Consider the following 133,663-nt stretch of genomic DNA (forward strand, 5'->3'; position numbering starts at 1 on the left):
TGTACGCTATTAGATATTCAAGGAAAGTTATCAGAAATTAGTAGGAAATTTTCTAAACATCTAACTTGGAACCTTCTCCATTCCCCATTTTGTTTTATGCCATGGTATCAAATGTTTGAATTTTCCCTAAGAAATATCTTATGGCTCTACAGTTAGTGCTTAGAAATTCGGGATACAAAATGCATGCTTCCCCCACCTATTATCAATGATATATTTTATCCAAAAGAAAAAAAATACTTAAATCCAATGATCACAATTGTAAGGATTTGTTTTATTGTGTTTTCCACATAGAGAGAAATAAAGATTTTTTTTGGTAAAAGTAAAAATCATTACAAAGGCAATCTATTAACTGAACAATAATACATTGAATTAAATCAATAACAAATAAAATTTAGCTTTAAATGAGTCAAGTAGTCTGCATTTAAAATTCAACTTCACAAACATTCAAGGTTAATAAATTTTGGTGAGAAAAAGACTAGCAGAAAGGAAAAACACATCTTTTCAACCGATAGTAAGTTATGACGTATTTTAAATTTCTTTGGGAAAACACAGTACTGTTACTTAAGAAAAGCCTTTTAGGAAAGACTTAAGTGCTTCAAGTCAAGTGGTCTTCAGACTAAAAAATAGTTTAAAATTTGCCAAGAAATTAAAGTGTTAAAAATAGTCTTTTGTTTATTCATTTAAATCCATGTTGACAAATAGGTAAAGAAAAGGCAAAAAAAAAATTACCTGCATTTTCATGTTATAAATTTTAGATCTATAAAAATTTCCTGGTTTGTATACAAAAGCCAATGTTTGACCTTCATTGATCCATTTCTATGAAACTAAAAAAATACAGTATCAAATCTTTCTCCCTTCCCCCCCAAAACTAGAAGTAATATTTTAAGTTGTGAGTGTGTGAATGTACCTATGCACATCCTCAAGTGTACAAAACACATAAACAGCACTTTACTTGGAAAATTATTTTCATCGTACTGTAAACATCTCTTTCTCTACATTTGGACATTTCAAACTAGTCTTTGGTATTATTAATCACTGTGCTTTGAAATGGAGACGAGGGATTTCTGTAGTGTTGCTACAGAGGCATTGTAAGATATAAATAAGAAAAATGCACTTGGAATAAGTTATAATTAGCTGCTTTTGCATAATTTTCAAAACTACAGTGTATGCCTAGTCACAGTTTTATGAGAAAAAAATATCTCCTTTTTCAACTCCTTAATTTTAAGGAACACTTAATCATTTTGGCTAAAAATCCATTTTTGGAGTGGATCTGATGGATTGCATGACACCAAGCTTGGATGCTCTCCACTTGCTGAAAGGCACATTTTTAAGAATGGGTTATATAGAAGTTGATCCTAGAATAAAAGGAAAGACAACAGACATTAAGTTTCAAAACTCATAGTTAACTGATAAATACGAAAACTACTTTATGGTCTCATTGAAGCTAAAGGGAGACCTATACACCAAATACATAGCATCCTTAACAGGTTATCTTCCTAAGATCAACTATGTCTGATAAAATCTTGTATGTTTCTGGTGTAAACAACAGCATTTATTCCACTACATAAGGTGTTATATAAATGAAGAGAGCTGTACAGAGCAAAGTCTCAATCCAATTTTTAAACAATATGCCATTTTTATATACATGTATGTGTGTGTACACACACACACATCCATGCATCCAAAAGTAACAAACTTTTAAAAAGAGTAAGTCATAAAAGTCAGTTTTATTGTCTTCTTACATTGTTCAAAACAATTTTCAAGTAAGAATTACTAGGTTCCAGCTGAGCCTTAAAATGTTTTTACAAAGAGAAAAGAACTTTTATATATTTTCTCAGTTCTAGGTTCACAAAAGCACTAAAACAGGGAGGGAAAAAGTTAAGCACTTCAGGTAAGAAAAAAAAATGATTTTCTTTTCTCTCTGCCAAGAAAAAAAATGTCTACTACAAGAAACATGAAAAATTCAAAAAGAAAAATATGGGCAACAATTATTAATAATTCACAGAAGTGTTGATTGGCATAAACTATGCTTTAACTAAGCAATTTTCCAATTACTTTGTCTCTAACAGGTTTTAGTTCATACATATATGCTCTTTTATCACATGGGTAGACAAACAACGAAGTTAACAAAAGCTGAGAAATTCTGATGAATAACATTAATAAAAAGTGTTTCACAATGAGATACCACTTTATACTGGTCAGGATGGCCATCATAAACAAAGCAACAAACAATAAATGTTGGAGAGGTTGTGGGGAAAAGGGGACCTTAGCTTAGTTCACTGTTGGTGGGATTGCAGACTGGTACAACCATTATGGAAAACAGTATGGAATTTTCTCAGAAAAATAAAAATCGACCTGCCTTTTGACCCAGCAATTCCACTGCTAGGATTATATCCTAAGAATCCTAAAACATCAGTTTCAAAGAACCTATGCACCAAAATGTTCATAGCAGCACAACTTACAATAGCCAAGAGTTGGAAGCAACCTAGGTGCCCCTCAGTAAATGAATGGATCAAAAAATTGTGGTACATACACACAATGGAATTCTATGCAGTAAAGAAAGAAGGAGCTCCTACCCTTTGCAACAACATGGATGGAACTGGAAAGCATTATGCTGAGTGAAATAAGCCAGGGGTTGAAAGACAAATACCATCTGATCTCACCTTTAACAGGAAGCTAAACAACAAAACAGACAAGCAAGCAAAATAAAAACAAAGACACTGAAATAGAGAACAAGGGGACAGCGACCAGAGGGGACAGGGGAGGGAATTTAAGGGGAAAAAAAGGGAGAGATTTAGAGGAACAAGTATAAAGGACACAGGGACAAGAACTAAGGGGGGCGGAAATGGGAGGGAGGTGGGGAGCATGGGGCGGGGGGGGGGGAGCTGGGATGGGAGAAACAGAAAACTGTACTTGAAAAATAACTAAATAAAAAATAAAAAAATTAAAAAAGGAAAACTGTACTTGAAAAATAACTAAAAAAAAAAAAAAAGTGTTTCAGGCCTTTTCCCAGGTAAGCAATTAGAGCTGTTCAAAATAGTAATTACATAAAGGGGTGGATTCATTGCACTGAGGTACCTGTTGGATCTCCCATATCTGCTCTCCAGTGGCAACTGTCTTGTGACCTTTGTAGGTACATGCATTCAGTTGAACAAGACCTTGAGCAGCATGGAGACATAATTCCTTCTGGATGTTATGTCGAATTTCATGTTGAGCAGAATACTCAAAATACTGTGAAAGAAAGAATGCTATTACTGACAAAAGCACCCTACATGTTTAGCTGCAAAATAACAGTCCAATAAAAAAAATTAGCAACTTATTGAATAATGCAGTCATGTCTACATATATAATAATATACAACAAACTAATATAGTAAAATTGGTATCAGAAACATAAGCTGAGTGTTTGATAGAACAATAAACTTTTTCCAGCCTATTACCAAGAGATAGATACTTCATTAAAAAGTTATTCTTCCCAAAGCAGAAGTTACAAGTTAGGTAGGATAGAGGTTGGGACAGATACTCCATAGAAAAGGGCTTGGGAAGCTCTAGCAAGCATAGTAACTGTCTCTTCTTCTCTACAAATGTTCCTTCTCTCCTATTCATCTTAATTCCTGGCATTTTTATTTAAATAGGAACATTTAAAAGGAGTAATCTTGCCCTGGCTGGGTGGTTCAGGTGGTCAGAGTAGCATCCCATAGGTCGTGGGTTCAATTCCTGGTCAGGGAACATACCTAGGTTGCGGGTTCAGTCCCCGGTGGGGTTGCGTATGGGAGGCAACCGATCAATGTTTCTCTCTCTCCCCTCCTCTCTCTCTAAAATCAATAAACATATCCTCAGGTGAGGATTAAAAAAAAGAGGGGGGTAATCTCCATGCCTCAGTTTCCTTGCCTGTAAAGTGGCTAATTTAATAGCTCCTACTCCTTGCAAGGGTGTCCAACCTTTTAGAGTCCCTGGGCCACACCGGAAGAACTGTCTTGGGCCACATATTAAATACAGAAACACTAATGAAAACTGATGAGCAAAAAAAAAAAAAAGAAAAAGAAGGTTTTAAGTAAATTTACGATTTTGTGCAGTCACATTCACAGGCATCCTGAGCTGTACGCATGCCCACCACCCGCAGGTTGGACACCCCTGCCAGGGTTGTAAAGGGAACTGTGTGAATACATGCGAATCACAACAGGAACTGGTTCATGGTAGGCATTCAATATATTTAAGCTGCTACTACAATTACTGATGCTTCTTTCTCCCTGTAGGTTGTTAATTAGTCTCTCGGTCCTCCTGAATTTTCCTCTCAGACGTGACCATCGCACCCATCCTTACTTCCACAACCTCCCTTCTGCTGTTCAGGTACTCTGAGCATCTACTGCAACACCTCCAGTTACCTCCAACTTCCGCTCCTACACTTCAATTCTCTCTGCTGCTTGAGTCTGAGTAAAGGGAAACTCACTCTGCTTCAGTTTGCTGTTCGTCTTTTATGACATTTATTTGTTCCCCGACATCCCCTGATAAAGTGAGTCACTCTGTTACTAAGATTCAGTCCACACTCCTTAATTGGTACGTGAAACTTCCATTTTCAATCTTTTATCAACTAGCGCGCCGATTACATCCTATGCTCCTTTCACACAATTCTATCATGCAGAACATATGTATCTATAACCCTGAGACTTTGCTTTATTGTGTTCCACCTGGAATATCTTTCTGGATCCTTCTGTCTGGCTACATTTTATTCTTCAAATGGGCCAATTCAAATATTACCTTCCTCTTTTAGTTTTCCCTGAATTTGTTCTGCTGCTCAAAATTATACCCTTTCCAGGGCCCCATCAGGGGCAACACTGCACTTCATTGGAATTGTGCATGTAGCTAGCTGGCTTCACCACAGACCAAAGTCAGGTAGTGTAACTAATAATAACACTCATCACAAATCAGAGATTTCATGATGTTGACATATCAAAGTAAATAACTGAATATAATTGATTTTCAGTAATAAAACAATTAGTCTTAGCACTAATATTTATTGAGTCTTTATTATGTTTCAGACAGAGACTGTTCGAAGCTCATTATGTGTATTACAGTAAACGCCCTACAAACACTGGCTGAATTAATCTTGCGTTCCCTTGGTCTTAGTCTCATGCTTAATTTACCGGCTTCCACAAATACATGTCAGCCATTTCTATAACTGATAGCTCTTCAGATGAAAATATTGAAAGAAAACAGGTTTAGGTCATGAAAACAGCACCCTGGCTACACATTTTTAAGAAAAATAATTTTTTTATGATTTCAGAGATAATAAGAAAGCTTGTCTTGTATTTTATTTTATTCATATTATTTTTTAAAATATCATTAAAAATGATGTTATAAGGAATATGAAATTGTTGAAGATATTTAGGTAAAACAAAAAGATACATTATTTAGCTAGCTGAGAACACTGACTAACCTTATAGCTTAGAAGTGAAAAAAGCAATATGACAATGTTTTCATTGTGTTAAAAAGCCATAATGACTTAGACTGCAGTGCACAGTTTCTTTGTCAATTTAGTCACATTATCAAACTATTTTTATTTCGCATATACAAATACAGTTACAATGAAGATTTGCGTTACAAAAAAATATCATTATCTGGTCAAAGCAGTAGAAAAGAGTATGAGGAAGAAGTTAAGTTAAATAATATCTCAAAAACATTTATGTCTACAAAATTCACAAAGTAGTCTAAATGTAAGTCTTGATTGAAAATAAGTTTAAAGGAAATAAACCAAAATAAAATCTATGGCTGTGTTAAGGTGACAGAAGCCAGCTATCTTTTTAAATATAAACCAGAAATTATTATTCTCTTGCTCAAAACCCTCAGAGGGCTTCTGTCAGGTTCTTTAACGAAGCCTACAGGGCCAGGACCTCACTGGTGTTGCTGACCTCATTTCCCACTCTTCTCTTCCTGGACCACTCTGCTCCAGTCACAACGGCTTTTGCACGTTCTGTGTCCCTGCCCCTGGGCCTCTGGCCTTGCATTCCCTTTGCCAGGACCCTCTCCTGGATTCCTCTCCCAACCTCTTCAGGCCTCTACCCTCAGGGTTACCTTCTCAAACAGGTCTTCCTGAACCTTGAAAATTACCCCCCGACACACAGACACATTTTCTCCCTAACCTGCTTTATTTTTCTTCATACCCAAACTTACATAGTTACTCTTTTCCTTTCCTTTTAGATCTACCAGATCAGGAACTTTGTCTTTTTCACTACTATAACAGTGCAAGTTACATTATACTCTATACAAATATTCGTTGGGAGAATAGGCAAATTGTTTCTCCAGAGACAAAACTGTAAAAACATCTTTATGGCAATGATAAGAACAATGTATAAAGATAAAGCAATGTGTACATGCATTTTCGACTTTTATGATAAAAATAAATGTAATGCTAGAGAAAGCCTGAGAGAAATGTATAAGTCTTTACATTTAGTGGTAAGATTTTTACTACCGAGAAAATATTTCTCAGTGCTCAAAACCCAACTTTTCTAGTATAGTCCAGTGTTACTTCCAAAAGATTACAATTATTTATAAATTATTTTTCCTTCTAATATACAGACAGAAAGGAAATTTTTTAAGTATGCATACATGTGCATACACACACATACACACCCGTGTATGTATCTCCATCTCACTTCAGAATCACACATTAACCGTTCAGCAATACATTTTGTTCACTAGCTCTGGCTGAATCATCTGTCCTTAGTGGATTGATTGGTTTGGATGAGTATGGGTTGGGAATGATTATGATGAGGCTGACAGATAGGAAAAAGCATGGAAGAACATGGACCAGGATAAAAACTGACCCTTTCTTCTTAAAACTGACATCATCAAAGCCCCATCCTGTTAGAATACGACATGGCATTTAATACTGTGAAAATCCTCCACATACATCTTGGACTCTACATCAAAATACCTACAATTCCCAGGGGTGGGGGATATACCAGCTCCTCTCCTTCGTACACGTTTCTTCACAGTCTTCTTGTTCCGTTCTCATGCCCACTAGCCACCTACCACACTAACTCCTGTGTACCTTTCCGAACATGTTTTCTAATGTCATCTTTCCCCCTAGAAATGCATGGGCACCTAGTCTAATCCAGATGCCCTTCTCCACACCCCCAGAACACTCTGAACACTTTATCCCAGACCTTATCACCCTGACTGGAACCACCGGTTTTGAAATATAGATTTCCTGAAGGAATCAGAATTGAAATTTCTTAAACTCGGCAGAGTATCTGACATGCAGGGCTCACTCCATGAATTTTCTGAATTAATAAATTGAAAGAAAGAGTCTAATCATTCCAGAAATTCACTTGTAAAAGACAAGGAAAAAAACCCTAAAAACGCAAAATAATAATTTAATGTGCTCTCTACCCATAGTAAGCCAAATAGTGACATTTGCATCTAAATCAGTAAAAACAGTCAAAAAGTGGCAACAGGTAGAGATGTCATAAGTCAAAGAAAATCATGAACATACCTGTTTTTTTGGAACATTTACTATGGACCACCAAAATAACTTATAATGCTATTTTTTTGTGTGTTAACATGATGTAATTTACCATTGAATCCAGTTAAATGTAGCCTTTTATGTAATATAATTTTGCAAAATTGACATGCCAATAGTCACACATCAAAATTCCACATAAAACATCTCATTTTCTTATTTCAAAAGACATTGTTCTATTATTTTTCTCATTTGCCTTTCTACTGAATGGGTAAGCAACTTCAAATTGTTTTTCCAGCCAGAGTGAAAACAAAATAAAGCACCCTGTAACTTTGATATAAGTTGCCAAACTTAATCTAAAAACACTTCACACACCCATTTACTTGAATGTAAAACTCATTTAGGACTTTTGGAAAATCTGTGACAACTCACTTGTGTTGGAAGTACCAATGAGAAGGCAGGATTTTTAACGCAGTACTCACCTGGTTCCCCCCAAGTCCATGACACGTGTACAGAATCAATGGCTTGCCTCCTTGATTATTTTCTCCAACGTCCAGACATAAAGGCTGACCAGAGCTTTTAATCTAAAGAAAAATTTTCAAGTTATAATTTTTTAAGTCTTTGTGGCTTATATATTTTTCCATTGATTTCAAGAAGTACTATAAATAATAACATTGTAAAATCTCAAAAGAAAACAACCAGAAAGTATCTCAGCAATTTTCTCTGAACCACATAAATGTTGGTGGCAAGGAGTATACCAAATAAAGAAGAACAGAAAAATACTCACATATCCAGAGATAACAGGATTAAGGTCTGGCACATATGCTTCTGGGTAAATATTGTTCAGATACCATGTAAAATTTTTACATTGAAGGCGGTGCTTTATTTCAAATCTTTTTGAGAGATCACCAAATGATTTCTGGAGAAAGATGACAAGTGAAGAGAAGGCTTAATCAAAACAGCATTGGTAAAACACTCCAAATGCTACTATTTGTATTTATCTTTAGGTCTTAAAAATATTTCTGGTGTAAATGCAAGACAAAATTTAACAGCGCTCACTGTTCATTCAGGCAACAATTACACCTGCCTGCTCCTTTCTGGTTTCACAGAGAATCAGGTAGCACCGCGGTGCCGACAAAGCGTCGCTTTATTCCTCCTGTGCACCACAAACCTACCCCATGGGACGAGGATCAGTGGCAAAATGCTATGAGCAAAGAAATGGTAGTGGGTGCATTTAAATTGATCCTAAAAATGATCTGTAAAGTAAGGTGTGAGGAAGCAGGGGTAGAGAAAGGTCAACGCATAATGTAATACCTTTTTTTCTAGTCAAGACCACACACACACACACACAAAGTTGAGAATAATTTTTTTCTAGTTTTATGTGTGTAGCTTACTTCTAACTTCTTACTTCTATTACTTTTCTAATAATATCCTACCAGTAACAACATATTGGTAGAAAAAGGCAAGTTTTTAATTAATTGCATTTTATTTCCTTTATTTTAAAGGACTAAGCAAACAACTTTAAAAAAGCACTATTAAGCTAAAAAGGGATTTAGTCTGAAAAAAATTAAAGAAAATTATATTACTATATGTAATGGAATACTACTTAACCATAAAAATTATGAAATATTGTCATTTGTGACAATATGGATGGATCTTGAGAGTATCGCACTAAGTGAAATAAATCAGACAGAAAAGAACAAAAACCACATGATTTCACTCACATGCGGGATATAAAACAGAAAGCAACAAATGAAACAAACTCGCAGGCACAGAAGATAGTATGGTGGATACCAAAAGGAACGGGCTGGGGGAGGATGAAGAGGGTAGAGGGGGTCATACACATGGTGATGGAAGGAGACTAGAACTTGGGTGGTAGGTACACGATGCACTGGACAAATGATGTATTATAGAATTTTACACCTGAAAGCTATACAATGTTATCAATCAATGTTACTCAAGTAAATTCCATTTTAAAATAACACTGCAATGAACATCCCATTTTCATTTACTTTTGCTATATACCCAGAGTGGTACTGCTGTATCATATGATATCTATATTTTTAATTTTTTGAGAAGCCTTCATACTGTTTCATAGAGGCTGTATCAATTTACATCCCCACCAATGCACAAGGGTTCCCTTTTCTCTACACCTTTGCCAAACTCGGTATCTCGTCTTTTTGGTGATGCCATTGTGACAGATGTGAACTGACAGCTCATTATAGTCTGATTTGCATTTTCCTGATAATTAGTGATTTTGAACACTTGTTCATGTACCTGTTGGCTATTTGCTTGTCTTTTTGGAAAACTGTTTATTCAGTTTCCCTGAGTGTTATAGAGGGACTATTCATTTTTTAATTGGGCTGTCTGGGTGTTCTTGCTGTTGATTTCTATGAGTTCTGTATATGTATTTTTGGTATTAACCCCCTATCAAATATATGGTTTGTAAATATTCCTCCCATTCATTCTGCTGAGTGTTTCTTTGCTGTGCAGAAGGCTTTTAGTTTGATGCAGCCCCACTTCTTTGTGTCTGCTCATGTTGCTTGTGTTTTTGGTGTCATATCCAGAAATTGCTGCTGAGACTGTGTCAAAAAGTTTTTTCTCTATGGTTTCTTCTAGAAGTTTTACAGTTGGGGGTATTATGTGTAAGGCTTTTATCCGTTTTGAGTTCATTGTTATGAGTGGTATCGGACAAGGTTCCAAGTTCATTCTTCAGCATGTGGTTACCCAAAGTATCCTCTCCCCACACAGTGCTCCAGGCTCCCTTATCACACATCAGTTGACCATACAGGGTGAGGCAAAAGTAGATTTACAGTTACTCATATGGAAAAATAATGCAATAATTAATGAATAATAGTACAAGAACAAACTCTTGCATACTCACAAATACCCAAAAGTACTCACTCACTTTTTGCCCAACCCCATGTATCTGCTATATGGATCTATGAAAAGATAAATCCTCAAGCCTTTCAGCTCAACTACAGAAAATATTTTCCCTGCCCACTTCACAGTCTTAACCCCAGGTGCTTCAGCAAAAAGTATAAAACTCTGTAAAAAACTTTTGCCTAGGTTATGCATTTTACAGCATATATCTATTACAACTCTTTTCTTTGTGGATAACAAGACAACATCAACTGTATTTATTACTCACTTGCCTGCTTAGCCAAGTACCCTTGAGCAGTGCACAACCTGCCCAATTTGTCTTGGTGGCCTTTGGAAAAAGATAGCAACCTAACCCAGCAGTGCTCTCTGACTTTGCATCGTCCTGAATGTTACTTGGAGACACTGGAGGCCAAAGAAAAGGTGAAGAACTTATATTCATACCCGATGGACATGAACTAAGGGAGGGATTGCTGGGGGGAAGAGGGGTACTATGTGGAGGGAGACAATGGGGGGAAAATTGGGACAACTGTAGCATATCAATAAAATATATATTTTTAAAAAAGAGATAACCATATCTTTGTAACAGTCTATATCTTGATGCCCTTAAAACCCAATATACAACCCCTTTCCCACAAATCAGCACTGCTTTTTATAAAGAGAGTTGGGTACCATTCGCTGAGGCATATTCTTAAATTATCTACTTAATTTACCACATCTAATATTAAAACTCATTTCTCATATATGAGGCACCATGTTTTTGCAGAGCTTTAATCTAAAACAGGACAATAAAAATAACAGTACCATATTTGTAGGCACTTATTTCCTAACTTTGCAGCTACACTAGGAGACAGGCAAGTATTTCCTCTCAAGACAGGGAAGGACAGGGAAGAGAATTGGTTGAACCAAGGCAGTTACAAAACTAAATGGCTTCCAACAGTAAAAAGGATACCAACAAGTAGAAGGCCTGATTTTTTTTTAAAGTTTACTCAATTTTCCTTAAAAAATATTGAACTGGCATTATATATTTTGAGTTAAAAAATCCAGCTTCAAAAAAAAGCTTTTTTAAATATTTTGTACAGGATCCAAGATGACAGAGGAGTAAGTGGAAACTATACTAGCCTTTTCCTAGGACTAATCTGGAATCACAACTAAATTGTGGACAAATAATCCTTAATAACCAGCTGAACACTAGCTGAAAAGAAGCCTTATAACCAAGGACAGGCAGAAGAAACCACTTCACCATACGAGACTGCTAGGGAGTATGGAGGAAGTGCAAGAGTGGGGGATGACCCCCCCACATGCAACAGCTGAACTTCTGGAGGGATACTTCAATGGCAGAGGGGGTGGTTCCCTATGAGAAATGCAGAGTCTAAATCCCAAGCTGGCTTCCCCAGTTTACAGCACCAGAGCTGGGATGGAACACAGATAACATTCAGCTGTGAAAAGCAACAGGGTTTCTGTCTGCCAGGGAGAGATGACTGGAGACACAGAGAGCCTCTTAACGGGCCAACACACAAAATTTTGTTTGCAGCCACTTACCCTGGGCTCTGGCTGAAGGAAGGCAGAGTGGACTAGAGATGCTTGAGGAGAGTCTGGGATTGGTGGCTCTGGGGAGAGAACTGAAGGGACAGACACCAGGATCCCTGTGCTCAGTCATTGCCCATACTGCAGAAGCCATGTTTGTCAGGCAGAGCACTCATCTCCAAGTGGCATCAGCCTGAGGGAAAGCAATAGCCTCACTGGCAAGAATTACTCTGCCCCACCCTGTGGTGCTTAAGTGGGCTGCTGATTACAGCTTGAGGCTATATCACTGACCAGTTTAACAACTAAGCAAAAAGTACAAAGAAGCAGCCAAAATGGGAAGACAAAGAGACCCCAAATGTAAGAACAATAGAATCCTCCAGAAGAAATAAATGAAGTGGAGGCAAGCAATTCACCTGATAGAGTTTAAAATAATGATTATAAGGATACTCAACAGCATGAAAAAAGACAGAGAAACCATAAAAAAGGACCGGTCAAAATAAAGAATACAATTTCTAAAATAAATAATATGCTGGAAGGAATAAATGGTAGGTCTGATGAAGTAGAGGATCAAATCAGTGATTTGGAAGACAAGATAGAAAAATATACCCAGGCAGAGCAACAAAAGGAAAAAAAGAACTTAAAAAAGTGAAGAGAACTTAAATGTTTTGCAAAACATGAAGCTTAATAACATCTGCATCATGGGAATAGTTGGAGAGGAGAGTGAGCAAGGGATTAAGGACCTATTTGAAAATATAATGACCAAAAACTTTCCTAATCTGGTGAAGGAAAAAGACACACAGTCCAGAAAGCTCAAAGAGTCCCAAACAAGTTGGACCCAAAGAGGCCTACACCAAGACACATCATAATAAAAACAACAAGGCTTAAAGACAATGAGAGGATCCTAAAAGCTGCAAAAGAAAAGCAGGTAGTTACATACAAGGGAGCGCCTATTAGACTGGCGTCTGAACTTCTCAATGGAAACATTTCAGGCCAGAAGGGTGTGGTATGAAATATTCAAGGTGATGAAAAGCAAGGACCTACAATCAAACTATTTTACCCAACAAGGCTATCATTTCAAATCGAAGGAGAAAGAAGGAGCTTCCCAGACAAGAAAAAGCTAAAGGACTTTGTTAACACTAAACCAGTACTGTGACAAATATTAAAGAGCTAGCTTTAAGAAGAAAGAAAAAAAGAAATAAACAGAGGAAAATAGTCTAAAAATAAAATGGCACTAAGTACATTATCTAGCAATAATCACCTTAAATATAAATGACTTAAATGCTCCAATCAAAACACATAGCTGAATGGATGAGAACACAAGACCTATATGTATGCTGTTTCCGAGAGACCCATCTCAGACTGAAAGGCACACACAGAGGCTTCTGGTCAACATGGTGATGTAGGCAGACATGGCCCCCCTCTTTGCACAGTGATATCAAAATTACAAATAAAATATAGAATAACCATCACTCAGGAACATCAAAACTTGAGTTGAAGGGAAATCTAATAACTATGAAATCGAGAGGAATGGAAGTCTGACTATCACGGAATGTAAGAAACCACATCCGTCCAAACTAGTAGGATGGGCATGGACGTGGAATGGGCTGGCCCCACACCACATAGATAAAAATTCAGGAGGGCTATCTTGGGAGGGAAGAGTCCCAGACCCACACCAAGCCCGTCAGGCCAGGATTCCAGTGCCAGGATGGTAAGTCCCCACAACTACTGGCTATGAAAACCAGAGGGGATTGAGTTGGTGGAGGAGGCTGCTTGAGCCCTAAGAAGTTCCTCTTGGGGAACCCACACACAGTCTCACCTACTCAAACTTGCTCCCTCTGAGCTCCAGCACCAGGGTGGCAGCTTGAAAAGCACAAGTGGCCAGTGGTATACAGGGAGAGGCTGAAGTGGCTGGCATCAGGGTGAGCAGAGGCCATTGCCCCTTTGCTGAGCCCTCCCCCCTAGAAATCGTAAGCTTGTGCCATATCTGAGACTCCATCAATCTGGCTAACACTGTGTGAGCCACACTGGAGATCCACCGAGGCTTTACCCCACCTAATTTACTGGCCCACCCAACCTGCTTTTCCATAAGAATGGCCAGTCTGGACTCCTAAATCCTATCAAACAAGCAACAGCTGATTTCATTGAGCCCAGGGGCAGTCAGATTAGAGTCACAACTGGCTTCACCAGGGAATCTCCAAGCCCAGCACAAATAGCAGCCAACTCAGATTACTTTACAGCTCAGGCAGGGTGCCCTTGGCAAAACTCAGATGGGGGCTGACCTTGGCCTGCACCACCCAGGAAGCTGCAGGGGCAACACACCCAGTGGAAGGCTACAGACCATGCAGGAACACCACCACCCTGCCCCTGCAAAGCTAATACTCCATGGAGGGTGGAGGTTGGTGGTCAGTGGCCACAGCCAGTCCTTGCAGCTGACTGGCCTAAGTAAATCCCTCCCATTGATCTGCCAACAGCAACCAAGACTCAGCTACAGGAGGAGGGTGTACTCAGCCCACACAAAGGGTGTACCTTGTGTACCCAGCTTGGGTAATAGGGGAGGCTGTGCCACTGGACCCTACAGGACACCTACTACATTAGGTCACACTACCAAGACATGGAGTCAAAGCAGCTTTACCCAACACATAGAAACAAACACAGGGAGGCTTCCAAAAAGAGGAGACAAAGAAACATGGCCCAAATGAAAAAAGAACAGATCAAAACTCCAGAAAAAAAAACTAAAGGAAATGGAGATAAGCAATCTACTGATGCAGAGTTCAAAACACTCTTTATAAGGATGCTCAAGGAACTTAGTGAGGACCTCAACAGTATAAAAAAGACCCAGGCAGAAATGAAGTATACATTAATTAAAATAAAGAACAATTTACAAGAAAACAACAGTGGAATAGGTGAGGCCAAGTATCAAATCAATGATTTGGAACATAAGGAAGAAAAAAAACTACACAGAATGATAAGAGTAGAGAGAATTAAAAAAAATGATGATAGTATAAGCAGCCTCTGGGACAACTTTAAAAAAACCTTCACCTCAGAGGGGTGCCAGGAGAAAAGAAAGAGCAAAATATTGGAAATCTATTTGAAAAAACAGTGAAAGAAAACTTCCTTAATTTCACAAAGGAAGTAGACATGCAGGTCTAGGAAGCACAGCGTCCCAATTATGATGGATGCAAAGAGGCCCAATCCAAGACACATCATTATTAAAAGGCTAAAGATTAAAGATAAAGAGAATCTTAAAAGCAAGAGAAAAGTAGTTAGTTACCAGAAAGTTGCCAGATGGGAGGGAGGAGGGGGAGAAGGGGTGAAGAGATGAGGAGATTAAGAGGTCAAATAGGTAGTTACAAAATAGCCATGGGGAGGTAAAGTACAGTATAGGAAATGGAGCAACCAAAGAACTTACATTCATGACCCAGGGACTCGAACAATAGTGGGGGGATTGCCTAAGGGAGTAGGAGGCACTGGGTGGAGGGAGGCAAAGGGGGGAAAATCAGGGTAAATGTAATAGCATAATCAATACGATATAATTTTAAAAAGAAAAAACACACAAACCAAAATAAAAGATGGAAGAAAGATACTTCATACGAATTGGAAAAAAAAAGCTGGGGTAACAGTACTTATATGTGATAAAATTACTTTAAAATCAAGGCATTTGTAAGATACAGAGAACACTACATAATGAGAAAAGGAACAATCCAGCAAGAGGATATAACCCTAGTAAACATTTACATACCAACATAGGAGCACCTGAATATGTGAAGCAAACAGTGATGGACATAAAGAGAGAGACTGACAGAAATACAGTCGCAGCTGGGGATTTTAACACCCCACTGACTTCAGTAGAAATATCTTCCAGAAAGAAAATCAACAAGGAGACAGAGGCCCTAAATGACACACTAGATCAAAAGGATTTAACTGGTATCTTCAGAACATTTCATTCCAACACGGCAGGATACCTATACTTTCCGAGTGCACATGGAACATTTTCTAGGATAGGGAACATATTAGGACACAAAACAAGTCTCAGTAAATTTAACAGGGTTGAAATCATATCAAGCATGTTCTCTGACCACAGTGCTATGAAACTAGATATCAATCAAAAGAAAACATTGAAAAACATGCAAAGACATAGAAACCAAATAACATGTTATTAAACAATGTACGGCTCAACAACAAGATAACGGAAGAAATCAAAAGATACATTGAAACAAATGAAAACAAGGACACAACAATCTAAAAATCTGTGGGACAATGGGAAAGCAATCCTAAGAGGGAAATTCATAGCATTACAGGCCTATCTAAAAAAATAAGAAAAAACTCAAATAAACAATCTCTCTTTACACTTAAAGGCACTTGTAAAAGAACAATAAAGCCCAAACTGAGTGCAAGGAAGGAAATGACGAAGAACACAGTAGGAATAAATGAAATAGTCTTAAAAAAGGATACAAAGGGGAAGGATTTACAGGAACTAGTATAAAGGACACATGGACAACAACTAAGGGGGGTGGAAATGGGAGGGAGGTGGGGAGCACTGGGGGGCTGTGGCCTGGATGGGAGTATAAGACAGAAAACTGTACTTGAAAAATAATTTTTAAAAAAACCATGCAGATTACCAATCAGACGACGCAGGAAAAAGAAAGGATATAAACAATTAATGAATCTAAGAGCTGGTATTTGGAAAAGATAAACAAGACTGACAAATCTTTAACGAGACTTATCAAGACAAAAAGAGAGAGGACCCAAATAAGTAAAATCCAAAATAAAAGAGAAGAAAAAAGAAAACAAAGAAAGAAGAGAAATAACAACTGACACCAAAGAAGTACAAAGGATTGTAAGAAAATATTATGAACAACCATATGTCAACAAATGGGACAAACTGGATGAACTGGATAAATTTCTAGAAATGATCTTCCTACACTAAATCAGGAAGAATCAAGAGACTCTGAGTAGACAAATTACACCTAGTGAAATTGTAGGACTGATCAAAAACCTCCCAAGAAACAAAAGCTCTGGGCCGATGGCTTCACAGGTGACTTGTACCAAAATTTCTAACAACGAATACCTCTGCTTCTCAAATTATTTCATAAAATTCAAGAAAAGGGAAGACTCCCAAACTCATTGTATGAGGTAGCATTATCCTAATTTCAAAACCAAATTAAAACACTACAAAGAAAAAATATATAGGTCAATATCCCTGATGAACATAGACACTAAAGTCTTCAACAAAATATTAGCAAACTGAATACAGCAATGCATCAAAAAGGCCATACACAGTGATCAAGTGGGTTTTATTCTGGGAATGCAAGGTAGGCACAACATTCTCAAATCAATAAATGTGATATGCCACATAAACAAAATGAAGGATAAAAACCACATGATCATATCAATAAAATCAGAAAAAGCACTTGATAAGATCCAGCACCCATTTATGATAAAAAGTCTCAGCAATGTGGGAATAGAGGGAACATACCTAAACGTAATAAAGGCCATATGTAAGAAACCCACTGCCGAAAACCACTGCCAGCACCATACTCAATGGGCAAAAACTACAATGATCCCCTTAAGATCAGAAATGAGACAGGGAAGTCTGCTTTCGCCTCTCTTATTCAGCACACTACCGGAAGACCTGGCCACAGTGATCAGACGCATAGAAGAAATAAAAGACATCCAAATAACAAAGGAGGAAGTAAAACTGTCACTGTTGGCTGGTGACAGGATCCTGTACATAGAGAATCCCAAAGATTCTACCAAGAAACTACTAGAACTGATAAATGAATTCAGCAAAGTATCAGGATATAAAATTAATATCCAGAAATCAGTTTCACTTTTATATGCCAAAAGCAAACTAACAGAAAGGGAAATTAAGCAAATAATCCCATTCTCAATTGCTACAAAAAGAATAAAATACCTAGGAATAAACCTAACCAAGGATGTGAGAGGCCTGTTTTGGAAAATTATGACACTGAAGAAAGAAATTGAAGAAGAAACAAATAAGTAAAAGCATATACACTGTTCATGAATTGAAAGAATTGACATCATTAAATGTCCATACTACCCAAAGCAACCTACAGATTCAACGCAATTCTAATCAAGATTCCAATGATGTATATCACAGAACTAGGACAAATATTTCAAAAACTTACATGGAGCCACAGAAAGCCCTGCATAGCAACAGTGATCCTGAGAAAGAAGAACAAAGTTGGAAGAATCATGCTACCCAATATCAAATGACAGTGTTTGGGCATGTATAATGTGCACTTTTTGCCCAAATTTTTGAGGAAAATGTAAGGATGCGCATTATACATGGGCAGTACACATAAAATTTCTTGTACCTTGTGTCTGTTCTTGTGCTCATAATTATTTGTTACATAATATTTCTTGTACCATAATGCGTTAAAATAAATTCCTTTATACTATAAAAAACAAGTATTTAAATATAAATAAATAAATTATGGAATTAAAAAAATAAAACAAAAGTTCTTTTTTTCCAGAAAGACAGGGCCAAAAATATGGATGAGTATTATACATTGCAAAATACAGTAGGCTAGAATAGAAGGCCATACTAATTCAAAGGCATGGTACTGGCATAAAAACAGAGACACAGAAAAATGGAACACAACAGAGACCCCAGAAAGAAACTCACACCTCTATAGTCCATCAATATTCGACAGAGGAAGCAAGCATACACAATGGGCTAAAGATATTCAATAAATGATGCTGGGAAAATTGGACAGATACATACAGAAAAATGGAACTAGACTACCTTCTTATACCACACACAAGAATAATTCAAAATGGATGAAAGACTTAAACATTGGACCCAAAACCATAAAAATCCTAGAAGAAAACTTAGGCAGCAAAATCTCAGACATTGCTCATAGCAATATTTTATCGGACACATCTCTACAGGCAAGGAAAACAAAAGAAACAATAAACAAATGTGACTAGGTAAAACTGAAAAGTTTTTGCACAGCAAAGGATATCATCGATAAATTAAAAAGACAAGAATATGGGAGCAAATGTCAGAGAACATATTCGCTGATACATCTGATGAGGGCTTACTATCCAAAATTAATGAAGAATTTGGACATGGACAACTGTGTGGTGATTACTGGTAGGAGTGGGGGATAAGGGGACTAAATGGTAATGGAACAAATACAATAAAGGTTATATTAAAAATAATTTTGTACTTGACTTCACTCAAACAAGTAAAAGAACATGTGAACCTGGGAGTGGATTTGTATTGTAATTTAATTATTTATCTATAACTTACTTGTTTCACAATTTTTGCTGCATCTGTGTTTCTCCTATAGAATATTTCCTTGTATTCATCCATCCAGACTTCTGCAAGGCGAACTTGGTTGCGAGCAATCACCTGAGTGCCTTTGGGAAAGGTATGAGGGCTTTTGCTGCGAAAAACATGTCCAACAACAGAGCAAGGCATAATCTCCAACTGCCCACCACATTGCCATACCTGATAATTAATGATATTTGTTTAAATTTACAGTATTTTAGGAAAATCAAAGTGCTGCTTTACACCTTTAAGATATTAATAAAAGCAAAATATAGAAAAGAGGTTTATCACAACTTCACAGCTCAAGTTCTTAAATATAAAGAACAGTTTTATTCAATGGTATACTAATGTTGACAAAAGCGTATTTTTAGAAATTTAACAAAATACCAGTTTCAGATCTTTCATAAAAATGAATCCCCAACTTTTTTTCAAATAATTATGCAAACTCCAACCTATACACAGAAGAGCAAAGGCTCTTCTGCATTTGACTTCCATCTTCTTACCCTACTTGTATAGTTACTTCACTTGAACAACAGTCTTCTACTGGATAAAGTAGCAGTTGTTGAGTAAGTGAGCCCACACTCTATTTATACCTTTTTATTCAAATTTTAGGCAAGAACATGATTCCAGATTATCATAATTACCAAAGTAAAATCTATTACACTTATAAAGTAATTGGTTTTTGTAAAAAAAAACAAAAAACAAAACCTAACTAGAGATAGTTAAAAAAAAAAACCACTTCCCTGCATTAACTCTAAATAAAATGCAAACCATTAAATCAATACCTATTCAGTTAAATATGTTGACAATCAATTCTGCCACAAATAATCTAAACTTCTAAGCAAAACATCTAAAGTCATGTTTAATAGTATGTGCTAGTACTAGGGCAAGTGATCGTATTCTCCCTCCTTTTCCCTGTCTTTTAAACAAATGAGAAAACTCAGTGATATGTTCAAGTCAACAAACTATGCTTGAGATCTAACATGTGTTAGGGGTTGGGAATACTTGAAATGAATAAAACAAGATCCCTGGCTTTAAGCAGTTCAAACTTGGCTAAGATCATCACTGCCATTATGTGATGGATTCTGAGCCAAAACTTAAATCTTATAACTCCTAGTTTAGTTATTTTTTCCACTACATTCCTGCCTAGGGGATAAAAAATGAATGACAAAGTTATTATAGCCAATGAATTTATAAAATCAAGTAAGTACATGTGGAGACCATCCAAAGCCTTTGTTTTGTTTCTCATATTAACTTTTCATATGTATAGGGAGGGAAAAAAGAAAATCTCATATAATCCAAAGAGTTGAGTTCAATGTCCTTTAAAATTATACATAAATGTGCTTTTTTTTTTCATTCTGACACCCTTGATAATCAACTTATTTCCTGAAGCACTAGATTTAATTATATTTATCTTGGCTGGAATTCAGTAGCTGCAAGTGCATTAATTGATGTTATTGCCTAGACACAGGCATTTAACGGATTCTTCTTGTTACATTGGCAGCAATGAATAAATATATTAAATTACATTTTAAAAGGAAACATCCTATGCTAAAAGTCCCAGCAATTTAATTTTAGAAAGCACAATAACTAAAGACAGCATATATCCATGGTAATCTGTATCAGCCCATTAGAACAAAATATATGTCATTGTTTAACACATATGCAATGTTTATAAACTTACTCTGAAAGACATTTCTATATTTTCACCTCCCCAGATTTCCATTTCTTCATCATACGTTCCAATATATTCAAAGTATTCTTTTGATATGGAAAAAAGACCTCCTGCAAAAGTGGGTGTTCTGAAAAATAATACATTGTCCAACTTTATTAACAAAACCAAATAAGAAAAAAATAACATATTTAAAGGGAAATTCAATCAAATTCATAAACATATCAAAGAATGATCCCAATTTCAAAGCTCTTTCATAGTTTAATAAAAACTGAAAATTCTATCTTTAAAGTCAAGCCAGGGAGGGGATACTTTAAGTCTCCTTTCCCTATAGAGTAAAATTATTAAGTATCTTCTAACCAAGCTTAAAGATTCTTAAGTAATAATTATGAAGGAGGCATAAGAGTTCACCTAATTCTACTTCTTACTCAGTAACATTATGTGTAAGTACATAAATACATGAATTCTCCATTCCCTACATATAGAATGCGTGTGTTCTGTATTTTGTTAGGGTGAATTACCATGGAGGCAATTACTGTAAACAGCAAAGCGCACATACATATTCAAATAATGGAACTATATATATAAGACTTTGTGAGCAATCATCTTACTTAATTGGGTAGGTTTCATCCTTCCTTCTTCGTCTCTCATGATCAGGAAGTGCTTCCCAGCCAAATGAGAGGCTCCAGTCAAAATTTCCACGGTTATGGTTAATTCCATAAGGAGAAGGTTTGTTGAATTCAAATGTATTCATATCTATGGATGCAATATCGGGACTCACCACGGCTGTGTAGTTCTCAGCTATTCTGGCCAACAAAGGTTCTAACCAGCCATAGAAACACTCGCCTAGAAGGAACACAATTCTAATTAATTTGTTGAAGACACTCAGGGTTTCTCTTTTCTTTTGGGGAAGTTTACAGAGAAATGAGAAGGAAGTCATTTGTGTTCTGAACATTTACAAAGGGGGAGATTTCTTAAAGGTTTCTTGTGAGATTAGGGTAAGCTTTTAAGACGTAAAGCAAAATTCAGCATTGTTAGGAGAGCTTTTCTACAGATGACTATCCGTTTTTCACCTTTAAAAGGCAACAAAATGATACTGGTGTATTTAAGTTTCAGATGCGGCGTTTCTCTTTCTAATGGGCCGTCAGTCAAAAATAACTTTTTGCTGATCCATACCACCTAGCTCCAAATGCGTTCTGACTTACTTAAACTTGTCTCCCTGAGTAAAAAATAATAAAAATTTTCATCCCTCTGACTGGATCTTAGAGGAAAGTAAGTTAAGGAGTGCGAATATTCTGATTTTAGCAGTTGGAAAAGGACCGTGCAAACCTGTACCAGCCTTAATGTAAAGTAGAACAAAGGAATGCTGTGAAAATCTGGGTCCTGGTCCCAGGCCAGGCTGTCTCACAAAACACAGAGTTCAGGAGAGGCCGGCATGTGCAGTCCTACTCAGGGCTCCCATCTAGGGGAGTCTGGCAGTCACAGTCCTGGAGAAACATTAAACACTTTTGCCTGGAGGGGAAGAATGCCCAGTCTGACGTTATTGTAACTTTGGACCAAGAGAGGGAACACTGGAGAATGGGCCATTTCCTTTTAAAATCACCTCTCTTGGATTACCTTCTATCTCTCTTCATTTTTTTTTAAGTGTCTGGTAGTAAAAGAATATTGGATGTGTTAGTTCTAAAGAGACTCCAGAAAATCCAAAAGCCCTACTGTGAGAATTAATGTAAGCTGGATATCATTTGCTGGGTTAAACACAACCAAGGGCTGGTAAATTTAAAGCTGAACACTCATAGAAAAAGTTAACACTCACCAAACTTACAGCTCAAGGGACAAAGGGACATTTTAGTAATACCTAACGTGTACATTAAACACTGACTCTAAAACACCTTCCAAATACTTTATTTAAAATGACTGAAACCGAAAACAAAAAAAAAACCATTAAAATAGAAAGGAAAAAAAAATCCCAGCAGCAACAAAACCCCAAAGTCTTCATGGGAGAAACACCAGAAGCTGGGAGGGGGAGTGTGTGAATTTTGGGAGGAGGGGGAAGAACTGAAACATGCAACTTAAAACTGTTAGTACAGGGACAAAGTTTAAGGACAAGGTGGACTACATTTTAAACAAACAAAACTTTTACTTATTTTAAAGTGTAGGAATCAAGAACAAGGAAAAAAATACTACCACATTTTTTTCTTTTTTCTTCTTTTTGGTTTTTTTAACAGAATGAGCACATGAAAAAAAAAAACCCAGGCAAGGATAACTCTCTTGGGAAGCGGGTCACACACTGGAAGGCTTTAAAGCTGAGGAGCCTTGGTCACCAGGAAGGTAAGAAATTTGCGTAAGGGAAAAGGAAGGGTCTAGGCAGAGCTGTAATCTGCTTGGGCTGTCAATTCCTATCATTACCAGTTGAAAATGATGTTAAAGAAAATGCAATCAGGCATCTAAAGAAAAAGCTTCCTTACCTTTTAAATTAAGGGGTTGGGGGAGGAAAAATGTTACAACGGTATCTGCACATTTATACTTACAGTGAGCATCTAAAAATGTGAGCGTTTCAGCTGTTGCTACTGTTGCTCCTAGCAACCGTGCAGTGATCAGACCTTTTCTCTCTTTTTGTCTGACTATTTTTACTATAGAAAATTGCTTTATATAGTCCTCTAGTTTATCGTGTAAGTACTCTGTAGGAAAAAACAAATCAAGATTAACTCTTCTTAAGTTTATTTTCATGTGACATAAAAGCTAATGAAGAAACCACGGGGCAATAATATCTCTACATTGACAATCTTAACAGTTACACACATTCTTCCACTAAGATGAAAATTATATCTTTAACTCTTTATTTAAAAAGCTACATATAACAAATCTTAACTTCTGAATTACTGTGAAATATACCATTGTAACACATATTCTGTATATGCCACATCAATAATTTGGGGCAAAATGAGAGACTTCAAATGAAGTGAATGCCAGAAGTTCACAAGATTTATTTAGAGAAAATTAACTAAGGGAGTAAAGAAACTAAATTTAGCCAAAAAGATGTTTGATGCTTTTTAAAATTGTTATTGATTTTTGGAAATTTTAAGAAAAATGCCAAGTATCAAAAGGATTCTCTCATACTTAGGCAGTGGTCAAAATATCTTAAGACCAAAACATTGAGCAAAAAGTACATAAGAAAGTCCAGTGCTACAGCAATTTGGGAATATTTCTACAGAATCAGCAGAAAATATCTGAAAGCTTTAGAGTCTCCTGACACAGAATTTTTTCCAGTAAAAATATGAAAAAATAACGGAGCATGTAAATGAGGAATGAAGCTAAAAACAGGCAAATTTTTTATAAATAGATATATAATTTAAGGTATTCAATATTCCATTTGGAATGAGATACATTATAAGCAAGAGTTAAGACAGTAGGTAAAAGAAAACATTAATAAAGTCAGGCAAGTGTTCATATTTTTAAACAATTTCTTAAGCCTGCTTTTCATCACTAAATTTTGATTTCTTGTTGAATATATAATGCGATTCTTACAGTGGGCTTCTTGGGCCCATAGAACAGCCTCAAAAAGATTAGGGAATATTTAAAACATAAATGTCCTATGGTAGATGTTTGCTTCTTTCTGCCAGATTTCAGAAGCAAATGTAGATGGCTTCATTTGAGATTGTATGTTAGTTCTTCAGTGGTGCAGAGAACAGAGTTGCTTCTTCAAAATGTAAACATTCATAAAGGAAATGAGTCTAGGAACAATTTTTGAGGAAAAACAAATATAAATAGTGTTGCCTCAGAGTAATAGATTAACTTTTATAACATCTTCTAAGTACCTCAGAATTAATTTTCTGAAGACAACAAGCAGGATTGTCATTTTTATTAAAATATAATTATGAACATCTCTGCTTTAATGATAGACTTGTAAAATAGAAACATTTCAAAGATATTAATGTGGATTTTTAAAAAATGGAATCACTACAGATTCCTTAAAAAAATAGCCCAATAAATTGTTGGAATTTAAGACATTTTTATTTACCTACATCTTTCAAACTTCCTATGAATTCTTACCTGCCCTCTAAATTTAGTCCCCATCTATACCCTGATTTTTTTGAGGTTAAGAACACAAAGCTATGAAATGAGACCTCCTGGGTTCAATTTATAGCACCATTACTTTTAGCTGTGTAACTTTGGGCATGTTATTTTACCTTTTTGTAACTCAGTTTCTTTATCTATAAAATGGGGATAATAGGATTGACTCTCACAGGGGGTTGTTGGAAGGATAAAATGAGAGATAACTAAAGCCTTTTAGACAGGGCCTATGCTTGGGTAAATGTTGATCAGTCATTGATCAGTAAGTCTGTTTTGCAGTCATTGGTATTTAACTGTGTGTGTTACTTGATTATCCCCATTTTAATGCTGCTTTTCCCTAAGCCAGCTGAAATCAGCGACTGCACAAGTCTTCAGACAAGGAGCGAGCAACACATTTTCCACTGTGGGTTTTCATTAGACAGCTTTTTGTCTGATTCATTGAGACACACTACTACACCAGCATGTAAAGACAGCCCTTGCAGAGAGAACTGTTCCAAATCTATTGTTAATTGCTATTAAAATTATAAAAATATTCAGACCCTTTTGATTAAGTAGGTCTACTTCTAACCTACCTAAAGATATAATTCAAAAGAAGGAAAATAACAGAAATACAATGATATGCATTACACTGTAACATACAGTAATATGAGGTGAATAAAGTGGTTAAGTAAAATGCATCTAGCCCACAATTGTCATTAAAAAAATAAAGTTTTAAAGGTAAAATAAATGAGTTAATAATGATGTTATGTGACAATATTAGATTTCAAAACTGGATTTCTGACATGGGTAAAAGTAGACAAACATTCTATATTTATTTAGATGGTGATTTAAAAAGGAAAATACTAAAATGATTGAAACAGGAAGATTATGAATGGATATCACTTTCTGATATCCATTCTGATTTCATTTAATTTTATTCATTTTATTTGTGCAATTAAATAATAAAGTTTCCTTCAACTGAAGACTCACAAAAAGTAACTGCCTTATTGTACCCCTATTTTCTCACTACTTGAGAAATCAAGCAAAATAAATTCATCTCTGAGAATAAAGTTTAAGAAATCAAAGAGGGAAAATATCTAAAACAAAGATTTTTTTAAGGTAAAACATATGAGGGTGTGCAGAAGTTAATCAGATGTCACTTGCACTCTATGGACTGAAGTCCAAATGGAAAGATTAAGTTCAGAACAGATCAAGTAGTAAATAAATTAGTTGATTACAACTGAGTGGTAAAGCAGCCTGGGCCAGAGGATTAAGGATTCAGGTCAGAGATCTGCATAAAGTGTCGGGGACCTGAATTATAAAACTTCCCCATTTGGGGAGTATGTCTCACATCCAGGTCGAAAATCTCCCTGTGACGGGCAACATTATTCTACCCTGATGCTAATTTAACTTGAGATCACAGTTTCGATTCCCTCAAAATCTTTTATTTTCAAGCCCATAGGAATGTTTAGAATTACATATAGAAATATTTAAATAAATTGTATATTACAAATAAATAGGTTAACAATTTCATACTTTATTCACTTATTCCCATTTCCTAAGTCTCAAGATATAATTAATAATGTGTCACTTAATATGCAATGTTGTTTTTCCTCATAGTACATAAAGTAATGGTTTATCTGATCACAGATGTTGCTTTGGATCTGATGAAAGAATATCAACCTAATTTTACAGATGAGCAAATAGCTAATGAGTGTTGGAGCTGGAGTTTGACCTTAAATAATCTGGCTGTAAACTCTAAAAGTCCTGTGCTTCTAGCCCTGGCCTGTGTGGCTCAGTGGATTGTGTGCTGGCCTGCCAGCCAGGGGTTGCTGGTTCAATTCCCAGTTCAGGCTCATTCAGTAATCATTCTGTAATCATTGAAATAATCTATATCTGTTTGGTATTTAAAATGCTTGTAATGTTTGAAAAATTGGTGTACAGAAAACTGCTGTACTTGTCAGATCAGCCTTGTGATTCCAATTTAAAATGTGTAATTTAGTAACTGCTCTTGACTTGTGATTTTAAGTGGCAATACATGAAAGAATCTGGCTAACTTTGTAAACAATACTGGAAAATTTAAGAGCCAAAATAAAACAGGATGTGGTGACCAATTAGTGGTTTTTAACTACTCATTTATATTAATTACATACTATTTATATCAAACTTATCTAGTCTTCAAAACAACCTTAGGAATTATGTGCTATTTATGGATTTGCTCAGTTCTAAGCTGCACAACTGAATAATTCTTATAATCAATGACATCTTAGTCTAACTGGTGGTGAGAGCTTCTTTTTATACTAGTGGTTTATAAACTAATGACAGATCATACAACCAACCTGATGAAATGTGGCATTTTTCCCATTTTACAGATAGTGAAACTGAAGCATGGGGGGTTAATTAACTTACCCACATCACATAGCTGGTTAGGACCAGAGCAGGGATTCACAGCAAGGCAGCCTGGGTTGAGGCTCATGTCTGTGCTCTTAACTACTGTGCCTTACAATAAAAGTGCTACATCAAGGGCTACAAAGTTATGAATAATGATGTTTCACACACTACTGAAGAGTAAACTATGTGAATATGAGTACCCTTGCATTCTACTTTCATCTACTATACATACCATCCAAGCTGTTATATTCAAGCTCCGAAATGGTATTCGGAGAGTACAATATAACTAAGTAGACTTTAAACAACACCACATGGATTTGGGAAACAGTCTAATTTGCATGTGCTTTCTTACCATCTACACTAGCATCATCCACCAAAATGATTTCCTTCAGCAGTATGGCGGGTGAAGAATAGAGCACACTGTAGACAGTCCTAAGCAGCGTGGACCACGCTTCATTATGAAAAACTATTATGACACTCGTGGTAGGCAGGGGAGGGCAGCGCTTAAATTTTTGTTCAATACATCTAGAAAAAGTTGAAGAACAATGATTAATTTTACTACTTTATTTCAGCTATACCATTACCAAAATTACTGTTTAACTTTATTCACTGTGGAAATGAGAGTGAATAGTGTGTTTGCTTTTTTAACTATATAAGATGATCTTAATGCTATATAAATTTAAGTAGATCAAAACAAAATATTTTACAAGCAGACCACTCACCCAGAGATCATGTCCACGGATAGGGACTACACATCAAAGACTAGAGCACACTATAGTAAACATTCTCTACGATATAATTTTAAACACAAATAACATTTAAATAAGGAAAATAACATATGTGTGAGACAACCTGTAAAAATGGCAGATACTTGTAGTTGGTCAAATGAAAACCAAGTGTTTCTTCCTTGTAGAAATCATATTTTCTCATTTAAAAATTTTAAAACTGCAATTTTATTACATGAATATTCATGTTTGTATAGATTTGTTTAAATTTGATACTTTCCTAACTGTGTAATATTTTCCGAGTTTATTTAATTTACTTCATCTATATTTGAACAAAAAGGGAAAATACAGCTTATTATAAACCTATTTTCTTATGATTTTCATTATTCAGCAAAACTTAAATTCCTACCATATGCTATATCCATTCTTTTAAAGATTTTGCTTCAATAATCCAGGCTATTGTTTAATTAAATGAGATTTACCATTTTAAATATTTCTTTAAAAATATTTAGAAATCTAAAATAAAAGTCCTAAATCCATGATAAAAGTCCTGTGCCTCTAGCCCTGGCCTGTGTGGCCCAGTGGATTGTGTGCTGGCCTGTGGGCCAGGGGTTGCTGGTTCAACTCCCAGTTGGGGCACATGACTAGGTTGTGGGCCAGGTCCCCAGGTGGGGGATGTGGGAGGTAACACACATTAAGGTTTCTCTCCCTCACTTTCTCCCTCTCTTCCACTCTCTAAAAATGGATAAATAAAATCTTTTTTAAAAGTCTTGTGCTTCTGTTGCTGCATAAAACACTGATAGGCACAAGGACGGAGACTCTAGTTCTTTATAACTGGTTAATGGCTACTCATTAGCTATAACCATGAGTTATAAATTGATCTTTATTTTGATAACAGTATTATAATCAATGGCATCTTAGTTCACTTCCTGAGTGAAATTAATCTTCTCATGAAGCCCTGGGGTAACAGGTGGACCTGCATAACCTCCAGGCGTTGAGACTACAGCTGACCACAGCCCGCTGGCCTAATGAGTTAAGGTGACAATCACACAAAATAATGTGTAGGAGAGGGCTTCAAAACACTGTAAAAACAAATAGAGTGAACTTGGAACACACAACATGTGTGGTCTATGGTAAAGAGAGATAAACAAAAAAAGTTTATCTTTAACTTCACTTAAAAACCATAAGTGGTCGTATAATTTCAGACAACAGATTATACAATTCTCCCATAGAGTCAAAAGGCACTTATAAGTAAGTGTGTGCACAATCAAACAGTGCTGCTCTAATCTAAAGAGAAGAAAGTAAATCATTCACTCAAGGAGATAAGGGCCCGGAACACTTCAGTTGCTCTGCCAGGGCCCAGGAGGAAACCAGAGACTCTTGTACAGTACCAGACACCTGGGACTGCTGTCCCAAAAAAAAGACATCCTATAAATTCTCGTTCATTATCTTTATATCCAGCTCTCAATATGGATGCGTTTTAGATTCTCTGCTGAGAGTTCATTAGAGTGGAATTATCTGTAGTGCTAACCAAGGGATTAGACTGGGAATGGAGTATTGAGAGGCGACTGAGTAGAAAAAAGAGGAAGTGACTGGGTGAAAGTGATTTTGGTCTCTAGCACTTTGTTATTTCAAAGTGTAATATACATACAGAATCAGAAACAAATAATCATATTCAAGCCCATTGGTAGATGAAAGGAAATGATTTATTCTAAATTGAATTTTGGAAAAACTACAAATTAAAAATAATGTCCAAACAGAAACTACCTATTCATATGTACTCTTAATTACACAGCGACAAATGACTAAATATAAGCTTGAATCTTTAAAGGTGTATAAACCAACATAAACTGTAAGTAAAAAATTATGAACAACTTCATATTATAATATTTTCATTTTTAAGAAAAAAGGTAATCTTAATGATTTGTCTTATAAACATTTGCTAGAGAGATTTTCAGAATTAAAAAAATGTTTCCCTACATTTATTTGCTATGTGACTAATATAATATTGATCAACAATTACAACAATGTTTTGAAGATTTAGAGTCTAAAACTTCACAGAAACTCAAATAAAATGTTATTATTTTAATCTTATAACACTTTCTCTCAGTTTAAGCTAGAATTTATTTGCTTGACTGATAGCAAGTAAAAGTGTTATGTAATATCATTAATGCAAGTGGTAGTAAAATTTTATAATATGATCTCATAAACCTCACTTCCATTTATTCTGAAACAATTTTGATGTTGAACATATACTTTAAAAACTGTTTTACAAGTCATTTAAAATAGAGAAATTAAACAACTTGTCAAAATGAGTGCGTATGTCCAAACCATTTAAAATTTTAGCATATAGAAAATTAGTTAATCAGTCACATGACCATCTGACTTTAGGAGAAACTGGATCTAAATTTTTAGTGTGCAAGAAGATTAGGAATTCTTCAGAAAAATGTGTTTTTTGGGTTTTTTTTTGCTGAAAGAGGTTAAATTTAAAGTCAAACAGTATTTCATAGCAGCCTTATTTACAATAGCTGGGAACAGCTTAAATGACCATCGGTGAGTGGATCAAAAATTGTGGTATATTTACAAAATGCAATACTACATAGCAGAAAGAAAGAAGGAACTCCAACCCTTTAGGACATCATGGATGGAACTGGAGTGTATTATGCTAAGTGAAATAAGCCAGGCAGTGAGGGACAAATACCATATGATATCACCTATAAGTGAAACTTACTCAACAAAACAACGAAGTAAGCAAAATATAACCAGAGACATGGAAATAAAGAACAAACAAAACAGTGACCAGAGTGGAGGGAGCAGGGAGGTAATAGGGAAAGAAAGGGGAGTGTCGAGTAGAGGAACATGTATGTAAAGGACCTATGGACAAGAACAGTGAGGATGGGGAGGGGGAGAGGAACGAGAGGGAGGGAGGAGGTGGGCCGGGGAGGGGAGAGCAATGGGAGGAAAATGGGGATAACTATACTTGAACAATTTTGTTTTCAAAAATAAAGTATTAAATCTTCACAGTTGCGGATAGCCATGTTTATCCCCAAAAAAAAAGTGCTTAGTTATTTCTCACTTACTTAATGATTAACTGTATTGAATATACCTATAGTTTTATCATGTTATATTGGAAGAAACAAAAGCTTATCTTTAGCTGATACTGATTGTCCCGTCAAAGAATAAGCATCATGCTTCTGCATTTGTGATGTGAACTGCTTCTCAGCCAAGCTCTCTCCCCAATCACTAACTTGCAATTCTGTGTTTTAACCTACTGATGTAAAACAAAAACTGTGCCCTGTTATAACAGCTAGAATACTTTATAGATATCCATTTGTTGATTTACACATTCATTTAAGAATTAAAAGCAACTCAACTTTGAATGACACAGATTAGAATACAGCAGCAAAAATCTAATCTATATAACTTCAACATTGAAGGATTCACACTTGGAGCAGGGTTTATAATCAGATCATAAATCTAGAAAAATAAGAGTGAAGCAACAGACCTAAATCTACCAAAGTTCCTTTCTTTAGTTTTACTTCCAAATATTATTTTATTATAACCAGAAATCAAAGTATGTAGGCATTGTCTGCTTACACTTTGTCTGTCTTAAACTTTTAACAAATCTACAGATGGTTTGAAAGTGCTGGAAATTCATTTTAGCTATCTCAGTTCAAATAGAGCACTTGAACACTGCCTCAAAGATAACAAAATGATTAGCAAAGGACAAAGAGCCAGCACAGTAGAAGCTGGGGGAAGTCTTAATCAAAATACTGTATTCTTGAAATAAACATGTAAACAAATGACAATAAAGAGCAATGCTGGCCTCTCAGAAGCTAAAAGGCAACAACTCTGTAATACCAGGACTTATTCAACAAAACTCTGGAGAATCATATTTGAACAATATAACAATATTGTTCCTTAAAAGAAAGTTTACAAGACACAGGGTCATTCTGAAATATAGTTATAGCACGAAGAATAACCACCAAGTCTTTAACTTAACTTCATAAAATATTGTTATCTAACAGCTCCAATATTTTGGCACTTTTTAAAAAATCATTTCTATTCTATAGTCATATACTCCTCCAACTCCTACATTTCCCATAAATATTTCCTCATATTTCTTCCTTAAATGATGAGAAAACTAAAGCATTTCAGAATAAAGAAGTTACTTGTGATTTCATATATGTCAGATATAGAATTCAATTTTCTAATTTCTAAGACAATAACTTTTCAAATTTGCAATGCCTCACCAAGAATACATATATTATTTGATGTCAATAATAATAAACCAAAAAAAAACCCTGATTAAATAAATGATAATTGATTCTTTTTTTCCTTAGCGTGCCTAAAGAACAAGCAATTTCCTTAGTTAAAGGCCCTCCCCTGCAAACCCTGATGATAAAGAGGAAACAGTGAATATTCTTCCACATACTCAGGAGGTCGAGTATCTGGTCCAAGATCTCGGTGTAAAGAAATCCTGTCACTTGCAAAAGCATTAAAACAGTGTTTTGTTTCTCCCCGTTCTTTTTCCTTCTGCTCTTCCATACTTAGACTGATTGTCTTGAATGCTTTACCAGAAGCACCAGGTGCGTTAGAATCCTGAGGTGGGCGGTCAAGAATGGGTTTCAGTTCTGCTGCCGTATAATATCCTTGCAAACAGGGTCTCTCACCAGCATCAATGTCTTGCCTGACAGGTGCTCCTATTTGCATTTTTGGCATTGCATCTTTAATATTGTTTACAGCTTCTAACATTAAATCAAACATCTTGTTTTTGTTTTTCAGGTTTCTTTCCATCTTTGATTCCTGTTTGGAATACTGAACACTTACTTCTCTTTGCATTAAAATCAAAAATATCACGAAGAAAAAAATGACTGCACCAAGCTTCCAGAACTTTTTATAGTAATGTCTTTTAAGATGTAATTTCACTAGCCGCTTTAGGTGAGCCATTCTGACATTGAAAGCTTGTCACTTGACAAATAACAGTTATAGTTTCCTCTTCTACTTATATTTTTTATCATAGATTTGCTGGCAAGAAGACTTCATTAAATGGTAATACCTGTAAACAGAAATGATAGATGACATTAGTAGTTTTTCATTCCTATCAGCATGGTTCCATTCATTCATTTAACCAACACGTGAAAAGGAGTTACAAACACACTTTATTGTTAACAAAAATACAAAGATACCTTGCCCTCAGGGAAATTACACTTTTGGAAGACCACAACTGCTATAATTAGTTACAGTCTACTAGGACTATAAAGTATTAGGGATTTACCTCCAGTAAATAGCTATTTCCCTAAACTCTGGCACACAGCTATTATATAATAGGCATAAAAGTATCTTCATAAGTATATTTTGAGTCTAAAAAGCAGGTATCTTAACTTGATCACCAAGGGGCCAAAGGACTTCATTAAACCGATTACAAAGAAAGCAGGAATTCACAATGAAACAAAGTATACTGACAGGTACTACCAGCCATTCATTCAAAATATTGCCTTTTATTTTATGAAGTTTGTCTATAACCTATGAACTTTTACTCCAACTAAACCAATTAGTATTCAAAAGCAGCATCTCCAACAAGTGAGCTGGAATTCTCCCAGATTTGCTGAACTGATAGTACTGTACTTGCAAATTCTGACAGAACCAATAAAGACTAGAAAATTAAGAACATCTGTTGTTATAAAATAGCCATTTTCAAATATAAAAATACATCATACAAATACAAAATCTAATAGCAAAAAGAAAATGGCATTAAGCTTTACTTGTATCTCTACAGAGAGATCAAGTTATAAAAGCAATATTTGGCCTGATAAAATACTGCTTATCGTTGACCTTAAGAACAGAGCAACATGTTTACTAAACGCTGGTACAAGCCCCCAGGAGCAAAAGAAAGGGGGAGGGGAGGGGAGGACATTGATAACAGGCTAAGTCACAGTGACGGTTGCTTTTCTTCATGATGCTTAAAAAATGTAATGTGAGGGGTTTTAATACACGATTACATACCATACGATTTGTAGGGGTAAAGGGTTAGACCTGTCTTCCCTAAAAGCCTACCCTCCCCGAGCATATTTTAAAGGAAATGTCACTTATAGAAATGAAAACTAACTTTGGCACTGTATTCAGTTTCTCTTCCAAAGTTATCACTAAATTTAAAATAAGCAAACCAAGTTCTAAGATAGAGTCTCTGGCATTTAGCAAGAAATTTTAAGCTGAATAAACAAAAATGGCAGAACATGCACACTTAATTCTATACAGTATTTCTAATCGGACTGCTCTCTATCTTTCTCTGGTATGGAATGGACACTGGCTATAGAGAACGCCTCAATCATGTATCATTTTGCCCATAAAAATGAGATGCCATTATTTCTGAACTTTGGTGGTTTTAAGAGCCTGATGTAAATGTTAAAATACCCTCCTCTGAATTTTACGCATTGTTTGAAGACATAATATAAGGATTTTGAGAACCACGCAATTATTGTGTAATTTCTTATGTGTCAATTGTTTTTGCTAAGATGAGACTATAAAATTATAGATACCTCTTACCCTTAAGGAGCAACAACTAGTATGACATTTCTAGGCAACCCCAAAGCAGCCTGGTATGCGCTATGCTAGGAGACTAAGAAAGCAACATGGAAGGTAAGGAGAAATGTTAGGGAAAATTTCCCAGAGACAACATTGCTGAGCAGAGTCCTGAAAGATAAGCAAATTTTAGGCAGGTAGACAAGAGAGAGGACAGAAAGGGAATGGCTGATGCAAAGGCATAAAAGCAAGAAAAGCCATGGTCAATCCCGAAGACCACAGAAGTGGAGGGCATAGGTATGAATGGTAGGAGGTCAGTTAAAGACAAGTGAAAGTAAATTTGGAATCTACCAATTATGTCCTGAATAGATTAAATGGAAGTAGCTGGGTGGTTTTAAGGAAGGATCATAACCATATTTATGCTTTGGAAAAATCAGTTTCCTCAGTGCCAATAAAATGGATGGATACCAAAAAATGAAGAAAGCACTAAGGATGGAAAAGACTGATTCAAAAGAGCACCAGAAATCATATCAAATAGGTCTTGGTGAGAGAAAGGGAAGAAAGGGAAGAATAAAGTGATGACACTGACAAAGGCAGGGAATACAGGAAGAACAGATTTGGGGTGGGAATTGGAAACATAACTTTTTAAATTTTGGACAAGACAAATTCGAGGTGCTAGCAGGATTTCCAAGATAAGTTTCCATAGGCAAGAAAGATACATGGGAGAGAAAATCAGAGAGAAATTCTATTCTAGAGATGAGAATTGGAGAGCCAGTGTCAGGGTACGTTAGAGTTCACCTACATTACATAATAGAACCAGAGAAATAGCTACATTTAAGGTGTGAGAGGAGAAAGAATAAACTGGAAAGACCAGGGGAAATAAGAAAAAGAAGAGTCAAGTGAAAACAGATTGGCAGATAAAGTATCATGTGAAGTGGACTTAGATTTTACTACCTGCATCTTATCCTTGAGAGGTAATAATTGTCTAACAGCTGGTTGTTCTTCAGAAATAAACTTCACTAAACTTTAGTCCAACAAGCTTTAGGGCAAAACCAGAAATGAACCCTGGCAGAGAATCCAACAGACTAGATGTAGTCATGCCCCCAAGGTTCTAAGGCTTAAGATCCAGGTGCTTTCAGATAACAGGCCGAATACCTGATCTAAGTAAGAGAATTCAGGACGATGAAAATGAGCAAAATGTTGTGATAAGTAAAATATCATTCATGGTCCCCAACCAATGAAATACAACCTGATCACTTTTCTCTAACCACAGCTTTATAATAGACAAATAAATATAAATCAACCTCTGTTCACTCTCCTTTCTGTCCCTAAGAGAACCACTAAAAATCCCCTTCTCAAGAGCTACTTAGTGATACTAGATTTCTTCAGTAGCCACAAGTAGGCTAGATTAAAAATTTGAGAAGGAATAAGATAAGTCTCCTTAGGATGTCTTAATACAATAGAGAACTAAACAGAGTCCAGGGTAACCAACCATGTGGTAGAGGGAGGTGATGGAACTGGATCCTTCTCTATAGCAGTGATAGTTTTCCCAAAACATTTTATGCCAGAAATCATTTGTGGCTAGAGAGGGGAATTAGAAAGAAGGATAGAATTAATGAGGTAACTGAAAAAGATCTTTTTAGGAATAAACTATAAACTAGATGAGTCATTCATCAATAGGGCAATGACTCTATTATTGCATGTGCATTTCTGTCTAAGGGAGGCCTTTAATTAGCAGGTCTTAGTTTAGGATGTCTCAAGTGCAGGAGTCGGGGAGAGCTCATGAAAGACATGGAATGTGCCTCCCTTAGTTATGGTTGTTTTCCTGGCACTTACTGCAATAATGGTGACATAGTCGGCACCAAATAAATGTTTGTTGACTGGAAAAGTTAAGGAGAACTGAGATTTAATTTAGAATTAGAAATAATAAAAACAATAGTTAACTTTTGTTAAATGTTAAGTCCTCGACACTTTAACACTTACTACATACATTCTCATTTGGTCTTCCAACAGTTCTGTAAAGTTTATGTCATTCCCATATTACTGACAAGGAGAGTCAAACAGATTAAGCGGCTTAACCAAGGTCATTTAGTTTAAGTGGAAGAGCAACAGTTCCCCAACACATTCAAACTCAGATCTCATGTAAAATCCTGAAGTTTTGCCCTGGCTGGTATGGCTCAATGGACTGAGCACCGGCCATTGAGACAGAGGGTCATCAGTTCAATTCCCAGTCAGGGGACATGCCTGGGTTGTGGGCCAGGTGTCCAGTGGGAGGCATGCAAGAGGCAACCACACATTGATGTTTCTCTCCTTTTTCTTCCTCTTGTCCCTGCTCTCTGAAATAAATAAATAAAATCTTTTAAAAAACCCTGATGTTCTAAATAAAGTTATCTGAAATAAAGTCTTTAAGAGTTGAGAATTGATACCTTAAATGTCAGGGGACAAGAGGATTGATTACCTAGGGAAAAAAGTAAAAATACCCTCATGTAAGGTTTTCAGGGCAAATAAGTTTAAAAAAACAACAACGAAAAACGCGCATTTTCAGAGCATGTTTTTGGAAATAAGGATTGAGGATGAGGCTGTGGATCTTGACAATGGGGTTATTTTAGTTGCAAAGTCTACAAAAGTAGGAACATGAGTCTTTGCTCTTTTCAGATTATTTCTGAAAAGTATAGTCTCCTTTTAGCAATTGCTGGTCACTTGAAAAGTCCAACCTTAATTCTCCAGGGATTTTACATGCCTTTTTTTGTCCTCTGCTGCTAATGTGCACTATCAGCCTTCCATTAATGAAAGTTACATTCAACATGAAGCATTTGCATCAATGATCTTCAACTCTGGATATACATTAGTGGAAAAGTCTTTAAAAATGCAGTACTTTAGGCTCTACCTCTAGTCTCTAGAGTCTAGAGAGTTTGATCTAATTGTTCTAATGGTAGGGCCATGGCCCCGCTTTTGTTATAGTAGGGCCTCCGGATAATTCTAAAGTGCAGCCAGATTTAAGAATCACTGATTTAGGTTTTATTTCCCCGTGCTGGAACCCTGGGTTGCACGGTCTGTCTCACGCCCGTTGTTCCTCCCAGTTTATCTGCACACAAATGTGGGGCCACCACCTTGCCTGGTCTGCCAGCCTTGCCCACTCCACCAACTGCTGCCTCGCTCACCCCCAGTCCTCCAGCCACCTCCCTGCTGTGCATCCTCTCCACCCCAGCTGCCTGTCTCCACCCCTCCTACCAGTCTGGATAAATGTTTCTTCAACTCCTTGGTTATCAGACTTTCATACAGTTTGATTTTCTGGCAGTTCTGGTTATTTTTTTGTTTTTAAATTTGTTGTTGTCCTTCTTTTGGTTGTACAAGGAGACAAAGTATACCTACCTAGGCTTTCATCTTGGCCACAAGGCTCAAAACTTCTGACCGGAAAAAAAACTGTAGGGGTTGACACAGCAGGAGAAATGCCCAGACTCACAGGAGAGAATGTTGGAGAGACCCACAGTGTCCTAGAAAGTACACAAAACCACTCCCACCCAGGAATCAGCACCAGAAGGGCCAAACTTGCTTGTGGGTAGCAGAGGAAGCTACTGAAAGCAGGCAAAGAGTGGAACAAGTGGCATTGTTCCCTCTTGGACCCCTTCCCTCATACAGCCACGTGGGTTGCCTGGCCCTGGCAAATACCTAAGGCTCCATCCCTTACTGCATAACAGGTACACTGGGGCAAAGAAATATGGCCTAAGTGAAAAAGTGCATCAAAGCTCCAGAAAAAAAAATGCAACTAAGTGATGAAGAGATAGCCAACCTATCAGATGCAGATTTTAAAACATTGATAATCAGGATGCTCACCAAAATGGTTGAGTGTGGTGGCAAAATAGAGGAAAAAGTGAAGGTTATGAAAAGTGAAATAAGGAAAATGAACAGGGAACCAACAGTGAAAAGAAGGAAACTGGGACTCAAATCAATGAGTTGGAACAAAAGGAAGAAATAAACATTCAACCAGAACAGAATAAAAAAACAAGAATTCAAAAAAATGAGGAGAAGCTTAGGAACCTCTGGGACAACTTTAAATGTTCTAATATCCAAATCATAGGGGTGCCAGGAGCAGAAGAGAAAGAACAAGAAGTTCTTTCTCTTTATGTTTTTTTTAAAAACATAATGAAGGAGGAATTCCCCAATCTGGTGAAGGAAATAAATTTCTGGGAAGCTCAGAGAGTCCCCCCAAAAAAATGGACTCAAGGAAGCACACACCAAGGCACATCATAATTACAGTACCCAAGATTAACAAATGATAAAGAGAGAATCTTCAAAGCAGCAAGAGAAAAGGAGACAGTTACCTACAAAGCAGGTAAGACTATCAGTTGATTTAAGAAGGGGCTGGAAAGAAGTATTCAAAATCATGAAAGGCAAGGACCTACATCCAAGATTGCTCTATCCAGCCAAGCTTTCATTTAGAATGGAAGGACAGATAAAGTGTTTCCCAGATAAAGTAAAGTTAAAAGAGTTCATCATCCCTAAGCCCTTATCATATGAAATGTTAAAGGGACTTATCTAAGAAAAAGAAGAGAAAAAATACAAACAATAAAATGAGAACTTACAACTATCAACAATCGAACCCCCCCCCAAAAAAAAAAACAGAAACAAAAGTGAACTAAGCAAACAACTAGATCAGAAACTAGATCTCTAGATCACAGAAATAGAGATCACTTGGAGGGTTATCAGTGCAGAGGGGGAGGGGGGAGAGTGGGGGAAAAGGTACAGGGAATAAGAAGCATAAATAGTGGGTTAAAAATAGACAAGGGGAGGTTAAGAATGGTCTGGGAAATGGAGAAGCCAAAGAACTTAAATGTATGACCCATGGACATGAACTAAGGTGGGGGAATGATGGTGGGAAGGAGGGTACAGGGTGGAGGGGAATAAAGGGGAGAAAAAATGTGACAACTGTAATAGCATAATCAATAAAATATATTTAAAAAAGAGAATCACTGATTTAGGTCGCAGACTTCAATCAAATCAAAACTAGCACCTGATAGAGGAATTTATTTAACCAAAGTCAACCATATTATTAATTCCTAATACTCCAAGAACAGATTTTTCAAATATATTCTTCATATAAATTGAGAAAAGTTATTTCGACATGGAGAGAGAAGATAAAATCTAAACCAGGAATGACCCAAATTTTCTGGATGAGGCTCAGGAGTTAATGCTGGTATAAATGAGACATGGACGTTTTATTGCAAATTATGATGCTATAAAATAATTTTTTAAAGATTTCATTTATGTATTTTTAGAAAGGAAGGGAAGGAGAGAGGGAGAGAAATATCAATGTGTAGTTGTTTATTGTGGGTCCACTGCCGGGAACTGGTCTGCAACCCAGGCATGTGCCCTGACTGGGAATCAAACCATGATCCCTTGGTTTGCAGGCCCCTGCTCAATCCATTGAGCTACACCAGCCAGGGCTGTAAAATAATTTTTTAAGTATTTGTTCCCAACATAAAGATAGAAAATCTGAGATTCTGAACAATAAAACAAATAACCCAAAAGACACACAAGAAATTCATAAGCAAAATAAAACCAGGATTCTTAATTCCTATTCTGGAAATAATGCCATGCTTGTAGATCATGCTTCTTGACCAATTTAAAGACCTACGTGAAAACAGCCAATAAACAAGTCTCTCCTGGAATCAATTTCCCATTTGCCTCAGAAGTATGAGGCCTGACAAAAAAAATCAGTAAGACAGTAAACTCAAATATAATAAGTTATATTTGCACATTAGAAATTATTAGCATATGAAGGGTTTTTTCTCCTCGTATTTTAAAACATTTAAACACCCCAATCCAAAATGGTCATTTGATTATTATAAAAAATCAGCTTCATAGAAGAGAAAGGAATACCATAAAATAGCTTTTTAAAACTAAAAAACAATAATTAAAAATTAAATTTTCTAAATTTGAAATACTTATAAATTTCTAAAATTAGAAAAAGATTAAAATTTAGAAACTCTCTGGTCTTAAAAATATTGCTGTGTATATCCTACTATATTATTCAGACCTTTCAAGAAGGCATTAATAATAAATAAAAATATCCACAAAATGATACTTTGAAAGGCTAAAATGGTATGAACTATTCTATGTCTATGAAGCTGGGTTAAAAACAATGGACTATTCTTAGGGGTAAAATATGCTTTCATCTCAATAAAAAAAAACCTCAAATCTCACAAATTAAAATAATTTAACTACAAAGCTGTGGCTTCCATTTATTTAGACTATAGCTTCCCCAACCTGAATGTGACAATGAATCACCTGGGGATGTTGTTTAAATGCAGGCAGTTGGGAAAAATATCAAGATAAGATCCATCTTTCCAGTCATGGTTGTCCCTCCAGATGGAAAAGTACACACTGCAAGAATATTGGTTTAATATAAAAATTCCAACTGAAGAAATCTTCGGAAGCAGCGAAAAGCAGAACACTTCGTAAGTGCCTGTGAAAGTAGCATTTAATAAAACAAGAGGGTGGTAGTTCTTTCCACTTCTTGTTTCTGTATTTATGACAATAAAGCTTTGCAACTCCAGGGATTTAAGGTCTGGTTCCAGTTACTTTAATTGGCAAAAAGCCAAATTGGTGTATGAAACTTGCTTACTACTGAGTTAAAGTACATTGTAAAGAGTTAATGGTAACCATGCAAAGCAAGAAATCACAAAATTACATCCCTAAAACCTAGCATAGATTGTAGATTTTAAAAAGTACACTGTTATGCATTAATACTCATTGGATCTTTGCCACATGTTCTCATCTGGGTTCACTAACTGAATTAAAAACAAAACAAAAAACAACACAACAACAACAACAAACTGGCTCTGATAATAAACCCTTAAATTCTTGGGCAGAATTCTTATTAAGTGTCCCTCATCTGCTGCTGAAAATGTTAGGGAATGGAGAAGTGGCAGGAAGTGATTTCTGTTTGTATTTATTGCTAGAATCAAATTCCATGGCGATTTGCTACTGCAGTTAGTTTTGGTTATGTTTAAGTCCATGTTCATTCACATCCTTGCCAGCAATTCTTCCAAGCAGGGAATGACTCATGAGTGTATGACAAGGGACAAACAATGATGCAAAGCAAACTGCATTGAGATAGCCACAGGCAGTGGCAGCAGACATACCTCAAAGATCCCAGCTAAAAACCAAGTAGAGTTGCTTCAGGTGGCTGAAAAGTGCCACCAGTGTACAACTAACTAACTGCATGTGATTGTCATAAAGTAAGTCACTGTCTGAATATAGGTTTATGCAGGTTGTGAGACAAAAAGCCTAGTGACAGAGTTTGATGTGAAGCACAGGTTTTAACAAATAGAAGAGCATGGTCAGACATTCAACTTCTCAGCTATACCAGGTCTCAGGTCAGATAAACATCTCTGAAGGTGAAAGGTTGTGGACAGGATCTTGATTTGTGGACCAGACACCTCTACAGTTTGGAGCAAGAAAGCAATTATGGAGCAACACTACCCATGGAGGGGGAGGAGTGGGGTTCACGTCCCTTCTCCTGCCACATCTGCCCCTGTGGATGAATTTCACAAAACATATGAAATAACATATTGATTATTTACAATGTACTAGAGAGTAGAGTGATTTTGAGGAGTGACTAGAGGGATTCCATAGATCATCTACTTAACTGATATTTTCTCCAGGCAAAAGCACTGCATTTTAAAAGATTTACCCATCTAACTAGTTTCATTGCAAGCATGGCTGATGGCTTTTGGATTAGCAAAGAGGCAGAAATTACATAGATACTTGAACAAGAAAAATTTTTACTAAAGGATTAGAATAATGGAATTGGCTAGTGAAAGTTAAAGATAATTCTAAATACAGATGACCCGATATAAAGTGCTACTGCTACCCCTAAGATGAGATGCCCAAGGGACCTCACCAGGCTGAGGTCCAGACAGCTCTACCGTGAGGCCATGGCACTGGTTCCCTGACAGTGCAAAAGTCACTGAGGTGCGTCACTTTGTGAGCCTTGTCAGAAATCTGCCTTCTAGAGTCTCAGAGGGAGCCATTTAGAAAGAGATATCAAATACTAGAATCTGCTTTTAGGCACTCAAGAAAACTGTTGGCTACCCTCAGAACCAGAGCTGAGAGAAGCTGTCCTCTACAGAAGTCTAGTGTACTTGTGTGCGGCGCATCTAGGACCAGTATAGGTCCAGGCTGGTGCCTAGGATAAAAACTGGGCACTCAGCTCCCTAGATACCTGGTCTTGTAGGGTCCTTAGTGGGTACATACGTGGGTCTTTCTTTTCCCATATGGTGGGGAAAGAAAGTATGGGGAGCAGTGACTGGGGCTAGGGAATAGGTCCATGATGCCTGTGGCTCCAGGGTACACCACTGCTGCTCAAATCAAACCCTGGTCAGAAAACAGAGGCAGGCAGGTGTGGACTCTTGGGGATGCAATTACCTAGCACTGGAGGAAACTGCAGGGCTGAACAGTAGAGAAAGAGTATGCCAGCAAGGAACTGGCCAGCAAGCTACTCTGATACCAGGAAGGAAAGCTCCTTCTCACCTCAGTGCCCTTGACTGACAAGGTGTATTAACATTGCGCCATCAAGCAAAGGAGAAATACTTACAGGGCCCAACTCAATTGTTACAAAGTAAGTGAATAAAATGCACTGGGAGTTGAGAAACTATAAATTGATGAGCAGCACAGTTCACCCTTGTGACCACTCAGCCTCCACATGCAGACCTTCCCACTTACTTGAACTCCGGCACAAAAACGAAACAGTTCTGTATCCCACCTAACAAGGTGTAAGTATCCTTCTTACAGTGGAGACATCAAAATGAGGAGATGCAGAGGCCACCAGCCACTGCATCCATTACTGTGACTCTGTGAATTACTTCTCAAATTCTGTCATAGTCCCACTTAATTTGTTACCTAAAGACTAACTTGTAAATGTAATCTCTAACACCTTCTTTGTAATATATTTTTTAAAAAGAAAAGGGGAATGAGATAAGAAAATTGTTAGTTTATAAAAAATATATATACACATATATTTATATATAAGAAAAGCAAAGGGAAAATGTTCAAAGCTACTAAAATCCTCATTTACCCAATTGACCATGAGGTCATAATTAGTATCTATGGCTTTCTTTTTCCACTACCCATTCTGTATCTATCCTGGCCTCAGGCATTCTGTGAGTCCAGAGATGTTGGTGCTGGCAGCAAGAGCAAATCTATATACAGAATATTTATCAATTCTAATAAAGACAAATCTCTGCTTGCTCAATGATATAAGAAGTCAAACATCCTGCAATCAACCTGCCCTGAGGTTTCCCCTAATCACTCAGTGTGGGTTACTGCAGATTGAGAACTCAGCGGTAGTGCTAGCCAGGTTAACTTTAGAAAGAGGAAGTCCATGTTGCTTAGCTTATGTAGCCTATGTACATATAGCCCCCATTTCTGCCACTATGGCCCCTGCTTATGAGCCCACTGAACAAGAACTGGCATGGCTAGGGAGACGGGTTGACTGACATCCACAGCGTGTCATTTTTTCCACTTGATGAGTGACAGTAATATATGTCTTATTTTGGGCATTCAGATTGGATAAATTTCTTCAGGCTGTCCCCTTTTTGAAAGTTCTATCTTTATCCCTCTTCCTCAAACTTCCTTGTTACCAGTCTTCTACTCCTGTCCCTTCCCAGTCCCTGACCATATAGTCAAACCATTAGCCACTGCCCACGGACCATTACAGAGCTGTCATTCTGGCCATCTCTCATGCCAGACATATTGTGCCCTCATATCTACTGTTCAAAATTCTGCCTACTGGGAGCATTTTCCTTCTCCACTCTTTCAAAATTACTTACGGTGGGGCTGTAAGTGCTATAGCTTGGGGGGTATGAGCATATCTCTATAAACTAGAATTGAGGTTTTTCTTCTTCCATCAACTAAATTAAGGACATCCCCAAGAGGCCAAAGGCAAGGGGGTTGAAGGAGAGGGGGCCATACAACAGGAGCTGTTTTTAAAGGAGTCTGAGTCGCTTGTTCATTCAACTTACACTTTACCGATCTGCCCAAGCTCTGTTCCTTACATGCCATTTCTGCTCGCTGTTAGGCTGATGCTATGCATGGCCAGCCTTATGGCTAGGTAGGTCAGACAACACCCTCTTAAAAATGAACAGCCCAGTTTACACGGTAACCTGACGCCCCATGGTCATGCATTTAGATCGGCCTAGTAGCAAGACAAAAGCTGTTTACCAAAGGGTAAACAGTTATCTGAAGGAGTCATATATTCATTTTAAAATTCCAGACATCTGCATTGTGCTTCTGTTATTGGTTCTTGCTAGAGGTTTGATAAATTATCCCTATATGCTACAGAAGCTTAGAGAATCATCGGGCCTGCTCAATTGTAAAGTTAAGTGGTAGCATAGTGTGTACTGTGTCCTGGATGTGCAGTCTTATTGGTTACTCTGTAGATAAGGCAGCAAGTTAAAATATGCACACATTGCCTCTAAAATTCAAAAGGGCTTACTGAGCACAGTTACCACCGAATACCCAGAAATGTTACTGATGTGCCCCTGAATTTTTGTGGTTCTCATATGCTTGACTAAGACATCTGAAGTATTTGTTACTTTCTGCTCCTCACATAACAAGCAGCATAATTATATCATCAGTGTAGTGGACCAGTGCGATGTTTTGCGGAATGTTGCAAAGACTAAGATTTCTAAAACAGGAGAACTGCCCTGACCCTGAGGCAAGACTGTGAAGGTGTATTTCGGCTCTGCTAGGTAAAAGCGAATTGCTGTGGTGGTCCTTGTAACTTGGTATGGAGAAAAAGCAACTAACCAAGTCAATAGCCACAGAGCATATGCTAGGGTCTGTGGATTTGATCAAGTAAAGGTACTATACCTGAGTCAGCTACATTCGGAATCAGCCAATGGTTAAGTTTACAACAGTCCAATTATTCTCTAAGATCTGACTTCTGTGCAGGTCAAATAAGTGAGTTAAATGGAGATGTGGTAGCTATTACAAGTCTTATTTCAAACCATTGATGGTGGCAGCTCAACAATTCCTTCAGGGATATGGTATTCTGATTCACTGTCTCTGAAGAGAGAAGTTCTGAGGTCTTCCACTTAGCTCTCCTATCATAATGGTCACCAGTCCGAGATTTAGAGAGACAATATAAGGATTCAACAGGGCAGTGAGTCCGACTTGAGCTAAGACTCCAGCCTGACCACAATAACTTCCCATTTTGACTGACTGGCCACAATGATATTTTGGGGCCCCGGGATTTAGTATAAAAGATATGAGTGTTTCCTTGTTCCCAAAGCACAATCTCTAATAAATGACTACAGGTTTCTTGGGGAAAGACTTGGAGGAAGATCTACCATGTATGCTTGAGGCAATGGTACAGCATTCTTTCTCAAGGAAAACAGGACTCCGCTTCCAATAAAGGGTCCTGGGCCTGTGAATTGACTTAGGTTTTGGCAGCTGGGTGAGGGGTTGTGACCCTCAAATGCATCAACTAAAGTCAACATTTTTGTTACCAAAACTAGTGTTTTCCTGTTACATATGCAAAGCGATATTACCGCCCATCTACTTCATTCATTAGTTATCACTAGAAAGCCTGCCAAAGACATTACCTTAGTGACCAAAAATATTTGTGAGCCTTCAGATGACACCTACACCCCTGCTTTCCATTATTGTATACGGACCTACTTTGTCTTTGGTGTTTAAGTGCTACCATTTGGCTTCTAGAGCTACTATGAGAGCCTATCATCTCCACTGAAGTCAGGGAGCCAATCTGCATGGCTTACAATGGAGAGTAATCACAGATTTTTTTTTGCACCATTGCAGGGGTTCTCCTCACTGTTTTTCTCAATATTTTAGTGAGAGATATCTTGGGAGTGTCTACTGGGCCTTGCCATGGAATATAGTTGGAAGTGGGGCATGCAAGTTGCACACAATAAATTCAGTAAAATGTTTATCAAGGAGTCCAAACACTCACAATTAGTAAGATGATTTCTGTCCTTTCATTCTTCTTTCAATGTCCCAGAATATCAGGAGTAGGTTATTAGGGAAGCAAGCAAGTAAGGTTGCTTGATCGACAGCTATCACTTTGCTTTCACCTGCCTACAGGTTTTATCCACAACTCATTGATGCTCTACCTCCCAACTTCCATTCCCCTCTAAAAAAAGTATCAGTAAACTTTGTGTAAAAAACTAAATAGTAAATATCTTCCTTCTGGGCAATATAGTCTCTATTGCAACTACTCCAGTCTATTTTCATCGTGCAGAAGTAGCTACAGACAATACTTAAATGAATGGGTGGAGCTGGTTCCAATAAAATTGTGTTAACAAAACCAGGTGGCCCAAAGGCTGTAGCTTGCCAACCCCTAGTCCAGAATTAAAAAAGATTTCAATCTCAACAATTACATAGTTCCCTTACTTATCCCTTCACCATTAGCTACAGCATCCCCAGATGTAAAAGAACAAAATTAATTCTCCATGAAAACTGCGCATAAAAGCAATGCCTGTCTTTAAGACTAGGCTATGTATACGCCTAATTTGAAGCACACACTATTGCTCTACTTATCCAGTTACCATCTGAAATTCCTGCATTATCCATTCCTCATGGCTAAAGTATGAAAAGACCCTTTTAATATATGTTTCAGTTGGAAATAAAATATCAGCCTAAACTTTCATTCTTCTTTTAAAAGTTGACCTTAAGTAGGGTAATTTTCCTCAGGATCGTACATGGACAATTACCACACAGTGAGGTCCATAAGACATATGCTGAATGCCAAGCTCCACATTAAAAAAAGGGAGGGGCACCTAATTTTGTGGGATTTGTTGTTAATCCTTTAGGCAAAGGGGAGAGGCCTTGATAGAGTGTAAGCAGGGTGATGACCTAATAGGAACTGAAATTTATAAAGATTATTCTTGAAGCTGTGCTGAATATGAATTTTGGGGGGTGGGAAAATGAGAGAGGTGGCTGGAGGCAATTAGGAGACCATTAAAAATAATCCAGCGAAGAGATGACTGGAAGGGGTGTGGAGGCTTGGGAAGAAATTTAGGAGGTAGAGTTAGCTGAACTCAGCAAGTGAATCAATGGGAGGCTGGGAAGGTTGTTAAACTGTGAAGTGTTTGAGACAGGATAATAAGAAGCTAGGAAAATTCCTTGGCAAGTAGAATAGGAAAACTGAGACAGATAGCTGAGCAAACTGGCCAAGTAATTTACAGCCAAGCACAAATGGTCACCAGAGTGGAAGGCCCTGGAAGGAGGCAAAACTGGGAAAACAAGGACCACAGTAACCTTTTCTCCCCTGGCCTTCCTTCCCAGGAGATCATAGCTAGGCTTGAGTTGTATTTCAGTTCCAGGGCCAGAAAAGCAGCAAAACCAGGTGAGTGATGCCAGAACCAACTGCAATGACTAAAAATCCCCTTCCCTACCACTGACCAATGTTCCCAGCAGGGAACATGACCCTGGAAGGACACACCTGGAGAACTGATGAATATTCTACTAAAACCCTCCCTGAGACCTCCCCTAAGGCTCCCCACTGCAAAAGAGAGATAAAAGCCTCAACACAGAGCTTTTCGCCCTCCCTCTGGGGAGCAGCTCTTGTGCCATTCCCATCTGTTCTTCTTTCCCCACTTCCTGCCCCATAGGCACATGTCTCCTAAGCTTTAAGGCAATGGGCAGTGGCAGCTTGTCCCAGGCTTATCCCCTGAACCTGTCTCCTAGGCCCACTTTTCTCTGACTTCCCAGTAATTTATAGCATCCCAGCCTAGACGCTCCTGTCGCTTCTTCTATGCTAAGCCCTTCCTTGTTTCATCATTCCCAGCTTTAATAAATGTATCCTTATAATCACCTGGACCCTGGCTGGGAAATCTTCCCTACAAGAAGTCAAGAACCCACACACTACAGCTGGCCCTGAAAGCCCCACTCAGGGCCAGGACCCTGTCCAGTAACATGTCAGGGATAAGTTCTTGACTTGAAAAAGAACAGCTAATGGAGTGCTCCCTTTTCTGGATTATTTGCAGAGGTAGACCTAGAGCTAAAATAACAGGCAAAAAAGCCATGAACACTAAATGAGGTAATGAGGTGAAGAGGTAGAGGGCAAAGGGTATAAGATTCCATTTCACTAGGAGTTACCAATGTGCAAGGTCTCAACTCCCCATCAATGTGTCAGGTGTGAAAATGACTTTTAGAGATTTACCCCACAGATATGCTAGTATATAAGTAAAATGAAAACCTGTAAGCTTGCACATTAAAATATTGTTTTAATATCAAAGGGTTGAAACAACCTTAAGACAGTAATATTGTGGAATAGTATGCTAAACTAAAAACAAAGAAACTACTTTATATGCTGAAAAGTTATGTGCACAATAAGTGAAAAATAAGCAAGATTTATTTGCTTTTGAAAAAGAGGGAAAATATATAAATATTGCTTTTATATTTAAAAAGATAGCATTGGTTGCCTCCAGAAAGGAAATCTGGGTGTCAGAGGGTAATGTGAAAGAAAGAACTACCATATAACCCTTACTTTTTAAAAACACTTTAATTAGGTAAACAGAGTAACTACTAAAAAAAGATAATAATAAATTAATCAATCAAAAAAGAAAACATGAGGACCCAAGGTGGCAGAAGAATAAGTGGGATTCACACAGACTAAAAGTAACCTCTTCTGCAAACGACCAAAAACGGAATTACAACTAAGTTATAGAAAAGTTATCCTGAATAACCAACTGAACACCAGCTGGAGGGAAGCCTTATAACCACAGACAGACAGAAGTAGCCATATCACCACAACAAGACTGGTAAAAGGTGCAGAAGAAGCACAAGAGAGATGACTGGGCTCCCACTGGTGGCAGCTAAAGTGCTGCAAGTATATTTAAGTGACTAAGAGGTTCCCCCTGAGAAGTGTGGGGTCTAAACTGCAAGCTGGGCTCCCCAGCATATAGCATCAAAACCAGAAATGGAACTCAAATACATGGCTATGAAAAGCAGCAGGATTTCTATCCACCAGGGAGAGATGGCTGGAGACACAGAGAGCCTCTTAAAGGGCCCACTCTCCTGGGCTCCAGGAGAGGGAGGGCAGAGTGGACTAGAGATGCTTGAGGACAGTCTGGGGATGATGGCTCTGGGGAGTGCACTGAAGGAACAGCTGCCAGGATCCCTGTGCTGAGTCATTCCCCATACTGCAGAAGCCATCTTTCTCAGGAAGAACACACCTCTCCAAGTGGCATCAGCCTGAGGGGCAGCAACTGCCCCACCCTGTGGTGCATAAGCCCAATTACTGAGGAGTACAGCAGGACGATATTCACTGATTGACCCAACGAAAAGCTTACAGACAGAGGCAGATCCTCTGGGCCTGTTGCCTATAGAAGCTGGCCTTGCTGCTATAACCTAGTTCTTTCTGCACAAACCCAGGCCCAGCAGAGGGAACCACGAGCTGTGGATCACCAATAGCTCCAAACACAAGGCTCAGGGCCAGTCACAGGCAGGGTTTGACTTAGGCCTACACCAGAGTCTTACAGACACACTCATTACATAGAAACAAACACAAAGAAGCAGCCAAAATGGGAAAACAAAAAAAACAGGCCACATGAAGGAACAAGAGAATTCTCCAGAAGAACTAATGAAATGGAGGCCAGAAATTTACCAGACAGAGTTTAGAGTAATGATATAAGGATACTCAACAGCATGAAAAAAGACAAAGAAACCATAAAAAAGGACTAGCCAGAAATAAAGAATGCAGTGTTTGAAATAAATAGTACACTGGAAGGAATAAATGGTAGGTCAAATGAAGCACAGGATAGAATCAGTGATTTGGAAGACAAGATAGAAAAAACACCCAGGCAGAGCAGGAAAAAGAAAAAAGATTTTTAAAAAACGAGGAGAGCTTAAGAAACTTCTGAGACAACGTGAAGTGTAACAACATCCGCATCATGGGGGAACACAAAAAGGAGTAGAGAATGAGGAGGGGCTGAAAGCTATTTAAAGAAATAATGACCAAAAAGTTCCCCAACCTTGCGAAGGAAAAAGACATGAGTCCAGGAAATTCAGAAAGTCCCAAGCACATCAGACCCAAAGAGGCCTACACCAAGACACATCATAATTGAAACAGCAAGGCTTAAAGACAAGGAGACAATCTTAAAAAGCCACAAGAGAAAAGCAGACAATTACCTAAAGGGAGCACCTATTAGACTGTCATCTGATTTCTCAAAAACATCAGGTGAGGAGGGAGTGGCATAAAATATTCAAGGTGACAAAAAGCAAGGACTTACAACCAAAGCTACTTCACAAAGCAAGGCTATCATTTAAAACTGAAGGGGAAATAAGGAACTTTCCACACACAAAAAAGCTAAAGGATGTATTAACACCAAACAAGTACTGAAACGAATGTTAAAGGGCATGCAAGGACAAGGAGGAGGAGAAAGAGATGGAAAAGGAGAAGGTGGGAAAGACAAAAAAAACAGAGGAAAATAATATAACAATAATATGCTATAAATATGTATCTATCAATAATCACTTTAAATGTAAGTGATTAAAATGTTCCAAACAAAACACATAGGGTAGCTGAATGGATATGAAAACCAGACCCATACACATTCTACCTCCAAGAGATCCATCTCAGATCAAAACATACACACAGACTAAAACTAAAGAGATGGAAAAAGATATTTAATGAAAACGGAAAAGAAAAAACGGAAGCAACAATACTTACAGTCAACAAAATAGACTTTAAAACCAAGGCTATAGCAAGAGACAAGGGCATTATATAATGATAAAGGGAACAATCCAACAACAGGATATAACCCTAGTGAACATTTATGCACCCAACATAGGAGTGCCTAAATATGTGAGGCAAATCTTTACGGACATAAAGGGAGAGACTACAGAAATACAGTCATAGTTGGGGATTTTAGCACCCCATGGACTTCAATGGATAGAGCTTCCAGACAGAAAATCAGCAAGGGCACAGTGGCCTTAAACAACATACTAGATCAAGTAAATTCATTTCACTCCAAAGCAGCAGAATATACATACTTTTAAAATGCACATGGAATGTTTTCTGGGATGGACCACATTTTAGAACAACAAACAAGCCTTAATAAATTCAAGAAAAGTGGAATCATATCAAGCATCTTCTTTGACCACAATGCTACAAAACTTGAAATCAGTCAAAAGAAGAACACTAAAAAAACACAAAGACATGAAATCTAAATAACATGTTATTAAACAATAAATGGATCAACAATGAGATCAAGGAAAAAATAAAAAAATACCTTAAAACAAACAAAAAGGGGAACACAACAACCCAAAATCTGTGGAACACAGAGAAAGCAATCCTAAGAGAGAAATTCATATAGCATTACAGGCCTGTTTCAAAAACAAACCAAAAAAAAGCTCAAATAAACAGTCTAACTTCACAGTCTAACTTAAAGGAACTTAAAAAGGAATAACAAAGCCCAAGGTGAGTAGAGGGAGGAAAATAATAAAGATCAGAGCGTAAAGAAACAAAATAGAATCTAAAAAAAGGATATAAAATATCAACGAACAAGAGCTGGTTCTTTGACAAGATAAACAATATGAACAAACCTTTAACCAGACTCATCAAGACAAAAAGACAGAGGACTCAAATAAGTAAAATCAGAAGTGAAAGAGGAGAAATAACAACTGACATCAAAGAAATAAAAAAGACTATAAGAAAATATTATGAACAACTATATGCCAACGAACTGGACAACCTGGATGAAATAGGCAAATTCCCAGAATCCTATAATCTTCCTAAACAAAATCAGGAAGAGTCAGATAATCTGAATAGACAGATTATACCTAGTGAAATGGGAGCAGTAATCAAAAAATTCCCAACAAACATGGACCCTGGTCCAGATGACTTGAAAGGTGAATTTTACCAAATGTCCCAAGAAGAACTCATACCTCTACTTCCCAAACTATTTCATACAATTCAAGAGGAGGGAAGGCTCCCAAACTCATTTGCACAGGCCAGAATTATCTTAATTCCAAAAACACTATGAAGAAAAAAATTATAGGCCAATATCCCTGATGAACATAGACACTAAAGTCTTCAACAAAATATTAGCAAACTGAATACAGCAATGCATCAAAAAGATGCATATACCATGATCAAGTGGGATTTACTCTAGGAATGCAAGGTTGGTAAAACATTCACAACTCAATAAATGTGATACACCACATAAACAGAATGAAGGATAAAAACCACATGACCATATTGATAGATGCAGAGAAGGCATTTGATAAAATCCAGCACTGCTGTATGATAAACACTCTCAGCAGAGTGGGATTAGAGGGAATATACCTGTACATAATAAAGGCCATATATGACAAACCCACTGCCAGCATCTTCCTCAATGGGCAAAAACTACAGAATTCCTTTTTAAGATCAGGAATAAGATAGGGATGTTTGCTTTCACCTCTCTTATTCAACATAATACTGGAAGACCTAGCCATAGCTATCAGACAAATAGAAGAAATAAAAGACATCCAAACTGGAAAGGAAGAAGTAAAACTATTTTTATTTGCAGATGACATGATACTGTACATAGAGAATCCCAAAGATTCCACCAAGAAACTATTAAAACTGATAAATGAATTCAGGAAAGTAGCAGAATACAAAATTAAGATCCAGAAATCAGTTGTATTTTTATATGCCAATAACAAACTAACAGAAGGGGAAATTACAACAACAATCCCATTCACAATTGCTTCAAAAAGCATAAAATACATAGGAATAAACCTAACCAAGGATGTAAAAGACCTCTACTCAGAAAATTATAAGACACTGAAAAAAGAAACCAAAGAAGATACGAGTGGAAGCACATACTGTGCAAACTGTAGTTTCAAGACAATTCCTACCAAGATTCCAATGACATATTTCAAAGAACCAGAACAAATATTCCAAAAATTTATGAGACCACAAAAGGTCCTGCATAGCAACAGCAATCCTGAGAAAGACAAAATTGGAGGAATGATGCTACCTAATATCAAACTATGTAATAAGACCATAGTAATCAAAACAGCTCGGTACTGGTTAAAAACAGATACATACATCAATGGCACACAATAGACAGCCCAGAAATAAACCCACACCTTTATAGTCAATTAATATTCAACAGAGGAACCAAACACATACAATGGGCTAAAGACAGTGTATTGAATAAATGGTGTTAGGAAAATTGGACAGACATGTGCAGAAAAATGGAACTACACCACCTTCTTACACTACACATAAGAATAAATACAAAATGGATTAAAAACATAAATGATAGACCCAAAACCATAAAAAATCCTAGGAGAAAACATAGGCAACAAAATGTCAGACATAGCTCATAGCAATATTTTATTGGAAATATCTCCCCAGGCAAGAGAAATAAAAGAAAAAATAAACAAATGGGACTACATCAAACTGAAAAGTTTTTGACCAAAGGAAATCATCAACAAAATAAAAATACAACCCACAGAATGGGAGAATATATTCACTGATATACCTGATAAGGGGTTAATATCCAAAACTTACATAAAAGTTACAAAACTCAACACCAAAAAAAACAAACATCTCCATTAGAAAATTAACAAAGAACTTGAGTAGACACTTCTCATAGAGGACATACAAACGGCCCATAGACATATGAACAGATGCTCAACATCACTAACCATCAGAGAAATGTAAATTAAAACCACAGTGATGCATGGGCTTGGATTTATGGCAGGCCCGCTTCCCCAGGTCTCTCACAGTGCCCCATGCCAAAGCGCCCTGGCCCGGAACCACGGCCCAGCCTCTGCTCATGGGCTGCAGGCACTGAAGCGGGCTGCACAGTGGAAAAGTAAAGAAAAGTAAAAAAAAAAAAAACAAAAAAACCCCACAGTGAGATATCACCTCACAGCTGTCAGAATGGCTATCATATATAAGTCAATATACAAGTGCTGGCAAGGATGTGGAGAAATTGGAACTCTTGTGCACTGTTGGTGGGAAAGAAGGATGGTGCAGCCACCGTGAAAAGCAGTATGGAGATACCTCAAAAAATTAAAGATGGATCAGCCTTTTGACTCAGTGATCCCACTCCTGGGAATGTATCTGAAGGAACCCAAAACACTAATTGAAAGGACATACCCATAATTTGCTGAATATAATGCACACCCATGTTTTTGGACCAAACTTTCAAGAAAGAAATTTTTTGTTTTAATTTTTTAATTCTGTTTTTTTATAATTTGTATTTAGAAACAAAACTGATTATTGTATCTCAGAGTATTATTTTGCATACAGATATTGTTATTGCTTTCTAGAGCTACATTCTCAATGCATAAGCATAAATAAAAGAATAAAGATTTATACAGATAATTAGTACTGTCTAGTGCACATCCTTATTTTTCCCTCAAAAATTTTGGCAAAAAGGTGTGCATTATACACGGCATAATATGGTCAGCAACCCTATGTTCACTGCAGCATTATTTAAAATCTACAAGACACGGAAGCAGTCTAAGTGTTTCTCAGTAGATGAGTGGATTTACAGCTATGGGACATTTACCCAAAGGGATACTACTCAGCTGTAAAAAAGTAGAAAAGTTTACTTTTTACAACAGTATGGATGGACCCGGAGAACATTATGCTAAGTGAAGTAAGTCATTCAGAGAAAGAGAAATACCATATGATTTCACTCATAGATGGAATCTGATGAAAAACTGAACTGAAAAGCAAAATAGAGATAAGACTCATAGATCGCAGGATGACAGCTAGTGGGTGGTGCAAGTGGAGGGGGTGGAGGGATTGAGCAAAAAGGAAAAAGGACTCATGGACACAGACAACAGCGTGGTGACTACGGGGCGGGTGAGGGGGTATAATGTGACTAGATGGTAAATGGAAAAACCATACAATAAAAAAATTAACTTTGGGGGTAAAAAGAAAAGAAAACATGAAGGTAGAATAAAGGTTTTCTGACAGTCAATATTTCAAATTTCTTGATTTCATTCAGCATTTCTCAGGAAGCTACTGGGCAATGTGTTTCATTCAAATGAGTGAGTAAATAGCAAAAGCCATAGTCTCTGAGAAAGAGAGACTGCAACAGAATTATCAGCAAATAAAAATCCCAAACAACAGCTATGCAATAGGCCTGGAAAGGAATAGTCCTAACTGGAACAAGAGGACAGACGGAGCCAGGAACAGAACAAGATACATGACAGGTTCAATTATGTGGAAAAATCATACTGAGCTGTCGAAGTCTGTGGAAATAAAAATTGACATATGAAAACAGAAAGCAAGTTTCTTTGCTTAAATTAGTTAATTATTAACTCTAGGGTTTAAAAAATCTACAAGTAAGGAATCACACTCTTAATACATTTGCTTAGCTCAGTAATGAACATTTACATAATCAAAATCAATAAATACTAAAATACAAACAAAAGAATGTGACAATTATACTGTAAGGGAATATGTGTGTGAAAGCTAAATACTTATCTCATAAAATGGGAAGTTAGTATATAATGTCAAATTTCAATACATTAAGAAGTAGCAGGATAAGCATATTATTTCAAAAGGTAAATAATGGAAGAAACATCTCAGAGTAGTACAAGCAATTGCCTTTAGTCAGCAAGACTAGGGGAGATAAGCATTGACTGGATTTTTGTTGCTGTGGTTGTTATTAAGCCTTTAATAATCCTTTTAAACTTTATTTACATATAAGTAGGATACAAGTACAGAATCAGGCTGCTTAGATTTAAATATTGGCTCTGACATTTCACTAACCTTATAATAGAGGCAAATTTCTTCCTCATTTTTCCTGTCTCTAAAATAGGGAGAAAAATAATTCATGCCTTCAGGGTTGCTTTGAAGGCTAAATGATTAATTCATGTGAGTTGCTTAAAGCAGGGGTCCCCAACCCCCAGGCTGCAGACTCTTAGGAACAGGCAAAAATTGCCTGAGCCCCACCTTCTGTCTCCCTGACCCCCAACCCACCCACAGTGGCAGAATGGAAGGGCAGATAAAGTGCTTCCCAGATAAGGTCAAGTTCAAGGAGTTCATCATTACCACGCCCTTATTATATGAGGTCATGCCCTTAGTTATATGAAATGACCTCAGCCTTCCTGCCCCGCCCACAGGGGGAAGAGCAAAGCTCACAGAAGCTCCACCTCCTGATCCCCACCTTCCAGGAAACCATCCATGGTGCCAAAAAAAGTGAGGAACACTGTCTTAAAATATACTTGGGAGTTCCAGCCAAGATGGAGGCTAGGTAGAAACCCTTTGCTTCTTCACACAACCAAAAGGAGGATAACAACCAATCTGAAAACAATAAACAACCAGAAGTGCCAGAAAGTCAAACTGCATGGAACTCTGACAATGAAGGAATTAAAAAAACATTCACTGGGACAGGTAGGAGGGATGGAGACTGGCAGCCTGGCAGGCAGAAAGGACCATGGGGCAAGGCAGCGGTCATACCTAGCTGTAAACTACTGCCAGTCTCCATCCCTCCAGCCCAGGTCGCCACAGCAGGAGAAATGCCTGGTCTCTTACAAGAGTTAGTTGGAAAGTGGGGCTAGAGCCCAGCAAGCCAAAGGCATTGTTCCCTCTCTGACCCCTCCCCCACAGAAGGCACCACAATGCAGCAAAGAGGATGGTCCCATTCTGGTGAACACCTAAGGCCCCACCCTCTTATAACATAATAGGTGCACCTAAACAAATAAATATGGCCCAAATGAAAGAACAGAGCAAAATTCCAGAAAAAGAGCTAAGCAATGGGGAGATAGCCAATCTATCTGATGCAAAGTTCAACACACTGGTAATCAGGATACTCACAGAACTTATTGAGCTCAGTGGCAAAATGAAGGAAGAAATGCAGACTACCCAAAGGGAAATAATGCAAAATATACAGGGAACCAACAGTGAAGGGAAGAAAATTGGGACCCAAATCAATGATTTGAAACAAAAGGAATAAATAAATATCCAAGTAGAACAAAATGGAGAAACAAGAATTCAAAAAAAATTAGGAGAGGCTTAGGAAACTCTGGGAAAACTTGAAGTGCTCCAAGATTTGAATCATAGGAGTTCCAGAAGGAGAATAGGAAGAGCAAGAAACTGCCAACTCATTTGAAGAAATAATGCAGGAAAACTTCCCCAATCTGACAAAGGAAATAGACTTCCAGGAAGCCCAGGAAGCCCAGAGAGTCCCAAAGAAATTGGACCCAAAGAGGAACATACCAAGGCACATCATCATTTAGTCACCCACGATTAAAGATAAAGAATCTTAAAAGCATCAAGAAGAAAGGAGACACTTACCTACAAAGGAGTGCCCAGAAGACCATTAAGCTGATTTCTCGAAAGAAACCCTGCAGGCAAGAAGGGGCTGGAAAGAAGTATTCGAAGTCATGAAAGGCAAGGACCTACATACAAGATTACTCTATCCAGCAAAGCTATCATTTAGAATGGAAGGGCAGATAAAGTGCTTCCCAGATAAAATCAAGTTCAAGGAGTTCATCATTATGATGCCCTCATTATATGAAATGTTAAAGGGACTTAACTAAGAAATAGAAGATCAAAAATTATGAACAGTAAATTGACAACAAACACAACTATGAACTGAACTTAAAAAAAAGATGAAAACAAAAACTAAGCAAAATAGAATGGAAACAGAATCAGAGAAATGGACATCACATAGAGGGTTTTCAGTAGAGAGGGGGAGGAGAAGAATGAGGAGGAAGGTACAGGGAATAAGAAGCATAACTGGTAGGCATAAAATAGATGGGGAGAGGTTCAGAACAGTAAAGGAAACAGGGAAGTCAAAGAACTTATATGTACAACCCATGGACATGAACTAAGTGGGGGTGGGAATGCTGGAGGGTTGGGTGTGGTGCAGGGCAGAGGCCCAAAGGGGGGAAAAATTGGGAAAACAGTAACAGCATAATCAATAAAATATACTTAAAAATAGATATACTTGGAATATAAGTACTCAAATGTAAATAAGGACCAACACTCTGATGATAAAAATTAACTACTGTTACTTGATAAAAATAAAGGTATTAGTAACTAAAATCGAATTTTTTAAATATGAATCACATATTAAAGACAGCTTGCTTTGTGAAATCTTAATTTTCTTAAACTTAATACTCCCAAGTACTAAATATGACATTTTTAGGTTACTATCTGCATTCTAACTCAGTGATTTTTCAACCTTTTTTATCTCATGGCACACATAAACTAATTACTAAAATTACTAAATATAATAAAATATATTTTTGCTAATCTAACAAAAAATAGGTATAATTTTGATCCCTTCATACCAGGTGGCTATTGTTGTATTGGTTGCTATCATTTTTTTTTTAATCTAAGGGAAAAGAGGTCAGTGCACATTACTAAATAGTCAGGCATTGCATGTTTTAAAAATTCTTGTAGCACACTGGTTAAAAATTGCTGTTCTGACCCAAAGTTGGAGAGGGGCAATATAGACCAGTGAAAAACCGCAATTACAGTGAGTGCTGAAAGATGAGTTTCAAGGGTACACGAGGAGGTACAAGAGGAGGGATGAGAGTTCAAGGCCGGGGGAATGGAACTTGCAAAGACCTAGAGGCAGGAGGACCATGGCAGTTAAACTTGGCAGAGTTGCAGCAGAGAATAATGATAAGTGTGTGGAGGGCAGGAGCCAGATCCTGGTCAGGCCTTTAGGCAGAGCCAACCCATGCTAAGCAGTTTGCCTCATCCTAAAGCAATGAGGGGCTTGAGGTAGAGCATGACAAGAGCTAAATGTTTCAAAAATGGGTTTTGGGTGGGAACCAACAAAAAAATATCCACAAGGAATTCAGACAGCCCTGTAGGAAGGATATTGCAAACCTCCCAGCAAGAAATCATGGTAGTGATAGGAATGGAGAAAAAGTAGATCTATTTGAGAAATACTTATTTAATAGGTAAAACTGACAGAACTTGGAGAGATGAAAGACTGCTAGGAATCTTTTCCTTTTTAAAAAAAGTAATTACACTATATTCTTTAAGTAAAAGCTGCCTCCCCAACACCATTAGTAACACACTCAATTGTAGAACATTAATAAACAAAAGCTGCCAAGTATTTCAACCACAAAGTTAACTTTCTGTTTCTAAATAGTAAAACCTAGATCTTGAAACAGAACCGAAAGCACAAAAAAGAAAATAACATGAAATTCGAAGGAATGAGATGGAAATAACAGCAATCTAAATTAAATAGGTCAATTAAGTACAGTGGAATAAGTTTCCTGGTCCCCAATTTCTGTGGACAATGTCGCTGAAAAGCAAGTATACTGCTTTCCCAATGCCTCTCTCTTCCTGTGCTACTTTTACACCATCGTTTCACTCTACAATTGGCTTAAAGGAAAGACAAACTTTACATGCTTTGCAAATAATCTAAAAGAAGGGTCTGTGTGGGTGGGTGGGGGGCTGTCCACACAGACAGGAACAAAAGCAGACTATATGATAACACATATGTAGAGCACATTATAGAAGCCACAGGACACATCACCCAGCTCAGGTGTGTGTGGAGGTGGAAGGGGATGCAGTTTCCTAAATAAGGCAAGACCTCAGTTGAACCTTAATAGCCAGTAAATTACAAAGGTGAAGATAACAGGGAAGGTACTCTAGGCAGTGGGGACTAACAAAACAAAACAAAAGCACATAGAAAAAAAGACTGAAATTGGTTGCTGGAATATAAAATTTGGTTTGCAGAATAAACAAGGGTGAGACAGATCCTGGGACCATTTTAAGGGCTGTGAGTTGTACCCTGGAAGCTACAGAAAGTTTTTAGAGGATTTTAGGCAGAGGAGAGAGATGTTTAAGTTTCCATTTTTAAAGACATCCTCACCTTATAGAGGTTCTGTGGAGGATGAATCTGAGTACGACAACATCCTCTGTTGAGTTACCAGGTAGCAGGCGGTCATGGTATCCCAGTCAAGAATTAATGAGACCATGAACCAGGGCAGTAGAAGTGGGAAAGGAATTTGGGGGGCAGGGGAATTAGGTGAAAAATTGTAAGGGGTCTCAGTGATCTGATAGCTGTGGAGGCCAAAGCAAGCAAACAAACAAAAAGAATAAAAAAAAAAAATGACCTCTGGATCTCTGGCATGGCACCTCAAGAGTGGTACAGATCCATAATGAATTCTCCAAAATTCCTGGAGCCAAATATGCTTTAAATTGATAATATTTTGGAAGTCAGAAGGGTGCCATGGTTTGCATACCAATCTAACAGTATACCCCCAGCAGGGCCAGGGACAGTGCCATGTAATCAAACTCTGTGCTATTTCTGCAGCAAGACACATCCCCCTAAGATACCACAGTTTCCTGACAGTTCACCCATTCAGGTTTTGTGGCAAATAAGTTCATGTTCTGCTGACAAATGAGTTACCAAAACAATATTTGATTTTCAGAGACATTTTGGCTTTGGAATTATAAATAAGAAATGAAAAATGTATAATACTAATTCTTATAAATAAAATATATGAAGTGAAATAGGTTATCTTTGTGTGAATTTTAAAATTTGTTTTTGTTTCATTGGATGAAGTTTCTGGTTACACATGTATAATCTCGGGTCATTACGAAACCTTAAAGATGTCCTGCAGACAATGGGATAAATGAGTAAACTAGCTCAACAGTTTGAAACTGAAGCAACTATAGGATAAAATGTGTACTGAGGGACGTACTCTCTACTTAGTGCTAAAAATAGGAGCCCAACTCAGAGAATGACTCAAGGAGATTTCAACTATTGTCAATAGTCATCAATGACCTACAATTCAGAGTCCTACTTGTCTTTGCTTCACCATAGGTTAATGCACTTTGGTCTCTTGCCATGGCTGGCCTTGATTTGAATTCAATGGTGCTACTGGCAGTACATTAACTGTGTTAAAATTATCCAAATTATATAAAACTAATTATTCTGACATGAACTAATGCATACTTAAATAGTTGAAAATATTTCCTTCTCAGTTTATACCTATAAAAGATCTGTCATACCAAAAGCCTATTTACACTTTATGGACCAGAGAACTCAGTATATCTGAAGATGATCTAGGCACTGGTCATTTCCAAACAATTAAATACACTAATAATTTCTCTAGAAGAACTATTCCTTCTACCAGGAGCGTGAAGGCAGGTTAAAATCAAAAGCTTCTATGAAAGGCTTACTCATCCCATCTGAGCTTCCAAGCCTATATCCCCATAGGTCTTTGAGGGATCTAATTTAATCTCTCGCTCTCATTTGTTGTTTGTTTTTCAGGGGTTTTGTTGGGGGAGGGAAGTTTGGGGAGGGGAAAGAATATGATCCCTACAGTTTGTCTCTTATATCTGTTTTATAGTAAAAGAAAAACACATAAAATATTAACAGACTACCAAATAATCAACTGTCCTTTGTTTACTTCAATAATTTTTTCAAACTCCACATAGTGCTGTAACTCAGCCATAACATTTACACTCCAATTGGACACAATTATTTTTTTTCTCCCTCAGATTTTCACTTGATAGTTGAACATCAAAATTCCCTCACAGTAACCCATTTCAAGATACAATAACATACAATGAGGTTTTATGTAGTTCTTAATGTTTGGGAGATTTAGTCTAGCACCAGGTACTCTCAGACCTTCCAATGAATGTTTAATAAGGATTACCATATAATTTCCTATACTTAAAAGTACAGCTTCATTTTGTTTTTTTCTTGCACGTGCATGGTAGAGGAAGAAGGGTAGAGAGGAAAAAGTCAGAGAGACAGTATCGGTAAGCTGGCAGAAAAACCAGCCTTAAAAATGTAAATTCAATAGGATACCATCATTTTCATTATCGATTCCAGCCCATGTGTGGCCATAAAGTCAATCCAGTATGTTGAGACCAATATTTTAAAAATGAAATAAGTGAACATTCATGTTGTAAGGTTAAGTATTATTTTGTGAATCTTGTTTCATTTACATATACACAAACTAGATTGAGGCACAGAATGCATTTCTTACTGAGAATCACAGTTCAAAAAAGTTAAAAAAAAAAAAAAAAAGCCTGGTGTTGAGGAAACAGGCTCGCCAACCAAAAATCTAGCTGTTGCAAATGGATGAAAGACTCTGGGTAGCTGCCTCATAAAATATACTTTAAGCCAATACAATAAAAGATCAGACGACTAAATTGTTGTCCATGTTGACTCAAAAAATTAACTGTGGCTCTGAAATACCAAGAAAGGATTTAAAATCTTACTTCACATGGCATCTTCCATACACATGTGATTCACAGTGAGAGGGAAAGGAATGATGGCCTCAGTCTCCCTGGAGTCAGGTATCACCTGGACAAGCAGAAATTAAGAGTACATCAGAGCTGGACAAAGAACAACGGACTGCACTGTCACTACAAGGGCCGTACAAACTATCTGAGACACAAAAAGATAGACATCTTGTGATAAGTGAGAATGTGGGTGATAAGAAGCGAAAATAACATGAGCCTTGGGTCAAGCCACTGGAATAATAATGCCATGCTTACCACTAACTTGATGAAGGAACTGAAACTAAACCACCTCTCTCCGCTTTGGTGTCTCACAAACTGGACGGGTTGACTCCATCTCCAGGTGACCGGGGATCCTGAGAATGCTAAGTCTAGAGGATATTCCTGATTTGTTTTATCGCTTCATGACCTCAATCTAAAGAAGTGTTATTTTTCCAATTTTACAGACAGCTTCACTGAGGTACACTGTTATTGTAGCTATGCAAACATGTTACATTTCTTCCTGGAGTTAAAAGTAAAGATACTCTACTAACATCTGGCCCAATAATCAATGAGGATTAAATCGATACTCTAAATTCAGGGAGCAACACCTACCTTTAATTTTTAAAAGTACTGAGCATATTTATTTCTCTGTCAGAAGACAAGAGAAAGAAGGTGGTCAAGGCTCTTTTGAGAAAAGTGGAAAGCACTGGTTGAAAATATCCAATTATGTCCTCTCATGCTGTGGGTGACTTTTTAGCTTTTAATTGCACTGTTTTTTTTTCTTTTTAAAGGTATGTGTTACCTAAGGCATTTAATGTTAAGTGTGCATCTTAAAATATACATATTTAATTAGCAAAGATAGAACTAAAACAAATCAAGGTGGTAGAACTGCCATTTATTACTCGAAATGTCTATGTAAAAATGCTGACTAAAGCAATCTAAAAAGAAAGATGCTTGGTACTAAGCTGTACAGAATGTTTAATACATACGTGTGCTATATTCAGATATTAAAAGTTAAATTTAAAGAGATCTAATTGCAGAGTATGACTTAAACCTCATATATTTTAGTCACAAACTCAAAGAAAAACTTATGCCTTAAAAGAAGTAACAGATTTGCCCACAATGAGAAATTCTCAAATTAAAATACAGCAACTTTATGATCTTTTTAAACAATAGAATCTGAGTGTAATGTTTTCATTATGTAGTATAACTTCTATAGCAAGTTATGGTAGCTTAACATTGCCTAGACATCAGAAAAATTGGCAACTCGATGGGGGTTCCAAAAACAGAAATAGCTATTTGATGAGTTCGAAGTGAAGTGCTTTGATGAGTTTGACAGAGAAGGAATTAGAGGTCTAATGTAAGCACCAGTTTCACCCTCAATTCTTAGGCTTCAGAAAAGCCTAATTAAGCAAGGAACGGAATTCGGGCCTGGCACACCCTGGTTCAGACGTGGCAGGATACTGAAACCGTTTTTTTGAACCTTTGAGTCATATGCCACAGGCAAACCATAGCTGAGATATACAGGTCCTTCTGTCAACAGGTCCTTGACCGAGATGGTGTGTGATTGGTGAGCGGCAGTTGGGTTTCCTCCTGCCACGAACAAAATAACTCTCCTTGATCAAACCGGAAAGTGGGCGCAGCTCTGGCTTAGGGAGCGCACCCGGAAAAGTGCAGAGTCGAAACGGAGAGAAGGATGTCCGCGTCCCGACCACAGAGCGCTTTCCAAACCACGCGGAAACCATTTAAATGGCTCGGGCGGCCGCGGTTTCCAGCTCAGGACTGTCTGGGGTCTGGCTGGGAAAGTTGCCTGCAAAGTCACGCCCTTCCGCGCCCCGGGCTTGGCCCCCTCGGGCACAGGGGCGGGAGGAGACTGGCGACCTGTTAGCCCGCGTGGAAACTCTCCCGCCTTGCGCGAGCCCTCGGACTCCCCACACTGCGACTCTCACAGGGACAAGCTCGGGGCCACCAGGACTTGGGCCCGGGTCCGGCTCTTCTGGAGCCTCCAACAGAGACTCACGGGGGGCACCGCGGGTGACAGGGCCGCCCCCGGGGAACTGCCTCCCCGGCCGGCCTCGGGCGCCCCTCCCGGCCGCTCCCGAGAGGGCAACTGAAACGCTGCTCTCGAGACCATCTCCAACCGGCCACCCGGACCGTACCCCTCTCCCTCCCACGTGAACCCCCGCACCCGTCTACCAGCGCCCCACTCCGGCTCTGCCTAGGGATTCCCGACCTCCTGGCCCAAGAGCCCGATCCCCGGCTTACCTGGCGGGTGGGCAGGGCAGGGCGGCGGGAAGCGGTGGCCGGGCGCGCGCTGGACGTGGCGGGGCGCCAGGTGCAGGTGGCGCGGCGGCGGCGGCTCTGGTTGCTGTCGCTACAGTTGCCTCTCAGTCCAGCTCCTCCTCCGCCGCCGCCTCCTGCCTCCCGCTGGGCCCCCGGTGTTGCCAGGAGAGGCCGAACCAAAGCTCCGCTTCCTCTGGAGTCTCCCAGGTGAGCTCCAGTCTGCGACGTCGGCAGGGGCGAGGCCCCCGTCCCGCGCCTGCGCGCAAGCCTCCCGCCCCGCCCCAGCCCTACCTGAGCGCACCAGGTGGGGACCCGGACGGCGCGGGGCGGGGGCGCGGTCCGCGCGGCGCTTTTCCCCTAGGTCCGCGAGGCTGACTCAACACGCGAGGCGTGCCTCAGCCGGTCTACAAGTGAGGATCCCTGCACCGACCTGGTGGCAGTGGTCACCTCGTAACCAGAGCACAGTTTGGGTCCTTGGGAAAGCAGAAGGTCTAGATTTCCCCTCCACAATTCTTTCCTTCCTCTTTGGCTCGCCAAACTGAAAGGGTTCGCTGCCCAGAGGCTGAGGGGCCCAGTGCTTCTGAGGACCACCCCGTGACGGCAGCCACTGTTGGCTGGTTTGGTTTCCTTGAGCAGGGTTTAGCAGCTTCTGCCACCAGTGAGGTTCGTGAGCAGTTGGAGGAGCTTCCTCCCCATATAGTCTTGATTTCATCACTTGACTCACTTCAGCACAGCTGGTGGTTTCCGTTTCTGCAAGCGCGCGCTCTGGAAGGGGCGCCTTGTGTCCAAAGGAGGAGCCTTCCTCCTCTAAAGAAGTACCTCTGGTATTTGGCAGAGCCTCGCTAATTTGGGACGCACCAGCCCTCCCTGGCTGGTATTTGAAAGCCAAACCAATTCCCAGATGAGAGGGAAAGCAGCAACAACAGAGAGAAACCCGCCGTCCTTGTTGAGAAAGACGCCGGTTTCCTGGACAGGGCTTGCATCTACGGGAGAGGGCTGTTCGCTAAAAGGCTCAACATTTACTGGGAAGGTGAGAATGCAGGCTCAGGGAGATGATGGGTTCGGTTCTGCTGTTGATTTTAGGACAAAAGAACTGTAAACAGTATTTTTTTTCCTTTTATGATTATTACAAATTTCTGTCTCAGCCCTCCTTCTGCTGTCAGGACAAACTGATGCATCTGAAACCAGGATTTAAAATGACCTTTGTACCTTCCTATGAATTCATTTATTTGTTTGGCTAATCTTCAATATATGCAGAAATATACAGGTTTGTCCAGAAGGAATCCATCCAGCCATGTAATATCAAAAATAGAGACATTTATTGAAGAAGATACAAAATACAAGAAACATTGTACATAGGACAATGACACTCTGGTCCCCTTTAAAGTAGGCACCTTGGGACCTCATACAGTTCTGCCAGTCGTCATTAGCTGTCCTGTTGTATTTTACTGAACCTTGTTGATGGCCTGAAATCTCTTCCCTTTCAAAGGTGATTTGAGTTTTGGGAAAAGCCAGAAGTCTCAGGGTGCCAAATCTGGGCGGTAGGGGGACTGAGTCACCTGAGTAGTTTGATGTCTCACCAAAAAAACTCTGCACTAGATAATAATGCATGAGCCGGTAGGTTGTGCTGATGAGGCTGCCAATCACCAGTTGTTCATAGCCGTGGCCTCCTGAATCATCTGAATATTTTCCAGGGAGTAATGTTCAAGTTTAATGCAGAATTTGATGCAGATCTGTTGCTGTCCTTGCTCAGTCATTTTGAATGCAACAGCCACACAGAACACATGCTCACTCAACAGCATCTACAGGTTCTACCCACTGACTAGTATATCATTGTTCATGCATATGCATTCTAGTCCACCCTCCTTGGCCGTCAGGTTACATCGAAATTATGCAAACCATTTTTGTTTTATTAACAATGGCTTGACTTCTGACTTTTTCTGGAAAGACCTTATAAAGCAAAAAATAGTTACAAACATTTTAGTGACATGTTTCAATATAAGGTGGCAGGTTTTTCTATAAAGATTAGCTGTGACCTTCCTCCTGCATTTTATCACATACTCTTACAGTTCTCCCTGGTATGTTCCTCTTACACATGACCTAATAAGGTTTTGAAATACTGGTCAGTAGAGTAGCAACAAGTATAGCTTTAGAACTGGCCTGGTCTGACGTTGATTTTAGCATCCACAGTGCTATTTTATATCAGAACTCTGAATTGGATTTGGAACTTTAGCCAGTTGTTTATTTTGTATATTGTGGTTATTTTGTAAGCATCAAGGACACTTTGTGTTAAGACATTTTAATAACCAGTAAACTACAGGCATTTTTTAAGCTCTCCTTCTCTCCCTATAAAAGTTCAGGAACTATCTATGTATATGATCATGCTATCTTGATAATATTTGATAATATTTGTCCTTGGGTCCACAACTGGATACACTACCCAAATCTCCCTACACACACACACTTTTTTTTTCTTTGCTGTTTGCCTCAAAACAGAGTTTACAGTGTTAGTCTTTGGGAAATTTGAGAAAAATTCTAAATGAATGGCCAAAAATTCTGTATCTCTTTTCTTGGACCACCCATCCCTGAATGAGGCAGGAACCAGAGACTCTGATGTCCCACCAAGCAAAGACACCTGTTTCTACAGTCAGAGCAGATGGCTATGGGAGAGCAATCAGGGACGCATGCACAGGAATGCATTGACAGCAATAGTGAAGTCAAATAGCAATGGAAAAAAGAAGCTAGGGCAGAGCTACAAAAAGAAGAGCAAGCAAAAACACCAAAATGCTGTATAGAATGAAAAAGAACAGAAATAATATGTAAAAATCAGGAGTTACTAAAAATTGGCTGTCAGTTTTACAATGGAGACAGATCATTTAAATAAGAAAAGCAGTATTTCTGAGTCTGGCGTATCTACCAGCATTGCATATATTACTTTATTTCAGTCTAAAAGCAGTCTTAAAATTAACTGAAAGTTTTTTACTTAACGATAAAATGAAAATGCTGCAGGCCCAGGAAAAAAATATTATTGTACTGAAATGTTTAATGCCCTAAATCTAATCAGAGGAAGAGCTTTTGAAAGTATCATCCCATTAGAAATTATGAAATAAAGAATTTGTTTTGTAAAGGGGGAATTAGCATTTCATCATAAAATAAAGCCCAGGAGCCTTAGTACAGACATAATTCTCAGAAGCAAGCTTATTTTAATAGTACATGTTTGGCATTATAACAACAGTTAAAATAGAAAATTGAGCAGATTTTACACAGGCAAGAAAAGAGACAAACATCTCTCCCCCTTTCTCCCCTCTCCCCAACACACATGCACACTGCCCCCCAAGACTAGCTACAATATGCTCATTTGTATATATTTGAAATGATACTTACTGTTTAATAATTTCTGTTGACATTTAAATCAATGCCAAGACCAGTATCTGGCACTTAGTAGGTGCTCAATAATATTTAACTGAATAAATCGGTCCATTAAATTCTCTAAAAAAGCCAACATGCATAATATGTTGAGCAGAGTACAAGTCCAAAGAATGGAAAAAATAATCTGGGGGCAAGTAAGGATAATAGACTAGGCATCTGAGGGACAAGCTTCTCATACCAAAGTTACCATTTATGCATTTCATAGGGCTCTGTGCAAAGCAACTTACAATTCTACAACTCGCTTTACCTCTGGGCTTACATTTTCTCTTCCACAAAACAAAATAGTGGTACAGGGTGATCTGTCTTCCTGTTCCTTTACCCTCTGATTCATGTATACTCCATGATAAGAGAATGTTCATGCAAAACCAAACCAAACCAAAAACCTCTTCTGGATATAGGAATAGTATTTAATAGAAAGCAAAGATGAAGACATGTATATATATTACCTAATTGAAATATAAATTTAATTCATAAAAATATCTTAATATACATGTAACAAGTAAAATTGTTTAGATTCACTTTAAACACTTAGTCCAACTTTAAATGTTTTTTAGCTTAATTGCTTAATTGTTGGTTACTCAGGGCTTAGCAACTTTAGTTTGAAACATATTGCCTTATTTAGCCTTTAAAAACAATTTTACTTCGTGTGGGAACTGGAGTCTCCAGTCAGGATCTCAAAGTCAAATTGAGAGATTTGGCTTAAAGAATAAACAGATTGAAATAATTTCTACTAAAAGAGTTGGAAGACCATTGATTCAGAAGGAAAATAGTGTTGGTATCATAGTGAAGAGCCACAAATATGTGGGTATTTTTTTTATTATGATTCAGCATAATTGTACATTTAGTTTAAAATACTGCAAAAGTCAAAACATGAATAGATTATTTTTAGTATGAATTGTCTTGGCCACTGTTTTGTATGAGGACTGCTTAGGTCTCTGTTGTTGTTTTTCTCTAAAACATATCAGAACAGCCATCCGGAACTTTCAAAGAAGTACAAACTTCTGTGAGTGCACTTAGTGACCTAAATCACAACAGAACCATGTCTTGTTAATCTTGCATCCTACATGCTTGGCATGTAGTAGGTGCTTAATAAATATTTGATGAAATGGATTGAATAGAGTGCAGAGTTTCAAGCTTTTAAGCATTAGTATGGGAGCACAAATAAATGCCATGCTGAGTCAGGCTAATATGCAGTCTAGCTAGTTCTAAATTCTGACAGTGGCACCAAAGGGTATTTTGCGGGAAAATGGTGACAGTCCTGCGTGATGTTGACCTCAGAGATGGACTCCAGGTCTCCTTGACTCACTCCTTTTTAAATTGATCTCTAGTTTTCTGTAAAGTGATGTTTTAAATTATAAAGCAATTCATGTTCATTATAAGAAAATCAGGGAATACATATAGGCTAGGGGAATCATTTCTGAAATATTCAAAATTCCTTATATGAAGATGAATCAGTGCTAACTACCATACCCTTTCTTATTGTGTATCTCTTCAGATACATTTACACTGAAGAAGTTGGGGGGTAGAATGGTCAGTTATGGGGGAGACAGACATGTTTTAAAATTTAAAACAGATCATACTTAGGTCTTGTCTTTTTAAGTATATTTTATTGATTATGTTATTATGGTCGTCCCAATTTTTCCCCCTTTCCCCCTCTACCTGGTAACCCCTCCCTCAACCCCCCTTAGTCCATGGGTCATGCATATAAGTTCTTTAGCTTCCTTATTTCCTATACTATTCTTAACCTCCCAGTCTATTTTGTACCTACCAATTATTTTTCTTAATCCCTGAACCTTTTCCCCATTCTTCACCTTCCCCTTTCCAAATGATAAGTCTCCAAATGATCTCCATATCTATGATTCTGTTCCTGTTCCATTTGTTTGCTTAGTTTTTGGGGGGGTGGTTAGATTGTTGATAGCTGTGAGTTTGCCACCTTTAAAAAAGTTTTTACTTATTTATCTTTAAAGGGGAAGGGAATGAGAAAGGGGGAGAAATATCAATGTATGGTTGCCTCTCCTGCATCCCCTGCTGGGAACTGGCCTGCAACCCAGGCATGTGCCCTAACTGGAAATTGAACCATGATCCTTTAGTTCACAGACTCACACTCAATCCACTGAGCTATACCAGCCAGGGCTGTTGCCATTTTAATATTCATAGCTTTCATCTTTTTTTCTTAAATAAGTCCCTTTAACATTTCCTATAATAAGGGATTGGTGATGATGAACTCCTTTGACTTTACCTTGTTTGGGAAGCACTTTATCTGCCCTTTATTCTAAATGACAGCTTTGCTGGATAGAGTAATCTAGATCCTTGCTTTTATCACTTTGAATACTTCTTACCAGTCCCTTCTTGCCTGCAGAGTTTCTTCTGTGAAATGAGCTGACAGTCTTTGGGGAACTCCTTTGTAGGTAACTCCCTGCTTTTCTCTTGCCGCTTTTAAGATTCTCACTTTATCTTTATCCATTAGCACTTTAATTACAATGTGTATTGGTGTGGTCCTCTTTGGGTCCAAGACTGTCTGTGCTTCTTGGTTTTGTATGTCTATTTCCTACACCAAATTAGGAACATTTTCTTTCATTATTTTTTCAAATAAGTTTTCGATTTCTTGCTCTTTCTCTTCTCTTCTGGCATCCCTATGATTTGGATGTTGGTACATTTGGAGATGTCTCAGAGGCTCCTTAGACTATCCTCATTTTTTTTTAATTCTTTTTCCTTCTTGCTGTTTTGATGAAATGCTTTTTTCTTCCTTATGTTCCAAATCATTGATTTGAACCTTGGCTTCATCCTGTCCACTGTTGGTTTCCTGTAGATTTTTAAAATTTACTTAGTGTAACCTTCATTTCTGCCTGGGTCTTTTTTATGCTGTGGCCATCCTCAGTGAGTTCTTTGAGCATCTTAATCATCAGGGTTTTGTACTCTGCATCTGATTGGTTGGTTATCTCCATTTCATTTAGTTTTTTTCCTGGGGTTTTGTTTGATTCTTTCATTTGGGTCATATTTCTTTATCTCCTCAATCTGGCAGCCTCCCTGTGTTTGTTTCTGTGTATTAGGCAGAGCTGCTTTGACTCCCTTTAAAAGTCATCTGTAAATTGTGTGGGGCAGAGCCTTAGGTAATCACCAGGTTGGGGCAATTGCTTCATCCCTTTGTGGCTTTATGTATGTATTGGGTGGCTAGGAGAGGGTTCTATGCCACTGCCTAGCTTCTGGGGTTGTTCTGGCACTTGCCCCTTCTCCAGTCACTTCATCCACTCCCTGTATGCAACTGGTGCCCCTCCAGGTGTTGATCTGGTGTTGAATCCGAGAGTGGATGGGTTTGCACATGTTTTAAGAATGTGTGGGTTCGTTAAGCAGAGTTTCCTTAAAGTCCAGCAGTTTCTTCTGCCTCCCCCTACCCCCACTGGTTTTTACAGCTAAAAGTTATGGGGATTCATCAACCTGGTGCTGGAACCTTGGACTGTGCAATCTGTCCTGGGGCTAGGACCCCTCATTCCCAAGGTATCCCTCCTCATTTTTATCCTCCTCATGTGAATGTGGGGCTGCTTATGCCCTTCCCACCACCACATCTCCTCACCTCGCTGCCCAGTTTCGGCATCTTTGTCCCTCCTACCCATCTGGATGAATGTGGCTTCTTTAAATTCTTGGTTGTCATACTTCCATACAGTTTGATTTTCTGATAGTTCTGGGTGTTACTTATTTTGAGATTTAGTTGTAATTCTTCTTGTGGTTGTGCAACAAGGTGAAGCATCTCTACCCATGCGCCCATCTTGGCCAGAGGTCCCTGTGTCTTCTTTTATAACCAGAGTTTTCTACTTAACATAGCTTTCCATGACAATAAATTCATTTTAACAGCATTATTTTTAAATCTTTTATTTATTTACTTTTAGAGAGTGGGGAAAGGGGAGAAAGATATGGAGAGAAACATCAATGTTTGGTTGTCTCTTGCATACCCCACACTGGGGTCCTGGCCCACAACCCCGGCATGTGCCCTGACTGGGAATCGAACTGGCAACCCTTTGGTTCGCAGCCCGTGCTCAATCCACTGAGCTACACCAGCCAGGGCAACAGCATTATTTTTAATTATGCATGGTTTCTTTTTGTATGAAAATTCAGAATGAAAAAATCACTTATTATTGAACAAGAAGGTTGTTGCCAAGTTGAATGATCAAAAACAGTGCTATAATGATCACATTCTTTATGATGATCAGCATCTACTGATCACTGTTTCATCTGTTGAAACATTTATAATGATTTTATTCATATTTTTATAAACTAATTCGTATTAGTCACCCAAGATCCTGAACAATGGTGATATCATTAGAGGCATCGTATCATCAAGACGAATCACCTTGATGTTTCTTCATTTCCATTCAGTGGCAGAAACTTCCCCTCCTCCTTCTCCTCAATTCCAACTCTCCACACCCTTATTCCAATACCATAAAGAGAGAATCATGATGAAGCTCTACCTGAATGCAGTTATTATTTATTGCCAGATAAGATACAATGATTTTTAAAATAAAGTCATAGAAGATAGGGATGCTCTTCCACCAAAATAGGTCTAAGGTATTGGACTAAAAAAAATAGCATCATTGTAGTTAAGCTAAAGAGAGAAATATTGATTCTACTTTATGCATACTAGAAGGGGGATTTGAAGAAAATTACCCTTGTCTGGTGTCTTTGATTTTTATTTTGTTAACAGAATAATCATTTGTTGCCCAGAATAGAATCTCAGCACATACCTCCTCCCTGACATCTAATCACAGAATCGAAATGCACTTGTTTTCTCCTCCCGAGGGAGTTTGCCGCCTCTAAGACCACAGCCCACTCTCCTGTTCTGCCAAGCTTCGGGGACAGGACATGCGGCTGGTGTTTGGGGCTACACAGGAATCACTGCTGGGAAAGGAAATTTGTTTATTTCTATTGAAATGGTTGGTGAATAACAGAGAAAAGAAGGAGTGAGAATGAAGCTATTGTAGAAAGGTGTTTAAAGGGCTTAGGAAAAGATAAATGAGAAGAATAAAGGATGAAAGAATCATTCATGTGGAACATCCTCTGAAGGCTTCAGAAGAATCTTTGGAGACAGACGCCCTCACCCCAACTCCTGGTAATGCAGCTTCACTCCTGGGAGTGAATACAAAGAAGTTTAGGTAAACCAAGAACAAGATCCAATTTCTTTCTCTCTCTTCTTTTCCCCACGGCAAACCCTGTGCAACTTGGGAATAACTATCTATATTCTGTGGTAAAGATCTTAGCCTACATCAAGATCCAGTGTGTACTGGATTCACAGTAAGATGGCATCCAGCAGGGCCTTGAACAGCCCTAAATAGTGCTTTGTGTGAATTAGAAAATTTCACCACTGGACAGAGCAAGTCTATAGCACATGACTTAGCAAGTGTGTGACCCCTTCCTCATACTAGATGTAAATCTACTCTAGGGCATCCAGCTGGCTGAATGCAACCAGGATGCACTTCAGCCTTGCTCACCCTCTGACAGGATAAATGTAGGCAGGGAACAACATAACGCAGCCTGGTGTCACAGCAGGTGAAATCTGACTCCTCACCCTTTGAATTGAAAGTGTCTGTGCAACCAGTATAATATGGTGGCAGTGATAGTATGAGATTTCCAAGGCTGGGCCTTAAGGGATTTTCCACCTTCTGCTTTTACTCTCTTGGAATGTTACCATGCCATGAAGGAGACTGGAATGAAGGACCACGGAGAGTGGGGGGCCCAGCTGTCCCAGATGTTCCAGCTGAGCTCAGACTGTAGCCAACCCACTAGCTAAATGCAAAGTTGTGTTGGAGCCTAGGCAGACACCAGCCGAAGAACCAACTGGTGAACCCACAAAATTTTAATAAATGATTGATTTGTTGTTTTAAGCTACTAAGTTTAGGTGGAGGTATTTATTTATTTATTTATTTATTTATTTATTTATTTATTTATTATCTTAGCTATCATTTTCACTTTATAAATGAGAAGTTCGAGTCCGGTAACAGACCAAGGCCTCTAAGTGTTAGTGCTAACTCTTGCACACTTTCTCAGGGGAGTTGGCAGAAGATCCCAGGTCCTCACACCCTGAACTCCTAGAACCTGCAGCTTTCTGACACACAGGTAGAGGTGCCAAAGGACCTGCACTCAGACCAGAACACAAAAGCACTTGTGAGCATTTGATGAATTTCCCTCCAGGTGGCTTCAAGCTGCCAGCACACAAGTCTCGACAACACTCTTAATCTCCTCAGTTCTCCTGCTGAAGAATTTGGACTTCACAGTGACAGGCTGCTTTGGGAACTTCCCCTTCCCAAGAACTTGGCAGTAGCTGGATTGCACCACATCAAGAAGGGAGCGGCTCCAGTCTTGTTTTTGGCAGCATTTACCTGTGTCTGCTCACTGTCCTAGTTTATCAAGGTTGACAGTGGGGCAGAAGATCTGGTTCCTCTTTAAGTGGTCATGCCTTATACCAGCTTTCCCAAAGTAACCTGGGTGTTATTAGTCAAAGTTGATCCTGTGATGATGCAAGCCACCAGCATTACCTCAGCCTCCCAGGTGCTTCCTGTGTGTGCCGATATGGCCATGGCTGTGGCTCACCTGACCCTGAAATTTCTGAGTCTTCCTCAGTCTGGATGGCATCTTGGTGGCCTACACAAGAGAGAAAACTATGTGAAGTCTTGCGAGGTATCGAGGGTTTTCTTTTTAACTATTTTATCCAAATGTTGTCTCTCAATAAGAACATATGCATCTTTTACATTTGGGTACCCTTTGTACTCTCCCTATTAATGCAGAGAAAGCTTTTGGAGTTTTTAAATTCTAAGCTTTGAATGGCTCTAAACAAAACGTATGACATAAACTATATATGTTAAAGAATATGTGCTCAGTCTGAGTTGGTTTTCTGTTCCCACCCAAAATCTTGATAAGATTTATGCAGAATGGGGAGAGAGAGAGAAGAGAGTCAGAGTGGAGGCAGAGTGTGAGTATGAGCCCTGGCAGCAGCTGAGCAGAGGCCTAATGGCCTCACCATGCGGGAGTGCCGTGCTGCACAACTACAGAGGACACCCCACACACCAAATTAGATGTGCAGTCATGCAACAGGGACCCAGAAAACAGACTGGTGAGGGAACTCTGAATGCAAAGGAGGAGCTGGGCCCATAGGCCCCACCCTGGGTAGGAGTGAGACCCCATGGTTATTCTTCGCCCAATGTTGGGTGACAACAGGAAACATTTCCAAATGGGGTCTCAAGTCAGTCAGGACTTGGATAGCCCCACAGCCCTCTTGTGCCCCAGGAAGATTCAGAGAACCCCCAAAATTTTGTCCAGTGATATAGGTGACAATGATGAACATCTGCATGTTTTTGTGAATTAAATTTTATCAAAAGATAGACATTCCTTTATTTACACTACCAAAGGCAGAGTTGAGTAGTGACAGAAACTGCATGGTCTGTAAAGCCTAAGATACTTACTTTCTAGCCCTTTATAGAAAAAAAAAAAGTGCTAATCCTTGGATGAAGCACAGAGAATTGCAAAAAATCTAAACCTTGTATAACATAACACAAGAATAAACTGTGTAGACCATGACCAAAAGACACACCGGGGCCAGGATATAGTATCAGAACGTGACAGCCTGATAGCTGTGATGACCTAACACTGGTTGGTCCCCACTCCGACCCCACGCCTTGCACTGGGGAACACCAAGGGCACAAGGCTGAGTCCCTCCTAAAACAGGGCATGTCCCTCACGTTACTGAGACTTAGTTACTACCACCTGGTGTAAAAGAATTTAACAGAGAATTAAACCTTATGGACATAGAAAAATAATTTCACTTTAAGTTTCTTATATATCTGATTCGTCTTCAGAAACTACCATTCTATACGGCCTTCCACAGTGATAAGCACAAAATTGATGCAAACAAAATCTACATCGGGTGTTCAGCCTCAGTGGGTTTTCCTTTGGTCTCTCATCTGACATAAGCATTGTCATTCCATATAGAAAGTTATGTTATTCACAACTTGGTCTTTATAATTTTTCTCTGATGATGATGATGACCATGATGATGCACATTCCTTATGTCCATCCCCTCCCTCCATTGTAAGCTTTTGCATTCCTTGAGTAAACCGTTTCTCTCTCTTGAGCCAAACACCCCAAATAAAAGAGAATGATGGATCAGAAAACATCTACGAAGTGAGTGAGAGGAGACAGCAGGACACAGGTCTCGAGGTCTGTGGATTATGTCACAAAACCATTGGTAAATGCTTTGGATGATAAGGTGTTTGCTTATAATCAATGGCAATGACTGATGTTCTTGTACTGATAAATCTGTACTTTCTACTTTGAGTTGAAATGCAAGGCAGAGAGAACATTTACTAAGCACTAACTTGGTACCAGAAGTTATTCCTACATATCTCATTCAGTCTTCATAAGACCCCTGTGTAGTCTTCAGGTGAGGACCTCAGAGAAAAGCTCAGAGATTCACAGCTAATAGAGCTGGAATGTGAAAGCAGGTCTGTCTAACCCAAATACCCGTGCTCTGCTAACTACAGTGTATCATAGAAATTATAAAATCATTTGCCTTGAATCCAAAAGTAAGTTATTTGGCATGTTTCACTTGTCTTTAGGCATTCATTGACAATTTTTCTTTTCACAGTCTCAATCCATTCATATAATGATAACACATGAAAAAGTTAAGCAACATAAGGTTTTATTCACATATACATTTTACAATACCTTCAAATATGTTAAAACCAAAATTGTTAACTTGTTTTATATAAAGATTTTTTTAAATAGAAGATGCTATGAAATGATGTCATAGCAAAAAAGTAAACACACTGACTTATACAATCAAAACATTTGAGGATCATAGGAATTACTAGATAATCCAAGAGGATAAAATGGGGCGCAAAACCATTTCAACACAAGGACTCCATTTCACACCGAGGACTATAAGCTGTTCACTTGGGGATTTTAAATATAACTTAAAGTATAACGAGATAAAAAATGGCTTGTTAAAACGTTGGTATAGTTAAATAGTAACTGGGTTTGTGATATTTAAAAACAAAACAAAATTTTCCAAAGTAATGCTTTGTAATATTTAATAGCATAATTTTGTCTATTTAGTTATAACTAAAAAGCTATAAATAAAATACCTCCAAATGGATATTTTCACATAAAAATAAAAGTCTCTTATTTTCAAGTAATACATAACTTTAGTTGAAAATGAAATGCTTATAAAGTCTTTTGGACCAATAATTTGTAAAATTAATCTCCTGACAGATAAGAATGCAAATTGAGAAGATACAATTTCATTAACATCAAAAATGGAATTGTGAGGTTTGTAATTTAATTGTACTGGAGCACATATACATGTAGTAGGTATATGGAATTCCAGTGTTTGGGTTGTATTTAAGAATTCATTCTAGAAGTGTACCATATAAAACTATTCATTGAAAAGTAGATCAAAATAAGAATACTCGTACCTGAATATATTTTACAATATCTTAGTGAGAGAGTTTTCAATAACTTTTCATTTCTAAAGACTGTCAAACATAAAAGACCTGGGGCAGTGCTGTCAGTTTGCTTTATGAAATTTGTAGCATCACAGACAATAATGAACTGGACCTCAGTAGATGAGTTGTAAAGGACAAAACGATTGTATTACTTTTAAATATGCTGCTTAGATACAGTAATGGCAATGAATGTGTAGCAGTGTTTTATTTTTATTGTTTCTACAAATAGCAGTTTCAAAGGATATTTAATAAATGCATGCAGTATATAAGTAATCATAACAACTGCGTACCCTCCATTTACTTAAAGAGTTAAATATGTTACTCTGATATCCACTGTGACACTGTCTCAAATCCTACCACTTCCCAAGTTTGAATTTTGTATTTGAATTTGCCTTGCTTTTCTTTAGAGTTTTGCCACATACATTTGCATGCCTAAACAAAATACTGGTTAATTCTGTACTTTTTTGAACATCGTATATTATGGAAATGTATGTGAGATAGTCTGCTACTTGAGTTTTTTACTCTCTATGTACACAGATTTATACAAGTTTTTGCATGAAGCTATAATTAATTCTCACGCTGTATTGGATTCATCCATTCTGCACTTGGTGAATATTTGAAAATCCTCCAGGTGCATGTATGAGAGAAAGAGATTACAAACAGTGCTGCTAAGAACATTCTTACACTTGCCTTCTGGTACATGTGAAAGACCTTCTCGGGATATCTAGAGTGAAATTGCTGGGTTATGACAAATTTACCAGATAATGACCAATTATTTTCCAAACAGCCTGTGGTTTGATGACATTATAATATAATATCATCATTTTACTGAATTATAATATATACATTGTATCTATCTGTCTGCCTATAATTGTATACTATTCTTTTAACATATATTGCTTTTCTGAAAACATTTTTATGTTAGAAATTTAAATAACAGTATTAGTACTGCTTTTTCAAAGACCCAAGAATTATGAAAGATGTGGTTGATTGAGAATTTTTGTTATTTGTTGCCAGGAAGCAAAATATTAAGGAAAAAATGAGAAGAATGTTTTAGTTATGTCTTAACAGATGAAAAAACAAATGTATTTATTTTTCACTTGCCTTCTACTACACCACGGATGCCTTCATTTCTAGGACTAAAATAGCCATTGACTGCATTCTCAATCTTGGTTTCTGGTCTTCTAAAGAAGTCCAAGGGTTGATTGCTGACATTCAAAATAATGTATTATGCAAGGAATCAATTTCAGGGATGGAGGGAAAGTGGCACTTCTCTAGCTATAACTCCTAAATATCAACACAATGGGAATACTGAAAAAGATTTCAATGTCTTTTGTCTCCATGGCTATTTTAGACATTATTTTTTTCTCCTGCAACAATTATCCACTTTAAGTTGAAGAGGGTTCATTAACTGCCCAACTGGGTATATTTCAAATAGGCTTTACTTAACTCAAGTCCTCTGGGTACAATACCACCAGAAGCACATGCTTCTCATTTATATCTAATAAGGTTTCTCTAATCAGTGCAAACCTATAAAAACATGTTGTTCTTTAGAAGGAACATTTTGTAAAATGCCAAAATAAAGATTTCTCTTTTATTCCCTTTTTATAAACACCCTACTTTTTAAAGCTTCCTGATGTTATGGGAACTGCCAATTATTTAAATTAGGATAAAGCAAATGATATCTTGAAAATTCCTTGGGTGCTACCCTCTCAGCTCTTGTGTCCATTGATTATTAGTGCGTGTGCCCCTAGGATCAGTAGGACCATAAAGCTACAAAACCCTATCTTGTATTTAAGGTACTGTGACTTAGATATTTCAGTGTTCATTTCAGAGGGGTGATGTATTCACTGATGTGCTTTATAAATACTAAATGAGTAACCAGTTATTTGTAAGAAATCTTTACCATTAACCTAGTAGGAATTATTGAACACTAAATACTATGATAAGAAACATATCATAGACCTCCATTAAAAATTAAATAGAGAATTTTAAAAATTTTCTGAGATTTCTGTACAGAATTATATGAACCCTAAGTTACTTGGTCATTGTCACTGCTTTGTTGATGGAGGGCTAGTCAATACATAGAGCCTTTCAAACCTACAATCCAATATTGCAAAGCAAGCATATTAGCCATTAAAAAATCATGCATATTAAGGTGAAATAATAATGATACTGAGTGAATATTAATAAACACTTATTATGTATGTATACTAAGTATTTTACATACCTTATTTCCTTTACTTTGCACAAAGACCTATGAGGTAGATAATAGGATTACCATGTTACAGAGGAGGAAACTGAGGCTTAGAAGATGATGTAAATTACCCAAGATTACAAAGCTATTGAGCATCAAAGTCAGGACTCAGTCAGTATGGGCCAATGCAGAGGCTGTGTTCTTAATCATACTGTGCAATGCTAAATACCATAATGATATGTATTTTCCATGAGTACTTCCCATCTCACATCTAAGAACACTGATGGTCCAAACACTAGGTATGTACATGCTTATGTCTCAATGAAATGCCTACTGTGTACACTATGCTGTGGAGAGTAATACAAAAGCTCATTCACTATCTCCTATCCCTCTTCTCCCATGGAGCTTACAGTGTATATGGGGAAGGAAGCTTAAATATAAACACAAATTTGTATAATCAAAAGCAAAGTATGGTAAGTGCCACATGTGAAATACATTATGGCAATGCACAAAGGGAAGCAATCCTGTTGGCTAGGGGACAAGAAGAGTCTTTGAAAAGCAGGTAATATGAATCTTTGGAGGAAGGGTGAAGTGAAAAGTCAGGATTTTGAGCTAAGCGTGTCTTGTAGCCAAAAGTGTAAAGCGTGTTGTAGGCGCAGCCTGTTCTATTTCAACCTGGCTGGGTTATGACAGGTTCTGTGTAAAGAAGACTTAGATACTGGGGTGAAGAATTTGTGCTACACTATTAGACAAAGGGGAGACACTGAAAGTTTTCAAGCAAGAAGTGATATCTTTCATTCAACAAATATTTATGGAGTGTCAGTATGTGCCAGGTATTGCGCTAGTTGCTAGAATGGCCCGGACTAGTCCATGCCCTTATAGCTACCACCGGCTGTTGAGGAGAAAGAGACTAATTTTCACCGTCACTGAGAAAATGATGACTGTGTACAAAATAGAGGCAAAGAGTCAGAGTGGAAAAGAACTTTGATACTTTGGTGTACATTATCTTTACTGTTTCTTTTTTAAAATAAACATTTGTTTGAGAACAATTTTAGATTCTATTCAAATCTATTTAGAAATAGTATTATATGGTGATCTTTTTCTATTTAAAATAAGTGCATACACCCCGAACAGTATCTCAGTTGGTTGGGTGTCATCCTGTAAAACGAAAGATCACCAGTTCAATTCCTCGTCAGGACATGTGCCTAGGTTGTAGGTTTGGTTCCGGGGAGGCAACCAGTCAATGTTTCTCTCTCACACTGATGTTTCTCTTCCTTGCTTTCTCCCTCCTCTTCCCTTCTTTTAATAAATAAAAAATAAAAATAAAATAAAATAATGTGCATGCATAAAGAATCTGAACTTCATTTTGTTCACAGACATGCTCAGGCCAGCTTAAAATGCTTTTACTTCTCTCTTTTTACCGGAAAGGCAAGAGCTTTCCTGGAAGTCCCCTTAGTGACTTCTTACATTTCAAGGAAGTTTCCAAGGAGGCTTTGAAATCAAGAAACGAGATTTTCACTATTAACTTAGACCATTGTGAAATATTACCCAGGGATGCATATGTTGACATTTCAAGCAAAATCATAAATTCTGTCAACTAAGAAGATGGGGGAAATAGATATTTGGTAGGGAGCAAAAAGACTCTGTCTAAATGTTTAGGTCATGTGAAATGTAAAATTCTTAAAGACCAGGACTGTGTCTATTCCCTTCCACATGTATATGCCTAGGTCATAAAGTTTGCTTGACACGACAAATCCTATATTAGATATAGTTCTAGATAGACTATATCTTATATACTAAGGTGATAATTTAGGTGATATCCCTAAATTGCAATTAGTTATACTAATATAAGAAGTACTATACAAAACCCGGGGGTAATAAATACATATAGTCTTAGCTCAGGCGCTATAACAAAATACTATAAACTGAATGGCTTAAGCAACAGACATTTATTTCTCATAGTTATGGAGATGGGAAGTCCAAGGTCGAGGTGTCATCAGATGTAGTCCCTGCTGAGAGCACATTTCCTGGGTTGCAGGTAGCCTGCTGCCTTCTTACTAGGTCCTCATGTAATGGAGAGAGTTCTCTGCTTTCTTTTCTTTTTCTTATAAAGACAACATAATAGCCTCATTTCATGACCTCACCTAAATCTAATTCCCTCCCAAAGATTCTACTTCCAAATACCATCACATTATGGGGGTAGGACTCAACATATGAATTTGGGGGAAAACATTCAGTTCATAACATGCATTATATATTTATATAATTTTCTGGGGGTTGATCCAAGCCTTTGAATACTTATACATTTCTGCGATCAATAAAATTATAGATACTGAAAAATACCAACAAACAATGATTCCAGCTTTTAAAGCATTTAAGCTGAGAGAACAAAAGCTAATAATAAAGATTCAGACTAAACTACAATGTTATGTAATTTATATAATAATACTGACCTTTTACCTTGTATCTATTATGTATTAGCTGTGTAACATGTTGCAGTTTACTTAATCTCCCCAGCAACCCTGCTAGGTAGATAGTTCCTGGCCTCATTTTAAGGGTGAGGAAACAGAGAACACTGAGAATTTAAGTAACTTGTTCAAAGCCATGTACATCATAAGCAGTGGAGCTGAAGTTGGACTAGGTCCCCATTTTTCCCCAAAGCCATGCTCCCACACGGTGCACGTACCACCATATGTTGCTTACTTCGTTTTGTGAATGAAAGCTTCCCTCATTTTAAAACGTTGCCTTGTTTGACTCTCACTGGTGATTTAGAAAAATGGGTAGACAGAAACAAGACGAGACTTAAGAGATGATAACATGATGAGAGATGAGAGTACTAGAAGACAGTAGTAAGAGTAAGAAGTAAATGAAAGAGTGGAAAAAGAGCAAAGAGCGAACTTTGGGACATACAGGGAGGAAAGCAGAAAGGGGAGAGAGAAGGAAGGAGTGAACCCTGCCTGGGGATTTCTCTGGGCTGCGGACCGAGGGAATGGCAGCATCCCTCTCCATGCCCTGCTTTCTCTCATCTCTGGCCAGCGTGTGGTTTGGCACGGTACATCTAACAGTTCGCAGGGCTCTGGGAGAGGCTCACGGTAGTGACTGAATTACTCTTTCTCTAGCTATTCTTGTGTTCTAATCCTCCCCTGAAGGTCTTTTATGGTCAATCCCAAACCACATAAATATTTAACTCTCCCTTTAGTTACATTCCAGAAGCCTGTTCTCAAATAAGCATAAGTTAGTGCTCTCAATTTCAGTAACCACAAACTGAGATTAATCTACCCTAATGTCACTATGTTCCTTCTCTTCAGCTGAATTTAAAGCATGGATGTACAGAAGGTCTTGCTCATTCACACCTACTTCTACTCCGTTAGTAATGTGTCACGGAATCTTAGCTATGAAAAGGAGTTTAAGGTCCCAACCACTCAGCTGACATCTCAGTCCCTGCCCCCTCTCCCTTCCCAACACCAACGATTTTTTTTTACCATCTCCAAAGTGGTGTTTTAGCTACATTCAAATACTTCCAAACCAGGAAACACCGCTTCTCCAGGTGGTCCTTTCTATCTTTGTACACCACTGCACTTTTAAAGAGAGCTTTCTTATTTTGCCAGTCAGTATACTCCACAGTAACAAAAAGCCTTCATTCTTCCCTGCATCCTGTGCCTATCACAAGTCATCTTGGCTCTGCCTCACACGGATTCCCCTCTGGGACCCTGGCTGATGTAGAAGCCCCTCTCTGGGTCATGGCAGGTCTTGTGGAAGAGGAAAAGAGGGGGTGGTGGATGACATGCTGTCCCGTACAGTTTCTGCTTTTTATTAGCAACACCAGTCACATGGAATCCTCCCGCAGTCGGAGAGACACCCCAGAGATAGGCAGCAAGTATCTTGAATAATAGCACAATCTGTCACATATTTCTTGAGTTTAGATCCTTTCCTGAGTAACATCCAACCTGTGATCTTTACTCATTGCCTTGTATTTCTACCACTTCTACAAATGTTAGAACACTGCAGCCACAATTTCTTTGAGTTGTCTTCTTTCTGGTGAAATTGGCTCCAATGTCGTCATTCACCTGTTCTCTATAATTACATAATGCTCTCACCTAACAGCTCTTCAGAGCCTATTCAGCTGTCTTTGGTCATCTGGTAAGAAAATGGTTGATTTATCCTCCAAAGGGCAGTATCCCCTGACACACTCCCCTTTGGGATGATGGGTTTGGGCTGTCATTCTAGACCAAAAAAAAAGTAAGCTCTTCTTAAGCAACACTGTCTCTAATAGGTCTTCATATTTTTCATCAGCTCAGACCCTTAAGCTTTACACAAACTTTCACTGGTGAAAACTTCAGCCAAACTTTCCTTTGGCTGTTAGACCTCAGAACAGGACGATCTTTGAGCATTTCCAGACAACAGATGTCACATCCCTGACTGTACTTCAGTTAACTCAGCTATTTGAAGAAGGCTGTGAATAGGGGAAAAAAGTTATATTGCCCAAACCTTGGATTATTGCCTAGGACTGGTTCAGAATGTTGACATTGGAAACGGTCTCAGATCAAACCTGACTCCACTAAATACTATGTGACCTTGGGCAAGTTACTTAACCCTGAGCTTTTACTTCCTCATCTAACGAGATGGAGATAACAATTATCTTCTTGAGGTTGTGGAGAGGATTGAATGGCACCGTAATGAGGCTCCATGAATGTCTTCTTTGGTCACCATATCGGCTCCCAGCACTCAAACTAATAATCCCTGCTCTCACTCAAGGACCAGGATGCTCTCAGCATCTTCAAGGCTCACTCTAGTTACCCACACTCTCCTCTCTCCTGGACGTTCTCCTGGCCTCCCCAAACCCTTCATTCCCAGGTTGGCATTATCCAAGATTAACCAGTATCTCTCAAAGTTTGTATAAAAACAAGCTGCACTATGTCAGACTTACCGGCAGTTAGCATATGGAACTGGTGAGTCTGCATTTTAACAAGCTCCAGGTAGGGATACTAAATAAAAGACAGGTTTTCCAAATAAATTTGAATTTTAGGTAAACAACAAATAAAAATTTGAATATAAGTATGTTCTGTACAATATTTAGGCACACTTATACTAAAATTTATTATTTGTCTGAAATTTAAAACTAACTAAAAATATAGGACTGTATGCCCTATATTTTTAATGGCTAAATCCGGTACATCTCTTCCAAGGATTCTGATGCTTAATAAACTTGAGAATTACTGGTTTAGGAGATTTGGCAAAAATTCAAATTCAACTTTGTGCATTTTCCTAGAGGAAAAAAATGAAGCCCACAGAAATAAAGTAGGTATCCCACAAGTCCCCAAAACAAATATTGATAAGAGCAAGCGTACAATTTTCTCTTCTTCAGAATAGATGAGTTTTTGTTAGCAGCTAAATAGCAAAAGTAGGCAATCCAGCAGCCAGAAAGAAATGCACATCCTATCCTATTTCTCATACTATTCTGCATGTAGTTCGGAGCTGGGCTTCAGGATTCTCTCTCTCTCTCTCTCTCTCTCTCCTCTCTCTCTCTCTTCTCCCTCTCTCTTATCTAATATCCTCATGTTGTTGGCCGTCATCCACTCACATTCCATTTATCACTATCTCTTTTGCTCTCCCTCAAGACATCATGGGTGCATCTTCCTCTGTCTGACCGACTTCCCAAGTATCAGAATACTTCACCACATAGCCATTTTTCTTCTGATATTCAGGCTGGTCTTCAATGTCAGTCTTTTGATGGAAACTCCCTAACTTATAACCTAGTCTCTCTATCTTTTTAAAAAGATTGTGTTTATTTATTTTCAGAGAGAGAGGAAAGGACAAAGAAAGAGAGGGAAAAAAACACTGATGTGTGAGAGAAGCATCAGTGGGTTGCCTATGACACACTCCCAACTGGGGACCTGGCCTGCAACCCAGGCATGTGCCCTGACTGAGAATCAAACCTGTGACCTTTCAGTTTTTGGAATCCCACTGGACCACACCAGTCAAGGCCTGTTCTTTTGTATGGGAAATATGATAATACATAGTGTGTGCATGGTGTGTATGTACTTATAGAGTCCTTAGAGTAATCATTTACTTAGTTGATATTCACAATAAGCCTATTGCCTAGGCAGATGAAATACTGCAGCTCAGAAAATTTAAGGAAGCTGAGTGAGGCACAGGTCTGCAGTGTTTTATTTCTAGACCAAGACCCTTTTCACTTAGCTATTGCCTCATCTCAGGTTACCACACTTAAACATTGTTCAGTTGCCATTTTAGGATAGTGATTAAAGCACAGTTGTGTGACCTGGGGCAAGTAGTTTTTTAACTTCTGTAAGCCTTTATTTCCTCATTTGTAAACATAAGTTAACAGTAGTACCTACATTCTGAAGCACTGGAATTAATAAGATGACCCAGTCTAAGCACAGTGACCACACATTGCAAGCATTTAGGAGATATTAGCCATTCTTAAATCTATCCTTTGGGCTACATTTTCTCCAGTCTCTGCTCTTCTTGGTGTTGTCTTTTGGCAAATACAGACAGAGAATGAGAAATTTAGATACAAAACTAGCAAAAAGAGAAGTGTCGATGGCTAAGCAAGGAGGTGATGGTGATCTACAGCACACTTCCTCTTTCATACTTCCCCCCTCCCTGAATTCCCATGATTTCACAAGTGTGCACAGTGAAAACATTAGCCCTCTGAACTGGACTCAGCAGTCTGGAGAGTAGCTGATTGAAATACTAGGCAGGGGTGTCCAATCCATGGCCCACGGGCCGTATGTGGCCCAGGATGGCTATGAATATGGCTGAACACAGAATTGTAAATTTATTTAAAACATCATGTGTTTTTTAAAAAATGTATTTAGTGTGTTTTTGTATTTAATGTGTGGCCCAAGATAACTCTTCTTCTTCCAGTGTGGCCCAGAGATGCCAAAAGTTTGGACACCCCTGATAGGGTCTTTAGTCAAAAGTATGAAGTGGAATACCAAGAAGATTAATTTTAATTTTTGAATTTTTTCTAAATTCCCCTTTTATATTAGGCTCCATAGTAATTATGGTATCCAAAAGAAAACTGTTTAGAGCCACAATATTATCTACATTTATGTTCTTTTCCCACTGGGAACTTTAGGTGTACTAGGCAGTGTAATATCTTGATGTCCCCAGTGAATATCTGGGGAACCTCCAAGTACTTGTTTGCATTGCTTCTACTAGTATTTTCTCTAGAAAATACTCAGGGCAACAATGCTGTGGGTAATGAGAAATGAATAGTGGGCTTTTCACAAGGAAAATGAATACTAAACTATTGAAAAAGAAAAAGAAAAGTGGTCTAGACCAAGTTAGGGACGCTGTATGGTGTGGGAGGAGATGTAAGCAGAGAAGTTCCCGAGAAGTTCTCTTGTCACGACTGGGTCAGCACTTGCACAACTCTTGCCTTTCTCCTCAGAGGCAGCACACGGCCTTCAAAAGAAAAACCAAGGACTTGCTTGGGGCATAGTAGAGCAAGCGCCTCCAAAATATTCTCAAAAAATTTATATTTGATCCTTTTCAAAAGTCTAAATGTGATCATCAGTGTGGAGAAAAAAAGGGATTTTACAAGTTTGTTACTTATTTTATTTTGGGGTTAGAGTTTGTGGTTTTTTTTAACTATAGTTTTGGAAAGCTAGAAGATGGGTGGATATTATAATCTTTTTACTTTCTTTTTTAGAAACTCTAAATGTCTTAATCAAATTTAGAGTAATACTGCCTGGGGATTACTGGCTTTTTGCCATTGAGATAGGTGTCATATCCATCTGGAGAACATTAGCTTTTCTTCCTTGAAGATGTAGAATTTGTTAGCATCAATGATCATTTATATCTAACAGGGTGGATTATGCCCAAGTTTTCTACACAGGCCTTCCCATAAAAACTGCCTCAGAAATCTTCAGTGGCTCAAATACCCTGTCTTTGAATAATACAAGGAAGTAGAATACACATGGGTCATATACTTGACCTTATTCTGCCAACTGAGATTCTAACACCTTGGTGAGGCCCAATCTATTTGCTCTTATGCAACAACAGTTCAATCTCACATATATTGAGTGAGCAAGCACCGTGTATGAGATATTCACTCAGCCAATATTTTCAGCTTCTACTATGCATCATGCTTGAGAGATGCATTACAAGAAAAAGAAGAGAAGGAGGAGGAAGAGGGGGAAGAAGAAAAAACTATCTCTGCTCCCAAGGAACTTCACATTTTCTTGGGGAGAAGACATATATAAACATAATGGCAATAAAATTCATAGGTTGCCTCCATTGACTGAGAGACTGAGGGAGTAGATCCTTGAAGAAATAATAACAGCATACGGTTAGTAAAATGGGGAATGGATTCTGAGCAGTCACAAATTACTGCTGAAAAATACAGAGACTTGAGTCATGCCCTCGGGAAAGGTAGGACTTTTATTTGCATTGAAGCATAGGCAGTGGAAAACATATGGGCTTTGAGTTAAACATAATTTTAAACCTGTCTTTACCAATGAGCTGTGTGACTTTGAACAAGTTATTTTGTCGCTCTGAGCCCTGTCTCTGAATAGAAAGTGTAAACCTCTATTTACACTTAGACAGGTGCCTATGTCTAAGTAATAGTGTAAACGTCTGCTTACGCCTCTTGTCAGTCTGACACAATGAGTCTCACCAGGGTCTGATGTCAACATTTAGCTATTCAACTCTGGCAAGTTACTGAACCTATTGGTGCCTCAGGTTCTACATCTGAAAATGGAAATGATAATAAGAGCAAATCTACCTCACATGGTTGTGAGAATTCAATAAATTAATTATGAAAGGTAGTTAAAAGAACACCTACACCTGGTAAGCCCTATAATTATTTGTTATTATTACCAAGTGTCTCATGATGCAATAATATAAACCATCAAATTAGCGTACTGACTGGATAGCAGATGCCCAGTTAAGTTTTTTTTAATTAAATAGAGTGCACTGTGCTAAACACAGTAAGAAATGTAAACCTGTATTTTTAAGGAGAAAAATGAAAGAAATTATAGCCTAGTCATAAGTAATATTTAGAAGCAACCATAAAAAAAGAGCAAGAAAGAACAGATATGTCCTATTGATAGTTCAGGAGAATAAGAGGTCAGGAAGAAGAAAATAAAACTATAATGAAGACATACTTCTCAGACATGGGAGTCTAGGGGAAGGAGTGGGTGTATTCTTCTGAGTGGAAGGAAAAATAATGATCCTTGAGTCAGCAAGACAAAGGTAAGTAGGCTGTTGCTGGTGGACCAATATAAGACATTCCTGGCAAAACCAACAATGTGATGTGTTCAAAGGCATAGAAACTTGAGAAGGCTACATGTGTTACAGAGGAAAACAAATTATTCAAGGTACATGGGTCACAAGGTGTGAACTTGGGCCTATCATGTGGCTGATGGAGATACAAAGGTGAATAATATATGTAAAAAATCTTTTTGGATGATGATGCTGGAGATTGTTTTAATTCATTTTTATTTCCTCGCCTTCCTCCCATCAAATCACTTCCCTCATGACATAACTTGATATAAAGTTTTTTTCAAATTGTAATGAGGCCCCAAATAAGGATCTTTCATTAAGTACCTTGTTTGTGCAGCTGTCTTCCCTCACTCCCATGTCCCTGAAGGGCATGGACAATATAGAATTCTTTTTAGAGTCCGTGTGGCCTTCGTGAAGAGTAGGTAGTCTATAAATAATTGCAGAATTGAACTGAATTGCTTTGAGAACTTTAGTGCTCTAGAAGGGATCCCCTTCACAACTGGGTGGCAAATTCTTTCAGAAACTGGATGTTGGGTGTTTTTGTTTTTAAGAGTGTATAAATAAGCTTGTGAAGATCCCTTTTCTCTGGTTTAACAGCATCTCCATGGTAATTTTTTTAGTCACTGAACATTCAAAAACAAATGTGTGGGGTTTTTTTTACCTTAAATCAATGTCCATTACTGTTTATGTTTTGTATAGTGAATTCCCTGGCTTTTCATATTTTCACCGTGGAATTATTCAAGTGAAAAGATAACATTTTGTCAAATCTATTAAACAGGGAGATTTTAAAATGAGGTAGAAACTTTGACCTAGCAATTCTACTTCTAGAACTTTATCCCACTTACACATACTTACACATATCTCCAAAGATATATATATATATATATATATATATATATATATATATATAAATAAATGTTTATTGTTTACTGAAGCATTGTTTGTAAAAAAAAAGGCAAGTAACAACCTGGCTCTCCTTCAATTAAGAATTGATTAAATAAATTGTGGTATATACATATAATTAAATATTATGTAGTCATTCAAAACAATAATGTAGGTATATATGGGTTTACTTTAAATCATTTCCAGGACATATTTTTAAATTAAAAAAAAAGAAAGAAAAGAAAATCACATTATAGGTATAAGAAAGAAATTCCCATCAATGAGATTACCTGTGTGTGCATTTAATGTATTTATTCACTACATATGAATACTGTTGAAGGGGTTCAGAAAAGGCCTCCCCCAAATGTGCTGCTTTGGCATGTGAATTATTTCGAGCTTAAAGCAACCAAGACTCTGCCGACTCAAGAAAAACTTTACCTCTCCCTTAATTACCTAAAAGAATTTAGTCAACAGGCATAGCCCACATAAATTTTCATCTGTATGACCTGTCTGAATGGCAGGACAAACATCTAATTTCTAAACATCTGCACTTCTATTGTCCTGCGAATTACCCTCCTCTTTTCTGAAGCCTCAGGCCCCCATCCCACGCCTTAGCTCAGGGTAGCTTATGAGCCTCAGCTGCCAACTTGTCCTTAGGTTTTATTGTCTCTGTGGGGCCTCCTATATATGCAATTATATCTGGTTTTCTCTTGTTTATCTGTCTTATGTTATATTGATTATTATACCAGCCAAAGAACCTAGAAGGGTAGAAGTAAATCTTTTTCTTTCCTACATTGTGTTATACACAAAAACATCTGAAAAGATAAGCAAGAAAGTATCATAGTGATTACATTTGAATGAGTTAGGCATACCTTACATTGCATATTTTTTGTAATCTATGGTTTTTATTATGCTAAGGTATTTTTATTACAAATTTTTTAATTAAAGAAAGAAACCTAATGGAGAGAAGCCATTTCTGGTCAATTCTATAGTGGCTTATTACAGACTAAGTAATATACAGTCTGGACATAACTGATCATATTAGTGAACTGATAGTTCCCAGTCTTGATTTTATTACAAGGGCATTTTCAAGTGTGTATAGGATTGTTTTAAAGATCTAAAAATATGGCAATTCACTTTAATTTTTAAAAAAATATATTTTATACACTGTAGGAAAGAGAGAGGAATTGTTTTAAAAAAAAGAAGCAGTGCCCTAAAGAACGATCCATTGCATTCCTGTGTGTTTTAAAAACTGAGCACAAACTAAGGAAAGTTGTTCTAATAGACTACACAGGAAAACTGCTTTAAATTTCCTGTATTCAACTGTCAAAAATCACCAGAGAGCCTATTGCTCTTAACTTTAGCTCATTTGAGTAATGTTTCTCTTTGCTCTGGAACAGAGTTAGCTCCTAGGGGAAAAGTCCAGCTTTTCAGTTTCTGCTTTTCATGGTTTTTGTCTTCCCCTGGGTGTCACTGAAGGTCAGTCACACAGATAAGCATTATGCCCAGAATAAAACTGGCTTTGTTTATCTGGACTAATAAATGAATGGAACCAGTTATTTTCATTGGTTTGGTCTGGAAGGAAACCAAACTAACTTTCACAGACCTTAAATTGGACCTACACCAAGCTTCTTGTCCTCGTTAGTAATAAGAGCAATAATGAACCCACGTATAAAAGTAAAAATGTTTATAAAACTAATACTTATTTACTTCTGGGAAAGGAAATCTGAGGGAAACTAAGAACTGACATGGGGGGCTCTGAGACCTGCTTCGTTTCCCTGTCTGTTGCTCTGAAGTTTGCAGGTCAATGGAACCTTTCTCTACGTTCTGGAGGCTTCAGTTTCTCTCTGGTCACTTATTCTATTCCAGTTTTTCTGCTTTATGCATATGAACACAATATTTGTTTGGTAGCCTCAAAAGTTTTGCATAAATCTGTTTAACTCTGGAAACTTTTACAACTCACAATTGTATTTCTAGGGTTCCTGACAAGTTAGCATTTTTTATTTCACAATTCATTAATGAGGCAATGAAATTTTGACTTTCATTATACACACGTAATAAATGTTTTCATCAGTAATCTTTACTCAGTTTATGAAAGCAGTCCCTGACTCCGTTCAAAGGGCACTGTGGTCCCCATTTAAGACTCACAGTTAGCCTTTTAATTATACACCCAACATTGCCCCTTAATGTATTCCCATGGAAAGAGATAAAAGTATTTAACTTAATTATCATCTTGTTCAAAGATAGGGACAATGTCTTGGACCTGCTTAAGTGGCTATTGTTCTAGGGTTCAAAAGTAACTTAGCTATTTTTTCCAAGAGTTATTTTGGATATTTACTGAGAATGAAATAAACTCTTTATTGAAAAAAGGAAAAATTTGATAAGAACTTAAAGAATAATTTTTCATAGTATGTATTTTTTAATGAAAATCACTTATTGTCTGTGATTAAAAGTAATTCCCATTTGTGGAAAAGCAAAATCAGACAAACATTGAAAGGAAGAAAGGAAGGAAAGAAGGAAGGAAGGAAGGAAGGAAGGAAGGAAGGAAGGAAGGAAGGAAGGAAGGAAGGGAGGAAAAGAGAAAAGGAAGGAAAAGAGAAATCCATCCACATTCTTAAGCACTAAAAAGAAAACCACTATGTTAACATTTTCATGTCTATTCTTCCAAACAGTTAAATGGATAGACATGAGGTACACACACGCATTTTTTTTTGTGAAACTGGAGTTATACCATACTCTTTCAATTACCAATATACCCCTGAGCCCTTTAAATATATAAAGATAGATAATTAGATAGGTATGCAGACAAATAGACCGATGTCCACCTCACTGGCTATAATGCTGTGGGATGTCTATTGTACGCATTTTATCAGTCTATTCTTAACGAACATTTAAGTAATTCCAATTCAATTTTAAAGAATACAAATATTCATATGGGATTGTTTGATGATCTCTTCTGGTTTTATTCCTAAAAGTACCAACTTCAGACATTTACAACGTTTGAAAGGTATTCTTATCTTACACTCCACAGTACTGTTTTAATATCTGTAAAGGGCAGTTTCTACATCACGGGAAAGGTATTTGGAAAGAGCCTTTGGGTGAAAGGAAGTGGTGAGGAGGGATGAAGGACTAAGAGATGAAGATGATACTAGATGTAGTTCTTAAAGTAAGATAAATCATCTGTGAGCAGGTAGAGCAAAGAGTACAGCTCAAAGACTTAAAATAATAATAATAATTAAAAAGGTATGTGTTACATGAAGTCAGGAACCAATTCAACAATGTTGCTAAGAAACACTCTTGTGAGCCAGTGAGTAACCCAAAAGTTTCAGCTTGAATGAGCTGGAAAGTCACTCTTTTGCCCAGGAGACAAAGACAGCACGAGACTTTTCCTAAATCTAGTTTCAAACATAAGATTCCTAATTTTCAATGGGTTGTTAAAAACAAGCCCTCCTTTCCCCACGATTGAAAAAAATGTACGGTCTTCTTTTCCCTCACACATCTTCAGTTTGGACCAGGACCTACTGGGTTAGATCTAGCTGGCAAACATCCTCCAGGACAACATACATTTACAAATAGAAGCTATTATTTTGGGAATATTCCAAAGTGAATCAAGATACTTCTTACACTTCTACAAATATTTACTGTACCTTGTGTTTATTAAAAGGCTAAAACTACAGAGATTATTAGCATTGCAAAGCAAGCTTTGGCAAACCTTTTAAATAGGAAAATGTATCCTCTTGGCTATTATTGTTAAATCTGCTGCATTTTCTCAGGTGCCCGGCCTCACCAGCTGACACCGCTTCATATCTGCAAGCCTTTCCTTTCCCAGTCCAGCTCTGAACACTTCAGCCTTTGACTTCATTTATTTCCTCAGAGCCCTCCTAAACAGAGCTCACTTATCTGATGAGCTCCTTCAAAAATTAATGGCTAATGGTAGTTCAGTGTCTTACTACTCCAGGCAAAAAAGCATTTAAAAGTGGCTTTTAGTGCCTCCATTGAAAGAAATCTGTTTTTTAATATATAAAGGGAATTTAGGCTTCTTATAACAGGTTGTTTCAGGTAAATTCACAATCACAGCAAGTAAGGCAAGAGCTCTTGGTTTGTAGTCGGTTATAGATATGGTGGGGATACTGACAAATATTTCAGTGGGGCTTTAATTTTAATTTCATCAAAGTAATGCATCTATGCATACTATAAAGAAATAAAGTGGCACTTTAAAGCTTTTAATAAAAATAGCTTGTTCCTGTTCCATTGTCTTAGCTCAAAAGCAAGATTTTCAACTCTAGAATTGTTTATAATCTGTATCCCCAAACTTCTCAAGTACCTGATCACTCATATTGAATTTTCAATATGAGATATCATTATTGATTTCTCTGTATGAAAAGTGCAAATTAAGAGGTCTGATGGTTACTTTCTACCACAAAAATATAAGCCTTTCTACCTATAACCCCACTGTATTTATAGCATGCTCTGGGGTTAAGTCAGTGTTTAATAGTTATACTCATCACTGAACCGTACTGTGTTTTGTGGCTTCCACATTTTCTCTTGTATTAATTTTGTGTTTTCTTTAAACACCAAATAGCCATGTGCTATTTTGCTTCCTTTGCCATGTGCTATTTTGCTTCTTTTGCCTCCTAGGTACCTATCATTCACACCCTCAAATTTCCTGACATGGCTGTTAGACTCTTAGTGACTAAGACCCATTAGGTGAGCTCTCCGTACTATTTTCTAGTGGAGACAGTCTCCCTGGGCTCTTTGTCCTTTTGCACTCCAGGCCTGCTGCACCGCTGTGGCCCTGGAAACTTCCTTTGTCCTTCTCCTGCATACTCCCATTCTTTCCCATTTGAAATTTATCCTATTGTGGCTAGCATTTCCTGCTTTTCTCTCTTTTGTTTTTATTTACTCTCTGATTTTGAGGAAGCAAATGATTCAGTGGCTCATTAAGAAAGAGGACTGCGGAGGGGTATTGAGAGGGATGGGTAGGTGAAAAGGTGAAAGGGATTGCGAAGTACAAATTGTCAGTTATAAAAAGAGTCATGGAATATTTATAAAATATAGCGTAAGGAAAATAATAATATTGCAGTAACTATGTATGGTGTCAGCTGGGTACTAGATTTATTGGCAGGATCATTTTGTAAGGTATATAAATGTCTGGTCACTATGTTGAACAGCTGAAATTAATATAATGTGACATGCCAACTATAATTGGAAAATGGGTTTTAAAAAAATAATAAAGCATCTTCCACAAAATATAAAAATAAAATGGGGACTTGATAGGTAAACGTATTGAGGTACCACAAGTCAGAAATATCTTTATTGCATCCTCGAGTTTGATTGTGGTTTGGCACAGTACAGAATTCAAGGTTGGAAATCATTTTCCCTCAGAATGTTGAAGGCAGTGCTCCAGCTGGAACCGGGCCCATCTTGGCTTTTGAGAAGTTCAATGAAATCTGCTCTTGGTTCTAAATTCTTGTCACAAGAAATGATTTTCCTCTCAGGAAAACTTTCAAGGTCCTTTCTTGATTCCTGGCTTTCTGACGATGAGCCTTGGTGTCGGTCTTTCTCCCCTCATTGTGCTGAACCCTTGCTAAGTCGCTTTACCCTGGAAATGTGTCCTTCAGCTACAGATATTTTTATTCTGCTATTTCTTTGATAATGTTGTCACCTCTACTTTTTCCTCTTCCTTGTTTCTGGAACTCATTAATTGGATATGAACCCTCTGCTTTTCTCGTCTTTTCTAGCATATTTTCTCTCTGTTCTTCTGTTTCTGAACCAAATAAATTTTGTTTCAATGTCTCTGTTTTTTACTCACACTGTTATATATTCTTCTTAATTTTGAAGAACTCTATTTTTTTAAGTCGTTTAAAATAGCATTCTTCTTTCGATTTATGGGTGCAGAATATACTTTTATCTTTGAAAATATTCACCTAGCTCCACGAATGGTTCCTAATATAAGGTATAATAGTTTAGACTCTATTGTCAGTTTGAATGCCAGTGCTACCATTGAATAAGACAAATGACCTTGGGCAAACTACCTGAATTGTGTTTATCAGTTTTCTCAGTAAAACAGAAATAGGAAGAGTATTCATGCATACAGTTATTGGGAGGTACAAGTGACATTACTATGTACCAAGCACTTAGAATGTAAGTGTCCTCTGAATCTCTTTTTTTCTGTTTCATTTTGCTTTAGCCTTAATCTTTTGTGTTAGACACTTCCCAGTGCCTGGTGATCCTTGATTGTGTGTTCATATTTAAGAATAAGGAACTAAATAGCTACTTGGAAGTGTTCGGTGTGCCTCTTCACTCACCCCTGAAGTGCCATCCGTGTTGGAAAGCTAACTCCCTAAGCAGTTAATGCTGGAGAGACCACAACAGGGCAGAGAACAGGGCTTGAGGAACGTCTGCTGTTGGCTTCCCTTGCAACCATGTGAGGCACCCCAAGTGACAACCACTTCCCAATTACCTCCAGTCAACCTCCCAAACCATCAAAAGCCATGAAAGTAATAAATGACTGCAGTGAGTTCTGCCACTAAGGTTTGCAACAATATATAAATAACGCACAGGAGAACAGACTCCAGCATAAGCAAAGGCCCCACCTACTATCACATCTCGTGACTGGTATCAATTAGTTGTCCAGAAACAATCTCCCAATCTCTACTTCTTTAGAGTCTACTAGACGATGCCCTGTGTGATTCTCTATGGACATTAAAAATGTTTCTTTTCAATTCAAAATATGTCATAGAATCATAGCTGGGGGTTATAAGGAGGAGATGCCCCTGGAAGGCACAGTAATCATTTGTGTTCTAAGTATTAATTGTTACCCGGACTAATAACACTGTTTTTCTTCTTTGACTCTCATCAGTTCCCTCACTCATCTGAATTCATCTGAATTCATTCCTATTCAAGAAACAGAATTTCAGGAAAGAGATTCCTCTACAAACTCAGAAGAGTTCTTCAAATTAAGGGAAAAGAAAGGCAAATGGGAGTGCCAGAGGAACCTTCTCAGAAGTTCAATCAATCTTTTGAAAAAAAGTGCCCACAAACATTGAGACTTGACTCTTGAAGCAGATAACTCAGCATTAAATGATTTGCAGACTAATTGCAAGGAGTGTGTTTGTTTAAACCATGGAGCAGCTATTATACTGGGACAAGGGATTTTGGGCTTTGAACATCTTGACAGAGACCTTGAGTCAAAAACATCTATTTCATGTCAATAGACATTGCTTACATTTCACTGCTCAATTTATTTCCACCACTGAAAATGAGATTAGACTTCCCTTCAAAAAGTCATCGCTTCTTTAAAGCAGAAAGTAGTCAAGGAGATCTCACAGGGGACAAGGTAACTAAGCATCCAAATTGAAATGCTTAAATTGAAACAGCTGTAAACCATGAAATTAGCCATTTAAAATGTAACTCAAACTCAGCCACACTTATTGAAAAGTTTACTCTGAGTTCATTTGAAATATTTTGAAACTTCAAGATGAATATCATATTAAGTTAGCTCTGGAAGTTTTACCTATTCTAATTTTACTCAATCACGGTGAAATAGGGAGAGCTAGTGTAAGCTGCCTGGAAGATATTTACTGAAACCACTGTCATTGCCATTCACAGTGGAACCTTAACCCTCAGTTAAGTGGTGGGTATAAGAACATGCTGAGGATGAAAATCTATCCTATAAGTGATTTATGTTCAAAGAAGAAAAGATGGATATCTTTCAAAATCTTACCAGCCTCAGAAATAATTCAGTCGCTGTTTTAATAGAGCACCTCTTTGTGAAGTGGGCCACGTGGCCTAGACAGTTGTCAACAATGGCACAGAGCAGTGGCTTCAAACTTGAACATGCATTAGAATCACTTGCAGGGCTGGATGAGCCACAGATTTCCAGGCCCTATTCCCACCGCTTTTGATTCAGTCACTCTGGAGTGGAGCCTGAGAATTTACATTTCAAACAGGTTCCCAGATGATGCTGATGCCGCTAATCAATGGACCACGGTGGGAGAGCCACCGAAATAGAAAGATCAGAATCACTGTGATGAGGAGCCCTAAGTGATGTGTATTTGTGTATGATCCCATACACCGCACGCATACAAATACAAACACACATCCACAGCAAAACCAGCATTTTTAGGAGGAACCATTTGTATTCCTTGGTAGTTTACATGTTCCTATGAAAAATAACATAAAACAAAATAAAATAAAAGCGCAAGCTCACCTAGAGATAATGCAAAAACTAGATTGGTAGTCTAGATAATAATCACCTTCATAGTGAAATCACTTTTGTTAAGCATTCTACTCACATTCCCAACTTTAGACCTTATAATAGCATTATAATGAATGTGTGTGCATCCCTCCTTTTACATATAAGAAAACTGATGCTTAAAGAGATTAATTAGGAAATAAGATGACCACTTCTCCTGGTTTGTCTCAGAGTGCCCCAGCTTGTGGGACACTCACAGCTAACACCATGAGACTCCCTGGTAAGCCAGGATGGTTGCTTGACCAAGGTGCCATTTAACCTGCCTTCTATAAATCATCTAGAAAGGAAAAGGAATAGATTGTTTATCTTATAGCAATCCTTAATACTGGAACTAGGTTCAGAGATAAACTGTCAAGAATATAAGATTACAGTTCTCTTAGAGAAGAAACAAATAATATTTAATATTGATGGTATTAAATGAAAAAACACATAGTCTGTAATGTATGTTTGTTATCTTGTTTTATAACATTTAATTAGGCTATGGGAGACAAGAACACAAAGGGATAGGTAAAACTCAGAAGATTTATTAAGCATAGATTAAGTAAATAGTAACCTGTGAGACATGCTCAATTTAGGTAAGTAGAACATATAAGGTCTGTCTGGAAAAAGTCCAGCCATTATTATTATAATGAGAATGGTTTGCATGACACCAATGTAACCAAGGAGAGTGGACTGGAATGTGCATGTGTGAACAATGACGACTTCACTGTACTAGTCAGTGGGGCTGGTGGATGCCATAGAGTGAGCATGTGTACTGTGTAGCTGTCCCATTCCAAATGACTGAGTGAGTGGAGTGACAAATCTGCATCAAATTTTGCATTAAGCTTGAACATTCCTCTGTGGAAACTATTCAGATGATTCAGAAGGCTGCAGCTGTGGGCAACTGGTGATTGGCAGCTTCAGCACAACATGCCTGCTCATGCATCACATCTTGTGCAGAGTTTTTTGGTAAAACATCAAATCACCCAGGTTTCTCAGCCCCCCTACAGCCCAGATTTGGCACCCTGTGAGTTCTGGCTTTTCCTAAAACTAAAAGCACCTTTGAAATGGAAGAGATTTCAGACCATCGATGAGATTCAGGAAAATACAACAGAGCAGTTGATGGCAATTGGGAGAACTGTGTGAGGTCCCAAGGTGGCTACTTTGAAAGAAACTAAGACATCATTGTCCTATACATAGTGTTTCTTCTATCTTGTATCTTCTTCAATAAATGTCTCTATTCGTCATAGTACATGGCTGGGCACTTTCTGAACAGAGCTTGTATGCGTGTGGATATAGATAGAAAGGGATATAAAAACTGGGTGACCCTAACTATTTATCATAAACTAAATTTCCATGAGTCGTATGAGATACCAAATAGTCATGTCACTCAAAGTATACAATATAATGTGGTAAGCACTCACAAAAGGAGCTCTTAAACCAGATGTTAAAGAGAGGGTTTCTAGAAGGGGTGATACCTAAACTGAATTCTAAAGGTTCTGAGGAGGTAAGGGGGAGGTGGAGAGAGACATTCAGATAATCAGTAGGTTTATAGACCCAGGACAAGGAATCACTCTTAGTTGATCTTATGAAAATGGTCAATATCAAGAAGAAAGCACAAACTAGACTGCTACCCAGAGTGCAACTCAAGGGGCTCACAAACTTGTTAAGGCAATAATAAATAAGACTGTGTACTCTATGACTTGCTTGTATTGAAAAGAGCTCAAAACATGTACGGACGCCATCAGTAATATTGCATTTAGGCTAGGCCTTACAACTATGGAGAGATTTGGACTTATCAAATCAAGTCAAAAGAAATTAAATTTTGGTTATCATAGATGTTTACTGAGGGATCAAAGGGTTTTCTTTTAATACCAAATAGAGTGACTGAAAAGGGTAAAGTCTTGACTGGTATTTCTCAAATAGAAAATATTATCATAATCATTGTCATCACAGTCATTATCATCTCTATATTATTTAAATGAATATGCATTGTGCTGAGTGATTAGCATACATTATCATACTGAATATGCAACACTATAAAGTAGGTACATTTAAATCCATTTTAACTGAAAATAAGGTTCTGAGAGTTGAGGTTTATACAGCTAACAAATAAGTGGCAGAGTTGGTATATGAACCTTAATGTTTATGATTCTGAAACCCTACTGTGAAATGCTTTCTGATAATGGATGTTTAAACAGACTTTAATTCACATAATTTAAATTAGTAAAAAAATCAGCAAAATTTGATAGCACCAGGTGCTATTCCAAGTGATTTTCATGATTATATAACACCTTATATTCCTTACTAGCCATAAGCAAAAGGCAAAAAGAAGATAAGGTCAAACCTTCAATTTCTCTCCAGAGAAATCTATTTATCATTAAGAAATAATGCATCATATCAAAGGAATATATGGTGTATTTTGATGGTGGAATTTTGATCATTGACAAGCATCTTTAGAACAACTTTTGTTTTTCTCCTTTTTATAGCAGGGAAAGGAAGCATGGATAGGATGACAGATGTGTGGGAGACAGTAGTGCGGAGGAATGAAAATCCTCTTTTGCCATAAGCCTCTCACTTTATTTGTAATGACTCTACTTCTGGATCAAGAATATTGTGAAAAAATATTAATGAGTATGGATTTTTGTTAGTGATGAAATATAAAGTTATTAACCTTAGTCTTTATGCATCTGCCACATACATATGTGTATGTTATAAATTCACCACCAGAAACATTGTGTGTGCGATACATTCACCACAAAAACATTAGGCATGGATGGAGGCAGTGTTACCTGTATCACTCAGGAAGATGGATCTGTCAAGGCAAAGTGGCTGGAGAGCTGGGAACTGGAGTGGGGTGGTGTCATGGCATAACAGAAAGCGGGGATTCTCATGATTGACAAAGGACCTTAAGCTGAGTCACTTCCCATCACACAATCATATTTAACTTAAAGGTGAAAGCCTTCAAGTGTGCCATCCAAAACTGAGCAGCTCTAAGGGTCAGTTCCACTTAGAATGCCGAGAAGAAAGCCACTATAGTTCCTGCACCTGCACAAAGCCCAAGAGCTGCTCTAAATCAAAAGACACCTTTGTTTCCAGCCTGCAGAGGAGTCAGCTAAGAGTGAGCCAGTCACCCTTACTACATTTTTTTCTCTCTTATTTCCTGGTCAAAAATAGTGGGAAAATTCCAGAAGCACAGAAGACATTGTTTCTTCTAGGCTCGGGATAAAATTATCTATCATGGAGGAATGGTGATGAAATTTAGGAAGGGCTACAGAGTGGAACCCAACATGTGAAGCCGTTGGAGCACCCCTGTATCATGCCCACTGTTTGTTCTTTCTGAGACTGACCAGAAATTAAATCCATCCTTGAAGACACGACTTTCATGCAGTTTCCAGGATAACTCTGTGCTCATTCATTCATTCATTCTTTAACAAATATTTACTGACTGACCTAGAACTTCCGTATGTCTTCCCATTGGATGTTAAAGCAGAGAATGGGAGCCTAACTCTACTGATCCAATGCCCGGCACCAAGAAATGAGATAGTTGAAAGGAAGATGGAGCTTGGTTTTGTATTCTCCTAATGTTTTCAGAAGCCCCTGTCACTAACAAAGGTACAGAAAGTTTATTGTGCAATGACCAGAGAATTTCTGAGTCCTGGGACATCATTTAGAAGGGTCATGGTGGTCATGCTGGTTGCCACATCCTTTTGGTACAGAGCTTGAACTGAAAGGTTAGGGAGGCATTCACTCTCTGAGCTTGTTTTCTCAAGTTCCAGTTGAGCATTAGAACAAAACCAGGCCTACCTGACAAAAAAATTAGAGATAACTTTCACAAAGAACCTGGTCATCACCTGTGAGATAACACCTTCAAAACCGCCATCAGGAGCCTGAACCAAGGATGGTCCAATTCAATTTGTAAGGGATCTAAGGTGCCGTTGAGAGTGTCAGGAAAAAAAATGCTTCACCAGATCAAAGGAGGAGATGATTTGCTTCTCCCTGGAGTCTCCCACAACTCAGGAGCTGTGGGACATGATTTGAGAAATGGCGTCGTGGAAGGAAAATCTGATGGCTTTGGGCCCGGCTTTACCTTCTTCCTTGAGTCGTGACCTGGAGAAGCCCTTTATGTGTGTTTGCTGGGCAGAAAGAAAAACCAGAAGTTCATGGAGAATTAAAGTCTTACTCTCCTTGTTTGAAAAAGATATTTGGCAAGAATCACTATATAGTTTCACAAGCATTAGTCACTGAGGGATCTAAATTAGGAAAGAACAGGAAAACCTGTTGATACCAGTCTCTCATCAGGATGACCTGGACTGACCAGGCTGGCTCTGCTACCCAGTCTGGCCACTGGCTGTCAAAGGTGTCAACTTTTAGAGGTGTTCTCAGGTCATGTTTAGCTTTAAGTATAATGGAAAGACCTATCATTCTGATGAAACTCAGGATATGATTTGTGTGCATTTGTCTGTTTAATTTAACAGAAGAGAGACAGCAATTTCCGTGAGAGGAAGAATAAGTGAATAAATAAATGAATGTCAGCAAAAACCCATGAAGAGTTATGTGATTATATTTGGAAAATTTTTTAATGATGAAGAATATGGTAAGAATGAAACAGAATGATAAGAAGAAACACAGCCACTAACTTAATATTATTCAATTATTTGAAGATAAAGCCAACACACGTAGAAGGTGCCGTCTGAAAAAGCTTCAGGGAAATGGAGCAGAAAGCTGATCACCCAGAGCCTGCCTTATTTCTGGCCTTAGTGTTAAAACAATATTTCCTTATTGCTCAAACCAGTTTTTCTATTACTCACAGTTAAAAGCATCATACTATTCAACATCAATGCATTTACTTTCACTGAGGCGTATTTTTCCAATAACCAGAAGTGTATTTATCTCCTACTACACAGACACTCCTTCCTGTGTTAGATCTAGAAAGCCAAATTAGGTGTCAGATGCTAATCTCCTCTCTGTTTCTCTTTCTCTTTCTTCTCCCCAGGGGTAGAGTTCTTTAAAAGGGAATCTGATAGTTAGGGGGTAGTTGTTGGGAGGATTTTAAGTGTCTTTAGAAATCCTGTTGTACTGTTGCTACCCAGGAACAGTACCCCTCTCTTGTTAGGAAATTCATTGCACTGTGGAGGAAGGTCTTTTGTCCCTCTTGCACAGTGGAAGAGATGGTCTGCCCTTGTCTTCTTTGCTTTTGTCTGTAGAAACCATCATGGCCTTAAAGAATTATAACATAAGCCTCAAATGTAAGCAGTGAAATTTTATAGTAGCCACATTTTTAAAAGTAAAAAAAAAGGCAAAATTAAATTGACGATGTATTTTATTTAATCCAAATACCTATAACATATCATATAAAATTATTAACGAGTTATTTTATATTCTTATATTTGTACAAAGCCTTCAAAATTCTGTGTGTATTTTACGCTTACAGCATTTCTAATTTGGACTAGCCACATTGCAAATGCCCAACAGACACCATAGTTGTAGCTACAAACAAACTTCCTTCACTTCTGTTATAGTGTAAGGCATACAGGGCTGGAAAAAAGTGGGTTTACAGTTGCTCGTATGGAAAAAGACACGCAGGCTATGGCTATTGTGATAGTTTCATTAACTCTGTGTTTTGGGTACTCACAACTGCAAACCTGTTTTGCCCACCCCCATAGAGACACACGACATTTGATACATTTGACTGGGTGACTGCATTACCTTGTTGTTACACTCTTCATTAAACTCCTGTCGCTCCATCCCTATGACTGATGAATGCGATCTTTTAAATGTCACATGTATAATATGGAGGTGCAAGCCCATCTTCTTGATAGATACAGGGAGGCCATTTCTCTTTATCCAAGGATTTGCTTATTTCCTGGATGCCACTTTTACAGCTATTAGAGGGGAATGTTGTGATCCATCCTAGGAACTCTTACTTTGAAACTACGTATTCACCAAAAGTAAACACTCGTGAAGTGTCTGTTTGATCCTTGTAAAACGAGTAACTAATGCAGCAAACAGATACTCGGGCAAAAGCAAAACTTTGCTAGTTGGTCTTATTTTTAATAATTTTCTAAATTAATTAATTAATTTATTTATTTTGAGAGAGGGGGGAAGGGAGGGAGAAAGAGAGGGAGAGAAACATCAATGTGTCATTGCCTCTCATATGCCCCCTACTGGGGACCTGGCCCACAACCCAGGCTTGTGCTCTGACTGGGAATTGTACTAGTGACCCTTTGATTTTCAGGCCAGCACTCAATCCACCGAGCCATGCCAGCCAGGTGCTAGTTGGTCTTTTAAAATAAAAAAAGGCTCACGGACATGGACAACAGTGTGGTGATTGGGGAGTGGGGTTGGGGAGTGGGTGGAGGTGAGGAGGACATAAGGAGGATAAATGGTAATGGAAAATATACAATAAAAATACATGGGGAAAATGTGTTTTTATCTGATTAGTTGCATTCCATCTTGAAAAACAGATTAACTGAGTACAACAGACAGTGCACCATGCTGGAAAGAACATGGGCATCGAAATCCAATTTGACTATTGCTTACGAGCTGTAGAACATTGGACATCTTTGTTAACTTCTCTGTACCTCAGTTTCCTCACTTGTAGAATGACAATGATAACATACTATGCCTGAGACTGTTTTACCTCGGTATCCATTCTTCTCTTCTTTATCATTTATGACCCTCCCAAAGTTAGCCAGACACCAGGATGCCCAAAATAAAGTCCATGTTTCCAGCAACTAAGTGCGCTTATGTGATTAATTTCTGGCCAAAGGAGTGGCAAGTTCAGGAAGTTTCCTTAACAGAAGAGGAAGGATGCACCTTTCCCCCCTTTCCTTTCCTGCAAATTGGAACTCAGACCTGATGAGTGGAGTCGGAGCAGTCATCTGGAATCATGAGTTATAAGCTGTGTATTGAGGATGCCTGAGCAAAGGCAGGAGTCTCAGTCCATTATGATCATGGAATCTCCACAAAAGCCCTAGATCATTTCCCCAGGCTGTTAGAGAAGAGAGAAAAGCATTTTTTTTGATAGAGTGATTGTCCTTACGTGTTTCCTATAATTTGCTGCTGAACCTAACATATGCCTAATCCTCAGGATGTTTTGAGGATTAAATGGACCGGTATAAACCAAGTAGTTTGTGTAGTGCCTAGCACAGGGGAACACTAGCAATACTAAGTACTTGACTGCTATTATTATCAGGATAAAATAGGTCCATAAAAGAGTTAAGCTATCTCTGACTGGTGTGGCTCACAGGGTTGAGCTCCAGGCTGTGTACCAAGAGGTTGCCTCTTTGGTTCTGGGTCAGGGCAAATACCTGGGCTAAGGACCAAGTCCCCAGCTGGGAACATCTGGGAGGCAACTGACAGATGTTTCCCTATCTTTCCCCCTTTCTTCCCCTCTCTCTATAAATAAGTCGGACCTTAAAAAAAAGAATGAAGCTAAGAGTCAAGTGAAAAATCAACATTTAAAATGCATTGTAATCTGTAAATGTAAAAATCACTGTATAAATGATGGCCATAATTATCATCATCATTATTAAATTGTTACAAGAAACTGCCAAACTGCGTGCAGCAAATTCCACTTGCATCAATCTATTTAAGCCGTTGAACAGTAGATGCAGACTTCTCTACTATGTCAGGTTTACTTAGCATTAGTCAGTTGTGAGTGTGTATAGGCTTGTCATTGTATTGATGCTTTAATACTTAAATGAAATACTCATTTGGGTAGTATAACAAAAATGCTTAGAATCTATTTAGACAATGACATCATTTATTCATTTACTTTTACCTTTGAAAAGTTCTCTATTACAAAAATCAGTGTAATGTTTACAGTTAAAATAAATAATCATGTTAGAGACTTAAATAAAAGAGAGTCCATCCCCTTCCTTTTTCTTCCCCATCTCAGCTTTTAGAATCAACTACATTAACCATTTAATTAACAATGCCTTGTGAGTAAATATCTATTTTTGTTCCATGATATAGATACACATTTTCTCTTTACAAAAATATGGAATAATTTTTGCAAATTCAAAATTACAGCAAAGAAATGTTTGCAACAAGTGTTGGTTTGGTTTTGTTTGCCAATTTAAAATATCTCTTGAGAATCTTTCCATGTCAACACATGTCCATATGTTCCATTTTTAAAACACCTTCTAGGAAGTCATTTCAACATTTTCCTTAATTGTTTAAAATTGTAAAACAAAGGAGACACTGCCCTTAAACAACAGTAGTTATCAACTTCTGAACATTGTAAGGATTTCGTTAGATAATTAAGGGAAGTGCTTAGCTCATCTTGTACTTTCAGTTTACAGACCTTGCTTGGGCTCTGCTGTGCGGCTGAGGTGAGTACCACGTGCTGGGAGGACTGTCAGAATCAGATTAGTTCTCTTTAGGGTCTGCCCCCCATGTGCCTTCCTAGCTCAGGGCCAAAACTGAACCAGAAATACAGCTCATCCATCTGCCAGCTAGTGACATGGCAAAGAAGGCATTTAGCTTCTAGGGCATTTTGAGAACCTAAATGAACACTTGTTGGAAGGAGAGAACCCGCTGGGTGGAGCTCACTGGCCTTTGAGAGAAGTAAGCATTTAAATTAACCTAAAGACTTCCGAATGGCTGCCAGAAGACCTGCGAGGCAGCCTGCACTGGAGAATTGAATCATCCGGTACAGCCCGTCCCCGGGAGGAGTGGGGGGTGAGGCTGGGGCGTGTCAAAGGAACCCGGAAGGGGAGTGACTGATGGCTCTGGGGCGAGGAAGGGCTGTGACAGGAGCCCTGTGGTGACAGGCTTTGTCACCACAAAGGGGCAAATGCTAAACCAGCCTTGATAGATGGTGTGGCCTTCACCTTGTAAATCTGATAATTTTGTCCTTCCCCAAATGTCTTAAGTGTAATTGTACCAGAGCCTGATAAAGACTGCATAAGGGAAAAATGAAATAGACTTTTGAAAAATATATCCACACACATCATTGTGCCTTCAAAATATTTGGTGCCCATGTAAACAATGTTAAAAACAAATCCAAGAGCACCTCATTTCCTAAACTGGAGTGTTCAGGAATTTCCATGTGACTGGGGTCAGTAGTAACAGTGGAAAAATCACCGCCTAACCCTCTTCCTAAACATTTCCAACTTCTCGTGAAACTGGAGCCCTAAATGGTCATAACTAGATAAGAAATGACACTGGGCTCAGTACCATCACATACGTTTTTGCTCTGTACGAAGGAGTCCGAGACTCTGAAATCCATCCCTTAATCACTCTTGAAAAACTCTGTGCCTTAAAGAAGGGATTCCTTTCTACAATATGTCCACCGGAAGGGAGAGCCTTTGGATAATTCACACAAAGGCTTGGCTCGTGGAAGTCTTGCCCTGGCTAGGTTTGAATCTCAGACATAAGCTTTTCAGGCCGTCATTCCTGCTGACATTCTCAATGCTCTAGGCTTGTAGAATCATGGAACTTAGAACCAGTTAAATACCTCAAAATGACCAACTCCAACTCATTTTATAGATGAGAGAACTGAACCCTGGAGAAATAGTTTTGCCCAAGTTTACATAGCTAATGATGATGTTTATTCAATGACATTATGATATAATTTTTTATGAGTTTATTCATAGACTGTTTTTACTAATGCAGCACTAAAACTTTATTATATATTTATTGAGGTTTAAGCTATAATTTCAAGCAGACGGGAGAAAATAAAAGCAATTCTGCTTAATGTTTAGATCATAAAAAAGATTTGGCCCTCAGCACAGACTTTCACATCCTGGTATTTTACTATTTTTCTAGGTTTATAATAAAAATGTGGTGGTTACTTCCTCTGAGAAATCTTTCCTTCCTTCTCCAGAACTGGTTGGGTAGCCTTCCCATGTGCCTGTCCATCACCGTGGGCTTTATCTCTGATCACATTTGTGACACTGTATTGTAGTTGTCATTATAATTCTTGTTCCCTGTAACAAGTAAGCTGTATGAAAATGAAAACTTACTGGTCATTTCTTTATACCACTGTATCCCCAGTACTTAAAATCATGTTTGAAACTTATAAGCAGGTAAATAAACATTTGCAGAAGAAAATAGAAACAGAGAAAGGGACTTATGTAGAAATATGGATGAAAAATGGAATTAAAAATATGTTAAGAAATACAAGTTAGAGGTAAAAATAAATGTAAAGAATCAAATAGTTCCCTCAGTTACAAAGTTTTAAGATTTCTAAGTATGTAGGTGGAACAGAGCCTGACATGGTCAGCAGCACTCTCGGTGTTTGCCTTTAGATAAAGCTCTGTCTCGTTAGTATACTATTCTATAGCATCCCCTTGACAGCTTGGTGAAGTAAGTTCAGGAAAACGCCATGTGGCAAGGAGCCACAGGTGCCCTTTAGGAATTAGGTGTGGCCACTAGGAGCTGAGGGTAATGGCCAACTGGCCTCAAATAAGAAACCAGGGCCCTTAGTCCTATGACTGAAAGGAAGTGAATTCCGCCAACAACATGAATGGGCTCCAAAGCAGATTCTTCCTTAGTTCAGGCACCAAATGAGAACACAGCTCAGGTGACACCTTGACTGCAGCTTTGTGCAACCCTAAGCAAAGGACCCAATTGAGTCATGCCCAGAATCTGGACTCACAGAAACTGTGAGAAAATAAACATGTGTTGTTTTAAGATACAAAGTTTATGGTAATTCATTATACAGCAAGAGATCACTTATATAAGGTATTAGGTTATCATGAAGCTATGTAAATAACTTGTTTCCCACTGGAAGGAAGGAAGGAAGGGAAGGAAAGGAAGAATACATCCTCAGTTAAAGTTTCTCAATTTTATTTTTAGGCTTAATTTGGTGATTTTAAAATCAGTATAGAAAGCACCCAAAGAGTAATAAAAAGCAAATATCAAATATTTATCTGATGTAGGAGGGAATGTAAGAAATTTAGGCAAATTTCTTTGGGTGAATTTTATGAACCCTTAAGACGGAAAAAGTTCTTAAGAGGTGAGGTAAACTATATTCATCTTCAAGCAAGGCTTTTTATTTTTAAAAGATTTTATTTATTTATTTTTAGAGAGAAGGTAAGAGAGGGAGAAAAAGAGGAAGAAAAACATTGATGTGAGAGAGAAACGTGGACTGGTTGCCTCTCATATGCACCTCAACTGGGGATGAACCCACAACCGAGGCATGTGCCCCGATGGGGAATGAAACCAGCAACCTTTCACTTTGTGGGATGATAGCCAAGCAACAAAGCTGCACTGGTTAGGACAAGCAAGGCTTTTTCTAACTCTCCCAAATATACAACAGCAATGATGGTGATGACGTGAGTATTTCGTCTATTCATTAAGTGCCTAATATATGTCAGACAGAATAGGAAGAAACTGATTTCTATGGAGAACCCACAATTATCCATAATATCATACTGCAAAGTATATAAATAATCTTACATTAAATAACAATAACCCTCACAGCAAGCCATACATATCTATTTTCTCCATTTTATTCATGCACCATGCACACACATGCAATAGAGACACATGGAGAGAAGGTACCTTGCCCAAGTCAATGAGCAATTAAGTTGTGAAACTAATTCAAACCCATATTTGATAGCTCTCACTATCTGTAAATTCCCCGAGACAACCTGATTTCCAATTATCATGCCATATTTTAAGCCAAGAATTCTGATTCACTCCAATCATTTTATACTAGAAAAACAGTAAATATGCTATAAAGTGAAACAAATTTAATTATTGAGGAAAGATGTGAAAAGGCAATTTATAGAAGAGAACTCCAAATGGCTAATGGGTGTGTGGTAGAACGACACCCTCACTAGTAATCAGAGGATCACAGAACAAAACCAGTTATCCATTTACACTCATCAGGTCGGTAAAAATTAGAACCTTTAACAATACCAAGTGCTGGCGAGACTTAGAAACTTAGTCAGTAGCCATTTACAACTGATGAAATCAGTTTGCAATATTTGAAGACTGAGCACTAGAGTCAGCTACCTAGTTTGTAGAAACTGGGAGCTGGTGTGCACTTAGATCTCTTATTAGGAGAACAGACAAGTAAAATATGTCAAGTGCACACTGTGGAAAAATATGTAGTGGCGAGAAGGAATTAGTACATATAATACCATCCTAGATATAGCATTGAATGAATAAAATATATAGCAGAGGATGAGATCTGGTATACAATACCAATTATGTAAATTAAAACATGCATACACAAAATGAGTTTATGTACATTTCAAAGAAATTTATATTCAACAACATAGATCAAACTAATCAAAATGGCTGCCTCTAGGGGAGAGGAAAAGTAGATTAGGAGTGGGAGGAATGATCAGAAACAAATTGAGAGGAAAAAAACATACGAAGGAAAACAAGAAAGGTGCCTTGACCAGACTGGTGATTGTTCACTATGAACTGAAAGATATGACTAACTCATCTCTCAGCACTTGAGTTGACCCAAAATACTACTAAACTTGCTGTGGAATAAAGCTCTATTGTTATTGGCTGAAGAGCTATGCTGACCGGCCGGAGATATTTGAATGAGAAAATATGGGTAGCCAAGTTTTATTGGGAAAGGAGCCACATCCGGACCTTGCACTCTCAAGTGTTAAGGGGAATAGAGGAAATTTTTCTACAAATAGAATGAGTAATTTCTTAGATTTGTGCTTGGAGAAAACATGATGACAAGTGTCTTGGCAAGTTGTTAGAACTTGCTCATCAGTCTTGTCTTAATGGAAAAAAACCTGTTTGATGAAATCATTCCATTTGAGGAGAGCAATCTTGTGGTTGATTGTTTCTCTGTACAAACAGCCCAAAGAGCCTTTCAGTCTGGATTTCATGGCACATCCACCTCATGTCCTCCATCCAAGGTCCATGCGGATACCCAATTCAACAGGCAGGGCACACCAGTGGAAGAAAGGTTTATTCTTTTTCCCCAATCAATCTGATCTCACAAGGAAAAGATTCGAAATGAATGAATGAATGAATAAATGAAGTCAAACAAAGCAGAAAATACAGGATAGATGTCCCTGCCTTAAATATGATCATCACCCTTAACTAAAATTTTAGAAAGTATGTCCCACAATAAATGTTATATTTGGTTGAAAGTTATTTTTGCCTATTTTGATAAGTGGCAGATAGGTGGAAGGAAAAAAAAAGTAAAGTGAATGAGAAATTACTTCATTCCCCTCTACTTTGGGGAAATGGAGATAGCCCTGAACTTCAATGCATTCACAAACTCAATCTGCCTTTTACTGGTTTCTTTCTCAGTCTTCTGTCATTTATTTCTGCCTTGATTATTTTTTAATTTGTTCCACTTCTCCTTGACCATTGCCATGCCTACCACAATCACATCATCTTCTTGGGGGGAAAACCCATGGACTTTGACAAAACCACATAGAGAAATTAATTTCTCATTATTCTGGGTTCCTGTATCAAACTCAAATACCCAAGGGAAATTCTAAAAACTTAGTGGTATCCAGAGTAGGAATCCTTTCTGTTCAAAATTATTTTAAATCAAACTTTCATGATTTTTATTAAGATATTCCTGTCTACTAACAGGTAAATGTGTGCTAATTGGAGTTCATAGTTCATTTCATTCTACAAGGTGATCTACCACAACACAAGATAGAATTCTAATAGTACCCATTCTATCATGCAGTTCCTGCATTTAACTAGTGAATTCAAAGTAAGTTATCTTTTCTCTCTTCTATTAACTCCAAATTTTTCAGAAGCCAGTCAAAGCTGAATTGTATTTGGGCCAAGTTACAGCAATAGCAAAATTTAGCACTGGAAGATGAGAATATTACTTAATCTGAAGGGATATGAGCAAAACTTCCCAGGGTTTTTTTCTTATTAGGATGCTACTCTCCAGATACTTAGAGTAAATCTCACAAATGAGGCTATGTCTACACACTTAGCTGCAGAATTGTAACAAAATTACGGTGACTGACTTTCCGTTGTGAGTCTTCAGAAGTAGAGCTATTAGCATGGCCAACAGCACCTAAACTTCCACCTGCAAACATAAGCCTACTTCTCACCCTTACATACAAATTTGAATACACGTTAACATATGGCTGAAAGTGATTTTTGCCTATTTTGATAAGTAGTGAATAGATAGAGGAAAAATGAAAATAAAGTGAATAAGAAATCACTTTATTTACCTATACTTTTGGGGACTGGTGATAGCCCTGAACTGGTGATAATTTTGAACAGAAAGGATTTTTTACTCTGGATATATAGTGCCAACTGTAGTGCCCGATTCATAGTAGATACTTTGTAAATAGTAGGGCATTATTTCCCTTCCCTTGATCTTCAAACCAGTCTTAATTAGTGAACAATTTTACTTCATTTTTAAGAATGAAAGAAAACGAATAATAATAACCACTTGGCCCTACCTGATCACTGTGAAAGGCGTGTCCAGCTGCCCAGGCTGGTCACAGAAGCTCAGTGGTGGGACCATTCCTGGGTTGGTCTGCGTTCTCCCAACTGAGGGGCTCCCTTAAACATCAGCCACCATCCCTCTCTGCAGGTGTGCCAGTGTTCGAGTTGAGGACGGTGTGGTGGTCTGAGGTTTGTTCTATGTCATGGACTTCCAGCCTAATCAAATGACCGTCAAAGCAGCATGAGGACAACTGAATGCCTACCTGAGAAATTCTCAACATACAAACACAGCAGAGGGGACGCAAAAAGAAAAGTACTTACAAGTTTGTAAAAGCATAAACTGCAGTCTGCTGGGCTCTGGCGATCGCACTCTAATCCAGTAATGTCTTAAACCAGTATTAATGGAAGATCTCTTTTCAAGGTTTCACAGATTATTTTCCTGAAAAGAATGAAAAATATTAGATTGCCTTCTAATTTCTATCTATATTTCTTTAATAGCATTAAATAGTAATGCAAGTCAACTCTAAAGTTATACAGAGACAATATTCCTGTGTAAATCTACCATCACAATTATAGTTTCAAGCCACAAATACAATTATATCATAAATTTACATTAATAGGTGGCCCCTGAAGAAGGATCCCCTTTCCTTAAAAAGTGCCAAAGCACTTAAGCATCCTCCGAGCAGTAACAATCAGACTAAGATCATCAAGAAATGATAGGTGAACATCTTCAGTGAAGAAAACTAGCGAACATAAGCTAATCAGTCCATTTGTGGCAGAAATAAAATAATCTATACTCGGATGCATTCTATGATATTACAAAAACTTTGCAACACAAAAAAATGCAAAAAGAAATGTATTTACATAAGTACATTTTTCTTCTGATATATATGTACATATAAATTATGAGAAATATAGTGGCAATTAAAGTGTAATCTAATTTTTAAATTTGATTTCAGTGTCCAGTAGAAAACCAATTTTCAAGCATAATATGACAATAATTAAAACATCTGTGGTTCATTACATTCAAGAAGATCACTCTTATATTTTCCAACTTTAATGTCCACAATTAATCTATATTATCATAATTCATTTTGTAGTTTATCTCAATTTCAAGATTAACCTGTCTACAACTTCCTTTTGATACTCTAGAATTCAAAATCTCCCCAGGTTTCTGAAAATATTGATATTTTCTCTCCCTTGAGAGAAAGGAAATTCTTTTATCAAAATTAGTATAAGAGGAATTGCTTTCCAAAATAAATACATGTACAGTGTGATTGGGCATTCAGTTATACACTATCTTGGTTTAAACTGGGATGGAATGAAGGGTAAAATACTCAAAAAAGGCAATTGTTCAATTAGTTAATTACATATATATTTTCCTTTTTTTCTCCTTCATGAACATGAGGAAAATAAATCTTTGCTATTTCAAGGGTGTGTGATTCTGAAGGCTAACCTCCATGAGATCATCTAGATGAAGAACTGTTGACAACATTATAATAAGGGCTGAAAACAAGACCGTTCCAAGACCAGCTGAAAAGCCTGAGAAGCCGTGAGTGAGGCTCATCACGATTTGGACCACACAGCTGAAAGTTCAGGGACTTCCCCACTCAGCAGCAGTGAAGATACTGTGTAATAATCACCTAGGATTACAGCAAAAGAAAAAAACACCAAGTGCTTTCAGCTCAGAAAATAAATGATTGTCAAGAGGAAAGAGAAGTGACTGGTGGATCTAAAAGGCAATCAGAGGAAAATAAAGCAAGTAAATAGAGCACATTACCACCTTACTCCAGAAAATATTAAAATCACAAAGAAAATATAATAATAAGCTCAATAAGGAAAAGCATTTACACAATTCATGTCAGGACATACACTTTGCTAAATGATCTGCAAAACTGGAAAAAGAAACTGATTCATTGTAGAGGTGCATTATTGAAGAGTACACAGTGTCCAGAAATTCCATCGCTTCTTTCATCAGAATCAATGTGAGATTTGCATTAGTAAGCATGATGAAGTAATTTTAAAAAAGAGAGGTGGGGTGGGGAAGCTACAGAACTACTATCAAACTGAGAAGCAAAGGGGAGTATCAACAATGTTCATTTCCCAAAGTGGAGAGGCTTCTGAAATGTAATAAAGTACCTTCTTTTTCCTTCAGCTAATATTTAAAGTCAAAAATCTTCAACACTCCTGAAAAAAGGATTCTTTCTATAAATGGTGCACTTGTTAAATGCCATTCAATAGGTGTTGTTGAAATTTGAGTCATGTAAATATTAGTTATATTCTTCATGTGGCAAAAATGCCACTGTCCATTTCAGTTAGTTGTGCAATGCCTTGCCAATGCGATCTTTCATGCGTATGTGTGTCCATAGTTTCAGGGACAGTGGTTATTGTCCTTTCCTGTCTCAACACAACTGATGTAAGTGTTATTCTCCCATCAGCAATGGGATTCCCTACATTCTTACAATAATCACGGGGAGTCTATGTCAAATGCCAGAACCTCGCTCCAGTGGGAAGTTGAGAGGTACTGCAGAGTTTAACACCTTCCTCAGTTGGTTTTGACATGACCCCCAGAGGTTGTAAGTCTTTCCATTTGAGAATCACTAATTCTCTTACTGGTTATAAACTCTGTCCATTTTTGAGAATCACTCATTGCTGAATGAAGACAAAGAATTTATATATATTTCTCTATGCCAGGTTTTAGAAAACGGTGTATGTATCATCTCTAGATTCACCAAGGGCATTCACTAACCCACATTTGATAGGGCTTGCACTTTGATATAATATATATATATATAACACATATATGTGTATATATATATGTGTGTGTGTATATATATATATATAATTTTCCTGTAGCTGTTCAAGATTTATGCTGACCTACTTGGTTGTGATCATTAGCATTAGAAGTTTGGGGTAAGGGTCTAGATAAGCCATGAGATAGAATGAAGTTTCTCTTTGGCTTATTTGCCCAGCAATTCTAACAAAAGCTAATAAACCATAGATCAAAGCCATATGTTGACAGTAGTATTGATGGCAGCCTCAGGTCTAAGTAAATTATCTGGGCCTTTCAGTCAGGTCAGATGTTTGGCTGTCAGGAAGACTAAATAAAGGAAGAGGTCAGGCCACAGCTCAGCTGTGATTACATTAACTAGTACCTGAAACGATCAGCTTTAGTAGCCACACAAGTCTTGAAGTGTTTCATGACTATCCTGTTATCCCAGGGAGGAAAAAACGACATGGCAACATCCTCTTTATAATGAGGCATTGTCTTTCTGCCAGTGGATGCTGTGGTCTGTCCAGTCCCCCTATTCAAGATCAAGCTGTTCCTTTCCCACAATGCCAGGAGTGCTGGCTGCTGATGGCTCACAGCTAAGCCCTCTTCAAGAATTATCCTTGGTTTAAGATTATATCCCCTTCTGTGGAGAGTGAAGGGGCAGTCCACATACAACACAGGGCCACGATGTGGGTGAGGTAAGTGTGAAAATGGCAGTGGCTCTAAATTTAAAGGGGTCCCAAAAAACTCAGTAATCAAGATAAATGTTTTATGGGTTTTATAGAAAATCAAAAATGTAAAGAATCCATGATGATCAACACATCACAGTTTTAAATAAAGAAAGCATCAATAATTACTGATTCTTCCTTTTCCCGAAGCTCTAATATGGCTCCTCACAGCTCTCATACTAATCTCATCTTTATTTAAAACATTCAGATTTCATTCACTGTAGATTTTTGCATTGATTTAGATTTTTTAAAAATAGTGCATTCAAATATTTATCTTGGCTACTGAGTTTATAGGGACCCTGAAATTTTGTCCTTGAGGTGAGTGCTAACCCCAGTCCCACCCTGGCCAGGTGGTACCCATGCCTGTCTCCTTCACCCTACCTGGCGACAATACTGAAGAGTCATCACAGCAACAGAGTCCCTGTAAGGTACCTGAAGCCTTTCCTGTGACTTCGTCACAGTTCAATCTTGCCTCCCTCACTCCCTTACCAGTGTTATTCCTAAGAGCACTCCTGCAGTCAAATCTCCATCTCTGAGTCCATTTCCTCCAGGGCTATCTAACATTTTGGTGTCTCTGGGCCACACTGGAAGAAGAAGAGTTGTCTTGGGCCACTCATTAAATACAGTGTGACACATCATCACAAAAAATCTCATAATGTTTTAAATAAATTCTCAATTTTGCGTTGGGCCCCATTCACAGCCATCCTGGGTGCAGGTTGGACACCCCTGCATTCCTGTAGAAGAGAGGTGAGAACCGAAGCTCAGAGAGGCTGAGTAACTTGCCCAAGTTTCCATAGTTCCTAAGTGGCAGAGATGAGAACCCAGGTTAGTCTAATTTAAAGCTGGTGCTCCTCATCCTGGAGCCCTATAGAGTGGTACCAGAATTTGGGACTACAGTCAGGTAAGCCAAAGGTCAAACCGACATTCCAAGGACCCCTATGCACTCTGCAGATTAAAATTCCTAATTGTTGACTGGAAATCAGGCTCTCAGATTTCTAGGAAGCAAGTCTCTGATTATGTCAGACCCTGTGGCAAAGAAGAATAATGGTCCCCCAAAGCCGTGTACATTCTAATCCCCAGAACCCATCAGTATGTTACTTTCGTGGCAAGAAAAGGGACTTTCCAGATGTAATTAAGTTCAGAACGTTGAGATGGGGAGATTATAGTGCATTTTAAGGTGAGAACAATATAACTGCAGGGGCCCTTACATCAGGAAAGAGGGAGACAGGAAAGTCTGAGAAGATGTGATGGTGGAAGCAGAGGTTGGAGTCTCGCTCTCAGGAGCCAGAGTGCAGGCAGCCTCTGGAAAGTGGAAGAGTAAAGGGATAGATTCGCCTTAGGGCCTCCAGAAGGAATGCAGCTCTGCTGCCACCTTGATTTTGCCCTATAAGACCTGTTTAGGACTTCTGATCTCCAGAAGATTAGGAAAATAAATTTGGAGAGTATAGTCAATAATGTTGAGATAACAAGGTGTGGGTTCAGGTGGGTGCCTGAAGCAGTGGGGGGACCACTCTGCGAAGTGCATGGTTTCCCAGGCACTGTTGTACATCTGAAACTGGTGCGAAATGACACTAAATGTACATTGTGGTTGAAAAGAAATAAACACGTACATTTGTGCTGTTTTAAGGCTCTCCATTTGGGGTCATTGGTTGTCTGGGCAGCAGACCCCACTGGCAGAGCTTGTGCCTGACCTCGAGGCACCGTTTGCATCACTCTGAGTTGGGACGCGCCCCTAATGGAAATCAGAAAGAATCATCAGAGGAATTTAACAATGACTTCCCAGTTGTATTATATGGTTTTTTTATTTAAAAGATCTTAGATATGTGGAAGGATTGATGGTCTGTTCTGACTCCAGATGGTTGTGTTCTCCTGATGACAGATGGAAGTCCAGGATAGGTGGGCCCATCTACATGAAAAAGGAGAGAAATAATTGATATAGAAAGGCCAGCAAGATCCAGTAACTCTTCAAAGCCTACTTTTCACTTTTCTGATTCTTTAGCGATGTCCTTTGAATTATGGATATTACATTCCCACTAATAAGGAGCCAACTGTTCTGTTTTTCTCCTCTTTCCTTGCTGCCCTTGGAGAGTTTGGAGCTTGAGCTGCTCCTGCATTTTAGCAAAAATAGGCTTTTCATTGCTGTTCTTATTGTTGACTAGATATTTGACTCTGGTGGGGCATCAGCGTTTAGTACAAAAAAAACTGACTATTTGAGTTTTTTTTTAAGATTAGTTATAAGAAAGAAGACAAGATATTTTGGGATAGAAGCCAGAACAAGAGAATTGGAGACATCCAGAAAATACCTTGAGTAAAAACTAAAGGGAGTAGGGCTTCACTCCAGGAGAGAGAGGTTTTCTGACGATAAGGGGGACAGATGACAAAAAGAGAGGGGAAAGTGTCTGCCATAACCAAGAGAGCATCCCTGGAAGGAGACACATGTGTTTGTGTCTTTCCACAATGACAAGAAATTAAGCCAATAAGCCTACAGAGTTACACGCAGGTTACACACAGAGTGGAGAGCTTACACAATAGAAGGGAAAAGAGTGCCTGGCATAAAGTCCTCATCACTGGCAGTGTCTGCAGGTGGAGAAGCAGGTGTAAATCTCGAGCCAGGTAGCTATAGTGGCAGCAAGTGTCCAGTGGAATGGAAGTCCAGCAGGGCTTGAAATGTGACTCCTGGTACAGCCAAGCTTGAGCACTGGGTGACTGGACTCTGTGTTGCTATAGTCCCCTAGGGGTGGAGGTCCTACTCATATTATCAGTGTCCAGAAGGAAAGCTTATCCAAGTGTCCAGACTTATGGTTTTAGGTGTTCTGAGCCCCTCCTAAGGATATTCCCATTACACCCATTACCTCAATCTTCACATAGTACTTGACCTAACTGTCATGGCTGAAAGTGATTCCATATTGGATCGCCAAAGGTATCTAAAATGTCAGCTCTGGTCTTGCTCTATACAGCATCATGTGCAGAGAGTAGGTGGGTGAGGGAAAAGAGGCTAGAGTAGGTGGTTATATAGCTAACCAGACGAAACCTTGAGCAACTTTGCAGTGCTATTCTGGCCTGAAGTGTGTATCAGAAAGATACCGTTCTGCTGCCAGTGACCTCATAGGAGTGGCTTTATCTTTGGGAAGCCTCGGCTTTTATCTGAGTGAGCATTTCCTGTCCCTAGGGCCTCAGTTAGCTCTAAGTGCTTCTGATTCTTCTCAGGATTCCACTCCAGCAGCTAGCATCTTGTTTGGGGCCTCCCTGAAGAAATAATCCCTATGTATTTCCTTAAATTTTGCTTGGTTCCTGTCTGACTTACTCTCAACTTTACAGTGCCCTAGGACCTACGTGAGCCCAGGAAAGGGGGGCAGAGTTCCGCACACTTAGTGGGGATGAATAACAAAGAATCCTTTGAAGCTAGATGGAACCGGCCTGATTTGTTCTCCTTCCAGGATCTCCCAGTCTTTCACATGAGCTGGGATGATGGTGAATGGCTTCTTTAACATGACAAAAAAGTAATGTGTAAATATAAAAGCCAACTTGCACAGAGGAAGGACTATGAAGGTCAAAGGTCTTGTCAACTATCAACACGCTCTTTGGAATAGCTTGCTAATCAACATGGAGAAGCACTGGTCTCTCTGGCAGCCTCTTTCCTGATTTGGAGAAGTGCAGGCCTGGGCAGCCGTCAGTTTGTCGAGACTATGATCAATACAGGCTCCACTGAACTCTTAATTAACACTAAATTAGTGTAGTCCTTGATATGTCCTGGTTTGGGTTTTTTAGAAATCTGGTAGAGAGACAACAGAAAATTATGATTTTGAACAAATAATTCACGGTGTTGAAAATTATTTTATCAATGGAAGTAGAGTAACTTTCTCCATTATTTAACTGAAATTTGTGCTTTTTATTTAATGTAGTTGGTCAGCTATGCTAGTACCTGAGTGCCCTTTTTTTTTAACGCTACTGGGTTAAGTACTGAGGAGAAGGAGGCACGAGAGGATCAGATGGCATGCTTGTAGAATAGTTTGGGACTGTCTGCTCAGCAAGCCTCTGATCCACAGAGGTAGACCTGGGTAACCTGTTTCACTGGGTGGCCTCCCTCCATGTCCGAGTTGGTGGTGGGGAGTCGAAACTAAGGGGATGCACGTAGGTCTTTGCATGTGGCTAAACCTGCAACACAGGAGCTGTGAAGTGTCTGTGAGAATTGTACATGAGCATATCCACCCAGTGTGCAGGTTCTCCCTTCGCCTGGCTTAGAATAGGTCTTCAATGAGTATTCATTGAATGACTTCGAACTACTTAATGGGTGAAGAGATGACTACAGACATGCAGAAAGCAGCAGAGGAAAGGAGCAGAGTCCTGTTTACATTCCAGTCCCTGGATCCAGTTGCTTCCTGCTTCTTATCTCCAGTGCTGACCTTAGCGGCCTCCACAAGATCCTTGGAACCTGACATATAACCCAAGGCCATCCTATGTTAGTTTGTGTTGCTTGAAAATCATAACCACTAATAATAATGGGAAACCTGGAGTCTTCTTTGAGACAAACACAGAAAAAAATCTATAGGCTGTATTCTTCTTTATATGTGTATATTTATACATATATACATATGAATGCATGTGAATGCATGTATATAGTATCATGGGTATATAAGTGAATATAATCAAGTGAACTGGATGAATTAATTTACATCCCTGAACTCCTTTCTTTATACTGTACCTAAAAGAAAGGGGTTAGACAAAATGATCTGAGTATTTAAGAGGTAATGCTGTCTAGGCATTGTGCTGACGATTTGTTAGTAAATCACCTGAGAAATAGGGTGACTAAGCTTAAGAAGAAAAGCAAAACTTACCTGTAAAATAGCAGAGAGCCTTTTCCCCGTGAATTGGCCCTGGAGGCAGAACTGCATGTGTGCCATGTCAGTATGGATGGAATATTGGTGAGGAGAACACACAAAATTGAAGTGTGTAAAAGGTGAGTGACCAGTAGTAGACATCACCGAACTTGGCTGCCCTCTCTGTGGATGGGACCTCAGTATCCCTCCCACAGGGAGCACAGTGGCCCAGGTATTTAATGAGCACTGGGTGACTGATTAAACCAAATTCCTAGTGACAGCTTCAGTGTTTGAACCCTTGTAGGTGCCAGGTGCTTGACGTGTATTTTTCACTGTCACCACTCCTCTTTTCAGTTCCATTTTAAATTTAAGGAACTGGAACTTAGAGAGGTTAAGGAACTTTTCCTAAATTACACTGTGAATGAGTGGCAGCGGATGCAAAGACACACTGTCTGGCTCCAAAGCCCACTACACTGTACCGCCTCCCTCCTGTCAACCACAAATGGAGGCCAGTGTAAATGGCACAGATAATTTGGCCTCCTAACTGGTGTAACTACCAATTCTTCATAAAAATACTGATCTGAATCATAATGTTCTCCTGAAGAGCAATGGCTGCCTAGAAAATGAGGTTAAGGGATCATAGTAAGTACTTTTCTTTTATGTGAAAAAAATTCATTTTCTTATTTTTAGTTATATTTTATTGATTATGCTATTATAGTTGCCCAAATACTTCCCCCCATTTTCCCCCCTCCACCCAGCACCATCCATTTCCTCAGGCAATTCCCCACACCATTGTTTATGTCCATGGGTCATGCATGGAAGTTCTTTGGCTACTCCATTGCCTACATAGTAGTTTACAACCCCATGGCTATTCTGTAACTCCCTATTTGTACTTCTTCATCCCTTCACCTTCTCACCTATGACTCCATACCCCCTCCCATCTGGCAACCATAAAAATGCTCTCCCTATCCATGATTTTGTCTGTTCTTTTTTACTTAGTTTGTTTTTTAGATTCACTTGTTGATAGATACATATTTTCATCATTTTATTGTTCATAGTTCTGAGCTTCTTTTTCTTAAGAAAAAGTTTCTTCAATATTTCATATAATAATGGTTTGGTGATGATGAACTTTAGTTTTTTTCTTTTTGTCTGGGTAGCACTTTACGTAGCTGCCCTTTGATTCTAAATGATATTTTTTCTGGGTAGAGAGAGCAACCTTGGCTGTAGGTCCTTGCTTTTCATGACTGTGAATATTTCTTGCTGGTCCCTTGTTGCCTGCAAAGTTTCTTTTGAGAAACCAGCTGATAGTCTTATGGGAACTCCTCTATAGTTAATTGCTTTTCTCTTGCTGCTTGTAAGATTCTCCCTATATCTTTAAGCATTAGCATTTTAATTATGATGTGTCAAAGTGGGCCTCTTTGTATCCATCTTGTTTGGGACTCTCCGTGCTTCCTGGACTTTTATATCTATTTCCTTCACCAAATTAGGGAAGTTTTCTTTTATTATTTTTTAAATAGATTTCCAATTTTTTGTTCTTTCTCTTCTTCTTCTGGTACCTCTGTGAGGCAAATGTTGGACTTTTTCAAGTTGTCCCAGAGGTTGCTTATGCTGTCTTCAATTTGTGGGTTCTTTTTTCTTCTTATCATTCTGATTGGTTGTTTTTTCTTTCTTATGTTCCAAATCATCGATCTGATTCTTGACTTCATCTACTCTACTATTGTTTTTCTGTAAATTATTCTATATTTCATTAGTGTATTCTTCATTTCTGACTGGATCTTTTCTATGTCATTGAGTCCTCTCTAGTTCCCTGAGCATCTTTATAACCAGTGTTTTGAACTCTGCACTTGATAGATTGCTTATCTTCCTTTTGTTTAATTCTTTTTCTGGAATTTTGATCTGTTCTTTCATTTGGTTCATGTTTCTTGTCTCCTCATTTTGTCATCCTCCCTGTGTTTGTTTCCATGTATTAGGTAGAACTTCTATGACTCCCTGTCTTGGTAGTGTGGCCTAAAATGTGTCCCGTAAGGTCCAGTGGCACAGGCTCCCCTATCACCCAAGCAGGGTACTTAAGGTCCACCCTTCATGTAGGCTGAATACACGCTCCTCTTGTAGTTAAGACTTCAATGCTATTGGCTGGTCAATGGGAGGGCTTTACCCAGGCCAGTCAGCTACAAGGACTGGCTGCGATCACTGACCACAAGCCTCTGCCCTCCGCGGAGGATCAGTACTGCAGGGGCAGGATGATGGTGCCCTGACATTGTCTATAGCTGTCCACTGGGTCTGAAAGCTCTGTGGTTTCTTGGGTGGTGAAGGCCAAGGTCAACTCCCACATGTATTTTGCTTGGGGCAACCCTACCTGAGCTATTATAAAGCAATCTGAGATGGCTACTCCTTGTGCTGGGCTTGGAGATTCCCAGTCAATGTCAAGTTGTGAATCTAGGCAGGTTTTTGGTAGTGCCAGGCCTGGGGTCATTTAGCAAGAGGTACAGTGTTTGGGGGCTTGCTGAGGCCAGCTATTGCTTATTTGAGAGGATTTAGGAAGTTGTGAGCATGAGCCAAGACCAGCCATTCATATAAAAAAGCAGCTTGGGTGGGCCCATAAATTGGGTAGAGTGGAGTTTCTGGAGATCTCCAGGACAGGGCAAACAGTGTTAGCCATGTTGATGGAGTCTCAGGTATGTAACCACTGTGGCTCTGTGGGTAGAGGGTTCAGATAAAGGACAATGGCCTCTCCTGCCTTTCTTTCTGGGAGAAAGCTGTCACCTAGTTTTTGCTTGGATGCCAGACACTCCAGTTTCTCCCTGTATGCCTCTGGTGCCTTTTAAGCTGATACTCCTGTGCTGGAGCTCATAGGGAGTGAGTCTTTGTAAGTCCATGTGTGAGTTCTTTAAAGGGAAGAGCTTGGAACTCCAGAAGTTTCTTCCACCACCCTAATTCCTGCTGGGTTTTGCAGCCAGAATGTATAGGGACTTATCTTCCTGGCACTGGAACCCTGGGCTGGGGGGCCTTGTGTGGTGCTGGGTCTCCTTGCTCCTGAGTTATCCCTCCTAAATTTTTACCCACCACACATGGATGTGGGACCAGCCTATTCCATGTCTCCAACCCCTCCTACCAGTCTGGATGGACGTGGTTCCTTTTATTCCATAGATGTCAAACTTCCACTCAACTTGATTTTTGACAATTCTGAGTGATGGTTGTTCTGTATTTTAGTTGTAATTTTGATGCAGTTGTGTGGGGCAGGTGAGCCATGTTCAGCTATGCACCATCTGGACTGGCAGTCCATAAGGAATTTTATAGTGTGGTAGTACATGAATTTCTAGCTGTTACTTTCACTCTGTATTTTCAGAATGTCTGAAAGGGCAGCATACCTTTTACAGGATTTTCTCTCCACTTAGGTGTTCATGTGGGCTTCACTGGCTTGTATCATTGTTTTCTCTGCTCCCATATGCACTAAGGTAAGACACTTCTACAACCCACTGGAGTTCACTACTAAAAAGCTAATTGCTTTGGTGATATAGCAGAGGGTTTAGTTATTTTTTCAAGTTAGTCTAGAGAAAAGGAAATAGAGTAGGTCCTTCCCAGATGCCTGATTTCTAGTCAGTATGCTACTTGAGTCCCTGGATGAACACATTTCAGCCATCCTGTGCCTACTGAGGAAAACACCTTTCCTGCCTCACATTGCTATGGTAACTGATATTCAGCAGGCAGTTGCAGTTTCATTTAACATAACTGGCTTTTAGGACTTCGGAGTAGCATAAGTGCCTTATGACTCAGAGATTCCACGTCTGGGAATGAGAGTATATCGGAAGAAACCAGAAAACCTAATTCTAAAGTATATGTGCATCCTTATGTTCATTGCAGCATTATTTACAGTAGCCAAGATTTGGAAGCAGCCCAAGTGTCCATTAGTAGGTGAGTGGATAAAAAAGCTATGCTAGGTACATTTACACAATGGAATACCATGCAACCATAAAACGGAAGAAAATATTACCCTTTGCAACAGCATGGATGGACCTGGAGAGTATTATGCTAAGTGAAATAATCCAGTGAGAGAAAGTCAAACACTATATGATTTCACTTATATGTGGACTCTAATGAACAAAATAAGCTAACAAACAAAATAGAAATACACTCATAGATACATAAAACAGACTGACAACTGTCAGTGGGGAGAGGGCTTGGGAGCTGGGTGAAAAAGGTAAAGGGATTAAGTAAAAAAAAAAAAACAGACAAAGACAATATTATGATGATAGCTACAGGAAAAGGAAGGTGGGGGAGGTGGAAGAGATAAAAGGGGGTTAAATAGTGATGGAAAGAGACTTGATTTAGGGTGGTCTCTGCACAATGCAGTTTGCAGATGATGTGTTATAAAGTTATACCTTATATGCTTTTATTAATCAATGTCACCCCAATAAATTCAATAAAAACTTGAGGGGAAGTATGCTTTCATGTATAAAAAGAGAAATATGAGTAGTTTAATTAATGTGTCTCAATTGAACCTATGGATACAGGTCACTTCTGTTTGACCAGACTCTGTGTGGTTCCATTTTATATCTGTGTCAGATATTAGGCATCAAAGGGTGAAATATTTCTCTCATCATGTGTGAAGTGCACAAAGTGGGCAGAAAAGGAGAGAAAGGGGTTATGCTGGACCCTTTGGAAAGGGTTTTTCACTTTATAAACCATCTCAGCTTGAGAACGTATAGAAGAATTGTCTCCTCTTCTCTCATCCACAAAAGAAGCCTGAGAGATGGGTTGCTAGGCAACCTCACACGAAGACTGGGGCACTTTGAAATTAACATAGCTGACCTTCCCATCATCTCTGCAGCTCTGCTATTCAAAACCATTTTGTGAGGCCGTAGGACTGAAGAAAATAGATATAAAGTGTAAATACAAAAATAAAGAATGAGGGAAATAAATCTAACTTTTTCAAGCAAAGACCAGTATTCACTCAATAAAAAAGGCAGCAGTTTGAAAAAAAGCAGGTTAAGAGAAAAATGGTTAGTCACTATAAAACAGAAACTTGTATTTTAAGTAATCCAGGAAGAAAGAAAATCTTCACGTGTTTTTAGAAATGCTTATAACTGCCAGGTAAACTGTCACAACAAGGGTCTGAAAATACTTAAGGGCAAACAAAAAATAAATCTGTTCATGATAACATAGATCTCCCATGTATTTTTAACAAGGTCAACTGTGAATCCTCAGCACATGATGTCTTCCCTCAGTCTCAGTCTCTGATTCTCTTGCCTGCCACTGCATCACCGATATAACCAGTTGATATGGGAAGGGATGGCATTGATTCTGCAAGTAGATGAATCTTCGGGAGGAAACTGCAAAGCTGGCCTGTGAAGCAGAGCATACGCTCCTGTCAGCAATAAATTATTCAGTTTGATTTCTAAAATACCTCACACCACTGGAAAATGCTTATATTAATGCTTTAAGATAGGTTGTTAAATTTATCAACGTTAAAATCAAAACTGGTGGTGCCAGGGCAGGTGGACCGGAAACGAATCCTGGACTCTCTTCAGTAGGTTTGTTTTTTGTTATGGGTGTTTGCATGAAGCAATTCTGAAACCGCTGTAGGTGGATCCCAGGACTGATGAGTTGAACAAATATGTTGAGGTGGTTGGGACTCAGGGTATCACTCTGGAAAAGGGGACAAATGAAGAGTGGGGGAAAGCAAGAAAGAACACTATGGTGATAAATTGAAATAGGTGTTGAGTTTTTTATTTCTAAAATGTATCAGCATCTGTGCATTTATATGGGTGTATCATGCATCTATGCACACATACTTATATATGTATGTGAGTCTACATGCACATACGTGTTTTCTATTTGTTCAAAGGGTTTACGAGCAATTAACCCTAGTAGCAATGAGCATACTTTGCATTAATACTTCTTGATCTCTAATACCATTCCTCTACAAAGGAACCAGGGCTCATTGGTGTAGGAGGATTCCAGGGCTGGAGGATTCCAAGCTACTTAGAAGTTGAACCTGGGGCATCTTGTTATGCTAGAAAGTAGAAAAATGCTAAAAAAAAATGGTGCAGGCAGTCATAAGGACACCAGGAGCCAGCGCGAAGTATCTCCCGTTGGCCAAACCTGCAACCATTTGAGCACTGAAATAATTAAGGATGTTAGTGAATTATGAGCCATTGAAAAAATAGAAATTCATGAATCTATATGATATTAAATAATAAATAAATAAAATAAAAAAGTAAAAAATTATAAGCAACAGAAGGGCTCCTTCTCACAGTAAAATGCCGAGGGGCTGGCCAGTTGGTACATGTGGAGAAAATGTTGATGTTAGAATATCATCCTTTATAACCAAGATGGTATAGATTAGATCAGGCAAGAATCATGTAACCTAGTGGCAATTTTTGAAGAGGAGCAGAATATCCATATGATCTAAAAGTGTCTCCTCACAGACTGGTTATTACTCACAAGGGGAAAATAACAACTGTATAGTGGGAAAATTGACAGAGTAATTAAAATTAATATCACCAGCGAGGGCAGACAGACACCGTGCGCTTCCAGATGGGATGCCCTGAGGGTAAAACATCACTTGTGTAGTATTATGGCCAGGAGTGCTCAACTCCAATCAAATCTCGAGGAAATGTCTGACAAGCCCAAAACAGAAACACTCTATTTAAAAGAATGTGGGGATGGACAATGTATTCTTTTAAAAGAGCTATGTTAGAAAAGGCAGAGACGAGCTATGGAAATGCTCCTGTTAAACAAGAGGAAAGAGACAGGACAAGTAAATGTAATAGCTGGTCCCAGCGTGGAACCTGACTGGAGGAAAAGTTGCTATAAAGAACATTATCGGATCACGTGAAGGTAAAGAGGGAGAGATTGCAAATATCGTATCTATGGTAAATTTACTGAAGTTCATAACTGTACTGTGATTATACTGGAGAACATCTCTATTGTTAGGAAACATACAAGGAAGTACTCAGGAGTACAGAGACATGTATGATGTATGCAACTTTCAAAATGTTCAAAAAATATTTCACACATAGGTGTTTGTGTATATACCAGCACACACAAATGTGTACGTAAGAGTATATACCAAAATTTATATATATATGCACACAGAGAAGGCACAGTGATAAAGCAAAAGAGGTGAAGTATCGGCAATACTTTAGTGTGTATCTGGATAAATGCGAGCAGGTGCTCTTGTGCTTTTCCTATTCATGCAACTTCTGTTAAGTGTGAAAGGATTCCCAAATGAAACTTTAAGCAACAATCAACCAAAAGAAAAATTTCTTTTTGTAGGAAGTTTTTTAATCAGAACTAGAATAATGAATGTTTACATTTTAACAAATCAGTGCAAACAACAATGGTCGACAGGCACGAAATGGCGTGCACTTCAGAAGGGACAGCAGCAGAACCGTGAGTTCAGCAGAGACAACTGACACCAGGATGCAGACACAGCTCAGTCCCATTTCTTTCCTTTGTCTCACTGTGCGGCATGTTTTCGATCATTTTAACTTGGCGCTCCAGTGTTCTCTGTATCCTGCGTGTCCTGTAGCCCCACGTCCGCCTGAGAACGTCCCCTGGTTTGTGACTCAAGGCGTTGTGAAAAGCTGGCCAGAAATTTTCCAAGAAATTATATATCTGGGAGAAGTTTTCATTCATTGACTAGAGCCACTTCAAATATTTAACTTAAACTGTTTGAAAAGAGCATTTCTATAACTGCCAGCATCTCAGCATACATATTTTTTCCTTTCAGTCTATCTGTAAAACAAGACCTATTACCCCCAACCCATTACAAGTGAGGGTACTACAGAGTCCTTCACAGCTGTGCTCTTCCTGTTTCATGTATTATTTTTAAGGTTCTTACATCATTTACTCATTAAAAATAAAACTAGCCTGCCTTTGGTAGAAACTGAAATAGTAATTACCTTCTTAAAATACCCTTCTGTTTGTTTAAAACAGAGTTTCTTTTACATTGCCAAAAGAATTTGTTTAAAGAAAGATAAAAATAACATACACACTATTTGAAAACAGCCTGGTTTAAGGGTTGCCATAGAGTCTAAGGTTATACCACTCGGAAGGAAGACATTTAGAACCTGCTCATTACTCAGCTTTCCTCATTTATGGGATCAAATTGCTTTTTTGGGCATTGTGCCAGATTCATTTATGTGTACTGTAAGGCAGATTGTAGACTGAAGCATTTGTCTAGAAAACATCTGGTTCTTAAGAAGAGTATTAAAAGGGGGGTAGCACTTTTTTTTTGCTCATAACTATGATTTATTATGTTACAGTAACCCCCTTCTAATGTGGCAGGCAGACTTCCAGCAACCACAACGAGGAACCTGGAAGGTAAGTGAAAAATACTGCAGAGACCAAGGCAAATACAGGCCACGAAATTCCATGCATGTGAAGGAGCAGCACTTCCCTCAGGTCAAAGTCCGTTCTATTTATTGTAAAACTATTGGAGCCTATTAGCATAAGGGCTCCTGAGGCTACCTTTATATGTAATCCTCTTTCTGCAGTTTTGTCCCTTGACTCTCCTGACATAAAACACACATCCCTCTGAACTCTAATTCTTTTAAATACCATCCGGACCCACCCCTTTCCTACCCAGGTTTTGCCCCTTTCTATTTCTTGTACCTTCAGTTTCTATTGGCTTTCCCCAGGAATATTTCAAGATGCTCAAGTCTTGATGCATCTAGCCTCTTGATGGATGATGCTCTAGCCTGCATCTTAAAAAACAGAACAAAGAAACTTCCTAAATCCCTTCATAGCCATCACTCTATTGTTCCCTTGCCCTCAGCCCTGGGTCTAACTGAACATTTTCCTACACTGTTTCTGGTTCCACACCTCTCATTTACAGGGCTCTCACTAAGCCGCAAGCAAACCATGCAAATTAGAAAAGGGGGTCCTCATCCTCCCAGGGGGCAGTTGCAGGGTGCAAGAGTTGGAGCATTGGATTTCATGCTCCTCACTGGGTCACTCTGTTCAAGATGCACCCCACACAACCTCACTCTGCAACCCTGTGTGATTTCAGTTATTTCCACTGGGCTCGTATTGATTAAATTTGGTAGGATCATCATTAAAACTGGTACTAGAATAAAGGACTCAAAGTGGAGGGAACCGGCTTGGGCCTTTTTATTTTTGTGGTTGCAGGACCACACCCTTCACTCCTTTGACGAGAGGGACCAGTATTGCTCCTTAGCAATCTTATCTTCTCCAGTTACCACTGCTGTTACCACTCCTATTGCCATTTTCTGGAGGTCTATCTTTACTTTTGGAATCTTTTTCTCTGGCAGTTGAAATTAATAAGATTATATTTTGTTTAAATAGTTACTAAAGCGTGGGTGTTAAGAGTTGAAGGAATGTTACCCTCTGCTTAATTTTTCTACTCATTTTGCTCAGCAAAATATTTAAAATCAGCAAAACGGAAGTTAGAGAAGCCTACTCTGCAAAGAGGAAAAAAACATGTTTAGTGTATATTTTCATTGCAGTTAACTTGCAACATGGCAAAGAAATAATAATTCTCTGATATTTCATCACTCAGATATAACTATTAAGATTTGAGTTAATTTCATGCAGTTTTTGTCTATATGCATTTATTTTTTGCAAATATATGAAGCAATGTTTCCTGCTTTTTCACTTACGTTGTGAGCATTTTAGCAGCTAAACATCTTTGAAAAGTTTTTCAAAACTGCATGAAAAGTTTTTCATGACTACATAGTACTCCATCGGATAAACTTTCATATATTTGGCTACTTCATTTATGTTAAATATTTTGGTAATAACCAAGAAACCAAGCTCTTGGCTGTTCATCTGTTTTAAAGTTAAAACAGTCTGAGAAAATAGATGAGTATCTCATAGGATACATTTCGTTAAGTGGGATTACTTACTGCAAGGACGAGCTCTGAATTCACACTGCCAGACTGCCCCTCAGAAAGCCTGCACCCCACCGCACCAGCCGTGTAGGAATGTGGTGGTTTCCTTGCACCATTGCCAATCTCCCATTAAAAACACACAGACACACACACAAAAATTGCCACTTTATCACATCAACCGGTGGTCAAAGGCTGCTGGCACCAATTCAATGCCAACAGATCCCTAATTTTGGATGCAGTGAAGGAAATTTTACTCAGTGCAAATAGCTTAGCCGTGCTACAGCACGGCTGTGAAAATAGCATACCTCTGGAACAGCTCAGGGGACAGTCTTGGAGCCAGGCACCTCTCTAGCAAGGCAATTCTGCTTTGCTCCACTCTGGCGGTCTGCTCTAACTTGCTCCAGTGAGAGGACCAAATGTTTCAGCCCTCATTCAGAGAAACAGTCTCCAGCCTTCAGTAGAAAATGTGCTTCCAGTCAGAGAGGAGCTGGCGTGGGTGGACAGAAGTCCCCACCTCTGGTCCCCAATGGGGCCATCCTCATTCAAATGAAGGCTCTGAATCGTCAGTTTGATTGGTCCAAAGACACTGTCCTGATTGGTCAGCATAGAATTCCTCTCCTGGGAGCTGTGCAGCTTCCTTTGGGTGGGAAAAACCTCAATCTTTTGGTGGAACTAGGACTCAGGAACTCATCTTATAAGGGCTGGTTCAGATGGCAGAAACACAGTGCAGGCAGGTAGTTCAGTGCAGAGGCAGGTAGTTTGTGCGAGACGCCCCTGTGAAGAAATGGCTCCTAGGCCTTTGTGTGTGTGTGTGTGTGTGTGTGTGTGTGCGCGCGCGTGCCTGCCCCCTTAGCTCCCAGGAGCCCTTTTATTAGGTCTCTCCTTTTTCTAGGGTTCACAATCAGACAAGCACTGCTATCTAATCCTGTTTTAAGGCCATTTATTTGTGGTTTCTAGTCTCAGACTAGGATATAGTTCTTATCAGTCTTAATTGGCCTTTTGGTTTCCATAGTGATTCCATTATTTACTTGTTCAACCTAGTTTCCTCAGCTCTCCATGCATAAAACACTTCCAGAATTCCTCTAGGTTTTTGACTTCGGTGGGGGGGGGGGGAGAAAGCTATTTATTTTTAAGATCCTGTTCACCCACACTAAGGTCAAAGTATATTACACTTATAACTGCTTTTTCTTTTAAAGATTTTATATTTATAGAGAGGAAGGGAGGGAGGGAGGGGGGTGAAACATCAATGTGTGCTTGACTCTCCTGTGCACCCCACTGGGGACCTGGCCTGCAACCCAGGCATGTGCCCTGATTGGGAATCGAACCGGCAACCCTTTGGTTCACAGGCTGGCAGTCAACCCACTAAGCCACACCAGCCAGGGATGTAACTGCTTCTCTAGCATGAGCAGGATGGTAGTCATATCCTACATATATGGCAAATTCTTTCATTCATGTTGTGTCCCTCCCTTGTCCATCATAAGCATAGGTCCCAAAGTCTCAATTACCTTGATTCTTTCAAGTAGCAGTTCAGGTACTTGAACTTCCAGCTTTTGTGGATGTGCAATCTTGGGCACATCACATAAGGCATGGTCGGTCATAAACCGACCAAGCCCTAGCAAACAAGAAACATATCAGAGATTAATAAGTGCTCAAGAGAAAGTTTAAAAGGGGTGATATGATACGTAATGATAGGATGGCTACTTTAGATTGTGGGCCTAGATATGAAGGTGGCCTCTGAGGAGGTGATAAACATGCCTGAACGGAAGAATGAATAGCCCAGACAGAGAAGATTGGAGGCAGGGGAGCAGAGAAGTCCAAAGAGAGTGCAGGCCAGAAGTATGTTCGAGATGGTTGAAATAAGATTATGCATCTAACGCGTGCAGCATAATGTCTGGTGGAGAGGAGGGGGGGGAGTGAGAGTGAGGGAGGCTTGTACGGAGGAAAGAAAGAAAGGCGTGGGGAAAGAGGGAGAGAATGAATGGCGATCCTGAATCTTTGTAGGTAGCCTGTGCTCTCCAGGGGAACTTATTTGTCCTCTTCATCTCACCTTGACTGTATCTTCTTTTTTCTTCCTGAAGGTTCTTCTCAACTGCAATTACTACATACTCAGTCCTGTCCTACTTTTAATAAATCAGTAGAGCTACTATTTATTAAGAGCTTAAATGAGTCAGATTCATTAGAGGTTTAAAGTATGTTCTCTCATTTAATCCCTACAACAACCTGAGGCAGGTTACCATCCTTATGCACTCTTTTATGGATGAGAAAACTGGGGCCCAGAGAAGCTGTGTAACTTCAGATGACACCTTTAGCAGTGGTAGAGCCAATATTCAAACCTAGGCTTGTCTGACTTAACACGTTCTTAAAAGCTGTAACACACTGCTCTGCACTTACACTTCTCTTTGATAGTTTCTTCATTTGTAAGAACTGTTCGTTCCATTCAGTTCATCTTACTCCTCATTTCTTAGCTGTCCTTGTGAAAGAACACTTCATTTCATCTGCTAGCCAGATGTAGACAAGTTTTTTTTCTTACAGACAGAGTCTCTCTTAGTTATGAAAAGTATCTTACTATAGGAAATAGAGCATTGGCTTTGAAGCAGCCTGAGCCAGTATGGAATCCAGGTTCTGACACTTTCTCTGTGA

The 133,663-nt window shown here is 38.4% G+C and overlaps 1 protein-coding gene, 1 non-coding gene and 1 pseudogene across 4 annotated transcripts; 1 reads left to right on the forward strand and 2 right to left on the reverse strand.

Moving 5' to 3' along the window:
- Positions 1-371: 371 nt before the first annotated feature.
- Positions 372-65,653, reverse strand: GALNT3 (polypeptide N-acetylgalactosaminyltransferase 3). 3 transcript variants are annotated; one of them, XM_053665228.1, is made up of 12 exons: positions 64,989-65,653; positions 62,721-62,805; positions 32,442-33,065; positions 27,634-27,806; positions 23,369-23,518; positions 21,452-21,686; positions 20,853-20,970; positions 19,148-19,348; positions 8,249-8,380; positions 7,944-8,045; positions 3,079-3,231; positions 372-1,355 (listed from the first exon to the last, which is right to left on the reverse strand). In XM_053665228.1, exons 3-12 carry the CDS (start codon positions 32,954-32,956, stop codon positions 1,233-1,235), a joined length of 1,902 nt encoding a protein of 633 aa, XP_053521203.1. In that variant the 5' UTR covers positions 32,957-33,065; positions 62,721-62,805; positions 64,989-65,653; the 3' UTR covers positions 372-1,232. The 3 variants fall into 3 exon arrangements, with proteins under 3 accessions (XP_053521203.1, XP_053521204.1, XP_053521205.1); XM_053665229.1 differs by lacking the exon at positions 62,721-62,805; XM_053665230.1 differs by lacking the exons at positions 62,721-62,805; positions 64,989-65,653 and adding an exon at positions 40,817-40,835.
- LOC119047649 (small nucleolar RNA SNORA42/SNORA80 family) lies at positions 54,230-54,361 on the forward strand. Its single transcript, XR_005082184.2, has one exon. It is a non-coding gene; the product is annotated as a small nucleolar RNA SNORA42/SNORA80 family (small nucleolar RNA).
- Positions 65,654-74,621: 8,968 nt separating the features above from the next.
- On the reverse strand, positions 74,622-75,056 carry LOC119047644 (60S ribosomal protein L27a-like; annotated as a pseudogene).
- Between the last annotated feature and the right edge of the window lie 58,607 nt (positions 75,057-133,663).

The sequence above is a fragment of the Artibeus jamaicensis genome, unplaced genomic scaffold (genome assembly GCF_021234435.1).
Source record: "Artibeus jamaicensis isolate MK-2021 breed Jamaican fruit bat unplaced genomic scaffold, CSHL_Jam_final contig_391, whole genome shotgun sequence".
In the NCBI taxonomy this organism is placed as follows: domain Eukaryota; kingdom Metazoa; phylum Chordata; class Mammalia; order Chiroptera; family Phyllostomidae; genus Artibeus; species Artibeus jamaicensis.

Bases quoted from the DNA above. Each gene is read 5' to 3' on its own strand.
- GALNT3 (XM_053665229.1), bottom strand. From the start codon at position 32,956: ATGGCTCACCTAAAGCGGCTAGTGAAATTACATCTTAAAAGACATTAC. The intron at 21,687-23,368 runs GTAAGTATAAAT...TGTTCCTTCTAG, and splicing joins CACATTTTTAGATGCTCACT to GCGAGTGTTTCTATGGCTGG. The intron at 8,046-8,248 runs GTGAGTATTTTT...ATTTTTCTTTAG, and splicing joins ATCCTGTTATCTCTGGATAT to ATTAAAAGCTCTGGTCAGCC.